Raw genomic sequence first — 126,437 nt, 5'->3', positions numbered from 1 at the left:
GTCGCTGTGCTGTGTAATCAGACAGTAGTACTATCCGGTGACCAGCAGAGGGCGTCGCTGTGCTGTGTAATCAGACAGTAGTACTATCCGGTGACCAGCAGAGGGTGCCGCTGTGCTGTGTAATCAGACAGTAGTACTATCCTGTGACCAGCAGAGGGCACCGCTGTGCTCTGTAATCAGACAGTAGTACTATCCGGTGACCACCAGAGGGCACTGCTGTGCTGTGTATTGATAAGACCGAGTAGTACTATCCAGTGACCACTAGAGGGCAGTGCTAATACACGTCCACTGATCATAGTCCTGTGATATCATAAACCTCCAGAGGTCTACAGCATTTGAGAGCTGGGCCCCCATACTAGCGACTACCAAGGGCCACACGACCAAATGTGGTGGTGCAGACCATCATAATTCAGCAGGAGCTTCCATCAGTCACATCGTGCAGGAGCGGACACAGCGGATCCCAAAAACTGCACCATGTAAAAGTGTGAAAATGTGAATACTACAGGTGTAATACTATAGACTGATGATGGGCTCCCTCCACAGTCACCACTAGAGGGCGGTGTAATACTATAGACTGATGATAGGCTCCCTCCACAGTCCCCACTAGAGGGCGGTGTAATACTATAGACTGATGATAGGCTTCCTCCACAGTCACTACTAGAGGGCGGTGTAATACTATAGACTGATGATGGGCTCCCTCCACAGTCACCACTAGAGGGCGGTGTAATACTATAGACTGATGATAGGCTCCCTCCACAGTGACCACTAGAGGGCGGTGTAATACTATAGACTGATGATAGGCTTCCTCCACAGTCACTACTAGAGGGCGGTGTAATACTATAGACTGATGATAGGCTCCCTCCACAGTCACCACTAGAGGGCGGTGTAATACTATAGACTGATGATAGGCTCCCTCCACAGTGACCACTAGAGGGCGGTGTAATACTATAGACTGATGATGGGCTCCCTCCACAGTGACCACTAGAGGGCGGTGTAATACTATAGACTGATGATGGGCTCCCTCCACAGTGACCACTAGAGGGCGGTGTAATACTATAGACTGATGATGGGCTCCCTCCACAGTGACCACTAGAGGGTGGTGTAATACTATAGACTGATGATAGGCTCCCTCCACAGTGACCACTAGAGGGCGGTGTAATACTATAGACTGATGATAGGCTCCCTCCACAGTGACCACTAGAGAGCGGTGTAATACTATAGACTGATGATAGGCTCCCTCCACAGTGACCACTAGAGAGCGGTGTAATACTATAGACTGATGATAGGCTCCCTCCACAGTGACCACTAGAGGGCGGTGTAATACTATAGACTGATGATAGGCTCCCTCCACAGTGACCACTAGAGAGCGGTGTAATACTATAGACTGATGATAGGCTCCCTCCACAGTGACCACTAGAGAGCGGTGTAATACTATAGACTGATGATAGGCTCCCTCCACAGTCACTACTAGAGGGCGGTGTAATACTATAGACTGATGATAGGCTCCCTCCACAGTCACTACTAGAGAGCGGTGTAATACTATAGACTGATGATGGGCTTCCTCCACAGTCACTACTAGAGGGCGGTGTAATACTATAGACTGATGATAGGCTCCCTCCACAGTCACCACTAGAGGGCGGTGTAATACTATAGACTGATGATAGGCTCCCTCCACAGTGACCACTAGAGGGCGGTGTAATACTATAGACTGATGATAGGCTTCCTCCACAGTGACCACTAGAGGGCGGTGTAATACTATAGACTGATGATAGGCTCCCTCCACAGTGACCACTAGAGGGCGGTGTAATACTATAGACTGATGATGGGCTCCCTCCACAGTGACCACTAGAGGGTGGTGTAATACTATAGACTGATGATAGGCTCCCTCCACAGTGACCACTAGAGGGCGGTGTAATACTATAGACTGATGATAGGCTCCCTCCACAGTGACCACTAGAGGGCGGTGTAATACTATAGACTGATGATGGGCTCCCTCCACAGTGACCACTAGAGGGCGGTGTAATAGTATAGACTGATGATAGGCTCCCTCCACAGTGACCACTAGAGGGCGGTGTAATACTATAGACTGATGATGGGCTCCCTCCACAGTGACCACTAGAGGGCGGTGTAATACTATAGACTGATGATAGGCTCCCTCCACAGTCACCACTAGAGGGCGGTGTAATACTATAGACTGATGATAGGCTCCCTCCACAGTGACTACTAGAGGGCGGTGTAATACTATAGACTGATGATAGGCTCCTCCACAGTCACCACTAGAGGGCGGTGTAATACTATAGACTGATGATAGGCTCCCTCCACAGTGACCACTAGAGGGCGGTGTAATACTATAGACTGATGATGGGCTCCCTCCACAGTGACCACTAGAGGGCGGTGTAATACTATAGACTGATGATAGGCTCCCTCCACAGTGACCACTAGAGGGTGGTGTAATACTATAGACTGATGATAGGCTCCCTCCACAGTCACCACTAGAGGGCGGTGTAATACTATAGACTGATGATAGGCTCCCTCCACAGTCACCACTAGAGAGCGGTGTAATACTATAGACTGATGATAGGCTCCCTCCACAGTGACCACTAGAGGGCGGTGTAATACTATAGACTGATGATAGGCTCCCTCCACAGTCACCACTAGAGGGCGGTGTAATACTATAGACTGATTATGGGCTCCCTCCACAGTCACCACTAGAGGGCGGTGTAATACTATAGACTGATGATAGGCTCCCTCCACAGTGACCACTAGAGGGCGGTGTAATACTATAGACTGATGATAGGCTCCTCCACAGTGACCACTAGAGGGTGGTGTAATACTATAGACTGATGATAGGCTCCCTCCACAGTCACCACTAGAGGGCGGTGTAATACTATAGACTGATGATGGGCTCCCTCCACAGTGACCACTAGAGGGCGGTGTAATACTATAGACTGATGATAGGCTCCCTCCACAGTCACCACTAGAGGGCGGTGTAATACTATAGACTGATGATAGGCTCCCTCCACAGTCACCACTAGAGAGCGGTGTAATACTATAGACTGATGATAGGCTCCCTCCACAGTCACCACTAGAGGGCGGTGTAATACTATAGACTGATGATAGGCTCCCTCCACAGTGACCACTAGAGGGCGGTGTAATACTATAGACTGATGATAGGCTCCCTCCACAGTGACCACTAGAGGGCGGTGTAATACTATAGACTGATGATGGGCTCCCTCCACAGTGACCACTAGAGGGTGGTGTAATACTATAGACTGATGATAGGCTTCCTCCACAGTGACCACTAGAGGGCGGTGTAATACTATAGACTGATGATAGGCTCCCTCCACAGTGACCACTAGACGGCGGTGTAATACTATAGACTGATGATAGGCTTCCTCCACAGTGACCACTAGAGGGCGGTGTAATACTATAGACTGATGATAGGCTCCCTCCACAGTGACCACTAGAGGGCGGTGTAATTACTAAATGACGTTCCGGAGGGTGCACCTCACATGCGCGGCCACCGCTCCATTCACTTCCATTGGTCTGATGGAATTAACTGGCTCGGCTATTTTCGGTGCTCTCATAGGAATGAGTGGAGGGCGGCACTTTGCGGGCTCCTTTCTATGTATAAGTGCAGCTTCCAGAGGTGGGACCCGCACCTATCAGACTTTGGGCCAGATCTTAGAGATATGCCCCCAATGTGTGAGATGGGAATTCCCCTTTTAAGTGCTTTGTCTCGGCAGCATGAACAGTGCAGAGGAGAAAAAGGAGAGCCCCAGCGACCCCAAGTCACACTCAGAGACAGACCGCGACCTGCGTACTAGCCCCATACTGAAGCAGTCCACCACAAAGGTGAGCTGCGTCATATCGTTGCAAGCATCACATTTAAACCCAAGGCAGCGAAGAAGGCACCTGGGGTGAGAGCTGCTTAGCCATAACCTATAGGACTGTATGGACTGTCTTACGTTGGAGTGGTTGTCCATGACAATAGAGACCTCACCTACCACACTGTTTGCTGCCTTGTTCTTCAGTAAAGAACTGGGATCGCACCACCCACCTCAGCGTCGCCATTCATCTACATCATTACTTGGCCTAGTCGGCAGGATGGAGTCAACTTGGGATTCCAGTGCAGGATCTTCTGAACCACTTTCCATAATGTAATGGATCTAACCTACTATTAGAAGATCAGGGAAAGTGACAAGAGGTGGCAGTCCCCGATTGTGTATTCTGTCCCTTCTGGAGGCAGAATTGGTGGGGGGTCGAAAGGAGTAGTGTTGCAGTGTGTAATGGACCACTGGTGATACTGGGGATGAATGTATTGCAATACAGCTACTCTCATGATAGACCAGATCACAGTTGAGTCCACAACAGTGACACGAGAACTGCTCCTAAAGGAGGTGCAGCCGGAGGGTGAAATACTGTCAACTAAAGAACTGAAAAGGATAGCTACAGTCCTAGGATCGTACCTTGGGTACAGTATGAGATGCCTATCTGCTCCCTTTAATAAAGGACTGCCTCACAACTTTGAGCCATGCAAAATACTTCTCCACCCTGGATCTAACTAACCAGCAGACACCGGCAAACACATGGCACCGAGAGAGAACATAGAGTTCATCACGCCCATGGGAAAAGATATGACCTTGAGTTTTCCGGAGATTGGTTGGGTATTGCTGAGGATTCATAAGACTTTGCCTAACTGGCTGCACCTTTTTTGCTGACTTTCTAGCTTACATGGATCACACTGAGCCCTTTGCAATAAACATCGACTCAAGAGGGCCCTAAGCAAGTGTCACCCACGTCAACAGAACCCTAAGAAATGAAGAGAAGAGAGCTATGGCTCACTCAGAGCTGCTGGCAGTCGTATAGGCAGTTACTGAGAAGTTCAGTTGTGTGATGGACTGACAACAACCCTCTGCTGCACCACTGCCGAGCTCAGGGCCTTGATGGCTCGACACGCTTAAGTAGAAGAAGGTATTTCGACCAGGCTGCAGCAATGGAAATGCAGATGCCCTAGCTCGTAATCATGTGGAAACTGCCATTGGTCCCATCAACATATACTGAGAAATGCAACCATTCAAGGTGTCAGTGGAAGCCCCAGTGAAGACTAGAGGGTCAAGCAGCAGCAAGATAAGCAAGTAGACACCATGAAGAGATAGCTCATAGAAGGTTAACAACCAAGCCACAAAGACTAGGAAAGGCTGAAACTCCAAAGACATACTGATAGGGAACTTAGATTGTGAGCTCCATTGGGGGACAGTTGGATGATGATGTCTGTAAAGCGCTGCAGAATATAGTAGCGCTATATAAGTGCATAAAATAAATAAATAAGGTGATGATTGCTACAGCTGCGAGACAGGATGACCCTTGAGGAAGACATGCTATACCGACAAATCAAGCTACCCACTGAGATCGACCTCACCTGACAAATTGTACTGCCAGAGAGCATGAAAGTGGTGTCCAAATGGATGCATGAGAAGAAGGGACCCTTCAACCAGCCAAGATTTTTGCCTGAGTGCGAACATTCTATTACCATGTCAGGATTCAGATGTTGTCGCACTTCTAGGCAGGACAGGAGCAGAATCCTGACCGTGTACCCCTTATAGCTGGTTATGATGGACTACCTGACAGTGGAACAATCCTTGCAAAGATTCAAGTACTTTCTGGTCTTTGTGGATCATTTCACCAAGTTTGCAGTGACCATTTCCAGGTGAGGGCAGACAGTAGATCAGGTCTACTAGAAAAACAGATGAGGGGACCTGTTTCGAAGGTGATCCAAAAGCTATGACTGTTTCATCAGATCTGGAAGACACGCACAGTACCAAACCTTATCACATGCAAGTGAATAGTGCTTGTGAGAACACCTGAACCGCACCCTGTTACAGCTCCTACAGACCCTGGAGGACCAGAGAAAGGCGATGACCTGATGACAACATAGTGCACTCCACCAACAGTTATTCAACCTTCTTATTCATGTTTGGAAGAAATGGATGATGCCCCCTCACCATGATGATGCTGATCTGCAATAAAAGAGTAGACACCACTTGCCTGGATGGAAGGCCATTGAGGAAGGTACACAAGATGTATGACCTGGCGACTAAGCTCTTGTATACCTACAGCCAATTGGAAGCTGAAGATACTGCCCTTAATTCGAAGACCTAATCATCATGCACAACCATCTCAACAGCGTCTAGGAAACTACAGTGGAAGTGGTCACCCATTCCCTATGAAATCATAGCTGAATCCCCATAAGCGAGAGTTGGAGTAGAGGACTGAAAATACTGGTCTGGGGTATCAAAATATGAAGACAGTAGTGAGTAGGAATTCAATGTCTATAAGAATTAAGGAGAAAAGGGGTCTGATAGAAAGCAGTTCATCTTCTGGAAAAATCCAAGAAGGTGGAAGATTTCAATGTAGGTTTTAACTACCCTTCTTGTCCTCCAGGCCTTACCTTTACACTGACAACCTAAGTTCTGCTTGGTGTATCACCACACAAGGCCGTTGCTCCCATCTAGATTCCAATTTTCCCACCTGCCTGCTTGTTGAGGACCATGACTTAGTCTGGAAGTCATATCACATGGATCTGCCTCTAAAAGCTTAGACTTGCTTCAAGTGTTTCTGATGTTCCAGCATCCAACTGGTCAGTGTTCGGTTCCTGGTTGTTCCATTGTCAATGACCAAGCAGCTCGACTGAACAAGTTGCTATAGAGTATAGCCAGTGACCCATTGTATATGGTATACAGAGTCCTATAGGTTGGCACTGCTGGTACCTGGTTTCTGGTGCTCTCATCCTAGGATTGGCAATTCTGAGAAGTAATCAACACACACCAGCACATACTTATGTCCAGCCTTTATTAAGTGCACTATCAACAATTACATTTCTAGTGGTTCGCTTGTCACAGTTATGTTTTTCCACCTCTTTATGTAGAGCACATTGGGGGACATGCTTTGCAGACCTTCTCCACCTTATGGCCTAACTGAGTGGCAAAGAAGTAGTTTGCGTCTGTTCTCTCTGCACCCAGATGCACAGATATAACTCTAGCCGTTCCCACTGTAGTGTCCCCATGTAGACAACTTTTCACGCTTCTGACACAGATGACTTTAGCCCAGGCTGGCTTCCTCCTGGATACAGGTAAAGTCTGGATTGACACCTTGCTTCTCAGACCATTTGCTTATGTTGACAGCTCTGCCAGGAATGATTTGATGACCACTGAGGCGTGTCTTCACTGCACAGGGTACACTCGCTGGCAATGTTCCAGTTTTGGGTGATAGATCGTGTACTTGGACGCCTGGGCTATTCACTGGTTTGAGGGACAATATGTTGGTGTTCCCATCTCATTAGCTAGAAGCCTTTCTACCTGGAGGATGTCTTGTTGATACAGTAACTTTGGCAAAACTGGGAATGTACTGATGGTAGTGACCCACCAGCCGGAAAGCGGTCAAGATACTTGGTCACTGTCTTTGGCACCGACACTTACTGCTCAGCTCTCACCTTGTTAGGATCTTGTCGTACTCGATGACATGATGTGGTCCGTTGTTGGCCCCTGTGGCCCATAGTGGATTTCAACTTGAGTCCAAAACTTAGTTGATTGAAGATAGCATCCAAATTCTGGAGGTGCTACAGGAAGGATAGGGAGTAGACCAGGCTATCGTTCACAAATATTATTATAGTCTCAAAGATTTTAGTTTTTCCAGACAGTAGTGTTCCTTCAAAAGCTGGTAGGTACTGAACGCGTTCATCAGCTCGAACTGCATCTGGTTAAATTCATATAAGTATATATGGGGGTTATGGACTCTGTCATCAATCCAGATCCAGGTCCAAAGTTGTAAAGAACGTCACCTTCTGCAGGGCTGTCAAGGCCACGTCAATCCATGGCAATTGGTAAGCTTTCTTTTGTGCACATGTGTTTAGGTTCAGTAGTCCACACACAAGCCAAGGCCACTATTCTTCTGTAAAAGTGTGATGGGGTTGCCCATAGGCTCTTTGTCTCCCTTATCACATGTTTGTTTAACTCAACCTCTCGATATAACCTAGAAGGAGTGTTATGGTACTTCTCACAAATGGTAGCATCCTCAGTGCAGATGGTATGCTCGGTCTCATCCATATAGCCATACTCCTCATGTCGAGCCATCACGGTTTTGGTGTGGGCTTAGCAACGGCTGTAGTCTGCTCCAGTTTACCACCAATGTTGAGACCCAACTGCTCCCAAAGCCAGCAGATGTCCCCTGACTCCTGGTAACCTAGGTTTCTGGCAGGTTTAGAGGGCAGGATCGGAAGAAATGTCCCTGTTCTGAACCATTTACACCTATGCCAGTTGTGTCTGGTTTGGTATGGTCACTTGGCCTTACTAGCTACACTTTGCATTGTGTAGAGAGTATGGCCGACGGCCCAGGCCACATGTTCCGTAGAGGGAGCGGCAATCTCCACCAATACAGTGACTTCACTCAACTTATTGTGTGTGTATTAACCAACATGAGCACTGTGATCTGTTGTCGAGGGGGTGCCCATACTTCACCGACAAGGGACTCTTAACACCCTCAATTTACCAGCCAGGTAGGCCAACCTTCTTTGATGTGGTAAGTCTGCTGGAAAGCATATCTTGCCTCGATCCGTTCTCCATAATTGTTCCCAGCTCTTGCATGAGCAGGTCATCCATCCAATCGCTTGGGCTCCAGCGTTGACATAGTCTCTTACCACCAGAATATTCTCCTGAAAAGCTCTACATCCATCCAGTGGACTCCTACAATGGGAATAGGTAGATTGCTGCTGGCCTTGAGGTTGACCTATGAGGATGGTCTTTTCTGAGCTAGACTGGCATCTTTTTGGAAGAAGTTTGCTCTGCTTGGCCCTCAGCTCGGAGTGTCCTCAGTTTTTAAGGGCTAGTGTTCGGTGAAGTTAGGCCACACGACTGTGCAGTTTCAGGCACTGACTTCACATCAGAACACTCCTGATTGCCCCCATTAGGGATAATTATAGGCAGTGTCAGTCTGGTGCCTCAAGGGGCACTCCGCTTCCGCTCAGCCTGCTGGACGCACCAAAGAGTAGGGGGCCGGAGGTAGGTCTCGGAAGGTGCTGCACTCATGGCCCCGCTACCAATATGGATATCAGGACAGACCCACAGAACAAGACCCAATAGGCTGTAAATTACGCAGTGTGAATGGCTTCATTTACTGTGAAGAGGCTTTTAGGTGTGATGGGGACAAGTCTTCAGGCTCCTCTCTCTTCGGGACGTCAAATCGCAGCTAAGTCTCAGTTTCACTGTTAACCCTTCCTGATCCAGACAGCCCGTCCTCCATGGGGAGCAAAACAGAACACATAATGTAGATAGTAAAGGCAGGTGGTGATGTGGGTGCCGCCACTGCCTACAGCCCCTAGGGTAAGGACCCTTACTCATCCTAATAGGGTGCAGGTAGTAGAGGGGACAAGGAAGTAGGGGGTGATGGGGAGCAGGAAGTAGGAGGTGATGGGGAGCAGGTAGTAGGGGTGATGGACAGCAGGAAGTAGGAGATAAGGAGGAGCAGGTAGGAGGTGATGGGGAGAAAAGGAAGTGGGAGATAAGGGGGGAGCAGTGAGTAGAAAATAAGGGGGGGGCAGGTAGTAGGAGGTGATGGACATCAAAATCCAGCAATTTTGGATATGATTCTATATAATGGGTTGAAAGGTAAGGAATATTAAGGTCCCAGAAAAGTGTCCAGTGGTGTCCAAACGCATACCAGTCCACCGAGAATAGAAATGCTGGTTAGAAATGGGGGGAAATAACCATGAATGCATGTCCTGAGGCTAGACCCTCTGCCCAGGGACGAGGAGCAGGTAGGAGGTGATGGGGAGAAAAGGAAGTGGGAGATAAGGGGGGAGCAGTGAGTAGAAAATAAGGGGGAGCAGGTGGTAGGAGGTGATGGAGAGCAGGAAATAGGAGGTGATGGGGAGCAGGAAATAGGAGGTGATGGAGAGCAGGAAATAGGAGGTGATGGAGAGCAGGAAATAGGAGGTGATGGAGAGCAGGAAATAGGAGGTGATGGAGAGCAGGAAATAGGAGGTGATGGGGAGCAGGAAATAGGAGGTGATGGGGAGCAGGAAATAGGAGGTGATGGAGAGCAGGAAATAGGAGGTGATGGGGAGCAGGAAATAGGAGGTGATGGGGAGCAGGGAGTAAGAGGTGATGGGGAGCAGGGAGTAAGAGGTGATGGAGAGCAGGGAGTAAGAGGTGATGGAGAGCAGGGAGTAAGAGGTGATGGGGAGCAGGGAGTAAGAGGTGATGGGGAGCAGGGAGTAAGAGGTGATGGGGAGCAGGGAGTAAGAGGTGATGGGGAGCAGGGAGTAAGAGGTGATGGGGAGCAGGGAGTAAGAGGTGATGGGGAGCAGGGAGTAGGTGATGGGAGCAGGAGTGGAGGTGATAAGAGCAGGTAGTGGGAGGTGATGGGGAGCAGGTAGTGGGGGGTGATGGGGAGCAGGAAGTAGGAGGTGATGGGGAGCAAGTAGTAGGGGGTGGTGGGGAGCAGGTAGTAGGTAGTAGTAAATAAGGGGGAGCAGGTAGTAGAAGGTGATGGGGAGCAGGAAATAGGAGGTGATAGGGAGCAGGCAGTGAAAGATAAGGCAGAGCAAGAAAAAGAAGGTGATGGGGAGCAGGGAGTGGGAGAAAAGGGGATACAGGTAGTAGGAGGTGATGGGGAGCAGGTAGTAGGTAGTAGTAAATAAGGGGGAGCAGGTAGTAGAAGGTGATGGGGAGCAGGAAATAGGAGGTGATGGGGAGCAGGAAATAGGAGGTGATGGGGAGCAGGGAGTGGGAGAAAAGGGGATACAGGTAGTAGGAAGTGATGGGGAGCAGGTAGTAGGTAGTAGTAAATAAGGGGGAGCAGGTAGTAGAAGGTGATGGGGAGCAGGAAATAGGAGGTGATGGGGAGCAGGAAATAGGAGGTGATGGGGAGCAGGCAGTGAAAGATAAGGCGGAGCAAGAAAAAGAAGGTGATGGGGAGCAGGGAGTGGGAGATAAGGGGATACAGGTAGTAGGAGGTGATGGGGAGCAGGTAGTAGGTAGTAGTAAATAAGGGGGAGCAGGTAGTAGAAGGTGATGGGGAGCAGGAAATAGGAGGTGATGGGGAGCAGGAAATAGGAGGTGATAGGGAGCAGGCAGTGAAAGATAAGGCGGAGCAAGAAAAAGAAGGTGATGGGGAGCAGGGAGTGGGAGATAAGGGGATACAGGTAGTAGGAGGTGATGGGGAGCAGGTAGTAGGAGATAATGGGGAGAGAAGGAAGTGGGAGATAAGGGGGGACCAGGTAGTAAGAAATAAGGGAGAGCAGGAAGTAGGAGGTGATGGTGAGTAGGTAGTAGGAAATAAGGGGGAGCAGGTAGTAGGAGGTAAGGGGGAGCAGGAACAAGGAGGTGATGGGGAGAGAAGGAAGTGGGAGATAAAGGGACCAGGTAGTAGGAAATAAGGGGAAGCAGGTACTAGGAGGTGATGGGGAGCAGTATATAGGAAGAAGGTAGTAGGAGGTGATGGGGAGCAGGTAGTGGGAGGTGATGGAGAGCAGGAAATAGGAGGTGATGGAGAGCAGGAAATAGGAGGTGATGGAGAGCAGGAAATAGGAGGTGATGGGGAGCAGGAAATAGGAGGTGATGGGGAGCAGGGAGTAAGAGGTGATGGAGAGCAGGAAATAGGAGGTGATGGGGAGCAGGAAATAGGAGGTGATGGGGAGCAGGGAGTAAGAGGTGATGGGGAACAGGGAGTAAGAGGTGATGGAGAGCAGGGAGTAAGAGGTGATGGAGAGCAGGGAGTAAGAGGTGATGGGGAGCAGGGAGTAAGAGGTGATGGGGAGCAGGGAGTAAGAGGTGATGGGGAGCAGGGAGTAAGAGGTGATGGGGAGCAGGGAGTAAGAGGTGATGGGGAGCAGGGAGTAAGAGGTGATGGGGAGCAGGGAGTAAGAGGTGATGGGGAGCAGGGAGTGGGAGGTGATAAGAGCAGGTAGTGGGAGGTGATGGGGAGCAGGTAGTGGGGGGTGATGGGGAGCAGGAAGTAGGAGGTGATGGGGAGCAAGTAGTAGGGGGTGGTGGGGAGCAGGTAGTAGGTAGTAGTAAATAAGGGGGAGCAGGTAGTAGAAGGTGATGGGGAGCAGGAAATAGGAGGTGATAGGGAGCAGGCAGTGAAAGATAAGGCAGAGCAAGAAAAAGAAGGTGATGGGGAGCAGGGAGTGGGAGAAAAGGGGATACAGGTAGTAGGAGGTGATGGGGAGCAGGTAGTAGGTAGTAGTAAATAAGGGGGAGCAGGTAGTAGAAGGTGATGGGGAGCAGGAAATAGGAGGTGATGGGGAGCAGGAAATAGGAGGTGATGGGGAGCAGGGAGTGGGAGAAAAGGGGATACAGGTAGTAGGAAGTGATGGGGAGCAGGTAGTAGGTAGTAGTAAATAAGGGGGAGCAGGTAGTAGAAGGTGATGGGGAGCAGGAAATAGGAGGTGATGGGGAGCAGGAAATAGGAGGTGATGGGGAGCAGGCAGTGAAAGATAAGGCGGAGCAAGAAAAAGAAGGTGATGGGGAGCAGGGAGTGGGAGATAAGGGGATACAGGTAGTAGGAGGTGATGGGGAGCAGGTAGTAGGTAGTAGTAAATAAGGGGGAGCAGGTAGTAGAAGGTGATGGGGAGCAGGAAATAGGAGGTGATGGGGAGCAGGAAATAGGAGGTGATAGGGAGCAGGCAGTGAAAGATAAGGCGGAGCAAGAAAAAGAAGGTGATGGGGAGCAGGGAGTGGGAGATAAGGGGATACAGGTAGTAGGAGGTGATGGGGAGCAGGTAGTAGGAGATAATGGGGAGAGAAGGAAGTGGGAGATAAGGGGGGACCAGGTAGTAAGAAATAAGGGAGAGCAGGAAGTAGGAGGTGATGGTGAGTAGGTAGTAGGAAATAAGGGGGAGCAGGTAGTAGGAGGTAAGGGGGAGCAGGAACAAGGAGGTGATGGGGAGAGAAGGAAGTGGGAGATAAAGGGACCAGGTAGTAGGAAATAAGGGGAAGCAGGTACTAGGAGGTGATGGGGAGCAGTATATAGGAAGAAGGTAGTAGGAGGTGATGGGGAGCAGGTAGTGGGAGGTGATGGGGAGCAGTAAATAGGAAGAAGGTAGTAGGAGGTGATGGGGAGCAGGTAGTTGGGGTGATGGGGAGCAGGAAGTAGTGGGTGATGGGGAGCAGGTGGTAGGGGGTGATGGGGAGAGAAGGAAGTAGGATATAAAGGGACCAGGTAGTAGGAAATAAGGGGAAGCAGGTACTAGGAGGGGATGTGGAGCAGTAAATAGAAAGAAGGTAGTAAGAGGTGATGGGGAGCAGGCAGTAGTAGGTGATGGGGAGCAGGCAGTAGTAGGTGATGGGGAGCAGGTAGTAGGGGGTGATGGGGAGCAGGTGGTAGGAGATAAGGGGGAGCAGGCAGTAGGGGGTGATGGGGAGCAGGCAGTAGGGGGTGATGGGGAGCAGGCGGTAGGGGGTGATGGGGAGCAGGTAGTAGGGGGTGATGGGGAGCAGGTAGTAGGAGATAAGGGGGAGCAGGCGGTAGGGGGTGATGGGGAGCAGGTAGTAGGAGATAAGGGGGAGCAGGTAGTAGGAGATAAGGGGGAGCAGGCGGTAGGGGGTGATGGGGAGCAGGTAGTAGGAGATAAGGGGGAGCAGGCGGTAGGGGGTGATGGGGAGCAGGTAGTAGGAGATAAGGGGGAGCAGGTGGTAGGAGATAAGGGGGAGCAGGCGGTAGGGGGTGATGGGGAGCAGGCGGTAGGGGGTGATGGGGAGCAGGCGGTAGGGGGTGATGGGGAGCAGGCGGTAGGGGGTGATGGGGAGCAGGTAGTAGGGGGTGATGGGGAGCAGGCAGTAGGGGGTGATGGGGAGCAGGCAGTAGGAGATAAGGGGGAGCAGGCGGTAGGTAGATACTGGAGTGCAGGTAGTAGTGGGGGCGCTCACCAGGCGGTAGGGGGTGATGGGGAGCAGGCAGTAGGTAGGTCCTGGAGTGTAGGTAGTGGGAGTCGGGCTGCAGGTAGTAGTGGGTAGTGGGGGCGCTCACCAGGCGGGCTCCGGGCTGGGAGGAGCAGTGAGCAGCAGCAGGAGGAGGCAGCAGCCGCTCCCCCGGGATCCTCCGCCCGCAGCCTCAGCCCGGAGCTCGGTGCAGCCTCAGTGCAGAGAGCGGCGGCTGCGGAGCGGATGGTCCCGGTGCCCGGACTGCTGATGTTCTCCCTGCAGGAGCCGCTGTCCCGGGCGGCGCTCAGCATGAAGGAGGAACCGCTGCCGGCCGGTCTGAACACGGTGCGAGCCTGGATGCAGAGCCCCGGGATCCTGGACTCCGGCACCGCCGCGCAAAGGTAAGGGGGCGCCCGAAAGTGACACCGTGTGCTCTACTCACAGCCAAAGATTTACTGTACATACACTGACTGCACCCGACACCCGGGACTTTACTCTACTCACCCCCAGAGCTGTCCCCTACATACACTGACTGCACCCGACACCCGGGACTGTACTCTACTCACAGCCAAAGATTTACTGTACATACACTGACTGCACCCGACACCCGGGACTGTACTCTACTCACAGCCAAAGATTTACTGTACATACACTGACTGCACCCGACACCCGGGACTGTACTCTACTCACAGCCAAAGATTTACTGTATATGCACTGACTGCACCCGACACCCGGGACTTTACTCTACTCACCCCCAGAGCTGTCCTCTACATACACTGACTGCACCCAGACAGACGGGACTGTACTCTACTCCCTTCCAGAGCTGTCCTCTTCATACACTGACTGCACCCAGACAGACAGGACTGTACTCTACTCCCTTCCAGAGCTGTCCTCTACATACACTGACTGCACCCAGACAGACGGGACTGTACTCTACTCACCCCAAAATATTTACTGTATATACACTGACTGCGTCTGACATTGGGGACTGTACTCTACTCACAGCCAAAGATTTACTGTATATACAATGACTACTCACCCCAAAAGCTGTCTTCTACATACACTGACTGCACTGTGCACTCCGACAAATGGGACTGTACTGTTCTCACCCCTAAAGCTGTTCTCTACATACACTGACTGCATCCAACACCTGGGACTGTGCTCTACTCACCCCTAAATCTGTCCTCTAGATACACTGACTGCCCCGGGACTGAACTCTACTCACAGCCAAAGATTTACTGTATATACAATAACTGCACCAACACCGTCAGCTGTGCTCTACTCACAGCCAAAGATTTACTGTATATACACTCACTAAACCTGGACACACAGGACTGTGCTCTACTCACCCCCAAAGATTTACTGTATAGACACTGACTGCACCTGGACACACGAGACTGTGCTCTACTCACCCCCAAAGATTTACTGTATGTATATACACTGACTGCACCTGGACCCCGGGACTGTACTCTACTCACAGCCAAATATTTACTGTATATACAATGACTGTACTCTACTCACCCCAAAAGCTGTCTTCTACATACACTGACTGCACTGTGCACTGCGACAAATGGGACTGTACTGTTCTCACCCCTAAAGCTGTTCTCTACATACACAAACTGCATCCTGACACCCGGGACTGTGCTCTATTCACACCCAAAGATTTACTGTATAGACACTGACTGCACCTGGACACCCGGGACTGTGCTCTACTCACCCCCAAAGATTTACTGTATATACACTGACTGCACCTGGACACCCGGGACTGTGCTCTACTCACCCTCAAAGATTTACTGTATAGACACTGACTGCACCTGGACACCCGGGACTGTGCTCTACTCACCCCCAAAGATTTACTGTATAGACACTGACTGCACCTGGACACCCAGGACTGTGCTCTACTCACCCCCAAAGATTTACTGTATATACACTGACTGCACCTGGACACCCGGGACTGTGCTCTACTCACCCTCAAAGATTTACTGTATATACACTGACTGCACCTGGACACCCAGGACTGTACTCTACTCACAGCCAAAGATTTACTGTATATACAATGACTGTACTCTACTCACCCCAAAAGCTGTCTTCTACATACACTGACTGCACTGTGCACTCCGACAAATGGGACTGTACTGTTCTCACCCCTAAAGCTGTTCTCTATATACACAAACTGCATCCCGACACCCAGGACTGTGCTCTATTCACCCCCAAAGATTTACTGTATATACACTGACTACACTGTGCCCGCCAACGATCTGGGACTGTACTCTGCTCACCCCTAAAGCAGTCCTCTACATACACTGACTGCACCCGACACCATGAACTGTACTCTATTCACCCCAAAGATTTACTGTATATACACTGACTGCCAGGACTGTACTCTACTCACCCTTAAATCTGTCCTTTACCTACACTGACTGCACTGTGCACCCCGACCACCTGGACTCTACTCTACTCACCCCCAAAGCTGTCCTCTACATACACTGACTGTACTGTGTACCCCAACCACCCGGGACTGTACTCTACACACCCCTAAAGCTGTCCTCTACATACACTGTTTGCACCGACACCATGAACTTTACTCTATTCACTCCCAAAGATTTACTGTATGTACACTGACTGCCAGGACTGTACTCTACTCACCCCCAAATCTGTCCTTTACCTACACTGACTGCACTGTGCACCCCGACCACCTGGGACTGTACTCTACTCACCCCTAAAGCTGTCCTCTGCATACACTAACTGCACCCCGACACCATGAACTGTGCTCTACTCACCCCTAAAGCTGTCCTCTACATACACTGACTGCACCCTGACCACCCAGGACTGTGCTCTACTCACCCCTAGAGCTATGCTCTCAATACACTGACAGCACCCCGATACCAGTGACTGTGCTCTACTCACCCCCAAAGATTTACTGTATATACACTGACTGCACCCTGACAACCAAGACTGTACTCTACTCACACCCAAATCTGTCCTCTACATACAATGACTGCATTGTGCACTATGACACCCGAGAATGTGCTCTATTCACCTCCAAAGATATACACTACTCATAACTAGCAACACTATGCATTTTGCACCCAGACATCTGCACTCTATTCACACCCAAAGCTGTTGTCTACTTCCCTCACTTCAAACTGCAATGGCTTCACTGTGCACTCTAACAGTTGAGGCCATTCTCTAGTCACTCTTGAAGCTATACAAACCTATACTATACTGTAGTCACTCCCAGAGCTGCACTGTACTCTAGTCCCTGTGGATGGTACTGCACTTCACTTCCACCTGAAGCAGCACTCCACTCCTAACAACACTGACTGTCAGTGGATGATGTACTGTGAACAACCTTACACCCTGGGTTGTACTCTGCTCTACTCACACCTAGAGCTGCACCGTGTTCCATTGTCATCCAATAATACAAACTACGTTGTGCAATCAAACACCCAGTAATATTCCATGCTCCCATCACACCTAGAGCTGTAACATGCTCCACTCACACCTAGATCTGTACCCTGCTCAACTCACTCCTAGAGCTGTACCCTGCTCTACTCACACCTAGAGCTGTACCCTGCTCTACTCACACCTAGAGCTGTACCCTGCTCCACTCACACCTAGAGCTGTACCCTGCTCCACTCACACCTAGAGCTGTACCCTGCTCCACTCACACCTAGAGCTTTACCCTGCTCCACTCACACCTAGAGCTGTACCCTGCTCCACTCACACCTAGAGCTGTACCCTGCTCCATTCACACCTAGAGCTGTACCCTGCTCCACTCACACCTAGAGCTGTACCCTGCTCCACTCACACCTAGAGCTGTACCCTGCTCCCCTCACACCTAGAGCTGTACCCTGCCCCATTCACACCTAGAGCTGCACTCTAATCCACTCACACCTATCAACACTGACTGCACCGTTTACTCCAACTCTTCATACTCCCCCTCTCACACAGCAACCACACCAGGACCATCTCAGGTCATGTCCTACTAACACTGACCCAGGACTATCACAGGACATGTCCTACTGACACTGACCCAGGACTATCACAGGACATGTCCTACTAACACTGACCCAGGACTATCACAGGACATGTCCTACTGACACTGACCCAGGACTATCACAGGACATGTCCTACTAACACTGACCCAGGACTATCACAGGACATGTCCTACTGACACTGACCAGGGACCATGTTAGGACATGTCCTACTAACACTGACCCAGGACTATCACAGGTCATGTCCTACTGACACTGACCCAGGACTATCACAGGTCATGTCCTACTGACACTGACCCAGGACTATCACAGGACATGTCCTACTGACACTGACCCAGGACTATCACAGGACATGTCCTACTGACCCAGGACTATCACAGGTCATGTCCTACTGACACTGACCCAGGACTATCACAGGACATGTCCTACTGACACTGACCCAGGACTATCACAGGACATGTCCTACTGACACTGACCCAGGACTATCACAGGACATGTCCTACTGACACTGACCCAGGACTATCACAGGTCATGTCCTACTGACACTGAACCTGGACTATCACAGGACATGTCCTACTAACACTGACCCAGGACTATCACAGGACATGTCCTACTGACACTGACCCAGGACTATCACAGGACATGTCCTACTGACACTGACCCAGGACTATCACAGGACATGTCCTACTGACACTGACCCAGGACTATCACAGGACATGTCCTACTGACACTGACCCAGGACTATCACAGGACATGTCCTACTGACACTGACCCAGGACTATCACAGGACATGTCCTACTGACACTGACCCAGGACTATCACAGGACATGTCCTACTGACACTGACCCAGGACTATCACAGGACATGTCCTACTGACACTGACCCAGGACTATCACAGGACATGTCCTACGGACACTGACCCAGGACTATCACAGGACATGTCCTACGGACACTGACCCAGGACTATCACAGGACATGTCCTACTGACCCTGACCCAGGACTATCACAGGACATGTCCTACTGACCCTGACCCAGGACTATCACAGGACATGTCCTACTGACCCTGACCCAGGACTATCACAGGACATGTCCTACTGACCCTGACCCAGGACTATTACAGGACATGTCCTACTGACACTGACCCAGGACTATCACAGGACATGTCCTAATAACACTGACCAGGGACCATGTTAGGACATGTCGTACTGACACTGACCCAGGACTATCGGAGGACATGTCCTACTGCCACTCATCCAGGACAATAATAGACCATTTCGTAATAACACTGACCCAGGACCATCACAAGATGTGTCCTACCGATACTGATCCAGGATCTTCTTAGGGCATGTCACAGTGACACTATTGACATTGACCCAGAATCCTCACAGGACATGTCCTACTAAAGGACCATCTCAGGTGATGTCCTACTGGCACTGATCCAGGACATTGATCCAGCACTATCAGAGAACATTTCCTAATAACATTGAACAGGACCATCACAAAATGTGTCCTGACATTGATCCAGGACCTTCAAAGGACATGTCATACTGACACTAATCCAGGACCTTCAAAGGACATATCATTCTGACACTTATCCAGGACCATCACAGGACATGTCCTGCTGACACTGGCCCAGCACTGTTGAACTTGGTTCTACTGTGACCTACCGTAGGATTATTTCAGAACCTGTACTGCCTATTTTGAGATTATCACAGTCCCAGTGACCCAGGATTTTCATACTCCGAATGCCCTAGTAATCAAGGCTTATCATGGGAGATACCTCGCTGGTGAAGGCTGGTCCAGGACATGGTTTGCTATATCAGGATTGTCACAAGACATTGGTCCAGAATTCTCACAAGAAGTGTTCTACTCATCTAGGACTGTTATAAGAATTTCCTGCTGAGCCTGGATTACCATCCTACGAGTTGTTCTGGTACCCCATGGACTGTGAATGTTAACAAGTACTATGCTGATCTATGGGACATGTCCCATTCTTACTGACCAAGGACTATTACAGTCATATCATTTACTGGTGTCTGACTGCAGGATGTGAACCACTGACAAGATCCAGGACTTTCACATTATGCTTCTTACTAATACTGTACCAGGAATATCTCAGCACATGTCCTACTAACACCATGATCCAGGACTATCTCAGGACATGTCCTTCTGACACTGGCCCAAGGCTATCACAGGACATGACCTTCTGACACTGATCGAGGACCATCACAGGACATGTCCTACTGACACTGATCCAGGACCATTACAGAACATATCCTACTGACACTGATCCAGGCCCACCACAAGACATGTCTTACTGACACTGTTCCAGGACCATCACAGGATATGTCCTTCTGACACTGATCCAGGCCCATCACAAGACATGTCCTACTGACACTGATCCAGGACCATCACAGGACATGTCCTTCTGACACTTATCCAGGACAATCTCAGGACATGTCCTGCTGACACTGATCCAGGACCATCACAGGACATGTCCTGCTGACACTGATCCAGGACAATCTCAGGACATTTCCTGCTGACACTGATCCAGGCCCATCACAAGACATGTCCTACTGACACTGATCCAGGACTATCACAGGAAATGTCCTACTGACACTGATTTAGGACAATCTCAGGACATGTCCTGCTGACACTGATCCAGGACTATCACAGGACATGTCCTGCTGACACTGATCCTGGACAATCTCAGGACATGTCCTGCTGACACTGATCCAGGACTATCACAGGACATGTCCTGCTGACACCAATCCAGGACAATCTCAGGACATGTCCTACTGACACTGATCCAGGACTATCACAGGACATGTCCTGCTGACACTGATCCTGGACAATCTCAGGACATGTCCTGCTGACACTGATCCAGGACAATCTCAGGACATTTCCTGCTGACACTGATCCAGGACTATCACAGGACATGTCCTACTGACACTGATCTAGGACTATCTCAGGACATGTCCTACTGACACTGATCTAGGACAATCTCAGGACATGTCCTGCTAACACTGAGCCAGGACTATCACAGGACATGTCCTACTGACACTGATCCAGGACTATTACAGGACATGTCCCGCTGACACCAATCCAGGACAATCTCAGGACATGTCCTACTGACACTGATCCCAGACTATCACAGATACCCTCCCCAGCAATGGTTGTGGGTAGACAGTCCGGTGTCTCTATGGTGTAAATAGATGGTAGTAGCTGTCATGTATCAGAGCAGTGATTTTCATAGAGGAGCCAGGTTGGAGAACCTGCTGGAGAGCATCTGCTGCGGGGCCCGAAACCTTGTATCGCTTTATTATTATCATCTGTTGTCCATCCCCGTTCATTCGCAGATTCTGGTTATTTACATTTAGTTTTACAGCTTTTTACTAGAACAGGTTTTGGCTTCTAGATTAACAGAAACTTGTGGTAGAAAGAAGTTGTGCTGATTTGGAGGCCTCCGCACTTGCCGGGTGTCGTGTTTGTGTTGTATTTCCTTCAGAATTGCGTCCTTATCTTCCTGATGGACGACAAAACCGCAAAATATTTATAGAATTTTCACTTAAATAGTGAAAGGATGTGCGAGAGCGACCAAAGAAAGACATCCTGGCGACACGAGTAATAACCCTACCGAAAAGGGGATCAAACAACGTGATTAGACTTCTATTATGACGGCATGAATATGCATTCCGTCCTAGAATCGCGTTATGGTCCGTGGTAATAAAAATCCACAACGCATTTCACCTTTTACCGACAAACGAAGTGTGAACGAATTTCACAATCTGAAATTAGCTCATCTCTAGTAATAAAGATCAATCTAATAATATTTACATCATAAAAGTAATAATAATGGTAATAATAATCAAAATAATATAATATTTACGTAATAATAATACTAATATATAATGTATTATGTTAAATATTAATACATAGTAATGAATATATTTGTATGACGTCTATTATTATTATTATTATTATTATTATCGTTATTAACTCTAAGCTGTAAACCCTTAAAAATATATTAATTACTGTTTATTAATATTTAACATAGATTATATTATTATTATTATTATTATTATTATTTTACCAGTATTTATTTTTTCTAAATTATTTTATTTACTATTAATGACTTTTCTTTATATTTTATATTTTTGTTAATTATCATCATCTTTCTTTTACTATTGTTTTTTAGACTATTTTTAACAGTTTATTCTAATTACGAAATATTTTATTTTTTATTGTTTATTTTTCTCTCGATAATTGTTACATTCCGTATTACTACTTTAAATTGTCTTCCAACGATTTATCCTGTTTTTGCTCTGTTTTTTTCTTGGTGTTGTGGCCCGGCCTGAGCGGGTGACATCTTGTCTTGTGCGGTGGATGCCTTCTCTGACTGATTGTGTTGGCATCTTGTGAATGTTTTTTTCTGCCGGTGATGATGACATCTCCACCATCTGGCTATTTTCATTTTCTCATTAATTGTGGTGTAATTGCCGGGGCCTGCCGAGTGCACGACATGTGCAGATGATATCCAGCCGCCATCTTTTTATTATTTGGAGATTGACACATTTTACAATAAACAGACTTTAATAATTAGCCCAAAGCAAATAAACAGGACTTAATCAGGGCGGTTGTGCGTCCAGTGCTCCCTTCATTAGGACCTCAGGAAGCCATGCTGCATCTCCGCCTGCCGGAGGACTCGCCGTATGGGGGGGGGGATGATCTCAGGAACATCTGCCTGGACCAAACACTTCCATCGGTCATTTCCGAGGTATCGCTGAACTTGTCCTCGCCTTTGGAATTTCCTGATTCCGATTTGTTTCTAACTCTGATGCAATTCATCAATATTTGGATTTTTAGATTTGATTAAATTCCGTTGAATGAATTTGTCATCAGCAGACGCTATCGTGAAATTCGAGCAATAAAAGAAATTCAATAATATTTCTACGGTAGTTCTTAAAAATATCTAAAAATATAAAAGGTTAGACATAACGAAAGCAATAATTCACAAAAAGAATTGTAAAAACCGTGAAACACGATCATCCTAAAATATAAACCTAAAATGTAAAAGACAGGATAATAATAAAAACATCATAGTAAAATAATAAAACAGTAAAAAATAGTAAAAGCAGTGGAAAAGAATAATAATAAAATGTAATAGTAAAATAATAAAACATGGTAAAAATATAAGTAAAGACAATAACACAATAGCAAAATGTTAAAGTAAAAAAGTAGAAAGAAGAGGTAATAAGTTAACACATCAGTAGTAAAATATTAAAATGTAGTAAAAAAAAAACAATGCAAGTAGATGATAAAAAATAATAGTAAAATATAAAAAATTATGAAAAAATAAATATTAATTATTAAATAATGCAATAGTAAAAAAATAAATAAAAATTAATAAAACTTTGTGAAATTTGCTTCTCTGGTTAGTTTCTTTGACCTTTTTAAGCAAAGCGAAAATATTTCTGCACATTTTTTGTTTTTTTTTATATCTGCAGTACATCTCATAGATTCCCAGAGAATATCTACAATATTACAGATAGTGGCAAGACTTTAAAATAGAAATAAAAAAAATTAAAAAATCAAAAATCAAACCGATCAATTTGGAATTTGGTAAATATTTTTATTATCTAAAAATAATGGATTTTTTCACACGTCCATAACTAACAATTTTGGGTAATCTGCAGAGGTTGAGGTTCGGATTAGTTGTTGTTGTTTTTTATAGAGATATATTCATTTCTTTCTGTAAACCGGCCATGAGAAGTGTGAGGAACATTCCTCTCCATTAGTACCGGTTCTATCCTCCTCTTGGTCCTTCCAATGGATTGGTGACCTGGTTCTATCCTCCTCTTGGTCCTTCCCATGGATTGGTGACCTGGTTCTATCCTCCTCCTGATCCTTTCCATGGATTGGTGACCTGGTTCTATCCTCCTCCTGGTCCATCCTTCCCATGGATTGGTGACCTGGTTCTATCCTCCTCCTGGTCCTTCCCATGGGTTGGTGACCTGGTTCTATCCTCCTCCTGATCCTTCCCATAGATTGGGGACCTGGTTCTATCCTCCTCCTGGTCCTTCCCAAGGATTGGTACCCTGGTTCTAACCTCCTGGTCCTTCCCATGGATTGGTGACCTGGTTCTATCCTCCTCCTGGTCCTTCCCATGGATTGGTGACCTGGTTCTATCCTCATCCTGGTCCTTTCCATAGATTGGGGACTTGGTTCTATCCTCCTCCTGGTCCTTCCCAAGGATTGGTACCCTGGTTCTATCCTCCTGGTCCTTTCCATGGATTGGTGACCTGGTTCTATCCTCCTCCTGGTCCTTCCCATGGATTGGTGACCTGGTTCTATCCTCCTCCTGGTCCTTCCCATGGATTGGTGACCTGGTTCTATCCTCATCCTGGTCCTTTCCATAGATTGGGGACCTGGTTCTATCCTCCTCCTGGTCCATCCTTCCCATGGATTGGTAACCTGGTTCTATCCTCCTGGTCCTTCCCAATGGATTAGTGGTTTCTACTGGTCTGGTTACTGGTTTGTGCTCACAGAGCAGCTCTGCGACATGTCCTCATGTGCAGCCCCACTGTCCTGGCTGAGTGGACGGATCTATGGGGGTGACCTAACCCGGGGCTTCTCTCTGACCTCTCAAACCTCTCTGTAGAAATGTCTTACTTGTTGGGTCCTGCTGCTCACCTCTGAAATGGATGGGCCAAGAGGAGGCAGTGGGGCCCCACAGCTAAGATAAAACCGGGCCCCGCATAATGCTGCTGGGGTTTTCCATCCAGGTCTGAAGAGGCTGGAATCCGTTTTACAGTAAATGACCCCTCATTGACCCTTGGGCCTATTCCTCTGGAGAGCGGAGTTCTGGATAGAATATTGCACCCAGACTAAGGCCCCAAGTCTCCAAGGGCCCCATAGCAGTCACATGATCTGCCTGTGTGGTAAACACGGACCGGAAACCAGGACCGGCTCAGACTCTGCTAATCTCACTTCTATAAAAAAAAATTAAAAATTGCGTTGGGAGGCGAGACGGTATAATCGTGTGTCATGGGAGCAAATCAAGGGTTAATTTGTGACGAGCAGGATTGGGATGAGGGAAGGGGTTAATAGTTATCATCTCCATGACGCAGGTCTGTGCGGTGGCGCCCCTAGTGGTTGGTCAGGTCCATACCCTACAGCGCCGGGGGCCCCACGTTCTCAGGGGCCAGAAGAAATCCAGATGTCGGAGGATTATTCGTTATTTCTGTTCTTGTTTATTATTTTGTATCTTTTTCTACTATTACAGTTTTTATGTTTTCTCACAAGTTTTCCAGTTTTGTTATTTTTTTCGTTTTCCCCCCCCACCGACCCTCCGCCGCCTGTGTTTTTATAAGGCTTAGTTCACATGATGGATTTGATCGCGTCTTCATTTAGAATGATTGGTTCCGCCTTTGATTTCGCCCCCATTCACTGGACCATGAGCCGGCTGGCCGGAAAACGGAATTGGCGCTGACACCCGTGCCAAAACCCCTCAGTCTGAACCCGAACTCCAGCAGCAGTGGAGCTGCGCTTCCACTGTAAACCTGCAGGGGGAGCCCCAGAACCTGGCAATCCTGTGCTGAGTCCCAGCAGAGCCTACACCAGGCGTCCGCCCCAAACCTCTGCATCAGGAGCTGTTCACATTGCTGCATTTCATCGCGCAGTTTATTATTTTATGTCGTTGGGTTTTGGCAGAAATCAGAAATCTGTGATAAAAGTAAAAATCCCGAAGGAGAGACGAGAAATGTGCTGCTGTGTAGTATCCGACCTCCGGAGCAGGACGTGGGGCGGGAATTCTCTGCACATGAGGCCACAGGCCGTGCACAGGGGCTACTAACTGCACAGTAACAGTTACTGTACACAGTAACTGCACAAGCAGAATAGTGAGTGCAGCTCTGGAGTATAATACAGCATGTAACTCAGGATCAGTACAGGATAAGTAATGTATGTACACAGTGACTGCACCAGCAGAATAGTGAGTGCAGCTCTGGAGTATTATACAGGATGTAACTCAGGATCAGTACAGGATAAGTAATGTATGTACACAGTGACTGCACCAGCAGAATAGTGAGTGCATCTCTGGAGTATAATACAGGATGTAACTCAGGATCAGTACAGGATAAGTAATGTATGTACACAGTGACTGCACCAGCAGAATAGTGAGTGCAGCTCTGGAGTATAATACAGGATGTAACTCAGGATCAGTACAGGATAAGTAATGTATGTACACAGTGACTGCACCAGCAGAATAGTGAGTGCAGCTCTGGAGTATAATACAGGATGTAACTCAGGATCAGTACAGGATAAGTAATGTATGTACACAGTGACTGCACCAGCAGAATAGTGAGTGCAGCTCTGGAGTATAATACAGGATGTAACTCAGGATCAGTACAGGATAAGTAATGTATGTACACAGTGACTGCACCAGCAGAATAGTGAGTGCAGCTCTGGAGTATAATACAGGATATAACTCAGGATCAGTACAGGATAAGTAATGTATGTACACAGTGACTGCCACCAGCAGAATAGTGAGTGCAGCTCTGGAGTATAATACAGGATGTAACTCAGGATCAGTACAGGATAAGTAATGTATGTACACAGTGACTGCACCAGCAGAATAGTGAGTGCAGCTCTGGAGTATAATACAGGATGTAACTCAGGATCAGTACAGGATAAGTAATGTATGTACACAGTGACTGCACCAGCAGAATAGTGAGTGCAGCTCTGGAGTATAATACAGGATGTAACTCAGGATCAGTACAGGATAAGTAATGTATGTACACAGTGACTGCACCAGCAGAATAGTGAGTGCAGCTCTGGAGTATAATACAGGATGTAACTCAGGATCAGTACAGGATAAGTAATGTATGTACACAGTGACTGCACCAGCAGAATAGTGAGTGCAGCTCTGGAGTATAATACAGGATGTAACTCAGGATCAGTACAGGATAAGTAATGTATGTACACAGTGACTGCACCAGCAGAATAGTGAGTGCAGCTCTGGAGTATAATACAGGATGTAACTCAGGATCAGTACAGGATAAGTAATGTATGTACACAGTGACTGCACCAGCAGAATAGTGAGTGCAGCTCTGGAGTATAATACAGGATGTAACTCAGGATCAGTACAGGATAAGTAATGTATGTACACAGTGACTGCACCAGCAGAATAGTGAGTGCAGCTCTGGGGTATAATACAGGATGTAACTCAGGATCAGTACAGGATAAGTAATGTATGTACACAGTGACTGCACCAGCAGAATAGTGAGTGCAGCTCTGGGGTATAATACAGGATGTAACTCAGGAGCAGTACAGGATAAGTAATGTATGTACACAGTGACTGCACCAGCAGAATAGTGAGTGCAGCTCTGGAGTATAATACAGGATGTAACTCAGGATCAGTACAGGATAAGTAATGTATGTACACAGTGACTGCACCAGCAGAATAGTGAGTGCAGCTCTGGAGTATAATACAGGATGTAACTCAGGATCAGTACAGGATAAGTAATGTATGTACACAGTGACTGCACCAGCAGAACAGTGAGTGCAGCTCTGGAGTATAATACAGGATGTAACTCAGGATCAGTACAGGATAAGTAATGTATGTACACAGTGACTGCACCAGCAGAACAGTGAGTGCAGCTCTGGAGTATAATACAGGATGTAACTCAGGATCAGTACAGGATAAGTAATGTATGTACACAGTGACTGCACCAGCAGAATAGTGAGTGCAGCTCTGGAGTATAATACAGGATGTAACTCAGGATCATTACAGGATAAGTAATGTATGTACACAGTGACTGCACCAGCAGAATAGTGAGTGCAGCTCTGGAGTATAATACAGGATGTAACTCAGGATCAGTACAGGATAAGTAATGTATGTACACAGTGACTGCACCAGCAGAATAGTGAGTGCAGCTCTGGAGTATAATACAGGATGTAACTCAGGATCAGTACAGGATAAGTAATGTATGTACACAGTGACTGCACCAGCAGAATAGTGAGTGCAGCTCTGGAGTATAATACAGGATGTAACTCAGGATCAGTACAGGATAAGTAATGTATGTACACAGTGACTGCACCAGCAGAATAGTGAGTGCAGCTCTGGAGTATAATACAGGATGTAACTCAGGATCAGTACAGGATAAGTAATGTATGTACACAGTGACTGCACCAGCAGAATAGTGAGTGCAGCTCTGGAGTATAATACAGGATGTAACTCAGGATCAGTACAGGATAAGTAATGTATGTACACAGTGACTGCACCAGCAGAATAGTGAGTGCAGCTCTGGAGTATAATACAGGATGTAACTCAGGATCAGTACAGGATAAGTAATGTATGTACACAGTGACTGCACCAGCAGAATAGTGAGTGCAGCTCTGGAGTATAATACAGGATGTAACTCAGGATCAGTACAGGATAAGTAATGTATGTACACAGTGACTGCACCAGCAGAATAGTGAGTGCAGCTCTGGAGTATAATACAGGATGTAACTCAGGATCAGTACAGGATAAGTAATGTATGTACACAGTGACTGCACCAGCAGAATAGTGAGTGCAGCTCTGGAGTATAATACAGGATGTAACTCAGGATCAGTACAGGATAAGTAATGTATGTACACAGTGACTGCACCAGCAGAATAGTGAGTGCAGCTCTGGAGTATAATACAGGATGTAACTCAGGATCAGTACAGGATAAGTAATGTATGTACACAGTGACTGCACCAGCAGAATAGTGAGTGCAGCTCTGGAGTATAATACAGGATGTAACTCAGGATCAGTACAGGATAAGTAATGTATGTACACAGTGACTGCACCAGCAGAATAGTGAGTGCAGCTCTGGAGTATAATACAGGATGTAACTCAGGATCAGTACAGGATAAGTAATAGTATGTACACAGTGACTGCACCAGCAGAATAGTGAGTGCAGCTCTGGAGTATAATACAGGATGTAACTCAGGATCAGTACAGGATAAGTAATGTATGTACACAGTGACTGCACCAGCAGAATAGTGAGTGCAGCTCTGGAGTATAATGCAGGATGTAACTCAGGATCAGTACAGGATAAGTAATGTATGTACACAGTGACTGCACCAGCAGAATAGTGAGTGCAGCTCTGCAGTATAATACAGGATGTAACTCAGGATCAGTACAGGATAAGTAATGTATGTACACAGTGACTGCACCAGCAGAATAGTGAGTGCAGCTCTGGAGTATAATACAGGATGTAACTCAGGATCAGTACAGGATAAGTAATGTATGTACACAGTGACTGCACCAGCAGAATAGTGAGTGCAGCTCTGGAGTATAATACAGGATGTAACTCAGGATCAGTACATGATAAGTAATGTATGTACACAGTGACTGCACCAGCAGAATAGTGAGTGCAGCTCTGGAGTATAATACAGGATGTAACTCAGGATCAGTACAGGATAAGTAATGTATGTACACAGTGACTGCACCAGCAGAATAGTGAGTGCAGCTCTGGAGTATAATACAGGATGTAACTCAGGATCAGTACAGGATAAGTAATGTATGTACACAGTGACTGCACCAGCAGAATAGTGAGTGCAGCTCTGGAGTATAATACAGGATGTAACTCAGGATCAGTACAGGATAAGTAATGTATGTACACAGTGACTGCACCAGCAGAATAGTGAGTGCAGCTCTGGAGTATAATACAGGATGTAACTCAGGATCAGTACAGGATAAGTAATGTATGTACAGTGACTGCACCAGCAGAATAGTGAGTGCAGCTCTGAAGTATAATACAGGATGTAACTCAGGATCAGTACAGGATAAGTAATGTATGTACACAGTAACTGCACAAGCAGAATAGTGAGTGCAGCTCTGCAGTATAATACAGGATGTAACTCAGGATCAGTACAGGATAAGTAATGTAATGTACACAGTGACTGCACCAGCAGAATAGTGAGTGCAGCTCTGGAGTATAATACAGGATGTAACTCAGGATCAGTACAGGATAAGTAATGTATGTACACAGTGACTGCACCAGCAGAATAGTGAGTGCAGCTCTGGAGTATAATACAGGATGTAACTCAGGATCAGTACAGGATAAGTAATGTATGTACACAGTGACTGCACCAGCAGAATAGTGAGTGCAGCTCTGGAGTATAATACAGGATGTAACTCAGGATCAGTACAGGATAAGTAATGTATGTACACAGTGACTGCACCAGCAGAATAGTGAGTGTAGCTCTGGAGTATAATACAGGATGTAACTCAGGATCTGTACAGGATAAGTAATGTATGTACACAGTGACTGCACCAGCAGAATAGTGAGTGCAGCTCTGGAGTATAATACAGGATGTAACTCAGGATCAGTACAGGATAAGTAATGTATGTACACAGTGACTGCACCAGCAGAATAGTGAGTGCAGCTCTGGGGTATAATACAGGATGTAACTCAGGATCAGTACAGGATAAGTAATGTATGTACACAGTGACTGCACCAGCAGAATAGTGAGTGCAGCTCTGGGGTATAATACAGGATGTACCTCAGGATCAGTACAGGATAAGTAATGTATGTACACAGTGACTGCACCAGCAGAATAGTGAGTGCAGCTCTGGAGTATAATACAGGATGTAACTCAGGATCAGTACAGGATAAGTAATGTATGTACACAGTGACTGCACCAGCAGAATAGTGAGTGCAGCTCTGGAGTATAATACAGGATGTAACTCAGGATCAGTACAGGATAAGTAATATATGTACACAGTGACTGCACCAGCAGAACAGTGAGTGCAGCTCTGGAGTATAATACAGGATGTAACTCAGGATCAGTACAGGATAAGTAATGTATGTACACAGTGACTGCACCAGCAGAACAGTGAGTGCAGCTCTGGAGTATAATGCAGGATGTAACTCAGGATCAGTACAGGATAAGTAATGTATGTACACAGTGACTGCACCAGCAGAACAGTGAGTGCAGCTCTGCAGTATAATACAGGATGTAACTCAGGATCAGTACAGGATAAGTAATGTATGTACACAGTGACTGCACCAGCAGAATAGTGAGTGCAGCTCTGGAGTATAATACAGGATGTAACTCAGGATCAGTACAGGATAAGTAATGTATGTACACAGTGACTGCACCAGCAGAATAGTGAGTGCAGCTCTGGAGTATAATACAGGATGTAACTCAGGATCAGTACAGGATAAGTAATGTATGTACACAGTGACTGCACCCGCAGAATAGTGAGTGCGGCTCTGGAGTATAATACAGGATGTAACTCAGGATCAGGACAGGATAAGTAATGTATGTACACAGTGACTGCACCAGCAGAATAGTGAGTGCGGCTCTGGAGTATAATACAGGATGTAACTCAGGATCAGTACAGGATAAGTAATGTATGTACACAGTGACTGCACCAGCAGAATAGTGAGTGCAGCTCTGGAGTATAATACAGGATGTAACTCAGGATCAGTACAGGATAAGTAATGTATGTACACAGTGACTGCACCAGCAGAATAGTGAGTGCAGCTCTGGAGTATAATACAGGATCAGTACAGGATAAGTAATGTATGTTATCCTGTAGATATGGACACTGCTCAGTACCAGTACTCGATTGGTGAGATGTTTGTACGGTATTCAGGTGGTAATGCCCCTGTGTTCCTTACCACCCACCTGATCATGTTCTCTGCGTGCTCAGGGGAGTGGTGCCATCGTTATATTAATTAGAGAGGATCATAATAGGTGAAATCCCAGAGGAGGAGAATTTTATACCCACAGAAAATGACAGCTGAGCTCCTAACAGCAGCCGATGTATTAACCCCTAGTGTAACCCAGTAGAGGTCAGACCTCCCATCAGCACACTCCTCTCCTGAAATCCTCTGTGCTGCTGGGAGGACCCTGCTCCTTCCACTATGTAACTCTCAGCCTGTGACCTCCCACAAGATCAGCACACTCCTCTCCTGAAATCCTCTGTGCTGCTGGGAGGACCCTGCTCCTTCCACTATGTAACTCTCAGCCTGTGACCTCCCACAAGATCAGCACACTCCTCTCCTGAAATCCTCTGTGCTGCTGGGAGGACCCTGCTCCTTCCACTATGTAACTCTCAGCCTGTGACCTCCCTCTAGATCAGCACACTCCTCTCCTGAAATCCTCTGTGCTGCTGTGTTTTGTCAGCACAGATGGTGCTCCAGGGCTGTGGCCTTGTACAGAGATGTAATCGGGGTATAGTGTGGTGTCAGGGTTCTCACTGCTGGGGTTGGGGCAGATTTCCACTTACTTAGGCCTCTTTCACACAAAAGTATTTTTTTTTCAGTTTCTCTTTCGTTTTTTGTGTTCCGTATAAGGAATCATTCATTTCAATGGATACGCCCCAAAAAAGTAAGGTACTCTGCATTCCCTCCGTTTCCGTATTTCCATTCCGTTCAAGGATAGAACATGTCCTACTATTGTCCGCATAACGGACGAGGACAGGACTGTTCTATCAGGGGCCAGCTGTTCTGTCGGAATGCACACGGATGTCATCCGTATTTTTTGTGGATACGTTTTTTGCTGAACGCAAAATACTGAAAAGCCATATGGTCGTGTGCGAGAGTCCTTAGGCCTCTTTCACATGACTGTATGGCTTTTTCAGTGTTTTGCGGTCCATTTTTATCGGATCCGTTTTTGTAGTGTTTCCGATTCCATTCCGTTTTGCCATTTGGTTTCTGTTTTTTGCAGATCACAAACGGAAACATAAGCATGGCATATACAGTATACAGTAATTACATCGAAAAATTGGGCTGGATATAAAATTTTCAATAGATGTTTCCGCAAAAACGGAAGACATACGAATGCATTCGTTTTTTTTTTGCTGACCCATTGACTTGAATGGAGCCACGGAACGTGATTTGCGGGCAATAATAGGACATGTTCTGTCTTTCAACGGAACAGAAATACTGAAACGGAATGCGTACGGAGTACATTGTGTTTTTTTGCGGAACCATTGAAATGAATGGTTCCGTATACAGAACGCAAAAAACATTTGTGTGAACGAGCCCTTATGCTGAGTGTCCCTGGATAATTTCTCCTGATTCTGTAGGAGACTGGGAATACTTTCAACAGACGGGTAATGATGGGAGTTATCCTGAAGACAAGTAAAAGGCAACTCCAGCCAGAGCGCTCTGTGCCGTATCCCTGGAGGTTGTCAGCGCCCCGCCCCCGCTACTGATGATGTCATGGACGTATCTAATGCAGGCATGTGCACCAGGATATGGGGCACAGGAAGTGTCGGTGGCATCTAATGGGTTAATGCTGTTCCTTGTGGTGGGGGATGGGCCCAGCGCACAGAGGGTGGTTGGAGCGTCTGCGGTGTGACGCCCCTCCGCTCTTTGTGGTGCACGCACGCCTCTGCAGCTTTAGTTGGTGAGGTCTCTGTGGCATGTCAGGGGTTAATGAAGTTGATAAAGTGCTTGTGGCATGCCAAGGGTTAAAGATATACAGCGTCTGTGTCAGGACAAAGGTTATTTAAAAGGTGTCTGGCAGTTCAGTGGTTAATGACAGTGCCTTCAGTGTCATGGGTTAAGGTCCTGATGCCTGACATGCCAGGTGTTAACAACTCAGTGGCATGTCAAGGGTTAATTATGCTGTGCTTGTGGCCTGTCAGGGGTTAATGACATGGTGTTTGGCAGTGGTTAATGAGTTAACAACTCAGTGGCATGTCAAGGGTTAATGACACTATGTCTGTGGCATGTCATGGGTTAATAACTCTGTGCCTGAGGGGTGTCACAGTTTGTGATGCTGTGCCTGTGCTATGTGAGGGGTTAATGACACGATGGCATGTCAGGGGTTATTATTAATAATGCTGTCCTGTGGCATGTTATAGGTTAATGACACTGTGGCATGTCAGGGGTTAATTTTGAAGTACCTGGAGTGTCAGGTGTTGATGTTGCTATGCCTGTGGTATGTAAGGAAATGAGGCTGTGCTTGTGGTATGTCAGGGGTTAATGATGCTGTGTCTGTGGTATGTCAGGGGTTAATGATGCTGTGTCTGTGGCATGTTGGGGGTTAATGAGGCTGTGTCTGTTGCATGTCAGGGGTTAATAATGCTTTTTCTGTGGCATGTCCAGGGTTAATGGGGCTATGGCATGTCAGGGGTTAATGAGGCTGTGGCATGTCAGGGGTTAATGAGGCTGTGGCATGTCAGGGGTTAATGAGGCTGTGTCTGTGGCATGTCAGGGGTTAATGATGCTGTGTCTGTGGCATGTCGGGGGTTAATGAGTCTGTGGCATGTCGGGGGTTAATGAGGCTGTGGCATGTCGGGGGTTAATGAGGCTGTGGCATGTCGGGGGTCAATGAGGCTGTGTCTGTAGCATGTCAGGGGTTAATGAGGCTGGCATGTCGGGGGTCAATGATGCTGTGTCTGCGGCATATCAGTGTTAATGATGCTGTATCTGTGGTATGTCGGGTTAATGAGGCTGTGGCATGTCGGGGGTTAATGAGGCGGTGGCATATCGGGGGTTAATGAGGCTTTGGCATGTCCGGGGTTAATAAGTTTGTGTCTGTGGCATATCTGGGATTAATAAAGGCTGAGTTTGTGGCATGTCATGGGTTGATGAGGATGAGTCTTCAGCATGTCAGGGGTTAATGGTGCTGTGCCTGTGGTATGTCATGGGTTAATGATGCTGTGTCGTTGCATTTCAGGGGTTAATGATGCTGTGCCTGTGATATGGCATGGGTTAATGATGCTGTGCCTGTGGCATGTAGTGGGTTAATGAAGCTGTGGCATGTCAAGGGTTAATGAGGCTTTGTCTGTGGCATGTCAGGGGTGAATGAGGCTGTGTCATGTCAGGGGTTAATGATGCGGTGACTGTGGCATGTTGGGGGTTAATGACACTGCGGCATGTCGGGGGTTAATGACACTGCGGCATGTCGGGGGTTAATGAGACTGTGGCATGTCGGGGGTTAATGAGACTGTGGCATGTCGGGGTTAATGAGACTGTGGCATGTCGGGGTTAATGAGACTGGCATGTCGGGGGTTATTGAGACTGTGGCATGTTGGGGGTTAATGAGACTGTGGCATGTCGGGGGTTAATGAGACTGTGGTATGTCGGGGTTAATGAGACTGGCATGTCGGGGGTTAATGAGACCGTGGCATGTCGGGGGTTAATGAGACTGTGGCATGTCGGGGGTTAATGAGACTGGCATGTCGGGGGTTAATGAGACTGTGGCATGTCGGGGGTTAATGAGACTGTGGCATGTCGGGGGTTAATGAGACTGTGGCATGTCGGGGGTTAATGAGACTGTGGCATGTCGGGGGTTATTGAGACTGTGGTATGTCGGGGTTAATGAGACACTGGCATGCCGGGGGTTAATGAGGCTGTGGCATGTCGGGGGTTAATGAGACTGTGACATGTGGGGGGTTAATGAGGCTGTGGCATGTGGGGGGTTAATGTCGAGGTGTCGGGTGTTGATGGCACAGGGTCCTTCCCCTCAGACGCTGCTGACGCCTCCTTCCTGCACTCGCTGCCGGTTGCGCTGAGCTCTAATTGTGTTATGTCTGCTCCTGGTCACCTGCGTGGTTTCGGGGGGAGGGCCCCGGGCCCCGCTTACTGTAACTGCCTCATTTACAAGAAAACGCAGCGATTTCCTTGAATAATTAATGCCAGCACTCAGAGGAGGATGACGGATGAGACTCCCATCATCTCCTCGCGCCATTCAGTCCAGTCCTGCTCCATTCAAATGTGTGGGGGCAGGGAGGGCAGGACAGGTCCGTGTCCAGGGGGCGGCCCGGTTCTGACAGATGCCCAGGTGATGAGTGACCCATCATGACACCTTAGGACCAACATTCCTCCTTCTGCAGACATCATGTCCTCCTTCATGATGAGGGCTGGACTCCTATGTGGAGGTCACTCCTGTGTGGGGGCCCCTCTGGACTTGGTCTCATCATAACACATGCACGTACAGTAGGCTTGAAGGTTGCATTGCTCAATATGTTAGCATAATACTTTTGGCAGTTGCATTGCTGAGTATATGGGCATGTACTCTTGGTGGTTGCATCAATCAATATGTGGGCACAGTGCTCTTCATGGTTGCATTGCGCAGTATATGGGCATAGTACTCTTGGTGGTTGAAATTTTCAATATGTGAACATAGTACTCTTGGCAGTTGCATTGCTCAGTATGTGGGCATAGTACTCTTCGCAGTTGTACTGCTCAGAATGTAGGTATAGTATTGTTGGTGGTTGCATTCCTCAGTATGTGGGTATAGTGCTCTTGATAGTTGCATTGCCCAGTATGTGGATATAGTACTCTTGGCAGTTGCACTGCTCAGTATGTGGGTATAGTATTTTTGGCGGTTGCATTGCTCAGTATGTGGGTATAGTATTTTTGGTGGTTGCATTCCTCAATATGTGGACATAGTACTTTTGGCAGTTACAATGTTCTGTATGTGGACATAGTAATCTTTAAAAGTTGCATTGCTCAGTATGTTGACATAGTGCTCTTGACGGTTGCATTGCTCAGTATGTGGGTATAATATTCTTGATGGCTGCATTGCTCAGTATGTGAGTATAGTGCTCTTGATATTTGCATTCCTCAGTATGTGGGTTTAGTGCTCTTGACGGTTGCATTGCTCAGTGTGTGCATGGGTATAATATTCTTGATGGTTGTGTTGCTCAGTATGTGGGTTTAGTACTCTTGACGGTTGCATTGCTCAGTATGTGGGTATAGTATTATTGATGGTTGCGTTGCTCAGTATGTGGGTATAGTATTCTTGATGGTTGCGTTGCTCAGTATGTGGGTATAGTATTCTTGATGGTTGCGTTGCTCAGTATGTGAGTATAGTATTCTTGATGGTTGCGTTGCTCAGTATGTGAGTATAGTATTCTTGATGGTTGCGTTGCTCAGTATGTGGGTATAGTACTCATGGCAGTTTTATTGCTCGGTATACAGGTATAGTATTCTTAGCGGTTGCATTGCTCAGTATGTGGATATAGTATTCTTAGCGGTTGCATTGCTCAGTATGCAGGTATAGTACTCATGGCAGTTGCATTGCTCAGTATGTGGGTATAGTATTCTTAGCGGTTGCATTGCTCAGTATGTGAGTATAGTATTCTTGACTGTTGCATTGATCAGTATGCAGGTATAGTGCTCCTGGCAGTTTCATTGCTCAGTATGTGGGTATAGTATTCTTAGCGGTTGCATTGCTCAGTATGTGGGTATAGTATTCTTGACTGTTGCATTGATCAGTATGCAGGTATAGTGCTCCTGGCAGTTTCATTGCTCAGTATGTGGGTATAGTATTCTTGACTGTTGCATTGATCATTATGCAGGTATAGTGCTCCTGGCAGTTTCATTGCTCAGTATGTGGGTATAGTATTCTTAGCGGTTGCATTGCTCAGTATGTGGGTATAGTATTCTTGACTGTTGCATTGATCAGTATGCAGGTATAGTGCTCCTGGCAGTTTCATTGCTCAGTATGTGGGTATAGTATTCTTAGCGGTTGCATTGCTCAGTATGTGGGTATAGTATTCTTGACTGTTGCATTGATCAGTATGCAGGTATAGTATTCTTAGCGGTTGCATTGCTCAGTATGTGGGCATAGTATTCTTGACTGTTGCATTGCTCAGTATGTGAGTTTAGTACTCTTGACTGTTGCATTGATCAGTATGCAGGTATAGTGCTCCTGGCAGTTGCATTGCTCAGTATGTGGGCATAGTGCTCTTGGCCGTTTTCTCAAGAAACATAGGAGTGGACTCTGTGAAGCACTTTATTCCCGTACGATGCACATTTCTCATGTATACAGTGCACAGTAGCAATCTGTAAGATTCCACGAAGCCTAAGGATCGGGCCCTCGCCGCAGTCTCAGGGAATACCCTCAACTGTCCGCACGAAGATGTTTCCAGTATTTCAGGCAAATCTAGAGGGCAGAGTGCCCCGGCCTCCTCGGAATACCCCCAAGGACTAACCTAGGGCTGTATTACGCTGGACTTACACTGACTAGATTGTCAGGAAAGAAGCATTCATTCCTGACAATCGTCTGCTCATCAGTGGAGGAGACACATTACATGCAGCGATCTCCTCCACAGTATGGGGAGCAATGATCACTAATGTCATCGCTCGTCCTCATACAGAAGCGTTCCTTCCTGACAGTCACCTGCTCGTCAGTGGGGGAGACACATTTACATGCAGCGATCTCCTCCACAGTATGGGGAGCAGTGACCACTAATGTCATCGCTCGTCCTAATACAGAAGCGTTCCTTCCTGGCAATCGTCTGCTCGTCAGTGGAGGAGACACATTTGCATGCAGCGATCTCCTCCACAGTATGGGGAGCAGTGACCACTAATGTCATCGCTCGTCCTAATACAGAAGCGTTCCTTCCTGGCAATCGTCTGCTCGTCAGTGGAGGAGACACATTTGCATGCAGCGATCTCCTCCACAGTATGGGGAGCAGTGACCACTAATGTCATCGCTCGTCCTAATACAGAAGCGTTCCTTCCTGACAATCTCCTGCTCGTCAGTGGAGGAGACACATTACATGCAGCGATCTCCTCCACAGTACAGGGAGCAGTGATCACTAATGTCATCGCTCGTCCTCATACAGAAGCATTCCTTCCTGACAATCGTCTGCTCGTCAGTGGAGGAGACACATTACAAACAGCGATCTCCTCCACAGTATGAGAAGCAGTGATCACTAATGTCATCGCTCGTCCTCATACAGAAGCGTTCCTTCCTGACAATCGTCTGCTCATCAGTGGAGGAGACACATTACAAACAGCGATCTCCTCCACAGTATGAGAAGCAGTGATCACTAATGTCATCGCTCGTCCTCATACAGAAGCGTTCCTTTCTGACAATCGTCTGCTCATCAGTGGAGGAGACACATTACATGCAGCGATCTCCTCCACAGTATGGGGAGCAGTGATCACTAATGTCATCGCTCGTCCTCATACAGAAGCGTTCCTTCCTGATAATCACCTGCTCGTCAGTGGAGGAGACACATTACATGCAGCGATCTCCTCCACAGGTATGGGGAGCAGTGATCACTAATGTCATCGCTCGTCCTCATACAGAAGCGTTCATTCCTGACAATCGTCAGCTCATCAGTGGAGGAGACACATTACAAACAGTGATCTCCTCCACAGTATGGGGAGCAGTGATCACTAATGTCATCGCTCGTCCTCATACAGAAGCGTTTCTTCCTGACAATCGTCTGCTCGTCAGTGGAGGAGACACATTACATGCAGCGATCTCCTCCACAGTATGGGGAGCAGTGATCACTAATGTCATCGCTCGTCCTCATACAGAAGCGTTCCTTCCTGACAATCGTCTGCTCATCAGTGGAGGAGACACATTACAAACAGCGATCTCCTCCACAGTATGGGGAGCAGTGATCACTAATGTCATCGCTCGTCCTCATACAGAAGCGTTCATTCCTGACATTCGTCTGCTCATCAGTGGAGGAGACACATTACAAACAGCGATCTCCTCCACAGTATGGGGAGCAGTGATCACTAATGTCATCGCTCGTCCTCATACAGAAGCGTTCCTTCCTGACAATCGCCTGCTCGTCAGTGGAGGAGACACATTACATGCAGCGATCTCCTCCACAGTACAGGGAGCAGTGATCACTAATGTCATCGCTCGTCCTCATACAGAAGCATTCATTCCTGACAATCGTCTGCTCGTCAGTGGAGGAGACACATTACAAACAGCGATCTCCTTCACAGTATGAGAAGCAGTGATCACTAATGTCATCGCTCGTCCTCATACAGAAGCGTTCCTTCCTGACAATCGTCTGCTCGTCAGTGGAGGAGACATATTACATGCAGCGATCTCCTCCACAGTATGGGGAGCAGTGATCACTAATGTCATCGCTCGTCCTCATACAGAAGCATTCATTCCTGACAATCGTCTGCTCATCAGTGGAGGAGACACATTTACAAACAGCGATCTCCTCCACAGTATGGGGAGCAGTGATCACTAATGTCATCGCTCGTCCTCATACAGAAGCATTCCTTCCTGACAATCGTCTGCTCGTCAGTGGAGGAGACACATTACATGCAGCGATCTCCTCCACAGTATAGGGAGCAGTGATCACTAATGTCATCGCTCGTCCTCATACAGAAGCGTTCCTTCCTGACAATCGTCTGCTCGTCAGTGGAGGAGACACATTTGCATGCAGCGATCTCCTCCACAGTATGGGGAGCAGTGATCACTGCGTTCCTTCCTGACAATTGCCGGTTTTTGTCTGGCTGATTCTCGGCATATTTGCCGGATCTCGTCATTCCTCATTACAGTGAATGGGGCCGGTCGGCAGAGAGATGTTGCCTGCTGGGTATAGAGCGACAGTGTGAACCGAGCCTTAACCAGCTCTCCTTTACACCAGTTTAGGTAACTCTCCCCCAGTTTATGCAGAGGACCCCCGGCGAGGAGTGGGTTGTGATTTGGGTCTCCTCTTCATGAATGGTTGGGGCAATCCTCCAGTCTGATATAGGATGCATGTTTAAGCCTTTGCACCCTCTGTCTGGTGGCTCCGATGTCTCACTGACCCCGTGTCTCCTCTTGTGTCTCCGCACAGTGGCATCGGTCTGGCCAGAGCTCACTTCGAGAAGCAGCCGCCCTCAAACCTCAGAAAATCCAACTTCTTCCATTTTGTTCTGGCGCTATACGACCGTCAGGGGCAGCCGGTGGAAATCGAGAGGACGTCCTTCATCGACTTTGTAGAAAAAGAGAAAGTAAGACATGTTGCTCATTCCTTGAAGAAAAGTCGGGGATGTGACCTTCTGGTATAGCACCTGACTCTTAAAGGAGCCCGAGACTGTGTAATATTCAGCTGTGCGTTATTCACACCTTCATCAGGCCAATGAACGTTTTTTTCTCACAGGAACAGAGTGGCGAGAAAACCAACAATGGCATCCATTACCGACTGCAGCTTCTCTACAGCAATGGTAAAAATCCAGTGGACAGCTCCCAGGCACGATTAATCAATACTGGCCAACAAGCTGCCAGGCACGATTAATCAATACTGGCCAACAAGCTGCCAGGCACGATTAATCAATACTGGCCAACAAGCTCCCAGGCACGATTAATCAATACTGGTCAACGAAATCCCAGGCACGATTAATCAATACTGGCCAACAAGCTGCCAGGCACGATTAATCAATACTGGCCAACAAGCTGCCAGGCACGATTAATCAATACTGGCCAACAAGCTCCCAGGCACGATTAATCAATACTGGTCAACCAGCTCCCAGTCAAGGTTAATCAATGCCGATCAACAAGCTCTCAGGCATGATCAATCAATACTGCCGAATATTCAATAGCTATATCTCTCGGGAGCCGCTACCAGACACCTCTATGGGCGGCTTATATTCACTTCGCCCAATCCTTCTCTCCCTCAATATCATCTGTCGAGGAGAGTCGGGAGCTCCACACACATTAGATTCTTGTCCGAACCCCCTTTCTCGGCGAGCTCAGCCTTAAAGATTTAAGTCATACTTTATCTCTGATTGACATCACCAAACCATGTAAATTTTATGAGAATGTCCCGAGGACTGTCCATCAGACCACGATGTATGTATAGGAATAACCATCATTTATATCCTCCAGGTCTCAGGACGGAGCAAGATCTCTATGTACGACTTATCGACTCGATGTCCAAGCAGGTAGGCTCTAAGGTTGTCCACCTTGTGTCTTAGGCCTTGTTCACACGTTTGACAGCCGTTTTCAGTCTATAGGTGTAGTCACATGTTTGTTTTTTATCAGACAATGAATACTGGCCATCAAAAAATAGATAATCAGTGTTAGATGATGTCACTAGAATGGTAGATGAGATAATCAGTGCTAGATGATGTCACCAGAATGGTAGATGAGATAATCAGTGCTAGATGATGTCACCAGAATGGTAGATGAGATAATCAGTGCTAGATGATGTCACCAGAATGGTAGATGAGATAATCAGAGTGTTAGATGATGTTACTAGAATGGTAGATGAGATAATCAGTGTTAGATGATGTCACCAGAATGGTAGATGAGATAATCAGTGCTAGATGATGTCACCAGAATGGTAGATGAGATAATCAGTGCTAGATGATGTCACCAGAATGGTAGATGAGATAATCAGTGCTAGATGATGTCACCAGAATGGTAGATGAGATAATCAGTGTTAGATGATGTCACCAGAATGGTAGATGAGATAATCAGTTAGATGATGTCACCAGAATGGTAGATGAGAGAATCAGTGTTAGATGATGTCACCAGAATGGTAGATGAGAGAATCAGTGTTAGATGAGGTCACCAGAATGGTAGATGAGATCATCAGAGTGTTACATGAGGTCACCAGAATGGTAGATGAGATCATCAGAGTGTTAGATGAGGTCACCAGAATGGTAGATGAGATAATCAGAGTGTTAGATGATGTCACTAGAATGGTAGATGAGATAATCAGTGCTAGATGATGTCACTAGAATGGTAGATGAGATAATCAGTGTTAGATGATGTCACCAGAATGGTAGATGAGATAATCAGAGTATTAGATGATGTCACTAGAATGGTAGATGAGATAATCAGTGCTAGATGATGTCACTAGAATGGTAGATGAGATAATCAGTGTTAGATGATGTCACCAGAATGGTAGATGAGATAATCAGTGCTAGATGATGTCACCAGAATGGTAGATGAGATAATCAGTGTTAGATGATGTCACCAGAATGGTAGATGAGATAATCAGTGTTAGATGATGTCACCAGAATGGTAGATGAGATCATCAGAGTGTTAGATGAGGTCACCAGAATGGTGCTAGTTTTTACCTGCTGTAGTTTTGGTTCTGACCCTTCAGTGTATATATTTACATGGCAAAATCCATAGCAGAAAAATCAATAGCAGATTACTAACTGAAAAAAGGTGGTTTTTGGTGGCAGATTTCTATTTTAGTGTAAAGTATCAGAAGAGTATTTGTTTGAGGTTTCTCAACGGGGAAACTGTTGATGAGTTTTGAACGTGAATTTAGCAGCGGAAACTGCTGTTTTCCCCAGCTGTGTGAACATAGCCTCAGGGTTTGGAATCTGAAGGAAACGTTCTGGAGGTTCTGAGATGTTCTCTTGGGTCTAAATATTGTATACTAATAATTTCTCTCTCTTTCAGGCAATCATCTATGAGGGACAGGACAAGAACCCAGAGATGTGTCGTGTTCTCCTGACTCATGAGATCATGTGCAGGTGGGTCTTTTGCTTATGAGGGTAATATTTGGTGGTGAGCGGAGTACTAGGATCTGATATTGTAAACACTTCAGATCATGGGTCTGAACAGGAGCATGAACATGTGGTCTATTCATCATGTAGGTTAATGACCTCATATGGCCAGTGCCGATTTTCTGGGTCTCAGGACTATAGATAACCACAGTTTAGTTCTGATGGTGGCTGAATGTAGCTTTACGTGTGACTGGAGTAGAGGATCTGAGGCGTGGAGCTGTCATATTCTGCAGTTTTGTTATCTTTCTCCTATGAATCTGGCAGTTGTGGGGTTAATAAATACATCTCTGAGGTTTGTGGTCTGCTGTTGCAGCTACTCCGTAACGTTGGGTGGAGTGTCCTCCATCTCCAGCGCTGAACAATGCACAAGGAATTCATGTTCTCCCGTCTCCAAAATTTTGAGGGAGGCACAAAATCCTCATTTTTTTGACAGATATCTGGTGGGGGGAAGGGGGCCATACAGATGTGGACATCGTGTTACTTGTATGGCTGATGGGTGGGTGGTGGGCACCATGTAGACAATGGTGGAGAGACAGCCTGGGTGGGGCAGAGGTATGCCTCCAGCTTTGCACCACAAGTGTGGGTATGGAGGTGGGGGGAGGAGAGTGATATTGGGGTACATATGGGGTCTGCAATACAGGTGATAACGCTTCACTGATACCACAGGTTCCCACAGATGATGATGATGAGTGACGAGGACATGGTAGGGAGTCACAAGGGGATGAGCATCTTATCTATGTACATGTATGTATGGAGAGTACATGTATGTATGGAGATTACATGTATGTATGGAGAGTACATATACACTACTCAAAAAGTTAGGAATATATTTGGCTTTTGGGTGAAATTTATGGAAAACGTAAAAAGTTCTGGCTCCAGTGATATTATATCATGAAAGTCGGGCATTTCAGTAGAAGCAGCAATGGTGATTTCCTCAAACAATTTATTGAAACAAAAGCCGACCCCAGTGGTGGGTATACTGTCACAAAATGTCAGTGTCTCAATAACTTGTCATGTGGCGTTAAGCATCAATTCCAGCTTGACAACGACGTCTCCTGCTGTTCACAAGTCGACTTATTGTCTGCTGAGGCATGGCATCCTACTCTTCTTGAAGGGCGTCCCTCAGATCATTGAGGTTCTGGGGTACAGTGTTAAGAGCCTTTACACGGCGACTCAGCTGATCCCATAGGTTATAAATGGGATTCATGTCTGGAGAAAGTGGAGGCCACTCTATTTGAGGTCCCCTAATCTTCAGCAGCCGTTCCCTAATGATGCAACCTCAATGAGCTGGCGCATTGTCCTCCATGAAGGCCTTTGTTCATAAATAAGCATAATGACTGGATCAATGATGTTCTTCTAGTAGTATGGGCTTGTCACTGCACCATTCACAAAGTGTAGGGCAGTTCTGTATTGACTAGACACACCTGCCCACACTGTAACACCACCACCACCGAAGGTTCGCCTGCTGACAACAGTGGCTGATGCATAGCGCTCTCTTTGACATCTCCAACATCGTTGGCGGTCATCATTTCTACTCAGCTTGAATCGACCTTCATCAGTGAACATCACTGAGGACACTGGTCCCTCGTCCAGCATAGATGCTCCCTGGCCCATGCAAGACGAAGATACCTGTGCCTGGTGGTGTGGTCAGATACCCTTGCAGGTCGTCTAGCACGCAGACCATGCTGATTTAAACGGTTTCGAATGGTCTTACGTGACACTTGTTCCTGAATTTGTGTGACCTTCATCGTCTGGTTCCAGGGCATTGTTCACAATGAAGCGGTCATCAGTCTGGGATGTGGCCAAAGGACGTCCACTTCTCTGCCTTTCTGTGACTCTTCCAGTCTCTCTGTGTCTCTGATGCAACCTGCTGATGACTCTCTGTGACCTTCTAAGCTCAGTGGCCACTTCCATCTGAGAACATCCTGCTTGAAGCCTTGCAATGGCGAGGTACTTTTCATCAATTGTTAGGTGTCTTCTTGGTCTCATGATGTCAGAATGTGAACAGCATGATGAGGAGGACTGTTTAATACCAATTCTTATTAAACCAGGAAATGTATTGGGCGATAACACCTGTTGTGAATGTTGCCGTTCAGCTCCTTGTTAGAGAACAGCAAGTTGTGCAAAAAGTCCTAAAACATTAAGTTCACCTGGTAAGGTTAGAGGGTATTTTAGGTTCATCCTGAAAAATTACCCACAAGCCAAATATCCCAAACTTTTTGTGAGTAGTGTATTTGTGGAGAGTGCATGTATATATAGAGGAGATGTATGTATGAAGGATGCATGTGCAGTATGTATAAATCAGCCGAGTTGTTAGGGTCATGTCTGATGACAATCCCACTGACTGTTTCCTCACATATAGCATATAGTCTAATTTCGACCCCTACAAAAATGGAGAAGTTTTGACGAAGGAGCAGGCCTTTCTCCTGGAGCCTCAGGGTCCTTTAAGGAGACGTTCATTAATACCGTTGTCTCTCCATGGACTTGCACTGTATTACCCTGCGCTCCCCGTCCTCCCCTCCCCCATCTCCACTGTCAGTGCAGTCCCTGTGAGGACACATGGAGACCTGCCACAGATTCTTTTTCCCTCCTGGTCTCTTTCAAGTGAAATCTCCGGTGGCTTCAGGCGACCTCCTGACTGGTAACGGTTGTCACCACCTCCACTTGTTTGTCCCAAAGGCTAGGTGTCAGGGGAGGCAGGAGCCTGGGATGAGGAGTCTAGGATGAGCACCAGACTTCATAGAGCGGCTGCCACCCTGACAGCAGCTCCTCCCGGGACTCCTCAGGAACAGAAAGTCATCTGGCAAAGTACTGAAGAACTAGAGTGTGGAAGGGGGATCTGCAGGAAAGCTGGGTGACAGCGCCCACCGGAAAGCTGGGTGACAGCGCCTGCAGGAAAGCTGGGTGACAACGCCTGCAGGAAAGCTGGGTGACAGCACCTGCAGGAAAGCTGGGTGACAGCGCCTGCAGGAAAGCTGGATGACAACGCCTGCAGGAAAGCTGGATGACAACGCCTGCAGGAAAGCTGGGTGACAGCACCTGCAGGAAAGCTGGGTGACAGCACCTGCAGGAAAGCTGCGTGACAACGCCTGCTGGAAAGCTGAGTGACAACGCCTGCAGGAAAGCGGGGTGACAGCGCCTGCAGGAAAGCTGGATGACAGCGCCTGCAGGAAAGCGGGGTGACAGCACCAGCCGGAAAGCTGGGTGACAGCACCCGCCGGAAAGCTGGGTGACAGCACCCGCCGGAAAGCTGGGTGACAGCACCCCCGGAAAGCTGGGTGACAGCACCCCCGGAAAGCTGGGTGATAACGCCTGCAGGAAAGCGGAGTGACAGCACCCACCGGAAAGCTGGGTGACAACGCCTGCAGGAAAGCGGAGTGACAGCACCCACCGGAAAGCTGGGTGGCAGCACCCACCGGAAAGCTGGGTGACAACTCCTGCAGGAAAGCTGGGTGACAACTCCTGCAGGAAAGCTGGGTGACAGCACCCACCGGAAAGCTGGGTGACAACTCCTGCAGGAAAGCTGGGTGACAGCACCCACCGGAAAGCTGGGTGACAACTCCTGCAGGAAAGCTGGGTGACAACTCCTGCAGGAAAGCTGGGTGAGTAGATCTGATAGAAGGAGTTTTATTCCTCAGGGATGATTATTTTATCCTCTTGGATTCTGTTTGTTTCTTGTATCATTTGCATCATATTTTATATCTATGTATTTTTATTGCTATTTTAGTCGATGCTGTGACAAGAAGAGCTGCGGAAATCGGAACGAGACGCCCTCCGACCCAGTTATCATAGACCGGTAAGAGAATGCGTGAGGTTTTCACTGATGGAGTAGACTTTAGTGTGCGTGTCTCTGAAGTAAGGCTTTCATTAGGAGGCAGTAACATCAAAGTGAACCAGCCTATCAAACCATCCAGAAGTAGTGACATCACACAGGACCAGCCTATCAAACCATCCAGAAGTAGTGACATCACACAGGACCAGCCTATCAAACCATCCAGAAGTAGTGACATCACACAGGACCAGCCTATCAAACCATCCAGAAGTAGTGACATCACACACGACCAGCCTATAGAACCACCCAGAAGTAGTGACATCACACAGGACCAGCCTATAGAACCACCCAGAAGTAGTGACATCACACACGACCAGCCTATAGAACCACCCAGAAGTAGTGACATCACACAGGACCAGCCTATAGAACTATCCAGAAGTAGTGACATCACACACGACCAGCCTATAGAACCACCCAGAAGTAGTGACATCACACAGGACCAGCCTATCAAACCATCCAGAAGTAGTGACATCACACAGGACCAGCCTATCAAACCATCCAGAAGTAGTGACATCACACAGGACCAGCCTATCAAACCATCCAGAAGTAGTGACATCACACAGGACCAGCCTATCAAACCATCCAGAAGTAGTGACATCACACAGGACCAGCCTATCAAACCATCCAGAAGTAGTGACATCACACAGGACCAGCCTATCAAACCATCCAGAAGTAGTGACATCACACAGGACCAGCCTATCAAACCATCCAGAAGTAGTGACATCACACAGGACCAGCCTATCAAACCATCCAGAAGTAGTGACATCACACAGGACCAGCCTATCAAACCATCCAGAAGTAGTGACATCACACAGGACCAGCCTATCAAACCATCCAGAAGTAGTGACATCACACAAGACCAGCCTATCAAACCATCCAGAAGTAGTGACATCACACAGGACCAGCCTATAGAACTATCCAGAAGTAGTGACATCACACAGGACCAGCCTATCAAACCATCCAGAAGTAGTGACATCACACAGGACCAGCCTATCATACCATCCAGAAGTAGTGACATCACACACGACCAGCCTATAGAACCACCCAGAAGTAGTGACATCACACAGGACCAGCCTATCAAACCATCCAGAAGTAGTGATATCACACAGGACCAGCCTATCAAACCATCCAGAAGTAGTGACATCACACAGGACCAGCCTATCAAACCATCCAGAAGTAGTGACATCACACAGGACCATCCTATCAAACCATCCAGAAGTAGTGACATCACACAGGACCAGCCTATCAAACCATCCAGAAGTAGTGACATCACACAGGCCCAGCCTATCAAACCATCCAGAAGTAGTGACATCACACAGGACCAGCCTATCAAACCATCCAGAAGTAGTGATATCACACAGGACCAGCCTATCAAACCATCCAGAAGTAGTGACATCACACAGGACCAGCCTATAGAACCACCCAAAAGTAGTGACATCACACAGGACCAGCCTATAGAACCACCCAGAAGTAGTGACATCACACAGGCCCAGCCTATCAAACCATCCAGAAGTAGTGACATCACACAGGCCCAGCCTATCAAACCATCCAGAAGTAGTGACATCACACAGGACCAGCCTATCAAACCATCCAGAAGTAGTGACATCACACAGGACCAGCCTATCAAACCATCCAGAAGTAGTGACCTCACACAGGACCAGCCTATCAAACCATCCAGAAGTAGTGACATCACACAGGACCAGCCCATCCAGCCTATCAAACCATCCAGAAGTAGTGACATCACACAGGACCAGCCAATCAAACCATACAGAAGTAGTGACATCACACAGGCCCAGCCTATCAAACCATCCAGAAGTAGTGACATCACACAGGACCAGCCTATCAAACAATCCAGGAGTAGTGACATCACACAGGACCAGCCTATCAAACCATCCAGAAGTAGTGACATCACACAGGACCAGCCTATCAAACCATCCAGAAGTAGTGACCTCACACACGACCAGCCTATCAAACCATCCAGAAGTAGTGACATCACACAGGACCAGCCTATGGAGCAGGGATTCCCAACCGCCGGCCCTCCAGCTGTTGCAAAACTACAACACTTAGCAAGCCTGGACAGCCTACAGCAGGGCATGATGGGAGTTGTAGTTTCTCATCTGTATCATTGGGGGGACACAGGCTTGACCATGGACCATGGCTGTTGTCGCTAGGAGGCCGACACTAAGTACAAGAAAAGTGTAAGCTCCTCCCCTTCAGCTATAACCTTCCTACAGGGACTAAGCCAAATCAGTTTGAGCTTAGTGTCTGTAGGAGGCAGACCTCCCTGCTGGTTTTTGTTCTTTTAAACTTTTTTTTTCTTGCGGGAAGTTTCAGGCAGTCCTTTAAAACTGCCTGCACTCCCACCCAGGAGACGGGAGACCAGGGGGTCCCCCAAGCCCCCTGTTCCTTCCTGTACTCTAGAAGCAAAGGAGGACCAGAGGTTCCGGTAAAAATCTCTGTATCCCGCCAGCGTTCGGGTCACCACAGCCATCCACCGCAAGTCCCCTCTGTTCCGGTGTAGCATCTCTCCACAAGAGGCCGCACACCGAAGGCTGGAGCCAGGGGGGCAGAAGACACCGGACAGGTTATTATATACAGGTCCTTCTAAAAAAATTAGCATATTGTGATAAAGTTCATTATTTTCTGTAATGTACTGATAAACATTAGACTTTCATATATTTTAGATTCATTACACACAACTGAAGTAGTTCAAGCCTTTTATTGTTTTAATATTGATGATTTTGGCCACAGCTCATGAAAACCCAAAATTCCTATCTAAAAATTTTTGCATATCATGAAAAGGTTCTCTAAACGAGCTATTAACCTAATCATCTGAATCAACTAATTACCTCTAAACACCTGCAAAAGATTCCTGAGGCTTTTAAAAACTCCCAGCCTGGTCCATTACTCCAAACCGCAATCATGGGTAAGACTGCCGCCCTGACTGCTGTCCAGAAGGCCATCATTGACACCTCAAGCAAGAGGGTAAGACACAGAAAGACATCTCTGAAGGAATAGGCTGTTTCCAGAGTGCTGTATCAAGGCCCCTCAGTGGGAAGTCTGTGGGAAGGAGAAAGTGTGGCAGAAAACGCTGCACAACGAGAAGAGGTGACCGGACCCTGAGGAAGATTGTGGGAAGATTGTCCGGAGGATTTGACATGTGCGGCTCCACCATCAAGTGGCTCAGCGCCGGACCCGATGGTTCCTGCTGCCTAGCCTATGGTAGAACCGGAATGGGCACGTTCCCTGTCTAGGGTGGTGCAGGATGTCTCCAATACCAACAAGGCCATTGTGGAAATATTGGGGCATTTGTCGGCAAGGCAGTCTTCTGACCGGTCCGACTCTGGGGATTATGGGGCACGTGCCCATCGCGGCTGTCCCGCAAGACAGGCCAGAAGATCCTTCCCCAAAAGGGTGTCTGTGTCTCTCTTTTCCTCGGCCTCTCCTCCTCCTCCTCCTCCTGCCAGAGAGTCTCACTCCGACGTGTCCTCAGTGCAAGAGGCATGTTCTGAGGAGGGGGAGTCAGATGAGGATGTTGTCTCACCGGAGGGTCAGTCGTCCAAACTGTCCTCCAGCGGTTATCGAGACTTTGCAGGTTGAGGATCCCGCACCGTCGTCTGCCAGCTCGGGTTTTTCCTTTAGAAGGTCCTGTCGCTCGCACAAGTGTTTCCCCAAACACCAGTAGTTTCCAAGGAGTGTAATAATGTCCCTGATAGACGGTTTACCTTGCCAAAACGCTTAAACGTCCTTTATCCTTTTCCGGAGGATTTGACTAAGAAATGGTCGTCCTCACCTATAGTGGACCCGCCAGTTTCCCGCTTGGCTAAACATACTACCTTCCCAATGGCGGATGGGGCTTCTTTCTCTGATATCAGAGATAAGAAACTGGAAGCGTTTGCAAAATCTGTCTTTGAAGCAGTGGGCACAGCGCTGCAGCCGGTGTTTGCCTCTACTTGGGTGAGCAAGGCGGTGGGGGAGTGGGCAAGTAATTTACGTCAGGGTCTCGACTTGGGAGTCCCCGGGGGGGAGCTTGCAGATATGGTCCTGCAGCTCTCTCATGCCAGTGTATACTGTATATTTGTGAAGCTTCTTTGGACGCAGCCAGGCTTATGGCTTGTTCATCAGCCCTGTTGGTGGCTATTCGTCGTACCCTATGGCTCTCTTGCTGGGCGGCAGATAATGCTTCAAAGCGGACCCTGACGGCCCTCCCCTTTACCGGCAGCAGACTTTTTGGTAAGTGCCTGGATGAGATTATTTTGGTGGCTACAAGTGGTAAGAGCACCCATTTACCACAGACCAGGGGGCGGTCTAATAGGTAAAAAAAGCGGAATCCTTTTTTTCGCCCCTTTCAGATTTTTTTCAGCCCCAGGAGGGCGTCCGACAAGTCGGCCACAGATCAGAAGTGCAAACCTTCCTTCAAGCCTCGTCTTTCCTGGCATTCCTGTCAACAGGGCTCCAAGTCCTTTAACCCTAAGAGCTCCGCTGCATGACGGGTGGCTCCCGGCACTCTACGTTTGGGTGGGTGGCCGGCTTAATTTGTTTCGGCAAGTCTGGCTGGCTCACGTCTCAGACGCATGGGTGTGGGTGGTCATTGCATAAGGCTACAAGCTGGATTTCAATTCCTCCCCTCCGTCCCGTTTTTTTCAATTCCTCTCCCGCAGCCTCGGAGTCTTTTTTTTTCTGGCAATTCGCAATCTGCTGCAGCAAGGAGTGATCGTTCTGGTTCCTGTGCAAAACCATTTTCGGGGGTTTTACACCAATCTCTTTGTGATTCCCAAAAAAGGGGGACGGTCCATCCCGTTCTGGACCTCAAGGCTCTCAACCAGTTCCTTTGTGTCCGCAGCTCTCAGATGGAGTCCCCGAGGTCGGTCATTGCGTCCATGGAACCGGCGGAGTACCTGTCCTTGATAGACATCAAGGATGGTTATCTTCATGTGCCCATCTGCATCAGTGATCAGAGGTTTCTCTGGTTCGCGGTGGGTCCGTTTCACTACCAGTTTGTAGCCCTCCCGTTCAGCCTGGCCACTACTTTCAGGGGCTTTATGAAAGTTCTGGCAGCAGTCATGGTCATCGTCGCTGCATGCGTGCTCTGGGTCACATGGTCTCAGCCTTCGAAGCAGTTCCCTATGCTCAATTTCATACCAGAACGCTTCAGCGAGCCATTCTGTCCGGCTGGGACCACTCCCCAGCCTCTCTGGATCGGCCCATGCTTCTCCCTGCCTCAGTTCGCCGGGCTCTCAAATGGTGGTTGGTGTCTCCGATGTTGCCGTCAGCCCACTCATTCCTTCCTCTCCGTTGGAAGGTGTTAACAACAGACGCAAGCCTCAGGGGTTGGGGGGGGAGTCTTGGAAAAATCTCTCTGTTCAAGGGGTATGGTCGCACGAGGAGTGCTCCATTTCAATCAATGTTCTGGAGTTGAGGGCGATTTGGCTCTCACTGCGCCATTGGGCCGATCATCTCAGGGGTCGTCCGATTCGGGTTCAGTTCGACAACTCCACGGCGGTGGCGTACCTCAATCACCAGGGTGGTACTCGGAGCCCGGCAGCCATGGCGGAGACGGCGCTGATTCTCAGCTGGGCGGAGAAACATGTTCTGGCACTATCAGCAGTTCGCATCCCCGGTGTCGACAACTGAATCACAGACTTTCTCAGACTGGAGCGTCTCGATCCTGGCAAGTGGGCTCTCCAACCGCAGGTCTTTCGAGCCATCTGCGAGCAGTGGGTTCGGCCGGATGTGGATCTCATGGCCTCAGGCTTTAACAACAAGGTCGAGGACTTTGTCGCGCGGTCCAGGGACCCATGGCCCTGACGTGCGACGCGCTGGTGATTCCGTGAAGTCGGTTCATGTTTCCTTACGTGTTCCCGCCTCTTCCTCTCATCCCACGTCACCTCCGGAAGATAAGGTCTGAGGGACTGCCTGTCATTCTCGTGGCCCCAGATTGGCCGCGCCAGGTGTGGCACGCGTCTCTAGTCGCCATTCTCGCCGATGAACCTTGGCATCTTCCTTTTCGGGAATTTAGGGTCGCTACATTTAACGGCATGGCTGTTGGGTGTCTGGGTTTTTCAAATGCAGTAGTCCAGAACATGATTCGGGCCAGGAAGCCATCGTCTTCCAAAATCTACCACCATACCTGGAAGTCCTACTTTATATGGTATGAGCGGCACCAGCTGCCTCCCGTTCAGTTCTCTTTGCTGCGACTATTTGGCTTTCCTGCAGTTGGGCATGAACTTGGGGCTAGCTCTCAGCTCCCTCAAAGGGCAAGTGTGGCTCTCTCCGTTATTTTTCAGCGGAATTTGGCCTCACTTTTCTGCAGGGGGTGGAAAATGCTGCTCTGCCTTTCCGTCCTCCGTTGGATCCTTGGGATCTTAATCTAGTGCTCAACGCTCTCCAGTCTTCTCCGTTTGAGCCCTTAAAGCAGGTGTCGCTTCGCTTCCTGTCTTACAAGGTGGCGTTTTTGGTGGCAATCAAGTCCATCTGTAGGGTGTCTAAACTCGTGGCTCTTTCATGTCGGTCTCCTTTCCTGATCCTCCATCAGGATAAGGTGGTCCTTCGCCCTGTGCAGTCCTTCTTGCCGAAGGTGGTATCGACATTCCTTCTAAATGAGGAGATTATTCTCCCTTCATTTTGTCCGGACCAGTCTCATCCCCGGGAGCAGTCACTCCATACCCTGGATTTGGTATGAGCCGTTCGAATCTATCTGTCCTAGACAGCATCTTTCAGGCGGACGGATTCGCTGTTTGTGATTCCAGAGGGGCCGAGACGAGGGCTGTCAGCGTCAAAGACTTCCATTTCCCGAAGGATTGATTTGGCTCGAGCAGTGGGGGCCTCTTGGGCGGTGCATCACTGGGCTTTTGCCCTTCAGGTGCGCAAGGCGACTACTTGGTCGTCTCTGCATACTTTTTCCAAGTTTTATAGAGTGCACACCTTTGCATCTGCGGATGCTTCTCTGGGGCGTAGAGTTTTGCAGACAGCGGTTCTCTGATTAACGGGAGAGTTGCTTTTTATGCCAACCATTGGGGACTGCTCTGGAACGTCCCATGGTCAAGCCTGTGTCCCCCAATGATACGGATGAGAAAACTAGATTTTTGTACTTACCGTAAATTCAGTTTCTCTTCCGTTCATTGAGAGACACAGCTCCTACCCAGTTTTGTCTTGCTCCTCCTACTGCTTTTGCACTAACTGATTTGGCTTAGTCCCTGTAGGAAGGGTATAGCTGAAGGGGAGGAGCTTACACTTTTTTTTTTTGTGCTTAGTGTCAGCCTCCTAGCGGCAACAGCTATACCCATGGTCAAGCCTGTGTCCCCCAATGAACGGAAGAGAAACAGATTTTACGGCAAGTACAAAAATCTAGTTTTTAGCACCCCTGCTGTAGAGCAATCCAGAAGTAGTGACATCACATAGGACCAGCTTATAGAACCATCTAGAAGTAGTGACATCACATAGGACCAGCTTATAGAACCATCTAGAAGTAGTGACATAACAAACGACACGACCAGCCTATAGAACCTTCCAGAGATAGTGGCATCAGACAGGACCAGCCTACAGAACCACCCAGAAGTAATGCCCTTACACAGGACCAGCCTACAGAACCACCCAGAAGTAGTGGCCTCATCGAGAGCAAGTCTAAGAAAACATCAGGAAGTAGTGGCACCACGGAGAGCAAGCTTATTTTACCATCCAGAAGTAGTGACATCACACAGGGCCAGCCTATGAAATTATCAGGAAGTAGTGACATCACAGAACCAGAAATCTTATTTTCATATTATGATCTCATAAATATGAGATATGGTTATAAAAAACCCTATTGGGTGTTAATTGGTTCTGGGCTACATGAGTCCTGCACCTTGAAGGGCTACATGTAGATGTATGCATGTGTGCATATGCAGTATATATGTGTACACATACATATGTTTGTGGGTGTGTGCTAGATTTGCAGCTGTCTGTTCCTCCATAATGGTGTCATGGTCTCGTAGACTTGGTGTCCAGTTCCTCCAGGCTTTGTCTTCACTTTCTGCAGACATTGTGGGTCTTGATCATTGTCTCCCCCCTCTCTTTCTTTCCTTGATGCCTCCCATCTTGGCCGCTCACATTATCTTGAGAGTTGTCTTTGCTTTTTGAACGTGAGACGTCTCCATTGATATGAGACAGCTTCCTTGTGGAGATGTCACTCCATGGCTGGAGATAAGCCTCCCTTCAACACCAGCTGTTATGACGACAATGGCTGTTAATGACATGTGGAGCGCCTGCCAACACGTCAGAGTCCCCCACCCTACCCCACATCTGCTCATAGTAACCCCAGGGCACCAATGGTGGATAAAAAATACCAGCCATATACATTGCCTTGGGACCCCAAGAGGGCTGAAGTAGACACATTGTCAGTCCAGAGGCTGCTTTATATAGTGAATGTTAAGATAGGGCTCAGCCTTCATCGAAACCTCTAGATCAGGGAAGCTCAACCTGCGGCCCTCCAGCTGTTGTAAAACTACAACTCCCACCACGCATAGTTGTGGATACTGGGTACACGTAGATGCGGATACTGGGGACACACAGAGGCAGATACTGGGAGCACATAGAGGCAGATACTGGGAGCACATAGAGGCAGATACTGGGAGCACATAGAGGCAGATACTGGGAGCACATAGAGGCAGATACTGGGAGCACATAGAGGCAGATACTGGGAGCACATAGAGCCAGATACTGGGAGCACATAGAGGCAGATACTGGGAGCACATAGAGGCAGATACTGGGAGCACATAGAGGCAGATACTGGGAGCACATAGAGGCAGATACTGGGAGTATATAGAGGCAGATACTGGGGACACACAGAGGCAGATACTGGGGACACGTAGAGGCAGATACTGGGGACACACAGAGGCAGATACTGGGGACACGTAGAGGCAGATACTGGGGACACACAGAGGCAGATACTGGGAGCACATAGAGGCAGATACTGGGAGCACATAGAGGCAGATACTGGGAGCACATAGAGGCAGATACTGGGAGCACATAGAGGCAGATACTGGGAGCACATAGAGGCAGATACTGGGAGCACATAGAGGCAGATACTGGGAGCACATAGAGGCAGATACTGGGAGTATATAGAGGCAGATACTGGGGACACACAGAGGCAGATACTGGGGACACGTAGAGGCAGATACTGGGGACACACAGAGGCAGATACTGGGGACACGTAGAGGCAGATACTGGGGACACGTAGAGGCAGATACTGGGGACACGTAGAGGCAGATACTGGGGACACGTAGAGGCAGATACTGGGGACACGTAGAGGCAGATACTGGGGACACACAGAGGCAGATACTGGGAGCACACAGAGGCAGATACTGGGGACACGTAGAGGCAGATACTGGGGACACGTAGAGGCAGATACTGGGGACACGTAGAGGCAGATACTGGGGACACACAGAGGCAGATACTGGGAGCACATAGAGGCAGATACTGGGAGCACATAGAGGCAGATACTGGGGACACACAGAGGCAGATACTGGGGACACACAGAGGCAGATACTGGGGACATACGGAGGCAGATACTTGGGGCACTCACAGGCGGATACACAGGGTACTTTGTCAGATACTGAGGACATATTGAGGCAGATACTGGGGACACATAGATGCAGATACTGGGAGCACATAGAGGCAGATACTGGGAGCACATAGAGGCAGATACTGGGAGCACACAGAGGCAGATACTGGGGGCACATAGAGAGAGATACTGGGGACACATAGATGCAGATACTGGGAGCACATAGAGGCAGATACTGGGAGCACACAGAGGCAGATACTGGGGGCACATAGAGAGAGATACTGGGGACACATAGATGCAGATACTGGGAGCACATAGAGGCAGATACTGGGGACACTCACAGGCAGATACACAAGGTACTTACTTAGATACTGAGGATACAAAGGCAGTTACTGGGGGGCACATAGAGGCAGATATTTGAGAGGGCATAGAAGCTGAGAGTGGGTATTCATAGAGGCAGATACTGAGGGGCATATATCACAGGGGGCAGCATCGTACACTTATCAGAGATCTAAGAACCAGTTTTCCAACATCATTACAACTTTCTACCCTTTCTGAGGGTTTGTTGCAGTTATTTTATACAATACTTTGTGAGCTGAACACTGCATAAATCTGACAGCTTGCTACAATGTATCGGCGCAGGTAAAAGCTGCAGTCCGAAATAAAAGAAAGAGAAGGCAGCGCAGATATCCTGGCTGGAAATCAGGTGGTGTGCGTCATCTGGTGATGAGTGAAGCGAGGTTCAGGTCCTAAATCCGAAGTCGCTTCAGTCAAAAGTTCATTTGAATAGATCCGTCTCCGTACAGTATTCAAATGTCTGGGCTCCGGCGAGGGAAATGCCTGATCACCGAAGTCTCGCAAAGTCTTCAGCATTCTAGTTTTAAAATAGAAAACAGGAATCCGAAGTTGGCTTTGGTACCGGCTCGTACCTCGGTAGTAGGTCCACGTTTTTAAAAGGTTTTCCATTTAAAAAATAAAATCCTGAAGTTTTTTACGAACTCCCGCAAGACTTCAGTAATAACGATTTTCCCTCGCCGGAGCTCATACATTTTAATGCTGTACGAATCTCTGTGCAGCATTAAAACAAAGCTTTGTGCAAATCGACTTCAGATCTTGGATCGGAAGGTCCATTCGCTCATCCCTAGCTTCACCCAGCAGATGGCAGGTAAGGCCAGGTTCACATCACCTTTATGTTTTCCGTTCTTCTGATATGTCAGAAGAACAGAAAAATAAAGATAAAAACGGATCTATGAACGTTTGGCATCCGTTTCCTGGAAATGGCTAAAACGGATGCCAGATGTGCGTAACTGAGCGTAACGGATGCTTAAAAGGCAGGATCCATTTTTTCTTAGTTTTTCTGTTCTTCTGACAGAGAAAAAGTACAGAAAACGAAATGATGACGTGAACCCGGCCTAACATGTCCGTCCGGGACTGTCTAGACTAATTACTATTGTAACAAACCCTCAGCTGCAGGTGATATTAGGTCAGGGGACGGTTTTATCCAGAATACTCCCATGCACGTGTAGCAAGAAGAAAACTTGAAATTGGTCATGAAGTACGATATAAAGTTACAGATCTAGAGCCATACACTGCATCATATCTGCGGATTGATTGCCTATGAGGTATGAAGTCATGCCTAATGTCAGGCAGCTGCTGCAAAGACATGTAAGATTTTAGGGTGGATAAAACAGAGATAAAAACCTGTGATCCCAACGTAATGCCGCCTTTTATAAACCCTTCACAAGGCTACGTCTTGAATATGAGGTTTTTGGTTCCAGATGATACAGGAGAGCAAGAAAAGGTTCAGAAGCAGACGACCAATTATTAAATGGGGGACAAGGACAGGACAAGATGCTTAACTAATGGCAAACAGCATTGGCGGTTGTAATTCATCCAACAATTAATGTTGTATAATTGATAGAGAAATCTCAACTTGTTGGACCAAGGTCTTCTTCTAACCTATGTGACAATGCAAGTTCTGAGTTGATATGAGAGATTTTTATAGTCCCTTCCAGTGGCCTGGAAGAATTTGGCTATGGAGTAGAGTTTCACAGAAGATGCCAGCGTTACATGGTTGTATTCTTACCCACTTTGACATTAGACCAAATTTGGCTGAAGTCTCTCTAGAACATTCTCAGAGAAATGGAGGCGATTGCCAAGACCTGAAGATATCCTCCGTAATGTGGATTGAGCAGCCTTTATCTTTCGGGCTAAGTGGGCTGATTTCACCACTCATTGATGGATAATTGTTGGGTGGGAATAGCATTGTAGCCCAATACTTTTCCAAGTGCATACAGAGACATCCTACTGATTACCGGCTGCTTTGGTGAGGCTGGCATCAATGCCTAAGACCAGACATTATTCATACTTCTTCAGTTTTGTAAGATCTCCACTGCTGATCTTCTCAACCTTTTGATGTTTGCTAAATGTTCTGAATTTGCCCCATGCCCTGACCCACAAGGGCTTTTCATCCTGTCCTCAAGTAAACACTCACTTGTGATCAGTCTTTGTGTGGATTGGTTGCACATTCGCAGTCCTGGGCCATGCTCCTCTACATTTTCTTGGTCCCTGTAGGTTTTGGTGGTCTTATGGGCCTCCTTATCTGCCTCCTCTTCTCCCAGCCTAGACCCAGTGGTTTAGAGAGCTTGTTTTCTAAATGTTCTGAATTCGCCCCATGTCCCGACCCCAGAGAGAATTCCACCCTGTCCTTGAGTAGACACACACTTGTGATTAGTTCTCATGTGGGCTGGTTGCATATTTGTAGTCTTGGGCCACGTTCCTCTACATTGCCTTGGCCCCCGTAGACTTGGGTGGTCTTTTGGGCCTCCCCTGTCTGCCTCCTACGAGCCCCTCTTCTCCCAACCCCAGTGGTTTAGAGAGCTCGATAAGTGCCCTATCAACATGTTAATCAAATTACTTATGAGCCAAAATTGACGCTTTTCATTAATTATACAAGATTATTCTAATTGCAAATTCAAATTTATTCGCTCTGAACAGAAGGTGTTCTGCAGTGTTTCAGGGAATTTGCATATTAAATGGGGAGAGCGGTGGATTATGTATGCTAATTTATGCGTATTGTCTTTATTTTTAACTGGCAGACCATATGCACGGCTGCTGCTTAAGTAGGTAAAAAAGTGGCAGGGAATTTGATCCACCGCTCACTGGAGTCTGCCGCAGCGGTGAGGGGAGCGGCATCACCTGCCGCCGGGAGCCCAGGGTTCACTTCAGTCTCTTCAACACACGGAGGTCTAAAAATGGGACCTTGTGTAAAAATATCCCTCGTTCCGATGGCTTCCTCCAGGGAGTGAAGATGTCGTTGCCTCCACCATTTCTCCATTGTCTTACTTGTTGCAGACCAGTAGTCTACTCCATTCATCGGAAGCTGTTTCTGTGGCCTACAAATGGTTTTCACATGAATGGACCAGAAACTTCTGCAGGAAATCTGGCACGTGTGAACGTTCTTCTGAAGGTTGTGTCTATGGAGGCCACTAGTGAGCCAAGATCTCATGCACTTGGTGACTTCCGCTGTGTAGAAATGCCTGACCTGGGATTGCCTTGAGTTGTGCACCACAGTTACCCTTTGATCCTCCATCCATGATATTTTCCTTCTAGTACTCTGGCAGGGAGTCTGTGGGACCTGGTGCCACCACTACACCCTAGCTTCACCATTGGCCCAGACAGGCTTTCTTCTCACCTTTGTCTGCTTTTTTTCTTGTCCTGCCATTTTTTGCCTCCTGAGTCCTACACGTTAGTGCAACGTGGGGAGGCAGCATCCTGCGCAGCAGACAGCACTGCCTGTGACTTCTTCAGTACATGGATGTAGTAATGTGGTGCGTCTGTTCCATTACCTATATTCTGGGAAGGAGGATATACTTAGGGGACTTGCAGATGTTATGGCCGATGGGTGTTCTAGTTTTGCAGCAGTTGGAGCTCCAACGTTTGCAGACCACTGGTTTAGAGTATTGGTGTCAGACCTTCCTAACCCTACAGCCTGGACTCTGAGCACCATGCGCCAGGCCAGCACTGCTATATAGCACTGTGCACTGCGATTCTGTCTTGCCAGCTGGGCCATAAAATTGCAGTGCGAGAAACATAACATGAGATCGGGACATTTTTCATACCCAGGTCAACCAGTTTGGAAAGGGAGACTGCGATGTGGCCAAAAAGGCTGGAGAAGAACAAGACGTGCTCCAGATGATGAGCTTCTTACAATTGTGTCAATTGTGTGAGGTGAACAGCTCCGGACTGAAACATTGTAAGAAGACATCTCTGCTGCTGTGACATTGTGACAAACCCTCAGCTGTGAGAAGAGTTAGGATTCCACAGGTTATCAGCCTGTTTAAAGGAAGCAAAAAAAAGTTTCCACTTCCTGACAGCAAGCACAGAAATTGAAGTGTTGGGCCGGGAGCGTCCTTGGCAAGGCTGGCATCGCTCTGGTTTACGATAATGTATCTCTACCCACGCAGTCATCTACCCATGATTTGTGGCGCCTCCAGCTGGCTGGCGCTGCGCAGGGACATATGGCGCACAGGTGGGAATATAGGTTGTATTGTTTGTGTATCAACATTGGCGCTCGGCTCTGTAGAACGTATAAATATGTGTACGGTCTCATAGTATGTGTTTGTGTGTAACCATATGCCAGCTCTCTGGTGTGCCCGCGCGTGCGCCTCCTCCGGGGTACACAGCAGCCCATGTATAATTCACAGCGCCGTGCCCAGCGCTATAAATATTTCATGACTCCTGGAAGCCGGTGGGAATGGATCTGTCTGCCTCTCGTCTATGTCTGGCTCCTGCTCACTGATTTCCCTTCCCCGTCTTCCTTCCTACGTCTGTGCCATCCTCTGATCCTCCTTGCATCACGCCAATGTCGCCCTGATCCGAGGAACGTCCCATCAATGGTGGCAAAGCCCAAAGGAGACTCCTGAAAGTCGTAGACTGATGGAAGTCATGAAATCAGAATCGGACATAGTAGAAAGTAGTAGCCTCCTGAGGAGTTTCGAGGATATACATGACTACTGTATAGTGTGGATCAATGGAGTGCCCCCTTATAAAAGACTCGGACTGCTTCTTTATAATAGTCTCTGTGAGGTTAGGGTCAGGACAGATCTCCATTATAATAGTTCCTGAGAGGTTAGGGTCAGGACAGATCTCCTCCATTATAATAGTCTCTGTGAGGTTAGGGTCAGGACAGATCTTCATTATAGTAGTCTCTGTGAGGTTAGGGTCAGGACAGATCTCCTCCATTATAATAGTCTCTGTAAAGGTTAGGGTCAGGAGAGATCTCCTCCATTATAATAGTCTCTGTAAAGGTTAGGGTCAGGAGAGATCTCCTCCATTATAATAGTCTCTGTAAAGGTTAGGGTCAGGAGAGATCTCCTCCATTATAATAGTCTCTGTGAGGTTAGGGTCAGGAGAGATCTCCTCCATTATAATAGTCTCTGTGAGGTTAGGGTCAGGAGAGATCTCCTCCATTATAATAGGATCTGTGAGGTTAGGGTCAGGACAGATCTTCATTATAGTAGTCTCTGTGAGGTTAGGGTCAGGAGAGATCTTCTCCATTATAATAGTCTCTGTGAGGTTAGGGTCAGGAGAGATCTCCTCCATTATAATAGTCTCTGTGAGGTTAGGGTCAGGAGAGATCTCCTCCATTATAATAGGATCTGTGAGGTTAGGGTCAGGACAGATCTTCATTATAGTAGTCTCTGTGAGGTTAGGGTCAGGACAGATCTCCTCCATTATAATAGTCTCTGTGGGGTTCGGGTCAGGACAGATCTCCTCCATTATACTAGTGTCTGTAAGATTATGGTCATGACAGATCTCCTCCATTATACTAGTGTCTGTAAGATTATGGTCATGACAGATCTCCTCCATTATAATAGTCTCTTGTCTGGAACGGTTATCTGAAAATCTGTAAGTTCATCACAGTGACTCATGCCGTTTGATAAAACTGGACCATCTTTCGACCCCAGTCTCTCACTTCCCACCGCCTATTTGTAGGCCTAGTTTACGCCAAATATAAATGTTTGAATTTTGGTAGTTTTTGGCCCACAAAATTGCATAAAGTGTCGGTCCAGTCTCCTCTAAACCCTGCCCCTTTCTATAGACACTTTTGACAAGCTTTAAGGATGTCGGAGACATCTGTTCTTTATGGCATAAAAGTGTCTAAAAACATATGTGCCAACATTTTTGTGCAAATTACCCCAGAAGAGTGACACCCCTCCGACAGTTTAGTCTGGACCAGTGTCTTCATGAAAAGGCATTATGGGCTCCAATAAGTACAATCCTTTTTTGGGTTGCTGCTAAACCTCACGTTATTGGGGGCTCATCCGGATTCTGATGAGTTGGTCATAGCTGTCCCAGTATTTTCCCTCCTTTTCTTAGGTAACCATCAGACGACATTGTGTTCAGTATGGATCCTGAGGTCCATCTAGAGATTCTACCGGTATAGGGTATTCCCAATCATGAAAGTGAAAGCCTCTTCTTGGAGCCCAGAGGTCATCTGTAACAATAAAAGCTCTATAGAGGGAGCCTTTACTTGTGTCACTAACTTACCTGTCCTGGCTCCAGCGCTGTGGTCTGAGGCTGCGGTCCAATGGGGTGCCAGGTCCATGAACCTATCAGGTCCTAAATTAGTGACTCAACTCCCTATTTGAATCCCATGCTGGCAATACACCATTGTTAGTTATAGATTTTCACTTCCTTGATGTGATCCCGATCCGCTTCTGTGTGCGTTTGAATTGCTTATTGGATTGACCTCAGCTTGCCTTTGACCACTCTCTGACTCGTGATTTGGTACTGTGTTTTCCGTCTGGTTCCGACATCATCTTGGCTATTCTGACTACCATCTGTTGTCTGATTTGGTACTGCATTGTCCACCCGGTTCCAACCCTTTCCTGTACGACTTCGTCTTTTTTTTAGTTTCTTCTCTGTTTGTGTGTCAGTCCTGCTCTTAGCAGAGTAGAGAACGTTGACCAGTTGCGGACTTGCCACCTAGTGCTTGCATTGCAAGGAGGCAAGGAAAGTCAGCTGTATTCCAGTTGAGTCTAACTGTCTGTGTGTTACTGCCTACTGTGCTGACGAGTACTTAGAGATATGGATGAACCATGTGACCTTCTGTAATCCTCCTATTCTGATGGTCATCATGTGACACCATCCCTACACTCATATACTTGTTATAAAGATGACTCACACAAGTCATCTCCAGGTGCGGACAATGGACCTACTACAACTTCATGAACGCAACAATTCCAATACAAGAAATAAAGTTCTGATTGTGTTTTCGAGTAAAGCTAATGAAAGCTCAGATGTGTCCGAGCAGCATTTAGCTCAGCGCATTTCTGCTTCCACCCTAGAAAGCGGCTGCAGACACAAATGAAATGAGCAACAATCTCTGTGGCCATAAATGAGACCACATTGAGGGTTTTAGAGATGGGTAATGAGGTAACAACAGCCGACATGTGAGGAGGAGGAGGGGAGAGGCTCTTAATAATGCACAAGGTTCTTCTCTCATCATTCTTAAGTGCTCCAACCTTTTTCCCGTAAAGATGGGCTAGTCGTTAAAGAGACACAAGTCATAAAAGGTTCTTCATGCCTATCTACTAAAGCTTCCATAGAGACTGACACATATGTCTGAGGATCCAAGACCCTCAGAACTGTTCATCGGGGTGGACTGAGGCCTGTTCTTATGTGGCATTATCAAGGAAGGGATTCAGGGTAGACATGAAGTGAAGGGCTTGTAGATGGCCTCAGCTGCTGAACTTAGGTAATGGCTAATTGGCCAATGTCCTGCCCTTTCAGTCTGGTTGGAAGTCCACACTAGGTCCTGTCTCTGGCTGAGCCTTTGGGCACTGCCCCAACCGTGCATCAAAATATGCTTGGCTATAATGCAAAAAACAAGTCTTGAAATGGGTCACGTTTGTGACTCTAGCTGACCCGTTGCACATGGGCATTGACTACATGATTACATTGGCAGCACATGTGAAGCTGTGGAGATGAGCCCATATGAAGGCCACTCATAAGTCTTCTTTTCATTTTATAGGTTTTTTTTGAAGTTTTTCTTAAAATGCAACCAGAACTGCCTGAAGAATGCTGGGAACCCACGGGACATGAGGCGGTTTCAGGTGAGATGACCACAATTCTTGCGCCAGCAGGGCAGTTGTTGTGTTAGTACCAAGGAGGGGAAAAAGGAACAACATTTGAAGTGAACAGATATGTTGGACTTGATGTTGTAAAATGCACAGGGCGGTAGATCTGGCCTCAGAGGGTGCAGGTGTGGGGTCAACCACAGAACTTCACACTAGGATCACCCTGCCCCTCATCTTACCAGCCTCCGTAGCCAGATCATGACATCGTGATATACACCTCATTTTTAGTGGGGGCTCGTCCGGGATCTTACATGTGCAAAATGTGTGAGTCCAAGACCAGCAAAGTGACGTTCTCTTACAATGCATGGACATCACTGCAGACATGTCCTAGAACACTGCAGTACACGTTCCTGGACGTAGCCATGGCAACCAATATGAGAACCGCCATTGTTTACACCTCTGACTGAACAAAACTAAGAAAGTTCATAATCGAGAAGATTTTGTTATTGGCTGCTTATCGGGGACTTGACTCCTCGGGCACCGTGAGGAGCGGAGACGTCACACGTCATGCAGTGTAGATCACTGGACTCGGTATATAAAATGCCTTGAGCTGTGTGATTTCTCTGCTCCTAACATGTGGTGCTAGAAGAGTTAAGTCCCCGCTACGCAGCTCCTGACAAGGAACTTCAGCTTCTTCTCACAGCGGGGGTCCTCTGCTCATTAGGGGGCTCTTTAAAGAGCTGATAATTATGACATCCTAACGTGATTAGCTCCCACTTCATTTACATTCCTCCATGTAGAGACGTCGCTCCCGGATCCTGTCATGTCTGATACGGGGGTCACCTGTGAGATGTGGCCAGGTGTGCCCAGATATATGGCCAGCACTGTACCCGGATATATGGCCAGCACTGTACCCGGATATATGCCCAGCACTGTACCCGGATATATGGCCAGCACTGTACCCGGATATATACCCAGCACTGTACCCGGATATATGGCCAGCACTGTACCCGGATATATGGCCAGCACTGTACCCGGATATATACCCAGCACTGTACTCGGATATATGGTCAGCACTGTACCCGGATATATGCCCAGCACTGTACCCAGATATATGCCCAGCACTGTACCCAGATATATGCCCAGCACTGTACCCGGATATATGCCCAGCACTGTACCCAGATATATGCCCAGCACTGTACCCGGATATATACCCAGCACTGTACCCGGATATATGGTCAGCACTGTACCCGGATATATGGTCAGCACTGTACCCGGATATATGCCCAGCACTGTACCCAGATATATGCCCAGCACTGTACCCGGATATATGCCCAGCACTGTACCCGGATATATGCCCAGCACTGTACCCAGATATATGCCCAGCACTGTACCCAGATATATGCCCAGCACTTTACCCGGATATATGCCCAGCACTGTACCCGGATATATGCCCAGCACTGTACCGGATATATGCCCAGCACTGTACCCGGATATATGCCCAGCACTGTACCGGATATATGCCCAGCACTGTACCCGGATATATGGCCAGCACTGTACCCGGATATATGGCCAGCACTGTACCCGGATATATACCCAGCACTGTACCCGGATATATGCCCAGCACTGTACCCGGATATATACCCAGCACTGTACCCGGATATATACCCAGCACTGTACCCGGATATATATCCAGCACTGTACCCGGCTATATACCCAGCACTGTTCCTAGGCCCCATATTTCTCTGTATGTAGCACACTCGTGGTGCTGTGTAACGCTTGTGTTCTGCATTGGGTTATATTACAGGTGGTGGTCTGCACTACGGTGAATGTGGACGGGCATGTCCTCGCTGTGTCAGATAACATGTTTGTGCATAATAACTCCAAACATGGCCGCCGGGCGAGAAGACTGGACCCGTCCGAAGGTGAGTCTGTAGATTTATTATAGTCCTGTTACATGCAGAGACCACCACTCACATCGCTCCCTGTCCACATTGTCAGCCCCAACCTACAGTCCGAATTAACCTCCAGTATAGGGGAGGAAACCCAGAGGAACACGGGGGGGGAGGACATATAAACTGCAGGCACATACTGGTCTGATTCTAACCCAGGACCCAGCACAGCAAGACAACAATCCCGACCACTGAGCCACCACTAACCGCTGATCCACCACTAACCACTGATCCACCCCTAACCGCTGATCCACCACTAACCGCTGAGCCACCACTAACCGCTGATCCACCACTAACCGCTGATCCACCACTAACCGCTGATCCACCACTAACCACTGAGCCACCACTAACCGCTGATCCACCACTAACCACTGAGCCACCACTAACCGCTGATCCATCGCTAACCGCTGATCCATCACTAACCGCTGATCCATCACTAACCGCTGATCCATCACTAACCGCTGATCCACCACTAACCACTGAGCCACCACTAACCACTGATCCACCACTAACCACTGATCCACCACTAACCACTGATCCATCACTAACCACTGATCCATCACTAACCGCTGAGCCACCACTAACCACTGATCCATCACTAACCGCTGATCCATCACTAACCGCTGATCCATCACTAACCGCTGATCCATCACTAACCGCTGATCCACCACTAACCGCTGAGCCAACACTAACCGCTGATCCATCACTAACCGCTGATCCATCACTAACCGCTGATCCATCACTAACCGCTGATCCATCACTAACCACTGAGCCACCACTAACCACTGATCCACCACTAACCACTGATCCACCACTAACCACTGATCCACCACTAACCACTGATCCACCACTAACCGCTGATCCATCACTAACCGCTGAGCCACTACTAACCAGTGATCCACCACTGAACACTGGGATACCACTAATCACTGATCCATCACTAACCACTGAGCCACCACTAACCAGTGATCCACCACTGAACACTGGGATACCACTAATCACTGATCCATCACACATGACTGAACCACCACTAACCACTGATCTGTCACTAACGAATGAACCACTGCTAACCACTGAGCCACCACCAACCACTGAGTCACTGCTAACCAGTAATCCTTCGCTAACCACAGAGCCACCACTATCCACTGAGCTGCCGTACTTTCTAGTGACATTAATTAAAAGACCAGCTGTCGCTCTTGGGCTGACCAATCAGCTGTCACTTTCAGGCTGACAGATCGGATGTCACAGGATGAAGTTGTCAGAAGTGATTGTTGTCAGATCTTATTCTCTTTAGTGTAACATTATGTCCTCCATCAGCAGCCACTCCCTGCATCAAGGCCATTAGTCCCAGTGAAGGCTGGACCACCGGCGGGGCCACCGTCATCCTCATAGGAGATCATTTCTTTGATGGTCTGCAAGTTGTGTTTGGCACCATGTTGGTGTGGAGTGAGGTAAGTCGCGGGTCTGGTCTATAACACATATATTCGATATTCCGAGGCATCATATTAGTGAAAGTGAAAATTATTTAAAGCGATATTCCACTTGGAAGAGATCACTTTCTGGAACACCGCAATTAGGGGCAATATTCACTACTCACAAAAAGTTCAGGATATTTGGCTTGTGGGTGAAACCTCAGGATGAACCTAAAATGCCCTCTAACCTTTACAGGTGAACTTAATGTGACCTTCTTTAAGCTTCGGAATGCACATGTCCAACTGTTCAGTGTTTCAGTGCTTTTTGCACAACTTGCTGTTCTCTAACAAGGAGCTTAACGGCAAAATTCACAACAGGTCTTTGATCTATGAATCGACACTTAACAATAGAACCATTACGAGGCTTCAAGCAGGATGTCCTCTGACGGAAGTTGCCATTGAGCTTAGAGTGTCACAGAGTGTCTCCAGCAGGTTAGTATCAGAGATACAGAGAGACTACAAGAGTCAAAGAAAGACAGAGAAGTGGACGTCCTTTGGCCACATCCCACACTGATGACCACTTCATTATGAACAATGCCCTGTGGAACCAGATGATGAATGCCACACAACTCCAGGAACAATTGTCACGTAAGACCATTCACAACCGTTAACATCAACGGGTACCTGACCACACCACCAGGCACAGGTATCTCCGTCTTGCATGCTGGATGAGGGACCAGTGGGCCTCAGTGCTGTCCATTGATTGAAGTCGATTTACGCTGAGCAGAAATGATGGCCGCCAACAATGTAGGAGATGTCAAGGAGAGCGCTATGCATCAGCCACTGTTGTCAGTAGACGAGTCTTTGGTGGTGGGGGTGTTACAGTGTGGACAGGTGTGTCCAGTCAGTACAGAACTGCCCTACACTTTGTGAATAGTCCAGTGACAAGCTCATACTACTTGAAGAACATCAGTAATCCAGTCATTTGTACCTCTGCATGAACAACACAGGCGTAATTTCATCTTCATGGAGGGCAATGCGCCAGCTCATCGAGGTCACATCATTACGGAGACTGATGGAGACCGGGGACCTCAAATGGAGTGGCCTGCACATTCTCCAGACCTGAATCCCATTGAAAACCTATGGGATCAGCTGAGTTGCCGTGTAGAGGCTCGTGACTCTGTACCCCAGAACCTCAATGACCTGAGGGCCATCCTTCAAGAACAGTGGGATGCCATGCCTCAGCAGACAATAAGTCGACCTGTGGACAACATGAGACGTCGTTGTCAAGCTGTAAGTGATGCTTAAGGCCACATGACAAGTTATTGAGACAATTTTTGTGGCCGTATACTCAGCACTGGTGTGGGCTTTTGTTTCAATAAATTGTTTGAGATGAGGACATCACCATTGCTGCTTCTACTTAAATGCCCGAATTTCATGATATAAGATCACTGTGGGAGAAACTTTTTAAGTTTTCCATAAATTTCACCCAAAAGCCAAATATCCCTAAATTTTTGTGAGTAGTGTATTTTCTAAAACAGCCCCTGGACACCAATTTATGGTCCACATTCTTGAAATTATTTGTTGACCTGTGTGGGGCGATCACAATTTTATTGTGGGTAGATCTCCTTCCTGGACTGTTGGTGGGTGGGGGGAACACATTGACAACTGCGTTGACAATTAAAAGATTGTGTAAGGGCAGTTGTCACATTTATGGCCCATTTGAGTCTCAGCCATTGTCCACGCTAATGGTTCATTTGTGTTCTCCACAGCTCATTACACCTCATGCAATCAGAGTACAGACGCCCCCAAGACACATCCCTGGTGTGGTGGAGGTCACACTGTCCTACAAATCTAAGCACTTTTGTAAAGGGGCCCCAGGACGATTTGTGTACACAGGTAAGGAGACTTGTACAAAATTAAAATAACTCATTACATGAAGTAAACACAAGTTTCATATTATCTATACAGTAATTCTGCCTCCAGTGTACAAAAATATGACTACTATAATACTGCTCCTATGTACAAGAATATAACTACTATAATACTGCACCTATGTACAAGAATATAACTACTATAATACTGCTCCTATGTACAAGAATATAACTACTATAATACTGCTCCTATGTACAAGAATATAACTACTATAATACTGCCTCCTATATACAAGAATATAACTACTATAATACTGCTCCTATGTACAAGAATATAACTACTATAATACTGCCTTCTATGTACAAGAATATAACTACAATAATACTGCCTCCTATGTGCAAAAATATAACTACTATAATACGGCTCTTATGTACAAGAATATAACTACTATAATACTGCTCCATATGTACAAGAATATAACTGCTATAATACTGCCTCCTATGTACAAGAATATAACTACTATAATACTGCTCCTATGTACAAGAATATAACTACTATAATACTGCTCCTATGTACAAGAATATAACTACTATAATACTGCTCCTATGTAAAAGAATATAACTGCTATAATACTGCCTTCTATGTACAAGAATATAACTATTATAATAATGCCTCCTATGTACAAGAATATAACTACTATAATACTGCTCCTATGTACAAGAATATTACTACAATAATACTGCCTCCTATGTACAAGAATATAACTACTATAATACTGCCTCCTATGTACAGGAATATAACTACTATAATACTGCTCCTATGTACAAGAATATAACTACTATAATACTGCTCCTATGTACAAGAATATAACTACTATAATACTGGTCCTATGTACAAGAATATAAATACTATAATATTGACTCCTATGTACAAGAATATAACTACTATAATACGGCTCTTATGTACAAGAATATAACTACTATAATACTGCCCCATATGTACAAGAATATAACTGCTATAATACTGCCTCCTATGTACAAGAATATAACTGCTATAATACTGCCTCCTATGTACAAGAATATAACTACTATAATACTGCTCCTATTTACAAGAATATAACTACTATAATACTGCTCCTATGTACAAGAATATAACTACTATAATACTGCTCCTATGTACAAGAATATAAATACTATAATATTGCCTCCTATGTACAAGAATATAACTACTATAATACGGCTCTTATGTACAAGAATATAACTACTATAATACTGCCCCATATGTACAAGAATATAACTGCTATAATACTGCCTCCTATGTACAAGAATATAACTACTATAATACTGCCCCTATGTACAAGAATATAACTACTATAATACTGCCTCCTATGTACAAGAATATAACTACTATAATACTGCTCCTATGTACAAGAATATTACTGCTATAATACTGCTCCTATGTACAAGAATATCACTACTATAATACTGCTCCTATGTAAAAGAATATAACTGCTATAATACTGCCTCCTATGTACAAGAATATAACTATCATAATACTGCCTCCTATGTACAAGAATATAACTACTATAATACTGCTCCTATCCACAAGAATATAACTACTATAATACTGCTCCCTATGTACAAGAATATAACTACTATAATACTGCTCCTATGTACAAGAATATAACTACTATAATACTGCTCCTATGTACAAGAATATAACTACTATTATACTGCTCCTATGTACAAGAATATAACTACTATTATACTGCTCCTATGTACAAGAATATAACTACTATAATACTGCTTCCTATGTACAAGAATATAACTACTATAATACTGCTCCTATGTACAAGAATATAACTACTATAATACTGCCTCCTATATACAAGAATATAACTACTATAATACTGCTCCCTATGTACAAGAATATAACTACTATAATAATGCTCCTATGTACAAGAATATAACTACTATAATAATGCTCCTATGTACAAGAATATAACTACTATAATACTGCTCCTATGTACAAGAATATATAACTACTATAATACTGCTCCTATGTACAAGAATATAACTACTATAATACTGCTCCTATGTACAAGACTATAACTACTATAATACTGCTCCTATGTACAAGAATATAACTACTAAAATACTGCTCCTATGTACAAGAATATAACTACTATAATACTGCTCCTGTGTACAAGAATATAACTATTATAATACTGCTCCTATGTACGAGAATATAACTGCTATAATACTGCTTCTATGTACAAGAATATAACTGCTATAATACTGCTCCTATGTACAAGAATATAACTACTAAAATACTGCTTCTATGTACAAGAATATAACTACTATAATACTGCTCCTATGTACAAGAATATTACTTCTATGATGCCCCTTTGAATAAGTATGGATATCCTTGGCTTTACCACCCGGTAAGCTGTGGGTGTAGATCTGCAGAGAACCTGGGTGGATATGTGTAGAGCTGTTGGATCTCCACCTTATGAGATGTCCAGACTCCGGGAAGCTGATGGATCCAGAATTGTCTTGGAGGAGTTTGATGAAATGTGTGAATAGCATCTGCTAACAGGAAATTAATTGTCCTGCCTGGGAAACTTCCGACATAGAAATTTCTCCCAACGTTTCATTATTGGATACCACCCACCATACAGTGCGCTCATCGGTCGGCCCGGAGCAGCTGCTAACACAGTCAATCATTTTTGGTTGGTTTAGTTTTTTTCTCCTTTTTTTTTCTTCTGGGCGGATTGGCCAGCGAGTCCTGAATTGCACCAAAATCTCGGAGAGATCTAGTTTCTATTGTTACAACATGTGGTTCCAATTTTTAGGAGATATTTTTCTTGCTGCAATATGTTTTACAGAGCGGTTGATAGAATATGAAAAATGACCGCGATCATGAAGCCATGACAAGAGAGGAAGAGCTTAATCCGTGGAAATGTATCCCATGTGTCCAGCGCTGCCTGCAGAAACGAATTGACACCATCGATGTAGTCACGGTATAGATCCAGAAGAGACACTACATTAAGTACATGAACAAAGCGGTGGAAGATGACCTGAGAATTTTCTTATGCAATGGTGGACCCCAATTTAAACGTTTTTAAAACCTAACAGACATCTTACATTACTTTATGTCTCTAATAGGATTTCATTATCCCAGGACATTCTCAGCATGGTTATGTGTGATGTTTGTGAGAGCCTACAAGAGCCAAAAAGTTGACAAAAGCTCCCTTCCAGTCTTCTGGCCCAGCATCTTTGTTGGAGTGATAGGATGTGGAAGAGGATCATTGCAGCTCTTATATGAACTTTATCCAGTTGCCTTTCATAATGTAGGCCAACTCCAGACAACACCCTGGAGCTAGGAACAACAAATTAATGGAACCTACCTTTTTGGGGTTAATGTATGTTAGTAAAGAAGTCATGTTGGCTGCTGGCATGGTACAGCTAGCTACTAGAGTCTGTAGTGTTTGTCTACCTCAAAGTGGCCAACTTCCGATTCTGTAGAATGTTTTGAAGATTATGGCCAGTTTTGGGGCAAGAAGAATCAAATGCTTTAAAATAGAGATTGTCAAGTCTTGCAAAAAGTTGCCCTTTGGAGGACTTCGGGAAAAGACATGTGTTATGTTTGTATATGTGTAATGTGTGTACATCTGTATATGTGTAAGGTCAGGTTCTTCTGATCAACATTTGAGCTTGAGTTTTGAGTTGCCATCTACTAATATAGTTATACCTATGGTGACCCAAACTGTCATACCATACTCCCCGTACACAACTGGTCCAAACATAATAAAGACTAAGCTATCTAGAACCAATATCCAGTGGCCAATGTCCAGTTCTGTTTTTGAATAGTGAAGATTGTGGCCAGTTTTGGGGCAAAGGGAACCCAATACTGTGAAATGGAGATCATGAAGTCTTACACACAGTTGCCCTCGACCTCAAGAAGAAAAGCCATTTGTTTATGTATGTTTAATTTTTGTGCCTGTATATACAGTATGTGTAAGGGCAGGTTCCTTCGATCAACCTTTCAGCCATTTTGAGCTGGCATCTACCGGTTTAGTTAAACCTATGGCGTCCCAAGCTGTTGTACCATACTCTCCTGTCCACTTCTGGTCCAAGCTAAAGCTCAGGAGAACAACTGCAAACCTTAAAAAAGACTCAGTTATCCAGAAGCATTGTCTCCACTTTTTTTAGGTTCTGCTGAAGTTCCTTCAGCTTTCAGAGCAAAATAATCTAGAACAGTTCACACGACCAACAATGTGAAGTTTGCAAAATCCAATCAAATCACAGAAAGTGGTGAACCTGCGTAAGAAGTCATAGACAAATTATGAGATTTGCAATCTCTGGACATTCATCTGGATTTCTGTATCCAGGAAATGTTGAGCAGATTTGCCCGCACTCGATGTGAGGTCATCATATTATCGGAGTCGTGGTCAAGTCGTGACCTGCGATGATCATGGCTTTCTCCTGCCAGCTGCTATGATGATAGTTATGTGTAGGGCCTTGACTACATTACTGTCCCCTCCCCCAGTCCAAACATGAAGGGTTAAGGCCTCTGATATGACAAAAGCATCATCTTTCCTGACAGGTCTCCTCTATTAGTGGAGGAGCAGCAGAGAGTCCCAATCAATCCAAATTACTGCAGAGTGGAGCAAAGCTTGGGGGTCGCTGAGCTACATGTGTTTAGTCTAAATCATGTCATCCATCATCATGCCAGAGGTGGGCGGTGGAATCCAATGACACGTGAAGAGGAGGTGCAGGTCAGAGGTCGTAAAAACCGCCATATAGACTACCCTTCCCCCTTCAGGATCCATGGTCACATTACTCATAGATTACTGAGGAGGAAAAGGCTTATCTTCTGGGAAGAGACACCACAAACTAATGATATCAGGGAGATGAGATGTGAGGGAGGAGGTGGTGAAATGTAACTCCAGCATCTGAGGGGTTAATGAACATACATTTATTATATGGACTGTAGATGGCAGTTTTATTCTGGCACTATATAGAACAATATATTGAGGGCTATATCTGGCAGTATTATTGTTGCCCTGTATGGCAGTATGATGCAGTCTGTACATGGCAGTGTTATTTTAGCACTATATGGCAGTATGATGTGGTCTGTACATGGCAGTGTTATTTTAGCACTATATGGCAGTATGATGTGGTCTGTACATGGCAGTGTTATTTTAGCACTATATGGCAGTATGATGTGGTCTGTACATGGCAGTGTTATTTTAGCACTATATGGCAGTATGATGTGGTCTGTACATGGCGATAATATTTTGGCACGTCTAACAGTATTATGTGTCCTGTACACGGCAGTATTATTTGGCACTATATGGCAGTGTTATGTGGTTTATACAGTGCAGTATTAATTTTGGCACTATAAAGCTGTATTATCTGGTTTGTACATGACAGTATTATTTTGGCAGTTTATGGAAGTAGGACGTGGTCTGTACATAACAGTATTATTTTGTGCACTATATGGCAGTATAATGTGGTCTGTACATGACATTAATATTTTGGCATATGTAACAGTATTATATGGTCTGCACATGGCAGTATTATACTGTCACTATATAGCAGTATGATGTGATCTGAATATTGCAGTATTTTTTTGGCACTATATAGCAGTATCATGTAGTTTGCACATGGAAGTATTATTTTGGCACTGTATGGCAGTATGATGTGGTTTGTACATGGAAGTATTATTTTGGTATTATATGGCAGTCTTATGTGTTCTGTACATGGTAGTAATATTTTCTCACATATAACAGTATTATGTGGTCTGTGTATGGCAGTATTCATTTAGCGCCATATGGCCGTATGATGTGGTTTGTGCATGGCAGCAATATTTTGTCACCATATGGCTGTAAGATGTAATCTTTACATGGCAGTAATAATTTGCCACATATGACAGTATTATATGTGGTCTGTACGTGGAAGTATTCTTTTTGTGACTGTAGCACTCTGATGTGGTCTGTACATGGTGGTATTATTTTTGGCACTATATAGCAGTCTTATGCAGACTATTTTTTCACCAATACTTTGACACTATGAGACAGAGTATTAGTTATGCATTATATGACAGTATATTTTAATAGCTGAATACATGGGCACGCTAATGACTATGGTGGAAACATAGATAAATGATAAAGTATAGTTACTACTGTGCTCAGTCTGAGGTCATAAAGCTGCTCATTGGTGAGATGACCATCCGTCGTCTATGATTTCACCAAGATCTCCTTCCTTTACAGCTCTGAATGAACCTACCATAGACTATGGCTTCCAGAGATTACAGAAGGTGGTTCCCAGACACCCTGGAGACCCTGAGAGACTACCCAAGGTAAGGACCTTCATTTACCCCTCAGAGTGCTCCTCTGACTTGCTGATGTATCTTCAGGTGACATCACTACTATATTATTGTCCTGGAGCAAGAAAAGGTACAATCTTTTCCCTGGATCTGTCTTTGATGTGCTTGTTTTTCTTCAGTCTATATATCCTAGAGATGCAACTTCCTGTGACAACCTCATGACCTCACATGGTGGTCACTCAAACAGGAGGTGGACTGAACGCATGTTCCCTTCAGTATACATTATTGGTACAAGAAGAGGGATAACAACAGATTCTACAAATATGTGTAATGTTCATGTAATGTAATGCTTCATGGAGAAACAGCTTCTTGTGACCACCTCATCACCTCACATGGTGGTCAATCACACAGGAAGTAGCTTCTGGACAGCCTGAAATTGTATCCCCTGAAAAATACACTATAGAGGGACCAAGATAGGGTAATTTTTTTTCCTGGACCTGTCTGTGACAAGCTTGTTTTTCTTCAGTCTGTATATCCTAGGGATGCAATTGCCTATGACCACCTTATGACCTCACATGGTGGTCACTCAAACAGGAAGTGGACTGAACGCATGTTCCCTTCAGTTTACATTATTGGTACAAGAAGAGGGATAACAGCAGATTCTACAAATATGTGTAATGTTCATGTAATGCAATGTTTCATGGAGAAACAGCTTCTTGTGACCACCTCATCACCTCACATGGTGGTCAATCACACAGGAAGTAGCTTCTGGACAGCCTGAAATTGTATCCCCTGAAAAATACACTATAGAGGGACCAAGATAGGGTCATTTTTTTCCTGGACCTGTCTGTGACAAGCTTGTTTTTCTTCAGTCTGTATATCCTAGGGATGCAATTGCCTATGACCACCTTATGACCTCACATGGTGGTCAGTCGAACAGGAAATGGACTGAACTTATGTTCCCTGCAGTATACAGTACATTATGGTACAAAGAAAAGGATAACAACAGACTCTACAAGTATTTGTCAAGCTCATGGAAATGTGTACAAGGAGATGCAATTTCCTGTGACCACCTTGTAACCTCACATGGTGGTCACTCACACAGGAAGTGACTTTTGAACAGTCTGAACTCGTGTCACCTGCAATCTACAATATGGGTGTCACGAACCAGCAGGCCATGTGTCCTACTTCCTCTAAGGGTGTTGTCTAAGTGAACCCCTCAATCTTCACAGTACCCCTGATGGTGGGGATAGACTTTCCCAAGGGGAACACCAGGTCACTACCTTTTGAGGAGGATAGGCACACGAGGCAGCTGGTCCAGGCGGATCAGGAGGTACCTGAGCAAGGTAGCAGAGGTACAGGATTTGTCAGCAGGCTGAGTCTTAACCAGGGGCAACAGTGCAGGACCGAAGGATGAGGCAGAGGCGAAGTCAGACAGGCAATAGATCAGGGCAGGCGGCACAGGTACAGGTCAGGCAATCTGGATCGGCAACAGGAGAGTCAAGATAAGCAGGCAGGGATCAAACAGGTAGCAGAGTCCAGGAATACAAGTACGAGTCAGGAACACAAGCAGATATCAGGAACCTTAGCAGAAGGACCTTGACACTGAGGCATCTGGGAAGGGGGCTGAGCCACTTATATATGTGCAGGAGGGCTAGGATTGGTTGGCGAGGTCACATGATCCAACCCATAAAACACAGGAAGTGACGCGCGCCTACCGCGGCGGTAAGCAGGAGAACAGTGGCGCACAGCAGCCGCTGTTACAATGGGGAGGTCAAGAAGACGCATAAAGATAGATTCTACAAGAATGAGCAACGCTCATGGCATGGAGTGGACTCAGGGAGATCGGTAGATTTACACTGCAAGGGCGGCAGGTTCCTCAGCCGTTTCTGCACCTGCTCTAGTGTAGTCTTCTCCTCTAGCCTTACACACTTTCAGCTCTTGTCGTGCTCACCGCCCTGTAAACGATCAGTGATGTCTACCGCCAGGCGGAGCCTCCACGCAGATACCAGGCAGTGTGATCAGTAATGACAGCTTAAACCAGCTTCCAAATTGGAGCCATTTATCAAACGGTGACAGGTCGGAGCCAGGGAAAACATTTGTTTATGTCCCTGGGAGGGGATGAGGGTCTCTGGGAGTACATCAGACTGATCCCACACAGAGAGGTCTTTCACCCCCTGATCATCAGGAACGTGTGGAGGACAGCGATGACCACATAGAGACCCCCTGTAACCATAAGAGGTCATCATAGGGCTACGGTGTCCTAATATTGGATACAGTGCTCCCGCCATGTGGACCCCCCTAAGTGCTGTATGGGGACCACAGTGAAGAACATTGTGCAGAGGGTGATTTCACTCCTTTAAAGCCTGATGGTTACTAAAAGCCAAGATTCCCTTTAAGACGCGTAGGTCCCACCTAAAGTCACCCGGAATGAGAGTGCCTATGAGAAGGTCTCTCCCTCCAGGACAGGGAGGGTTAAAGGGTGAGAAATCCGCATTGTGATGAGAAGTGAATGGAGAGTCTCTGGGAATGAAGCACGACAGGTCCCTAACAATGATAAATGCCGCGAGCAGCGTAATGGTGACAAGACCCATGTCCTATCCTGTTTAACCCTCCGGGTCCTGCAACTTATTATCCATGCATTGATCTAAAGATTAGTGAGTGCCGGGCCCCGGATTGTCAGGGTCCGGGCCCCATGGGGGTTAAGGCTCTGTATGTTCCAGTCACCATCTATCATACATCACATCATCCAGCTATACATAATCATATTACACCCCCGCCCTGGACCCTGCATAACTGCAGCTCAGGATGTGGCCGGGGGTCAGTCTTAAAGGGAAAGTATCCCAGAAAATGAGCTTGTTTTTATGTTATTTTAATACATATTTTCTATGTCGATATCCTTGCAGTTTTCACTCTCAGCCTCATAATAAGCTGACACACTGTTCTGTAGAAATAATTTATCAGTAATGAACTCATTATCATGTAAGTGTGGGGCAGTCAGCTCATTATCATAAAAGGTAAGGTCCGGCCATCATCTCATTATCATTACAACAAAGGGTATAACCTCTATCATAGAGGCAGATAAGACCAGATCCACAGGTGATAATAGGTGATAGACACAGCTCCCCTCCTTTCTCTCTCTGCACAGGACACAGAGCATGCCCACAACTCTCTCCTATAGAGGTCAGAAGGTGCCTTCTTCTCCTGCACAACAACCTCTGCCTAGATCGTAGATCATGCCTACAACACTCTTCCATAGATATCAGTAGGTGATGTGGCTAACTTGCCTTCTCCTCCTGCACAATGACCTCTTCGCTTGGAAGCCTTACTGTCCTCCGAGGAGTGAAATCGTCTGCGCTGCCCTTTAATCTCAGCTCTCTAGATGATGTAGAGATTTGATGTAGACATTTCCCAGGAGTGTAGACTGCATGTCTTCTGACTCATTCCTCAGAGGTGTCTTACTGTGGAGAACACCTGATGATGGGGTGTAGACCAGGATCTCCTGAACATTACTCATTCTCAGAGTCATGCTCTTGAGTTCCAGGGTGGCTCCTCTCCATAGGACATCTCGGGGGCAAGCAAATCTAGGCCTTGTCACCCTCTATGATCTAGTGAGAAGCCGTCAGGATCACAACTTGGACTGAGGATGTCAGCTTAAAAGGTCACCCAGATTTTAACATCAACCTCCCACTGTGCAGGGTTATGCTAAATCTCCCCCCTTCTGCTATCTGACATCCACATCTAAGATATATTAACTGCCACCACTTGTCATATTAGGTGGATAAGACGCCTTCTACTTGGTAACTCACAATTACTCACTCAAACTACTATGCTCTTTAGCATTCACAGGGTTAATACACAAAGATACCTAACACTTCTTCTAAGGTCATGGAATCGTTTAGAACACAAGAAGTCCGGTTGTCCCCTAAAGAAATGATATTCCACCAATAGCCCCACTTCATCTGATGTCATGGAGAGGCTAGTATGTATGCTAATGGTCTTTTATGACCAAGTTTTATGAGGTCAACTTAAACACCTTATAACTTCACATGGTGGTCATTCAGACAGGAAGTGGGTTCTGGGCAGCCTGAATGCGCTCCCGCAATATACAGTATGGTTGGGGTCAAGAAGGCACATAAACACAGATTCTATAAATATGTGTAATGCTCATAGCAAGGAGTATACTCAGAAAGTCCACTTAGGTCCACAGTTTTAGCTAAAAATCTTTCCACCAAGATATATTTTCTTGTGGGCATCATAGTGACTTCATACTACCTTTATCCAACCCGTCATAATGTTCCACACACGGGCATATCAAACGTGGAGGAGTTAGAGGCAGTACTTGATGAGTTCCTTAATTATTACATCTTACAGAGCCCTGATTAAGGTGACGTTAACACAGCTGATCCCGCTAAACGTCCAACATGAGCAGCACATTGCCATTGCCATATTTCTTTGATGAATATTCATCTTTATGGGTTTTAAACATGACCCCCTCTGCAGGTAAGATATTCTCAGCCTGACCTCCCGATGGCTCCACCAGGTCTAGGGGTTCTGAGGACATTTAGATGCCAACAACAAGTTTTATGAGGGGGTACCTCCTGTCTGTGTGAAGGTGTTATGCTTCCCTTGTTTTGTTTGGACACACCTTGTGTTCTGGTTTTGGGAATAAGACATTGACGATGGAGGAACTTCTACTACTCTGCTATCTAAAAGTCATTTTAATATCTATACCACTACACTGTCCAAAGAGAGTCGTCTTTATCCCACTGCTTCACTGACCCTACCATCCACAGATACCTCATGGCCTTTAATGGTCTGTCTGAAATTGCCGAACCTTCTAGTTTCCAGCTGTCACTAAATAGGATTTGAGAAGTACTCTGACTCAGATTTCAGGTGACGATGCCATCTTGAATTCCATATTTCCATTTCAAAAACAGATAAATAATATGAATAGTTTTTGTATTCATAATAAAAGAAAATGAGAGAAGTACCATATGTTCTATACATCTGCTGGGCCTGCCATTAAGTCCAGGATAATCTTGCTTTTTAAAGGAGCCACTTCGGTCGGTCAATAATTTCACATTACACATAATCCACTTTTTGCATTATGACCATCAAAGAAGTGGTTACTAAGTAGATTGGGCCCTAAGTGGAGGCGCGGCACTGTAACATGCTCCGGTCCCCATGGACAAGGATGAGTACAATTAGAAGCTGATTGAGGCTTCGAGCTCAGCTTTGGTGTGATCTTCGATTGATAGGACTGAGGCGGAAGAAGTAATGAAAGATTAATGTATCGTCTTATACAAGAATGGAGAAGACGATGAGTGAGGAGAGAGCAGAAGTAAAGGGTGGGGAGGAAAACTGAAGTACTTAAAGAAGAGTAATGAAATAAAGACGACAGGATATAGATATATCTGTGGAAATAATCAGCAGTTGGCATTGTATTTGTGATCAGAGACTAAAAGAACCGTTGAGGACAGCCAATGATAACTAACAAAATAGAACTTTTTAGTCCAGAAACTGGTTGTTGTCCAGTGGACTGTGACCCTTCCATGTAGTGCAGATAAAACCAATAGTCCCCATGATGGTTCATGAATGTAGATCATTCTAGGTGCTTCCAAGACTCGTTAGTCTTTAAAGAACCAACAGATGTTGATAGATATAGAAATCAGAGGATAAGATTATGAAGATTGTGGTAGATCCTACACCACTTCATTTAGAAACCGTTCATGAGGCCACATCATATACATGTAACTTGCCATATCTCGCTATGAGAGGATAAATGTTGCTTTACAACAACAGTGGGCATAATTTAATCAGCATGGGATCTGCTGGACTGCTAGAAAGGGTGGAATCGGACACCCTGAGAGAAAACGGTTCATATTTCTGTGTAACAGATCAGAGGACAACCAGATCAGAGTATACTAGTGCTTACTCTTAAGTCTGCCTGAAGGTTGCGGTCCCCACTTTGAGATCAACTTGTAGGTCAAAATCTACTGGTCCTTACTCTGAGGTTAGGTCATTATCTGCTGTTCGGCAATCTGAAGTTAAGTACTCGTAGCATGGGATCTACTGGTGCTCAGTCTAAGGTCTACTTGTGGTGATGTTTTAGTCCCCACTATAAAGTCTATCAGTAGATTAAGATATACTGATCTCAACTCTTATGTCTACCTGTACGTTAAGATCTACTGATCCCCTATTTGAGATCAACCTGTGGATCAGAATATACTGGACCCTACTCTAAAGGTACCTTTACACGAGGCGATGACCGTTGCGATTCAGCGACAAATGAGTTTGTTGGTGTAGTGAACATCTCAACATGCCGATTATTGTTCACAAAATCATTTAGATCGCATATTCCATCATTTGTAAATCAGACTGTTGCATTTACACTGAGCAAATTGGAGTGGCGTGCAGTGAACGATTCCTGTTTACACATATGAAATCGTTAACATCGAACAATGAGTTTTGTGCCCACACAAACGATCGAACCAATGAGAAATCTACCGATTTGTTGGTTGTTGCTCTATCGTTCCTTGCTTTTACACTGCTCAATATTTTCGCTCGATTTAATGATAATTTACTCGATAATTGGCTCATGCAAAGGTACCTTTAGGTTTTATTGTAGGTTGAGATCTTTTGGTCAGCACTGCGGTCCACCTGTAGATCATGATCTGCTGGTCCCAACTCTAAGTTCAACATGCAAATCGGGATCTGCTGGTCAAGAATTTGAGTGTCTAGTTGTAAATCAAGGTCTGTTAGTTCCCATTATGAGTTCTATCTGTAGTTCAAGGACTAATGGTACCCACTTAGAGGGCTACTAGTTAATTGAGATCTTCTGCTTCCAGTATGAAGGTCAACCTATAGATTAAAATCTACTGTTCCCTACTCTGAGGTCTGCCAGTAGATCAAGATCTAATGGTCCCCACTCAAAGGTCTGCCTGTAGATCATGATCTAGTGGCCCTAACTCTGAAATCAAGTAGATCTTCCCACTTTTACATCTACTTGTAGTTTGAGATCTGCTTTTTGAACACTACTGATTTAGAACATTCTGATTGTCTCTTTAACTAAAGCCATGTTGGTATTAACTATCCTCTTCCTCTTGTCTTCAGGAGGTCTTGTTGAAGAGAGCCGCTGACCTGGTGGAAGCATTATATGGCATGCCGCACAATAATCAGGTAACACTTTGTAGATCGGTAACGGCTCAGTATGAAAGCATCAGGGGTCTTTCCTCTGTTTCTTAATGGACTATTTATACAATGTCCATTGATGTGTTTTCTTCATATGTTTTCATAGCTTGTGGAAAGGCTCAGGTTGCAAGTGATATGACTAGAGATTAGCAAATTTTTCAAAAATTCTATTTGGACACTTCTCCCAATCACAGATCAGGAGTAGAGATGAGCGAACTTCTGTTTTAAGTTCGACGTCTAAAGTTCGGGTTTGGATTAGCGGAGAATCCCGATCTGGAACCGGATATGGATTCCGACTTCCGTTGTGGTCCGTGGTAGTGGAATCAATAATCGGCCATTATTGATTCCGCTACCACGGACCACAACGGAAGTCGGAATCCATATCCGGTTCCAGATCGGGATTCTCCGCTAATCCAAACCCGAACTTTAGACGCCGAACTTAAAACAGAGGTTCGCTCATCTCTACTCAGGAGGTAGTTGAAGGATAAAACTGAGCATGTGCGGCCATCTCAGTGACCAGGACAAAGAAATATGAAAAATAGCAAACAGCAGGTAGCACTATACAGATGCATTTCATTGAATTCCTCAGTGGCTATACAAAATTATTAATTACATGCAATTACAAAAGTATTCAGATCCAAGCGCTAGTTTGAAAGTGTATAATATTTTTTTGTGGGACAACCCCTTTAACCATGCAGTGGCCCAAGATTCCAATATAGTGGGAAAGAGCACTGTTTGTGGGGTGTCCACATAGATTGCTAGAAGCTGTTCTGTTAGCCACTGATTCTACTAAAGTGGGAAAGAGCGGTCTCATTTTACACCGTCTGCTGCTTCCACATAGATTGATAAATAACCTATTTTGTTAGCCACTGATACAAGTAGTTTCCCCATGACCGAGTTAGGAGGGTGTCAGAAGTAAGTTTGTGTTGACATCACAGTATATTTTTCTTCTGATCCCTCGGAAAAACAACCGGAAAAAAGGGATCATATCTTCTGAGCATCCACCTTCACACGGTCAGTATTTGGTCAGTAATTGGTCAGTATTTGTAAGGTAAAAACAGGAGTGGGTCCAAAACAGAGATGACACGTGAAGGAAATATTTGCATGTCTTCAGTGTTTTTGACCCACTCCTGCTTTTGGCTTCCAAATCATGATACATCATGAAATCCTGATGCAAAATAGGGACTGTGTGGCCAAGGCCTTATGGATGATTCAAAGACAGGATCCATTGTGTTTTCCATTTTTCGGTTCTTCTGACAGATCAGAAAAAGGATAAAGTAAATGGTGATGTCAACAAGGCCAAACAGGGACACTAGTGGCCCCGCCACAGAGCAGTGAGGGTGGAAACAGCATGAGGAGTCAACACAATGGCCCTGTCACAGAGTGGTGGTGGGGGGGGGGAACAGCAGTGGCAGTAACAGCACAAGATGGTGGCAGGAGTAGAAGATGGCAGCAGAGGCAGCAGGTGTGTAGAATCAGGCAGGTGACAGCATTAGAATAGTGGCTGAAGCAGGTGGCCAGAAGTAACGGGCCATATTTCACAATGTTCTGCTGTGGCAGCACACTGCAGTCAGGAAATCCTGGCTGATCCACTCCTTTATCTTCGCAAAGGTGAGTCTCTCAACATTTTAGGTGGAAAGGCGAGTTCTTCTTGGGGTACCTATGCTCCCCTCCGCACTAAACACCTGCTTTGATGCCACACTACTGGCTAGGTAGGAAAACTTGTCCAGAGCAAACTCGGCCAGTTGCGGCCACAAATCAAGTTTGGCGGCCCAGTAGTCCAAGTAATCTTGGATCTGGGGTGACAGGCTGCAGTCCAAGTATGTCACCACCTGCTGGTTCAGGTTCTGCTCTATGTTCTGCTGCTGGTGGCTGGTTTCTTCAGTAGGCTAGTGAAGAAAAGTGCTCATCAGAGACTGGAGACTCAAGTTACTGCAGAGAGTCAGATCCTCCTGACGATGGGCGATGACACACATAGGCAGCAACCAACCGACTACATAGGATGTCTTAATAGTAGTTGAGTTTATCATTAGGGATGAGCGAACTTGTGTTTTCAAGTTCGGCGTACAAGGTTTGGGTTCGGGTTATCTAAGAATTCAGTTATGGATTCAGCTACCACGGACTATAACTTATGGTCCTTGGTAGCGGAATACTTAGATAACCCAAACCTTGTACTCCGAACTTGAAAACACAAGTTCACTCAACACTATTTATCATCCCTGTTAGCAAGTGTAAAAAAGGCCCCCATTTTGGCCCGTTTGCGAGAGTCTAACATTGTGGAGAGCCAGTAGTCATCCCTCTGCCGAATTGTGAGAGGCTGTCACTATGCAAGCAACTTAGCATGCATCTCACTGCCACCCTCCATTACACTCACCTCATTTGAAGTACACTCTGTTCGCATCTACTCTCCCTCCAACCTTCAAGTAGCCGTCATTTACTGCCCCCCAGGCCCAGCCACCATCTTTCTTGACCACTTTAGCACCTGGCTACTACACTTTCTTTCTGCCGACATCCCCACTATTATCTTGGGTGACTTCAACATCCCTATTGACACCTGCCACTCGGCCGCCTCTAAACTCCTATCACTCTCTTCCTCCTTCGGCCTCTTGCAGTGGTCTTCAGCTTCCACCCACAGATATGGTCACACTCTGGATCTTATCTTTACCTGCCTCTGCTCCCTATCTAACCTTTCAAATTCGCCTCTCTCCCTATCCAACCACAATTTACTCACCTTCTCTTCATTGGTCTCTTCTGCTGCTCCCCCAGTCCACAAGCACCCCCCCCACCCCGCAGGAACCTTAAATATCTCGACTTTTGCTTGCTTTCTGACTCTCCCACTCGCTACCATTCATTCCCTCCAAGACCCAGATGCTGCCACCACCCTATATAACACCACAATAAGTACAGCCCTGGACACTGTTGCCCCCCTCACACACAACAAAACCCCAAAAATCAACAGACAACCCTGGCACACCAACCTGACCAAAAAACTGAGACAAGCTTCCAGGGCTGCTGAGCGGCGATGGAAGAAATCCCATTCTAAAGATCAATTCACCGCATAAAAGCAATCCCTTCTCATATTCAAATCCTCACTCGCTGATGCAAAACAGGCGACTTCTCATCTTTCATATCTTCCCTGGCCCACAGCCCTAAACAACTTTTTAGCACTTTTAACTCCCTTCTCCATCCCCCAGCGCCCCCACTCTCTCCTCTCATCTCAGCTGAGGACTTTGCCACATACTTCAAAGAAAAGATAGTCAACATCAGAGAAAGCTTCAGTACACAGTCCCCACAGACCCTCTACACAACTGCTTGGTCCTCCTTTACCAAAACCCGCTTCTCCACCATTACAGAGGAAAAACTCTCTACTCTACTCTCCAGATCACATCTCACCACCTGTGCACTTGACCCAACCCATCCCACCTCATCCCTAACCTCACCACAGTGTTTATCCAAGCCCTAACTCATCTCTTTAACCTATCACTAACCTCTGGTGTCTTCCCCTCTGGTTTTAAATATGCTACAATTACACCCATCCTCAAAAAGCCTTCACTTGACCCATCTTTTTTGTCAAGCTATCGCCCCATATCACTTCTTCGGTATGCCTCAAATTTACTTGAACAACATGTCCATTCAGAACTGTCCTCTCACCTCTCCTCCTGCTCCCTCATTGACCGGCTACAATCTGGCTTTCGACCCCACCACTCGACTGAGACTGCCCTCACCAAAGTCACCAATGACCTACTAACAGCCAAAACAAAAAAACATTACTCTGTCCTCCTTCTCCTTGACCTGTCCTCTGCCTTCGACACTGTTGACCACTCCCTTCTGTTGCAAACTATCATCTCTTGGCATCACTGACCTGGCCCTCTCCTGGATCACATCATACCTCACAGACCGGACGTTGAGCGTCTACCACTCTCCCACAACCTCCTCCTCTCATTCCCTCTCTGTTGGTGTCCCACAAGGCTCTGTCCTAGGACCCCTGCTCTTCTCTATCTACACTTTTGCCCTGGGACATCTCATAGAGTCCCATGGCTTTCAGCATCACTCTTATGCTGACGACATACAAATCTACCTCTCTGGTCCAGACATCGCCACCTTACTATCCAGAATCCCACAATGTCTTTCTTCTATATCCTCTTTCTTCTCCTTTCACTTTCTAAAACTTAACATGGATAACCTTACCCCATCTTGCTCAACCCCCCCCCCCCCCCAACAGACCTATCTATCACGATCAATGGCTGCACACTCTCCCCGGTCAACCAAGTCCACTGCCTTGGAGTGACTTTGGATTCTGCCCTCTCCTTCCGACTGCACATCCAAGCCCTTTCCACCACCTGCCCCCTTCAACTCAAAAACATCTCCCGCATCCATGCTTTCCTTTACTTTGAATCTGCGAAAATGCTTGTACATGCCCTCATCATCTCCCGCCTAGACTACTGCAACATTCTCCTCTGTGGCCTTTCATCTAGCACTCTTGCACCCCTCCAATCTATCCTCTGCTGCCCGACTAATCCACCTCTCACCCTGTTACTCCTCTGCCTCTCCCCTCTGCCAATCCCTTCACTGGCTCCCCATTGCCCAGAAAATTCAGTTCAAAATACTAACAAATACATACAAGGCCGTCCATAACCTGTCCCCTCTCTACATCTCTGAGCTACTTTCCCGATACATCCCCACCCGCAATCTCCGATCCTCACAAGACCTCCTTCTCTCCTCTCCTCTTATCACTTCTTCCCACAATCACCTCCAAGATTTCTCCCGTGCATCCCCCATACTCTGGAACTCGCTTCCCCAACATATCAGACTCTCACCTACAGTGGAATCCTTCAAAAGAGACCTAAAAACCCACCTCTTCAGACAAGCCTACAACCAGTGACCCTGCTGTCTCTATACCGCCAAGACCAGCTTCACCCGCACCTACTGTGTCCTTCTCCCATACCATGTAGATTGTAAGCCTCGCGGACAGGGCCCTATCTCCTGTACCAGTTTGTAGCTCGTCTTGTTTATGCTTAGTGCAATTGTCTGTATTATGTATGTATACCCCTATTCATATCTACAGCGCTATGGAATGAATGGCGCTTTAATAATAATAATAATAATCTGGCCATTTGTGCAAGGGAATCGGTGGAACTCCCTGAATCCTGGCCTTGCCTGGTCTTCCTCATTGCCCTTCTGCTCCTCCTCTCCTGCTGCTTTGGCAAATAAACCACTAATTTCTGTATACAATTACTGGGCATTAATGTCCTCCTTGTCCATCCTCCTCCTCGCCCCAGTTCAGCCCCCAGAGGGCTTAGGAGGCTGTGAGATGTAGGCACTATGTCACCTGTCCAGCCATATTTATCAGCATCTGCTCCAGGACGTTAAAGAGTAGAATTATGTAATTTATCCTGTGAAGGGCCTGAGAAAACAGCAGGTGTCACGCATGAGCTGCCACTGGCTAAGGTGGCTATTACACAGGAGAGTACTCCTGCTGTCTGCCTGCCTCATCGTTCACGGCCTTCCCCTGCTCATATAGTCGGTCCGGCATGTGGAGCATAGCGTTCCAACGTGTGGAAAGGTCACATATGAGGCGATGTTGGGCAACACTATTAGGCATTTGCAGGTCAAGGAGGGCGTTTTTTGCATGGTAAGAGTGGCTGAAGTGCATGCGCAGTTTCCTGGCCATTTTCAAGAGTGCAGTTAAGTGGACGACTTCATGAACAGGGTTACAACCAGATTTAAGATGTGCACCATGCAGGGTGCATGGCTCAGCCCTCCTTGACACAATGTCGACAGAATGTTCTTCCTGTTTTCAGTGACAATGGTTCCGATCTTAAGTTGGCGAGGAGGCAGCCAGGATTCAATTTCTTGGTGAAGGACGCTGTGTGACTCTGTTCGCCAAGGCTGGCCAGGTGCAGAACAGCATGACACCGTCATGCTCTGCATAGGTGGTTTGTTGGAGAACCACTTAGATCTGTGCCTACAGTGGAGGCTGAGGCCAAGGTGGAGGATGAGGAGGCAGAGGGGGACATTGGAGCAGGACTCACAGCATGAGAACACGGAGGCAGAATTGCCATCACCTGGCCAAGTTACTGGTGTGGCTCGGCAGGAACCACATTAACCCAGTAGGCCATAAAGGACATATATTGTCCTTGACCATAGTTACAGCTCTACACGTTGGCACTGCCATGAACTGTACCAGACACCGATGGGCTCAAGGACTGGCCCACCTTCTGCTGTATATGTGTGTGCAGGGCTAGTACTGCCTTTTTGGACAAGTAATGACGGCTTGGGACTCTCCACCGTGGCTGGGCACAAGCCATCAGTTCTCTGAAATTTGTAGAGTCAACCACATGGAAAGGGAAGGACTGCAGCACCAGCAACTTGGCCAGGAGTAGGTTCAGAGGAGGAACATCAGAACCAGTAGATGATCGGAAAGAAATACAGCTCCCCTTCTGCTGAAATGGTGGAGCCTTGACTGCTGGAGAAGGGGTGCGGGCCACTTGGAGATGCGTCAGGCTGTACCACTACCTTAGTGCCACAGTTTTCCAAGGTCACTATATGGTGACGCTCAATGTGTTGATGCAGGAACGTGGTGCCCAAGTTGGCAGCCTGGCAGCGCTTCACCGCTTTACCTTCTGCCCACAGATCCTACATATGACCATACGGCCACACTGACGTTCTCCAGCAACTTGATGAAAAATTCCCACACGGGCGAGTTTGCCATTTTACTCCTACCACTCCATGATGACTGCCTGCTCCTGCGTCTATGATCCCGTGCACCGCTAGTTGTTTCTGGACAGGTAGGCTACTGAGTAGCAGACGGTCTACCTCGGGCAGGTTTGGCTCCAGATATCACACTGTTTCCACCCTGCTGGCTCAGCAGCAGGCTGCTAACCTGCCGCTGTCTCATGAGCAAGCTGCCATTCTCGCCCCCTGATGATGATGAAGCCCCATTTTCACCTGGCTCCCACGTGCAATTGGCTACATCATCATTCAATACTGTCTGGTCATCACTTATGTCACCCTCACCAGTCTCATGGCCATGTCCCTGACCGCTTGTAACACCTGTCCCAATGCGACTCTCGTCGTCACTACTTGCATGAGGAAGTAGTGGACCTCTCCTCCAAATCTGGCTTGGGCAGTAGCTGCTGACTGTCTTCAGTAATATCTTCCTCGTTGAAAAGCGGAGCAGATATCGGTGGCATACATCAATTGCTTTTCAGAAGGAGCAGCAAAGGAAAGAGGCAAGTTCAGAACTTTCACTTAGTAACGTGTGCAGTCTCCATTTTTGGAAAAACCTGATTCTTTACCCTGAAGAGCAAGGAAATTCGGATTCTTTGCTAATCAAATTTTTCCTAAATCGAATTCTTCTTCGGATGCTTCGCTTTGTTCAACACTAGATATGACCCTAGGAAAGGTCCTCTTCTACTTATAGCTTAGACACAAGCCAATTCCCACATAAACAGGCGCATTCAGCTAGATCAAGTGGGATGGAGGTACATTGCAGACAAATACCTCTGGTTTCCCACCCATTGGAGAAGAAACTAGAGTTTTTTAGGGTCAGATTTATGCAGCAGTATATTTCATTTCCAGATTTGTTTCCATATGATGAGTCCGTCTTTGACCATCGTGGTCCAGTAGTAATGTGCATATATGTGTAAGCCTCTGCCCTAACATCAAGCCTTTTCTTATCCACCTAGGACATTATCTTAAAAAGAGCAGCAGATATTGCTGAAGCACTGTACAGCGTACCCCGAAACTCCAACCAGCTTTCCTCACTAACAGCCAACCACCCCCACACTGGCATGATGAGTGTCAACTCTTTTGGTAGTCAACTGGCCATCAACATTGCAGAATCTTCACAGACATCCGATCAAGGTAAAGGGATGAATTATGAAGTCAAGCACCACATTCATCCATCAATGCTAATAGAAGTGGAGCTACTGGCCACAGCCATCTTGGAACGCTTGCGATTTCTGTTCCTGTAATGCTGATATTCATTTTATTTCTTTTTCAGGTTACTCCAGGAACACAAGCAGTGTCTCTCCCCGAGGCTACGTGCCGAGCTCAACCCCTCAGCAGTCTAATTATAACACCATCACTTCCAGCATGAATGGCTATGCAGGAACCGGAATGACTAGTCTGGGAGTACCGGCCTCTCCAAGCTTTCTTAATGGCTCCACAGCCAATTCTCCATATGCAAGTGAGTTGAGTGTAGAGTCCTTTCCTCATATAGTCATCTCGAGGTACTGGACATACATGGATGCTCCATAGAGTCGCTGACTGCTCCTTTCTCGGGTTGACTGTTTTCAGCAGATCTTCAACCAACTTCAGATTGGAGAGTTTGAGATGATACAGAATAAGAGTTTAGACTTTTCCACTGATCATTATCCACGGGAATGCTTCATTTTGTCATCTTCTACCCTCTGTATCAATGTGCAGTATATTCCAATAATCCTTCATTCTCTGGGATGCCAAGGTGTTAAATAATTGGATCCCTCCTCAATGGCTGGCCAAGTTGGATTCCTTATTGTTCAGGGTCCAAAGCTTCAAATCTGATATTAATAGTCAATATTAAGGATGGTGCACACCCATGTACCTGAAGTGCCATCATCATCTGGTGCCAGACAATCTGCCTTTTTTACCAAGTATTTCCCTTTCTTTTCTAAGTTATGCCCGCAAGTCCTCCATTGGGAGCCTCATCCATAACACTTCCATCCAGTGCAAACTCCACTCCTGCCGGAATCTTCTCCTTCTCTCCAGTCAATATGATCTCTGCCGTCAAGCAGAAAAGCGCATTTGCACCCGTGGTGCGACCTCAGAACTCACCCCCACCAACCTGCACCAGCTCCAGTGCAAATAGTCTTCAAGGTAAGTGATTATAATTGGTGGGCACCATTATAAAAGATATGTGCACTATAGTGGGATAGTCTACCTCTGAATGACAAGTGTAAATGTGGAGTAACTAGACTTAGGAGCTGATCTATAAAAGCATGTAATACTACAGGAGAGCCTAACTAAGGCGGCTTGAGAGGCATTAGGTTGGAGGATAAGGAGAGATGAAGGGGGATGGGGGGGTCATATTATGAGGTGTTTAAATGAGAAGGTATGGTGCTAAGTGCATTTCAGGTCCTGATGAACCAGTACATGCCCCATGGCTCCCATACCATTTCTTCTATGTCCTGTACATGTTGGCATGAAGATCATCGTGAGAGACCACAATCCTATTGTTAGGTTTATGGAAAACCTTGAGAAGGTCCTGGTCCCTGAAGTTGATAATGATAGATGTGAACACCCTTTAAAAAGGATGAGCTTTATGTGCCCCCAGAGGACGTGTTATGCTGTGTCGGTTTGCCGACACGGACTGGTGGTACAATTATAGTGCTGGATGTTCTTCCCAGATCTCTCCATACTCTATGGCCCCTCTCACACGGGAAAGTTTTCCGCGCGGGTGCAATGCGTGATGTGAACGCATTGCTCCCGCACTGAATCCTGACCCATTCATTTCAATGGGGCTGTGTACATGAGCAATGTTTTTCACGCATCACTTGTGCGTTGCGTGAAAATCGCAGCATGTTCTATATTCTGAGTTTTGCCCCATAGAATTGAATGGGGCTGCGTAAAAATCGCAAGCAAAGTGCGGATGCAATGCTATTTTCACGGATGGTTGCTAAGGAGATGATAATAAATAGGGATGAGGTCCATTCACTTTATTATTTTCCATTATGACATGGTTATAATGAAAAATAATAGCATTCCTTAATACAGAATGCTAAGTAAAATGTCCCTTGAGGTTTAAAAAAAAATTTAAAAAAATTACCTCATCCTGTTGATCGCGCAGCCGGCATCGTCTTCTTTCTTCTTCTTGCAGGACCTGCAAAAGGACCTTTTGATGACGTAATTGCGCTATAGAAAATAATAGCATTCTTTAATACAGAATGCTAAGTAAAATGTCCCTTGAGGGTTAAAAAATACAAAAAAAATGACTCAGCTCAACCACTTGATCGCACAGCCGTTATAGTCTTCTTTCAGGACCTGCAAAAGGACCTGCACTGATGTCAGCGCAGGTCCTTTTGCAGGTCCTGCAAGAACAAGAAAGAAGAAGATAACGGCTAGGCAATCAGGTGGATGAGATAATTTTTTTTATTATTTTTTACCCTCAGGGGACATTTTAGTAAACATTCTGTATTAAAGAATGCTATTATTTTCCATTAAAACCATGTTATAATAAAAAATAATAAAATCTACAGAACACTAAACCCAAACTTCAATGAAGAAGTCCGGGTTCAGGTCTCGGTACCACATTGAGTTTTTTATCACGGGCGTGCAAAACGAATTAAACGCTTTGCACTCACGCGGAAAAAACTGAACAACGCAACACAATGGCAGACAAAAAATACTGAAATGGCGTGTGCACTCGCGTGGGTTTCCCGCAACGCATCCGGACCTCTTCCGCGACGCCCATGTGAAAGGGGCCTATGTGAAATACATCTGAAATGCATTTAGATTATCTTAGATTTGTTACGGTCGCCTTACTACATTGGGATGATTTATGGTAGTTAAGTATGTCAAGATTATTGTCACATTTCCATCATTTGTATGAGAGCCCATAACGAGTAGACACGTAGTCCTAATCTAAGAAATTTATCCGGAGAGTTCTATATGGAAACTTTCCAGTAGACTTCTGTCTATTTTTTTCCACATGTACGAGCAACTAGATTGTATAATCCTGACTCTGTAGTCATGACTCTTCTCTTTGTTTTCCATCCAGCCATGACCGGCCTCATTGTGCCACCTATGTAGAACACTTATCTGAAGATAGTTGACTAAAGCTCGTAATATCCTGGACTCTTCTTAAATTCAGGAGATTCTGGAGAACACGGACTTGGATCTTCTGATTTGTTTAATGGATCAACAGAACTCTTGATGGTGATTCAAGAGGTTTTCTATGTTACCACAAAGGATCCAGGGATATATCTCTCCTCTATTAAGCATAACATGGAAGAAGACATGAGGTGCCTTCACAGCTCTTCTTTTCATAGTGGACTCTCGTCCATGTAGGATCAAACATTCTCTTCCTATGTCTCCGGTGACTGACTATTTCCTACCAAATTTAATTTGAACTCATCTCTAATGGATTATGTTCCTGAATGCACTGCCAGGTTCATCCTTCTCGGTGTGGTGACACTGGATCAAACGGAAGATCCCGTAGTCAGATGCAGAAGATAAAGATGGTACCAGTTTATGGATGGACACATCCCAGCATCAGAACCTCATATCATATGATCGATTGTTTACTCTTCGTCTTCACCACTTCTAATGATCTTTTTTAATGTGTGATTCATATGTTGTCGAGCTTCATGGTGAAGAGTGGAGGCGGATTGTTTTATACTGCACTTTCTATACATTGTGGACACAATGGACATTCCTTCAAATACTCCAAGTAGTTTTTTAAATTAAATTATGTGAATACTTTTCTCATGTCTTATGAAGTGTAATCCTGTCTGGTAGCAAGACGTCCACCATCTCCTAGAGCAAGACTTTTACCTCTAAGTGTCCAGATTTTTAAAATCTTTTTGTAGAGAAGACTGATACTTGAGGGTGAACAGCCATCCATTATGTAAGTTCCTTCAAGGTCATGCGTCGGTCATCCCATAGCATTGCCCCTCATACCCCGGAACGTGAAGTGATGATTGCCTTAGGCATGAGATACAAGTTTTAGGTTACAGATGCAAAGTTGTGATTTTAGGACCAGATGAAAACCCGATAGGCTCATTCCATTATTTATGTCCTACTATTTATTCCTCCCCCTCATGAGAATCAGGATCTTAAATCCCATGACCCCCTCTACATCTGTGTCTTTTTGGTAAACCATTGCCACCTGGACGGTGCTAAGCCCTTATCTGCTTAGCTGGCCTTGTATCTGGAAGAGCTGATGGCTCTGATGTACTGGAAACAATTATATCTTTTCTACTTATTATTTTTTTGCAAAGAAAAAAAATCTTAACACACTTGGAAGTAGCAATAGACAAAGCTCTCCCCCCCCCCCCCACACACACACACATTCCATTATTTTATTTTTAATTTTTTTTTACCAGTATTTATTTTTTGCTTCTAGAAGTATCTTTTGGTCTTACATGTCATGTGTTCACATTTTCTCTTCGACAACCCCTCCTTAGACTCCCTATTGTAGTCGGCTGATTCTGACCGGTCTGGCATCTCTAGCTCTCAGTGATCAGCTGATATTAGGGGTAGTAGTAGTAGTAGTACCCGTATTCAATGATTGACTATGTAATCCATGGTCCACTCTTTGCAGTGGCTCTTCCCTCTGGTGGTGGTGGGGGGGTTCTGGTAGCACTTATGGACACAATGTGGGAGGGACAACTCTTGTAAGATGTATAGTAGATTCCTTAATCCATAATTCCTAATGATCTGTGAGAAGACAAGACTTTGTCCGCCCTCGAAGGGCTGGAGATGGGAATTGTCAGGAATCGCTCACATGTCTGCTGGAATCTGTAAATGAGAAGACCAGGCTGAAGTCAAGGTCTCCGGAGGCCAAGAGTTTGTCCAGAAATCTCGACAATAAAGTTGCATAGTTCTACTCAGCATTATAGCAAAATGTTTCGTATTTCCAATAAATTCTCGGGATGATTTTGCTGTTTTTTTTCCATTTACTGTTTTAACACAATAAATGAAATCCAGACTTGGAATGCACATTGTAAAATGGAACAATATCGGTAACATAATAAACATTTTCCTCGTAGTCTTAATACAAATTGGGTATTTTCTGTTTACTGGCGTCTCTTGTTCTATGGAATACAATACTTTATGGAGAAGCATATGGCCAGGTTTACACAGAACGTTCTCCAGATAGTCTTCTTGCGCTGACCATATTGAGTAGACTGGTGAACCACAGAGTCAATAATGGTCTAAGCAACTCAAGAGGTAGCCGTGGTCTGTAGATACGACAGGCACGGGAGGAGAGTCTATATCACATTACATGACCGCCTCATCCAGTGGCTGCCTTGGGGTAGATCTCTATAACTGAGACGAATGTCACCACAGCCTTCCACCATTGGATGATTCAGCCAGATGACATACTATCTCGGCATCTAGTCATCACAGTAAAGCGCAGTAACCATAAGGAATTATTATTCGTATTATAGATTTCTTTTTTTTTTGTAGGTTCTCAGGTTTTTTGTTCAAGAAACTGCACAACATTGTGTACACCCCCAAGTCATCAACTCCATAAGACCTCTGAGGTGTCCTGTAATATCTGGTGTTAGCAGCAGATCGTGCAGGTTGCTCAGTGAGGCCTCCTTTGATCAGATTAGATTTCTAGCACATTCCACAGATGACAATAAAATTGAGATCTGGGAATTTGGAGACAAGTCATCACCTTCATCTCTGTCATGTTTCTGATTCCTGCCATGAAGGACGATACTTGCATGTACAATTATAGGTAGGTGGTACCTGTCACATTCACATGATGCCAGGACCCTAGGTTCCCAGCAGAACTTGCCCCGAGCATCACACGGCCTCCGCAAGCCGGTCATCTTCCCACAGTGCACCATGTGCCAGCTCTTTAGCCGGTAAGTGACGCCCACAATCCGGCCATCCACAAGACATAAGGTCATTCATCAGACCAGACCGCCTTCTTTACATAGTGCAACTGGAGTCATCTCCTCAAGTATGTGCAGCAAGTGTAGCACATCTGTCCACATAATGCAATGTGGTTCATCAGACCAGGCCGCCTTCTTCCCATAGGGCATCTGGTGCCATCTCCTCCACAGGTAGGTGACATCACACACACCCGGCCATCCACATAACACAGCAGGATTCATCAGACAAGGCCGCCTTCTTCCCATAGGGCATCTGGTGCCATCTCCTCCACAGGTAGGTGACATCACACACACCCGGCCATCCACATAACACAGCAGGATTCATCAGACAAGGCCGCCTTCTTCCCATAGGGCATCTGGTGCCATCTCCTCCACAGGTAGGTGACATCACACACACCCGGCCATCCACATAACACAGCAGGATTCATCAGACCAGGCCGCCTTCTTCCCATAGGGCATCTGGTGCCATCTCCTCCACAGGTAGGTGACATCACACACACCCGGCCATCCACATAACACAGCAGGATTCATCAGACAAGGCCGCCTTCTTCCCATAGGGCATCTGGTGCCATCTCCTCCACAGGTAGGTGACATCACACACACCCGGCCATCCACATAACACAGCAGGATTCATCAGACAAGGCCGCCTTCTTCCCATAGTTAACCTGTTGCTATCTCTTCTTTAGGTAAGTGACGCACACACCTGGCCGTCCACATGATGTAACATCATTCATTAGACCAGGCTGTCTTCTTACCAAAGTGCACCTGGTGCCATCTCTTCTCCAAGTAGGTGACACTCACCTGGCTATCCACATGATGCAATGTGATTCATCACACCAGAACACACACTTCCTATGGAGTTATCTCCTAATGTAAATGACACACACACTCTGCCGTCCACATGCTTTAACATGATTCATCAGAGCAGGCCGACTTTATCCATGCTCCAATTTTGAAGCTCACAAGCCCATTGTAAATGCTCTTGGTGGTGGACAGGAGTCAACAAGGGCACTCTGACCAGTCCCATACACAACAACCTGTGTGTTCTGACACCTTTCTATAATTACCAGCAGTAATGTTGTCAGCAACTTGCTCTACAGCATCTCATCTGTGATCAGATTGGACCAGACAGGCTTTCCTTCACTCACCAACACACACAGCCCTGTCACTGGTTGAGCTTTTTTGGACCACTTTTGGTAGGTACTAGCCATCACCTTCTGGGGACACCCTACAAGACATACTGGCGGTGCTCTGACCAAACCACATTTGTGGTCGTGGCAACCAAGCACGTGTCTGCCCTAAGTGAGCTACCCTGGCCCTAGGCGGTCAGAGTTGTGCCGTGACCGTGTCGAGGAGGGACACCTGAAAGAGGGCATCCCCTTAGAGTGTAGCGGAGAAAAGGGGTGGGTGGGAGGGAGGACTTGCACAACGTACGCTTGTGGGAGGGCGCCGGCCGTTGAAGTAGGTGGCCAAGCCCCTCCCACAAATACAGGCCAATGAATCGGCCTTTCACTTGTGGTCGTGGCAACCAAGCACGTGTCTGCCCTAAGTGAGCTACCCTGGCCCTAGGCGGTCAGAGTTGTGCCGTGACCGTGTCGAGGAGGGACACCTGAAAGAGGGCAAAAGACATACTGGTAGGCAGAAGTGTTTTATTGCAAGTTTACAGAGCTAAAGTCTGAAAGGCTGCCGACATTTCGGTTCTGGGGTGTGGTATGTAGCGTCTGAAACAAGACGAGTGCCAACGCCCCAGTTTCTGGATGACATACGCAGGTACTCGGTTCCTGGAGGCCGCGGACGCCGCGCCTATGCGGAACGAGTGGCCCGAAATGGAGGCAGGGTCGCCGCCTGTGCTGGCCACTAGTGACCTCACATGAGATACGAACTGCTGGGTGGTAAGCGGTACCACCCCGAAGGGCAACAATGGACTGTTCGGCCCGGCCCCGGACAAAGCGGACCGTAACTGACGGAGCACTGAGACGGGACACCAGCGATGTGCTGTGGGAAAGTAGGACACCTGGACAGGGGGTCCCACCTGGGAAGTCTTGGTCGTCTTGAGCAGTAACGTAAACCCGTCGGAGTTCTGGACCAGTTGGCTGACTGTAAGGAAGCTGCTGCTGCCCGGGGAACAGGTAAATTCCCCGGGCCTCAGGAAGCCGTAGAAGGCTAAGTAGATGGCTGATTTAAGTACCAAGCTGGCCAAAACCCCGAAAGGATTACCGTCCAAGGCGTCGGACATCTTGCGGAAAAGGGGCCCGGTGACCGGCTGCCTGCGTACTTGGCTTTGAGGCCCGCACTTGCTCAACCCCTTGAGGGTGGCTTTGACAGTGTGTAAGGTGAACACTGATGCTAGCTCGGGGTGGCTAACAGAGAGGAAATGTTGTACTCCCGCCAGGTATGACCTAACTGTGGCGTGGGAGAGCTTGCGTACAGAGTGGCAATAACCGATGAACGCCAGGATGTATTCTGGAAAACTGGCGTGCTCCTGAGGACATTCTCCTTGAAACCTGCAGAACGTCTTCCACCCGGTGTTGTACGCCCTGGTCGTGTTAGGCGAGAGGGAATGGCGTCTCAGAGCGTGGGCCGTGTCAAGGTGGTCGGCTACACTAGCCTTAAGGACTCGAGAGGAGGGATGGAGGCGCCCGTCGAATCCGCCTCTGGCATGATCTGGAAAAAACGGGAGAAGTTAGCCCTCGACAAGGCGTCAGCAGCCCCGTTTCGCGCACCTGGCACATGCGCGCTGAACACATGGAAGTGGTGTTGCAATGAGAGCTGCACTAATCGTCTGAGAAAGCACATGACTTGGCTGGATTTTGATAGCCCGCTGTTGAGAATGTCAACCACGGCTGTGTTGTCAGTTACGAACAGTACAGACTGCCGTGCCCAGAATTTGCCCCAGATGTGGGCGGCCACCACGACGGGGTATAGTTCAAAAAGCGCCGAGGTCTGCAGGAAGCCCGGGATTTGTCCGACCTCGGCAGGCCATGCGTCTGCCACCCAGTGGGTGCCGAAAATGGAGGCAAACCCTGAGCCCGCAGCTGCGTCTGAAAAGACTGTAGGCGACTGACATGACAGCCCGGGAACGAACAAGGAGACCCCGTTCCACTGACTCAGGAAATGGTCCCACATGTGGAGGTCCGCTAGGGCCTGGCTGTCCAAGCACACTGGGCTGTTCTGTTCTGGGGCGGTACTTAAGAGTGCGAGTAGGCGGGATATGAATGCTCTGCCCTGCGGGATGATGCGCATGGCAAAGTTCAACATGCCTAGTAGACTCTGGAGGTCAGCCTTGGTGACCACGGCCGTGACTGAGAACCTGTGGATGACTCCTCTGATCCTTGTTAGTTTGTCCGCCGGCAACCTAGCTAGCATATGCTGGGAGTCCAATTCTATGCCCAGAAAGGTGATGACTGTGGCCGGGCCTTCTACTTTCTTGGGGGACACCGGGACACCTAACTGGGAAAAGCATCTGAGTAACTTGCCCAGCCCTAGGGGGAGTGCCCCTGGCCTCTCAATCAGTAGGAAGTCATCCAAGTAATGGATGACGAACTCACAGTGGACAGTGTGTTCCAAGATCCAGTGGAGTGCCTGGGCCAATTGATCGAAGAGCCAGGGGCTACTCTTGGACCCGAAGGTGAGCTTGGTGGAAAAATAGTACGAGCCTTTCCACTTGATGCCGTGCCACTGCCAGAGGGCTGGCATGATGGGAAGCAGCTTGAAGGCATCTGATATGTCGGCTTTGGACAACCAGGAGCCTGGGCCCGTTGTCATGATGATGGCGATAGCCTGATCTATGGAAGCGTATCTCATGCCTACTTCTTCTGAAGGAATGAGGGAGTTGAGGCTGGGGATTTGGGAGCCGTGTGGGGCCGATAAGTCGATGATGAGTCTCTCCTTGCCGCTGAACTTGCCTGTGACTACCCCCACGGGACTGACTCTCCAGCGTTGAAAAGGGGGCACCCCAAAGGGACCGATAAGGAACCCCTTACTTAGCTCGGCCTCTATTAGTACGTCTACCGAGGCGGGATTCCTTTCGGCCGACTGAAGGTTCTTGCACTCGTGTGTGGATTCCGGAGTCGTGATCAGTCCCGTGTGGAAGCCCTCGTGAAATCCTGTGACCAGGAACTGTACAAACCCAGGGTTGTGGTGACCTTGCAAGACCTCTCGTAGACGGCTGATATTGATCACACTCATATAATTTTTTATCGACTTTAATGAGCATGCTACTCGGGGGTGAGCCCTGAAACAATTGGTACAGATATGCAACAACCGGCACTGCCCAAAATTACAAGATGCGTAGTTGAAGTTGTTGCATATCTGTGCCCTCCCTAACTGGACAATGGGCCGGCCCAGCTTGTCTACCGAGTTGGGGGGTCTGAAGACGTCAAGAGGACCAGCTGCTGAGCTGGAGGGGTGGGATGCCGTGCTGACGGCGGACTTTTCGCACCACTCGACCGAGTGGAAGATAGACTGACAGGCAGTACAGGAGGGAGCTTTCAGACCCGCGAAGTGTCTGCAGAAGAGCTCAGTGTCTATGTTGGCCCAGTTGGTAACGTGTTGAAATTGGGAGAGAGCCGCTGACGCCTTGGCTGCGAATGAACAGTGGTAGTCATAGAACGCGGTTCCCCCGTACCTATGACCCAATTCTGTGACCTTGAAGAGGTAGAGATCTAGTTCCTCCCTCCTATCCGGCCTGACAGTGCAAATGACATCCCTAAATAGACTAAATGCAATAACAAATTCCGGGATGGACAGCTTGCGGTTGAGTCGGTGGTCTCGGCTCCTGAGTACCACCGACACTTCTCCACAAGCTATAATCTTGTTGTCCGAAAGGTCCCTGGAGGCTATGAGTAGCGACGCAAGATTAACATCCCTACCCTCCAGGATGTCCTTCCTGATGTTGAGCGGGACGTAGTGGGAGGGAGTCACGTTAGGGACGGACTGGGCAGAGCGAACGTCTGCCATGGCCGAGGTGGAGGCGACCGGAGTCTCCTGGGAAGAAACTGGAGCGACTGTGCTGCGAGCTTCGATGGACTCCAACCTCGCCTGCATGGATGTGACGGCTGACGTCAGACTGTTCAGCAAGACGTGTATTTGAGACAAGGAAGTTTGCATCGTCGTTGCAGGGGGGTCACCGATGCTGGGTGCCAGGGAGTCTCTCCACAGCCGATATAGCTCGGTTTTCCTGGCAGTTGCCGGGAAAGGAACGCCCCGCTTTCTCAACTCAGCCGTCAGCCTGGGAACTGTCCAAGCACGTAGGGACGGTGTACTGCCCCTCTCGGGTGTCTGAGCCACGACCTCGTCCACCGACGCGTCGACTATGTCGGATGCGTGTGACATCGTGGCTGTGGAAAGAGTAACGTGACATGACCGTCTAGCGTGGATGGTTGCTGGCACCCGTGCAGCTATCTAAGATTGAACAGTGAACAAATCCCGTGAGGCATCCACACTGCACCAGAAGAGCCGTGAAGAAGTGGCTAGGATCCGTCACCCGGAAGTCCATGCGAGGACCTGACATACTTACCAACTGAGACTGACTATGGACTGACTTCCACGGAAGTGAAGAACGAAAAGAAATGACCTGTGCGTTGAGACAACCGTGAGACCCCAGTCTGAAGGCATCCACTACCCGCCCCCCGACGTCTACCCCACTACCTTGGCAGCCAAGAACAATCAATTTGGGATTCCACCAACTTCTTCCTGCCTAACCACGTATGGAAGCCTGGAAAACAACAACGAAACAACGCAAGCCGGTCAATGCGTGAAGTTCTGTTGCCAGGCCGTGTGTGCGAGGTGAGGTGTGGTGACTGGTGGGGGGGTTTTTTTTTTTTTTTTTGAAGCCCTACCTGTCTAGGCGGCACGGCGGCCCATGCCAGACTTTGATGTAGGCGAGGAGCGAGCCGCTGCGTGCCCCGCCGGGCTCCATGGCAACCGCGTGGGGAACGCGGAGTTCCCTGGTGCCATGGACCACGTGGGTATGAATTCGAGGCAACGGCTGGCACTCCCCGCATACACGAGACGTGTGCCACGTGGAGAGCTGACGCGTGTCCCTGACAGGGTGCCCAGTGCGGGGCCCTTTCTGCCCGGGAGGCGCCATCCGCCGGCTGGGCACCTCTGCCGCGTGGGGAGCAGCGCAGCACTCTGGCGTGCGGTCGGCTCAGGGGGGCCCCTGACAACGGGGGCCCCATCTTGCCGAGACTAAACTGCCGCGTGGGGGGCCTCACCGGTCCCTGATGGAGCGCCCAGTGCGGGGGTGCCCCTTTTTTTTTTTTTTTTTTTTTTTTTTTGAGGCCGCCCCCCCGCCGGCTGGGCAGCTCCACCGCGTGGGGAAACGGCGCTGCCCCCTGGCCTGGGGGGAAGCCTAATTGGACATGCCTCCCCCCTTCTGTTGTGAAGCGTGCCACGTGGGGGGCGCATCACTCCCTGATGGGGCGCCCAGTGCAGGGGTGCCCCCCCTGCTCCACGAGGGGCCGCCCCCCGCCGGCTGGGCATCCCCACCACGTGGGGAAATGACGCTGCCCCCTGGCCTGGGGGGAAGCCTAATTGGACATGCCTCCCCCCTTCTGTTGTGAAGCGTGCCACGTGGGGGGCGCATCACTCCCTGATGGGGCGCCCAGTGCAGGGGTGCCCCCCCTGCTCCACGAGGGGCCGCCCCCCGCCGGCTGGGCATCCCCACCGCGTGGGGAGAAACGCGCCCCCTGGCAATGGGAAAATGCGCCGGTTCGTGCTGCCTGCGCTGCCCCCTAGGCGGGGAATCGGGCCAGCGCAGGCCGTGTGCAGCTGAGACGGGGGCGGGGACCGGGCGGGGAGTTCGGCCTGCCTGTGACCGCTGGCTCCGCCCCCCGGAGAGCGGCGCTGTGTGTGGGCTTGAGCGGTGGAGGGAGGGGGTGCCGTGAGCGTGGTTCGGTCCCCCCCCCCCTCCCGGAGGCTGCCGAGGTGCCGCGTGTGGCACGGCCAGTGATGGACGGACGCAGAGGGTGGCGGCCCTACGTACCAAAGGCCGCCACTGCGCCGATGCCTGCGCTTACCTGGGAGCACGGAGGAACAGCCAGGTACGTGCGCACGCCGGAAGGATCAGGACTTGCACAACGTACGCTTGTGGGAGGGCGCCGGCCGTTGAAGTAGGTGGCCAAGCCCCTCCCACAAATACAGGCCAATGAATCGGCCTTTCACTTATCTATTATCAGAGTTATTCACTCAGATTCTTAACCATTTTCCTGCTTCCACCACTTCATCTGAGGGTTCACTTGATTCTTGATGTCTCCCCCTAGTTTTAATGTAATGGCTGATGGATGGCTGGACCACGTGATGTATAGGACATATGTTGTGTGTCTGGAGGTGCTCATCAGACCGTTAGAAGTTCCGTATGATGGGGAGTAGAATATGTTATACCGATGACTCACTCCTTGGAAAACAACCATCTTATAAAGTGATTTCTCGAGCGGTGGTGGCAGAAGGAGGACGCTTCTCATTCACACAGAACATTCTTTCCCACAAATCTGGAAAAATTTGAAAATTAAAAGTGCAACAATAAAACTGGGAAGAAAGCGGCTCCCATGGGAAAGGGCCATTGTGCCGTGGCTCTGCGTAGCATCTCCTGGACAGGATGAGGGCCTGTGAGAAGCTCATGTCATCCAGGCAGGAAATGCTTCCCAGCTCTGGCCCACAGTAGGTGCCGCCACATCTGTAGCTCGTCTGTGGGAATTCAGGGCTCGTGGAAGCAATTAGGGATCACTAAGTGTTATGTAACAAGAACACGCCACAAATCCACCGTCGACGTAGTGATGCAGAGGTCCTGGCCCAGCATCATGAATACAACCCCTACCTTGGATGAGCTGCTGCTACTCATCTTCTTGCAAGTGGGTCCATAGATGCCACCCACACAGTGCTATGGAGGTAGGGCTTGGTGGTAGATTTTACACTGGAGCTGAGGAGCTCCAAGGACTTAGTCACCCTTATCCCTTCCCTTGGCACCTTCCAGACCAGTGGAGTTGCAGAGCCCTATAGGTTCACATTGCCCCTGTGGGGCGCTGTCTTCTCCTCTGTGGGTTGTCTGTGTGGGAAATAAGTCAGAGCCACTGGACTTGAAGACTTTTTGACAATCATCCAATTGGCTTTCTCAAAGAGAATGGCTTGTACAAGAATTCTCTGGCATTAAATACTGGTGGCTCATGCTTCAGTCAAGGAGGTGAGATGGTTGTGTGTGATTAAGCTGCCTCGGGAGAGGTACATTATATAATTTGCCTCGTAAATACAAAATGATGCCACTTTCTAAATAATCTTCGTTATACATTTGCTACCATTGTGCTTCTGCAGAGTGTGTGTAAGTCCTTCACCTAGCTGCCGGCGCTGCTGAATCTGACATAATCCACCAGAGCTCTGAGAAACTGGACGCTTCGCTAGTCACTGGCCTCTCAGAATGGCTTGTACAAGAATTCTCTGGCATTAAATACTGGTGATTTGTGCCTCGGCCATGGAGGTGTTGATCGCATCTGCATGACAGAAGCCATTCGGTGTGATTATCCGCCTCAGGAGAGGTGTCTGAACAGCACTGTAAGTGGCAGACGGTCGATGTCACACCAGCCACCTCTATTGAAGCTTGGTTTCTCCAATGGTGGAGGGTGGACATCTATTGTCTGCCACTTACAGGCTGTTCTAACACCTTTTTCAAGGCAGTTTAACCGCACCTAATAGCTTCAGAGATGCAAATGCAATCAACACCTCCATGACTGAGGCCACCAGTTTTTAATGCAGCACTGAATGTGACTAGAGTATAAGATGATGTAACAAAAGAATTATGACTGAAGCTCTGGATGTGACTGGAGAATAAGACATGATGTAACAAAAGAATAATGACTGCAACTCTGAATGGGACTGAAGTATACAACATGATGTAACAATACAATTGTGACTGCTGCTTTGAATGTGACTGGAGTATAAGGAATGACAAAATAACAGAATAGTGACTGTAGCTCTGGATGTGACTGAAGTATAAGACATGTACTATGAGATCTAGTGGCCCCCTCACCCGCCTAAAAAGAATAAAAAAAAAATAAAAAAAAATAAGACATGTACTAGCAGAATAGTGACTGCAGCTCTGGATATGACTGGAGTATACTGTAAGACATGATGTAACAATAGAATTGTGACTGCTGCTGTGGATGTGACTGGAGTATAAAATGATGCATCAACAGAATTGTGACTGCAGCTCTGGATATGACTGTAGTAAAAGATGGTGTAACAACAGAATTATGACTGCAGCTCTGGATGTGACTGGATCATAAGACATGATGTAATAACATATTTGTGACTGCATCTCTGGATGTGACTGGAGTATAAGACATGATGTAACAACAGAACTGTGACTGCAGCTCTAGATGGGACTGGAGTATAAAACAACAGAATAATGACTGCAGCTCTGGATGTGACTGGATCATAAGACATGATGTAATAACATAATTGTGACTGCATCTCTGGATGTGACTGGAGTGTAAGACACAATGTAACAACAGAACTGTGACTGCAGCTCTACATGTGACTGGAGTATAAAACAACAGAATAATGACTGCAGCTCTGGATGTGACTGGATCATAAGACATAATGTAATAACAGAATAGTGACTGCAGCTCTGGATATGACTGGAGTATACTGTAAGACATGATGTAACAATATAATTGTGACTGCAGGTCTAGATGTGACTGCAGTATAAATGATGTAACAATAGAATTGTAACTGCAGGTCTGAATGTGACTGGAGCATAAGATGATGTAACAAAAGAATTATGACTGCTGCTCTGGATGTGACTGGAGTATAATACATGATGTAACAACAGAATAATGACTGCAGCTCTGGATGTGACTGAGTTTTAAGATAATGTAACAAAAGAATAAAGACTGCAGGACTGAATGTGACTGGAGTATACGCATGATGCAACAATACAATTGTGACTGCTGCTTTGAATTTGACTGGAGTATAAGGCATGACAAAACAACTGAATTGTGACTGCTGCTCTGGATGTGACTGGAGTAGAAGACATGTACTAGCAAAATAGTGACTGCAGCTCTGGATATGACTGGAGTATAGTGTAAGACATTATGTAACAACAGAATTGTGACTGCAGGTCTGGATGTGACTGGAGTATAAGATGATGTAACAAAAGAATTGTAACTCCAGCTCTGGATGTGACTGGAGTATAAGACATGGTGTAACAACAGAACTGTGACTACAGCTCTAGGTGTGACTGGAGTATAAAACATCAGAATAATGACTGCAGCTCTGGATGTGGCTGGAGTATAGCAGATTATGTCTGAGCAGAACTATGAATGCAGGGGACTGGAGTAAAATGCATGTGTGTAAGTGTAGCATTGTGACTGCAGCTCTGGATGTGACTGGAGTAAACTGATGATGTCTGAACACGAGGAATGCTGCTTGTTGATAAGTGGCGTCCTCCAGGGTTCTCATGGACATAAGCCCTGTGGCTGGTGGGCTGTATGGTCCTAGTAGCTGCATCTCCACACCATACACCCCTGTGAGAACGGAAGATGCATCGCACCCTCACGCTGTCCCTCATCATAGTCAGCCCACATAATCACAAGCAGCTGGTGGTGAGGACCAACACCAGACCTGACTACTTAAAGGACCATCTCCCCCCTAATATACTTTACTGAGATTTCATATAAGAAACCATCAGCCAGCAGGTCAGATGCTGCTTGTCAGGGGTCACAGTGTTGGACTCCCTCCAGACGTCTATGGCTGAAGGGTCTAGAGGGCGAGAAAACGTTCATGGTGTGGTCAAAAGCTCAGGACATCTCCACGACATCTGGCTAGTGTGAGGTATCGAGTAGCTCCCTCCATGATGTCTGTCCTGATGTACCTCAGATTCGAGGTTCTGGTCCTCAGCAAAATTATTTAATAGATGTTATGGATCTGTGGGGCTACTCGGGGTCTTCTGAATCCATTGCATGGTTTCCAGAGAGAAATTTTATCCCCTGCGACTTCCCGACCAGAACATCTGAAAAATCACAGGTAGGATCATTGATCCTCCATGTGGTGAGTGGTGATGCTGGAGCTTCACCGAGATGTGGACTCCATAACTATTCTGAAATGCTCAAGTGTCTCCAACCCTCTGAAGGTAGACTGGGTGCTACTAACCCATAAATTTGGAATTTCTACGCGCCACCAATATCCAGGCCGATGGTTCCTGATCTTCACTAGATCAGAGGCTGTGCTCCGAGTAAGACCCTTAGATGTTACAGTTAGTGGGTGGGGAACCACTGTACCAACCAATTTGTTTGGCTTAGGACTAACTCTAAGGCCTCTTTCACACGGGCGTCGCGTGTGAGGGCCGGATAGGATGCGGGTGAGTCACGGGAAAATGCTTGATTTTTCCGCAGGAGTGCAAAGCGTTTTAATCGGCATGTTTGGTAGCCAGACCCGAACCTGGTTATAAGGAAAAATAATAGCATTCTTAATACAGAATGCTAAGTAAATCAGGGATGGATGGGGTTAAAAAATTTTTTTTAACTCACCTCATCCCTGATCGTCTTCTTTCTTCTTCTTTGAGGACTTGGGAGGAAAAGGACCTTTGGGGACGTCACTGTGCTCATCACATCGTCCATCACATATGGACCATGTGAGGAGCACAGTGACGTCACCAAAGGTCCTTTCACCCAGGTCATCAACGAAGAAGAAAGAAGAGTAGCCGGGCTGCGCGAACAAGTGGATGAGGTGAGTTTAATCATTTTATTTTTATTTTTTAACCCCTCCAGCGCTGTTTTACTATGCATTCTGTATTCAGAATGCTATTATTTCCCCTTATAACCATGTTATAAGGGAAAATAATAATGATCGGGTCTCCATTCCGATCGCCACCTAGCAACCATGCGTGAAAATCGCACCGCATCCGCACTTGCTTGTGGATGCTTGCGATTTTCACGCAGCCCCATTCACTTCTATGGGGCCTGCGTTGCGTGAAAAACGCACAATATAGAGCATGCTGCTATTTTCACACAACGCACAAGTGATACATGAAAATCACTGCTCGTGTGCCCAGCCCCATAGAAATGAATGGGTCCGTATTCAGTGCGGGTGTACCTCACGCATTGCACCCGCGCAGAAAACTCTCCCGTGTGAAAGGGGCCTAAGGGCATTATCCTGGCAGTCCTCTGGTATTCAGCCTTTAACCCCTATCAGTGGCGTACATAGAGAAGTAAGGGCCCCATAGCCTGGATCAAACCAGGCCCCCACACAGGACAGAAGGGTTTCTGCCTAAACCCTTTTCAATGACCCTTGAGCCATTTTTCCACTGCCTCATTTGCTAAAAGTTGTTCCTTTAGAGCGAAGAGTCTTGACCAAGTTTTCAACTCCAGTAGAAGAGGGGATGATCCCAACTAAGACTGGGCCCCCTCTTGCCCTGGGCTCCATAGCAGTCGCATGGTCTGCCGCTATGGTAGTTACGCCCCTAACCCCTATACAAGGATCTGGGCTTCGCTGAGGGGGAGCTACCAGGTGGCTGTCTCTTGAGGTAGTCCCAGTGTTGTTGGCGGTTGACCTATGGGGTTCAGAAACATTGGAACCAACCACACAGGCCACCAGTGTAACATTGGAGCAGGCATTAGATCACCTGTTGTGGATTAAGTCTCCATGAGGTGGAGTATGTTACCTGCCAGTGACCGATGCTTCATCACATTGGTGAATTTTTTTTACCACAAATAGGCTCCGTGTAGTCACCATGTGCAGAAGAGACACCTGTTACCACCTCTGCTATAAAATACAATGAGTTGGAATTCTGTCTCTGGAGGAACCTCATTCAGCTTATCTGAACCGATCATTTACACCTCAAAACATTGGGATTCTGTTTATAGCCAACTCCTCTACTCAAAGAAACCCCTCATCCTCCACCATGTTTTCTGCTCTGCACTCCAGTATAATGTAGTCACCAAAGGATATCATGAAGAACATGTCACCTTGAAGTTAACATGTCATTGGGCAGAAATGATATGAAGGGCAAGACCTCACTTTTTTGGGGGTGTCATGCTCCCGACAATGAATAATCTCCATTGGTGTAGACTATGGGGGAAATTTGTGGTGACATAGTTTGCTCTAAATGTATCAACTATCACTCAATGTTTGGTCAATGTACAGCATCTTTATGTCTAGCACTTCTGTCTTGAGATGTTTCTCCGCTTTCTACACCACCCCTTTACTGGAGTAAGACTGACACAATATTTGAGGCTTACTCAAGATAAACCTTGAGTAAATCAGCACAACCAGCTAACCTCTTTTCAAAAGTAGAGTGAGTGGTATAAAAATCCAAACTGTCACAACATTTTTTGGTCAAATATGCTTGAAAAGTTGTGAAGTCTTATATTTCTGGATGGCAGGGCTTGATACATTTCCTGCACTGATAGTGAGGGCCAAAAAGGGCGAAGCTACTTCAGGCCCGACATGTGAGGGTTTGCAGGGGAGAGCAAGGACAGGAGGGGTTAATAATTTGAAAGAAGTGGTTCTAGGGCTGTGGGGGTCAGGGATTGGTCAAGCAAGGTCACATGGGCCTGGGAGGAGTTAGTAGGAGAGGGGTACGTGACATCCTGCCAAGAGACAGTTAGTCATCCGGAACAGGACCTGAGAACGGCCCACCCGCCCTCCCTCTGGTGACAAGGCTCGTGGGTGTGGGTCCTTTGTTTATATTTGTGTGGCACTTTTGTCACGGCAGCTGGCGAGGAGGAGGTCATGCATGGAACGGATTGAGGTGGTAGTTGGGGAACCATTGGAGAGATGGCACCCCCCAACAGCGAGTGGTGTAAGGGATCGATTTTGGATACTGGAAGTTATCATCCCCGAGTCGGTGTGTTGCGACTGGGGATGTCAGGGCAACCATGACCTCCTCTCCTGACAACCTGTCTGGTTAATATGTTTCATGATGTTCATGATGTTTATGATGTTTATAACATGTTAGTTAATAAAGAGGCTGCTGTGGCCAACCTTTTTCCATCGTCACACGGTGTCAGGACTGGTTATTTTACAGTTACATAGGCTCTCACACTCTGCAATACCCTAGTCATGTAACCGTCATCATTTCTCTCTTTGGAACTGAAACAGTTTGTGAATTGAGACCCTAAAATCCAAGATCAAGTTTGTTTCTCTGAGCCCTTAGTCCAATGACTAGGAAACAATAATGATTTAGGAACTCAAAGTCAGGATGGAAATTCAGAGAAGACATGATTTTTGGGAGGCTGCAAAGTTCCAGGACCACCTGGAAGGTTATGACAAGAGATTATCTTCTAGTTCTAAGTGACAATTTCTGGGTTTAAAAGTCACCCAAACCATTCGAGGGTCAAGGACAGTTCTCTCCAACATAGATGAGAAGAGGACTGGACAAGTTTTTTTTACTGTCCTGCCAAGGAATGACGGGGGGTACTTGTGGTATGAACCAAAGCAAGCAGAGAACTCTGTTTCGACTTTTACCACTAAGCCTCCTCCTGTCCTTGATAGGGTTTATGGTCATCAAGGTCATCAGCTTGGACATACATATATACGTCACCACCAGGAAGTCATATATATGTGGAATAGAGTAAGCATCAGTCGCCATAACTTTTGGACAGTAGTCATGGGAAGGGGGCTGGGGTGGGGGGTCACCTGATAACCAGTCCTTCTTTGTGCTTCCTTCCCTCCTCACCTAGGGAAATTTCTTGTCCTAAAAGATCTTACATGACAGGTCAAACATATTGATCAATAATCGTAGGGTGGCCCTAGTTGAAGGAAATATTATTGCTGTTTGAAGGAAGAAATGTTCCTCTGGACATCCATGGCCAGATACATCTATGGTTCTTCACATTGTAATGTCCTCCTTATGAGTAAAGGATGTGAGAAAATTCATTTCTGCCATTTTGTAGCTCCATCACATACATCTCCGAAGCTTCCCACTCCCACATGAAACATTGATACGATCCGGGATGCTGAGAGCTATTGGGATTTCAGCTTTGGCAGAAGCCGTGATCGTGGACTCCTTCCAGCGGGGTAATAGAAAACAGCTTCCTTGTCACTCCGCTGTGCCAGAGACTTTTGGCTTCTGGTGTGAGAGAATGAAATATCCTCCTGGGAAGGTCCTGGAAGATGTACGATTCACTTTCGGAAACAGGAAAGTCGGAAGATGCATGCTGTAGGAAAGGTTTTATATAGAGGTAGAAGCTTCACCAAAGCCTTCCCAAAAATGTCAGCTCTGCGGGCATGCCAGCAATGGTGCAGCCCGCGCACCTGGTGACCAACGCTGCCAAATACTACACAGATGAGCAACAGACTGGGAGGAAATAGAGAATTATCTTCTCGTCTTCTTCTATAGTTAATATGTGAAGTAGGCAAGAAGCCGGATGTGGGGCATATGAAGATGCGGAACAGATCTGTAGAACATCCATAAAGCACAAGATGCATGGTAATGTGTGACTACATGTGTTGTCAAAGCCTATTGTGGCGAAACCAACCTCGCCACGGTGTTTTGGAGGGGGCTGTTTACCAGCCTCCTGCCCTGGAATTATGGTCCCTTAAGTTATTGGGTCTTAAGGCACTTGGGACGGAGCCCTCTGTCCCTGGATTGCATCCTCTGCCTTACTTGCTTGGATGAAGCACATGGTGAGAACAATAGATAGCGGCCATTTTAGCTCACAGACACTGTTCTCACTTTTCCACACGGTGCTATCTTGCCTGTATTTGGTGCACAGAGACATCATTCAGTAGTTTGAAACTACCAAACAGGGGACACATTTATTAGTGACTATTTTCTCTATAACTTGTATATTTTCGGTGTAACTGGCATAAAACTATCTTCCAAACTACTGAACGGATGTGGGTGAATTTCGGACATGTGGTTCACCCAGATCCCCCCCGGTTCCGAGGATATATTGGTTATGGGGTTATTGCATGTTTTGGGGTTACTGTAATATGTTTTATAAAACTGTATTTCTCTGCCTTTGATAATTATATTCGCCCTTGTGTTCAATAATCATCACCGGCAGAGGGGAGGATTTTGTGTGGGTGTGTTTCTATTGTCCCATTGTGTGTTTAAATGGTGATTCCTGTCCTGTTGTCTCCACATGTGTATTGGCGATCTCCCTTTTGTCCTGAGAGATAATTGGATTGTCTTCGGTCGTCTCCGGGACAGAGGGGAGGAAACCATGATGCATTGTGGGGATGTGTTGTATCTGTTCTGTGTTTGCAAGAACTGTAATAAAAACCAGGCTGGGTGTACCAGCACGTCAGACCACTGCTTGACCCTCAACACGGAGCCTTGTCTCGTTATTGGGGGGATTCCCTGTATGCTGTTGGAGACTGATTGCCAGGAGTGTAAGCTGACTGAATGCTTTTCCTGTTCGTCTGCCGTCAGCTATTTGCGAGGTTCCATTTTGGAGTGCTATTTTGTATCCAGTTCGGGAGGTTGGTGCTCTGCAGTAGCTGTGCCTGTCTCTCAGAAAGGGGCATATCGGCTAAACGGATTTTAACCCCTTGTCTGCTGAAACGGTCCGTTACATTGGTGGCAAGCAGCGGGATCGTTCCTACAGCCAGAAGGACAGCTACAGGAGACACCATTTCTGTGGATTCTACAATTTAAGGGCAACGCATGTCTCAGTACAGTGACCCTAAAAGCACCAGGATGGAACCAGCAGTGGAGTACAGATACTCTGTGGAGGAATTTGACCGTATGATGTGGTTGCGGCTGAACTTCTTCGGACCCAATCCAGCTGAGAAATACGTGAAGTTCGTGAGGAGTCTAGTGTCAAAGACCCTACTATACCGGGCAGAAGGTGACGGTCAGCTGCCACGTTGGGTGGACCTCCATCGGAAGTTACGGTTGCGGGACAGTGGGAGCCCAGTCTCCATTCCCCAGCGGCAGTGTGAAGTGCAGGGAGGGGAGAGCAGCGGCCTCCCTCTCCAGCGGCAGGCTGAGTTACAGGGGGCAGAGGTAGTTGTTCCTGCCCCCCAGCAGCAGCATGATTTTTTGGGAATTGGGAGCCGAGTCTCCATTCCCCAGCGGCAGACGGAGTTACAGGGGGCAGAGACAGTCGGTCCTGTCCCCCAGCGGCAGAGTGTCCTACAGGGAATAGAGAGCCCAGTCTCCTTTCCCCAGCAGCAGGACACTGTATTGGGAGCGGAGGCGGTCGGTCGCCCTCCCCAGCGGCTGGAAGTATGTATGGGAGAGGAGCTCGTTACTCCCTCTCCCCAGCGGCAGATTAACGCACCAGGGGGAGACAGTAAGCCCCACAACTGTGCAGATGGGACCGTGGTCTCTGCACTTACAGCACAGGGGGTAGTGACAGTTGTTCCTGTCCCCCAGCAACAGGGCAGTTTAGCCAAAGGGGAGACAGTCGGTTTCCCCCTCCAACAACCAGACTCCAACCAGGCTTCTTCCATGGTAGCGCTGGTACCAGGGCAGAGTCCCGCTGATCCCTGCCCACAAAGCAACCTCCACTCCAAGCCAGGGAGCAACTCAGAGACCGGGAGTACCAGCTACAAATATAATCTTGGTGGATTCACTGGACAGACAGGCTACGAAATTCAGCAGGTCCAGTATTGGGTTGTGGGTGGGCTGCCAGACTAACTCAGGTACCGACCGGCGTGAGGTCAGGTATCTGGTTAGTCTTCCCTGGGGGGGGGGGGGGGGAGATGTGTGGCGAAACCAACCTCGCCACTGTGTTTTGGAGGGGGCCGTTTACCAGCCTCCTGCCCTGGGATTATGGTCCCTTAAGGCACTTGGGACGGAGCCCTCTGTCCCTGGATTGCATCATTTGCCTTACTTGCTTGGATGAGGCACATGGTGAGAACAATAGATAGCGGCCATTTTAACTCACAGACACTGTTCTGACTTTTCCACACGGTGCTATCTTGCCTGTATTTGGTGCACAGAGACATCATTCAGTAGTTTGAAACTACCAAACAGGGGACACGTTTATTAGTGACTATTTTCTGTATAACTTGTATATTTTCAGTGTAACTGGCATAAAACTATCTTCCAAACTACTGAACGGATGTGGGTGAATTTCGGACATGTGGTTCACCCAGATCCCCCCCGGTTCCGAGGATATATTGGTTATGGGGTTATTGCATGTTTTGGGGTTACTGTAATATGTTTTATAAAACTGTATTTCTCTGCCTTTGATAATTATATTCGCCCTTGTGTTCAAATAATCATCACCGGCAGAGGGGAGGATTTTGTGTGGGTGTGTTTCTATTGTCCCATTGTGTGTTTAAATGGTGAATGATGTCTGTCCTGTTGTCTCCACATGTGTATTGGCGATCTCCCTTTTGTCCTGAGAGATAATTGGATTGTCTTCGGTCGTCTCCGGGACAGAGGGGAGGAAACCATGATGCATTGTGGGGATATGTTGTATCTGTTCTGTATTTGCAAAACTGTAATAAAAACCAGGCTGGGTGTGCCAGCACTTCAGATCACTGCTGACCCTCAAGACGGAGCTTTGTCTCGTTATTGGGGGGATTCCCTGTATGCTGTTAGAGACTGATTGCCAGGAGTGTAAGCTGATTGTACGCTTTTCCTGTTCATCTGCTGGCAGCTATTCGCGAGGTTCCATTTTGGAGTGCTATTTTGTATCCAGTTCGGGAGGTTGGTGTTCTGCAGTAGTTGTGCCTGTCTCTCAGAAAGGGGCATATCGGCTAAACGGATTTTAACCCCTTGTCTGCTGAAACGGTCCGTTACACCTATATTCTGAGAAGAGGGCAAAATCCTTGCCTGGTGCACCATCCACCCCACCAAATCCCATCCCCTAGCATAAGAGGGGCAATTGTTTTCCAGCCATCTTTAAAGACAGGCAGAGTCTTCAGCCTTCAGACTGGTTCCTCTGGTGCCAAAGAGGATGGGACCAACATCTGTAGAGAAGCTCACCCTGCATGGGCCCCATAGCATCCATGGTATTCTCACCTAATGACATGCAAGATGGCTGGTAAAGAGAGTTTAAAGGGGGACAGCCCAATTGTTGTCCATATGGACTGGTCTTCGAGCATCATGGTAGAGACCTCTGTGAAGCTTGAATACACCCCCCACCAGATAGTGCTGGTTATCTGCTGCCCTCTGTATGTGTACCGGCCTCCGTTCTTCCCAGCTCCCGGCACTTTGTAGTGTGAGAAGTGACAATAAGCACACAACCATATCTGAGCGTCTGCAGGACACCGGGATCTTATCAGCCCCAGACGTCCGATAATGAGGGACCAAGCGGAAAAAAGTCAAAGGAGAATCTGTGTGAAAGTGAGCGGCAAAATGATGAAAGAAAGCTGCACTTGAATGAGGACGAGAGTCAGACCGCGACACCCGTCTAATGGAGCGCCAAGACCCAAAGCCGATACCCGAATATCACAAAACAAATATCCTTCATTATGTAAAGACGGAGGTGGCGGAGCCTGTCTTACATCACATCCAGCAGACACATCATTGTGCTGTCCAGTTCCATCTCCACAAAATAGAATTAAACAAGTCACATGGGGTTCACTTACTTCACATATGTATAGAGGAGACCAAAACTGAATCGGGCTCATCTCCGATGACAATCTACATTCATTGACAAAAAAATAAAATCCTGAAACGTTCTATGTGTGAACGTAATGATGATATCTGTAATCGAAAGTAGACCCTGTTGTACCACCTCTAGCCTGGATGTGAGATGAGCTACAAGATGAGATATGGCCTCTAGAATGGATACAAGATGAGATACGACCTCTAGCCTATATACAAGATGAGATACGCCCTCTAGCCTGGATGTGAGATGAGATACGGCCACTAGCCTGGATGCAAGATGAGATACGTCCTCTAGCCTGGATGTAAGATGAGATACAGCCTCTAGCCTGGATGTAAGATGTGATATGGCGTCTAGCCTGGATACAAGATGAGATATGGCCTCTAGTCTGGATACGAGATTAGATACGGCTTCTAGCCTTGATGCGAGATGAGATATTCCCTCTAGCCTTAATGCAAGATGAGATACGGCCTCTAGCCTTGATGCGAGATGAGATACGGCCTCTAGCCTTGATGCAAGAGGAGATACGGCCTCTAGCCTGGATACAAGATGAGATACGGCCTCTAGCCTAGATGCACAATGAGATAAGGCCTCTAGCCTGGATGTGAGATGAGATACGGTCTCTACCCTGGATGTTAGATGAGATATGGCCTCTAGCCTAGATGTGAGATGAGATACGGCCTCTAGCCTGGATGCAAGATGAGATAAGACCTCTAGCCTTGATACAAGGTGAGATATTGCCTCTAGCCTAGATACAAAAATACTTATGGCCTCTATTCTGATACAAGATGAGATACGGCCTCTAGCCTGGATGCAAGATGAGATGCATACTCTAGCCTGGATGTGAGATGAGATACATCCTCTAGCCCGGATACAGGATGAGATAAAGCCTCTAGCCTGGATGTGAGATGAGATATGGCCTCTATCCTGGATACAGGATGAGATACGGCCTCTAGCCTGGATGTGAGAGGAGATACGGCCTCGATGCAAGATGAGATACGGCCTCTAGCCTTGATACAAGATGATATATTGCCTCTAGCCTATATACAAGATGAGATATGGCCTCTAGTCTGATACAAAATGAGATACGGCATCTAGCCTGGATGCAAGATGAGATTCGGCCTCTAGCCTGGATGTGAGATGATATATAGCCTCTAGACTGGATACAGGATGAGATACGGCGTCTAGTCTGGATAAAAGATGAGCTACAGCCACTTGTCTGGATAAAAGATGGAATACGGCCTCTAGCTTGGATAGAAAATTAGATACGGCCTCTAGCCTGGATACAAGATGAGATACGGCCCCTAGCCTAGATACGAGATGAGATACAGCATATAGCCCGGATACAAGATGAGATACAGCCTCTAGTCTGGATAAAATACGAAACACAGCCACTTGTCTGGATGCAAGATGAGATATGGCCTCCAGCCTGGATACAAGACGATATAGGGCCTCTAGCCTGGATACAAGAAGAGATACGGTCAGGCATGGAGGCATACAGGTTCTGTATGGTATCCTGTGGCACATTTGCCCACAGATGTTACAGCTAGGTCTGTAGATCCTGCAAACTCGTAGGTTGCTGAAGCTGATGTCCCAGCTGGTCCCATAGTGACAGAGTAGCCAAGGAACTGTTGTAATCTGGAGTAGACATTCCTGGAAACCATTGCTGTGTGTGGATGAGCAGTATCCTGCAAAATGCCAGTTGGAAGCCCTGCCATGAAAGGTAGCACATGTAGCGGCAGGGTGTCCTGCACATATTGCTGAGTTGTTACTGTCCATTGTATCACTACTAGAGGTGCTCCTAGATCATCACACCAGCAGTTGGGGCATTGTGTCGCTACACAGCAAAGGCACGATTAGAGCGCTCACCACCAGACCTCCATACGCCAACCCGACCATGGTGAGATCCCAAACAAAACTGGATTCATCACTAAAAACAATACGGTTCCAGTCAGTAGCAGCCTAGTTTTCTTGTTCATGATACCACTGCAAAAAAAGTTGACAGTGGCTGGCTGTCAATGGCAGGACACGTAATGGCCCCGTGACATCAACTTTCCTTCTGCTAATCACCTGAAAATGGTCCAGGGGTGTAATGAAGGGTCCACCCGTGTCTGGATGGTGGATAATGAACCCGTGGGAGCTGCTCATGCTTGTCCTCTCTACACTGGTCTGTCTGGGCCATCCGGAGCCTGTGCACCGTATGCGCCCTCACATAACCATTTCTCCTTATAGCTAGGTCAGAACGGCCTAGATAATGGACAATTCATTGAAATTACCATCCTGCTTCTCTCACTCCAATGATTCACCCCCTCTCAATGTATTTCAGCCAGCAAAATGTCTTTGAGTGCGTTGTAGAGGCATGTCTAACAGTCAATCGAGTCATTAAGAGGTACACTACCCAAAAGTAGCCTCTGAGAAACTTTTCATAGGGCAGTGGCACTTTTACGGCCTCTTGTGGCAAGACCCGTATCTAATCTGCCTGAGACATAACTACATGCCCAGTTTTGCAGCGATCACACATTTCTATCTGGGGGCGGTATTTTTTTTGGTCAATAAGTGTACAAATAATAACAGATACCAGGTATACAGTAGATGCATGATCTTAAAAGTGACAACTCAATTGATTCAGAAATAGGCGCAAATCAGTTGTCAGTTCCTCTCCCCAACTCCTCCTAGAAGCTCATACACAGCATATTACTGGCACGGGGTGAGAGCAACCCTCAGATAAAACCTACTTGAGAGAGGACATCAGAGGGAGTATGGAAAGGGGCAAAACAATCCGTTTATATAGGACACACCCCACCCTGCTGCATTTGAGTCATCCGCTTCACCAAACCTGAAAATTAATACAGAGCACAGACCAGACCCTGGAATAAGTATCAATCCCAAACCAGATGTTTGAGCGGCCCCTGCATCCGTACTCCGGCCTTGCACCCTACCAGACATCCACCACCAAAGGCACCTCACCTAACACTAGGCAGAAGCCTCCTGAGGGTGCACCCTCCATTCACTACACAGCCCAAGGCTGCTCCCTGATGCTCGGGTTCTTCACGTCGGCTCACGCATTTCCATCTTCTGGTCTGGGGTTTGTTTTCTTCTTCCCCGGCAGGGACATGGTCACCTGATCCTCTTCAGCCAACAGCTGTTCACAAGACACGTCAGCGGTTGGCTGAAGATGATCAGGTGACCATGTCCAACCCGGACCAGAAGATGAAGGATCAGAGTGCCGGGGGGCAGGTAAGTATGATCCTTTGTGTATGGCAGGCAGGCTGCCTGCTAGAAATGAAGTATTTATACACAAGTGGGTGCTGTGCCCGTTTCACTTTCTTTGCTGCCTACTCTCCAGTAAATAGGTAGTTAATTGAATCTACTGCCTGAGTCTAATTCACCCGTCCTCTGCGCCTGAGGGTATGACCACACTGTGTGGTCGTATGGCGCTCGTGACTTAGACGCGATGCTATCCAGTACCTAATTAAACGAATGAGACAGCATTGTTAATGGCCGGTATAGCAGGGGTTGTGTGGATATTAACAATGCAGATCGATGAAACAATGCAATCTCATTAGTCTAATTAGAACCTGCTGTGGCCAGTAAGGCCATGCGTTTCTTGATTGCCACTCGGCTGCGTTGCAAGCGCTACACAATCACGCCACATGATGGTACCCTTACCCTTACAGCTTTCAGGTCAGAGCTCGTTACTGCCCACTCTGGCACTTAGACTACTTGTCACCAACAGGGCCTGCCATCGTCTGCAGATCGGTGTCCGAGTCCACCAGGCTGCAACGAGCTCTGATCTGAAAAGCTGAGGGACACGTCCCAACCACATTAGTGTGGAGGCTGCGGAGCTTCAGCCGGGGACACTGGGCGCAGCAGGCAGTTCTGGACCAGTATTCTAGGAGAACTTCGAGTGTCCTGGACTGGTGTCCATGATGCAACTCTGCCCACTCCTAGTCATATAAGAAGAAAAGATGGTTCCAGTACTTGTAATAACTCAGTTGACTTTCTTTCTTTCTTGTAGCATGTAACTCACATGGACACAAACCTTCACCCCAGCATTCACCAACCATGCTGAGGTGAAGGTTTGTGTCCATGTGAGTTAGATGCTACAAGAAAGAAATAAAGGCAACTGGGTTATTCCAAGTCCTGGAACCATCTTTTCTTCTTATATTCTACAAGAGTGATCGGCTTGGCTTGTTCCGTGCACAGGGCTGTGGATTGTAAGATGAGCTGGTTTACATTCATGGACCACTCCTAGTCATAGGCTGAGTCTGGTAGTCACCTCAATGAGTCTATACACAGCCATGGAGAAGAATCGCACCATTACTGGAAGAAAGCCATCATATTTCAATTTTTGTTTTAATAAAAAATGTCATGACCAGAAAATCCTCAGGACTATCGAGGGCGTGAGAAGGAAAAAAATTATAAACATAAATAATTGTAAAAAAAATGAAATGTCTGACTTCCATTTCAGGTTTGTGTTTTTTTACGTTTTTTTACGCTCCCCATCAATGATTTCCCTATTCTCTGTCCTCTGTGCATCGGTCGCATCTTTCGCAGGATTTTCTAAGACGTCTTCTTATTCTTGTGTAGTAAGATCCTCGGCAGCCGGTGTCAGAGACGTAAGACACGTAAATCTCGCCACAGCTGAATAATATCTTGATGAACTGATTATGGTGAGGGGCGCAGTAATCACAAGATAATTGCAATAATTGCAGAAGCAATTTCCTAAGTAATAATGTGAAATTTCTCTCGGAAAGCTGATACGATGAGGAGACCCCCTGTGTCTGTGACCTCATCTCCTGAGCTATCACTCTGCTATCAGAGGATGATGAGAGTTTCCTGTATTATCCAGTGAAGTGACGTACGACAGCAGGGACTTGTGATGAAGAACATTTCATAGGGGGAGGGGAAGTTTGGATGGAGGTTACACCATGGAGAACACCATGTGTAGGATATCATGGTGTGGGATGGAGAACAGTCTCACGGTGTGACCTGGATATTGGGCATTTCGGGAGGTAGACAAGGGAGTCATCAAGTATTGAGAAGTCTTGGCCATCATGTAGACATAGAGTGGTCTTCTAGGAGATGTTTAAGCTCTGGGAATTATGGACGGAAAGCTTAGTAACTCCAACAAATTGATAATAGGGCATGGATCTACCCTGAGCACATAGGTTGATGAATTGTGTTGAGGATGAGCCTCAGAGCAAAGTACCACCCTTCATGGTACAGACCCTAAGAAAAGCAGTTGTTATGGGGCCGCTGAACCCAAGGGCCCCATCTATGTTGTTACAAAGGTGGCAGTGTAAAGGATCTGCTGTGTTGACATCTGGAGCTTCGTCAATGGGGTGTGTCGGGTTTCACTAGGATCCATTGTCTGACCAATCCAGCAGGGTATTGTGGCTTCTGTAATAAATGGAGGCCACAACACTGATGTGAACAAAGCCACAATGAAATGCATAAAACTGGGGGGAGGCCAAGGAAAAGAGAAAAAGACACTGGAGATGTATGCTCACTCTTGTTTTCTTGTGGACCCCCATGATGGTCTTTGTTAATGTAGACCCCAGTGATCTCTGGACTAGATATATGGGACTCAATCTTCTCTGTTCGAGAGATCCAACCCTCGCCGATAACAAAGGACCAAGAGTTTGGGTTTATCCCCCACTGGATCAGGGGATCAGTCTGTGAATTATCCAGATCAATCAGCTTGTTTCTCAGAAGCCTTATGTCTGCAGGTGAGACCAGAAGATGGGCATGGGAGCAGTATGGGCAGTGGGGTGGAGGTTTTGCATCCTGTCTGTGGGATATGTGATCAGTATGACTTTCTGGGCTTTTCTGGCTGGGACATTTCTGGAGCCGCACCTACGATGCAAGACTCCTACTCTCCATTGTCAGCTTAATGATCACCAAATGCTGCAGAGGAAGCAAAAGAGCAGCGAGTAAGAAAGGCCGTTATTAACAGCAATATCCACTGGAAAGGGAGCAGAATTTCAGGCGAAGGGGTGACAGAAGGGGCTTACACGGGAAGCTCTCCAAGGCCTGTTTTCACAGCTGGCCTGGCTGCTCCCCTTTAGCTGTAATAAAATCTCCTCGGAGAGAACATTAGAAATGTGAACTTCCTACATCATACTTGGCAGCCGGTCCCGGGCCTGTAAACACCTAACTATTCAGGAGAAAGTGGTGGGGGAGAGGCAGTGGCGAAGCTGAGAAGCCAAGGGATGTCAGTGCTGCCGAGTGACAGGCGGCCTCTGGCCTACTGATAGGTGTCGCTGATGCCATAATCCGCCAGGGTCAGAGGTCACACATGTCGCGGCAGGGTGTGGTTACACCTTAGGCCTGTTATGATAAGCATAGACTACACAAGTTCACCACTGGGGGTTGTATGGGTAATTCTGGGGGGCATCTGGATGATTTTGGCATAAATGTTGTTTATGACTAGTAAGACCCAACTCCATTGGAGAAATAGTCCTGACTCAACAAGACTCACGTATCTAGGGGTGTAGACACCGCTCCCCTGAATCGCACACCCAATAAACACCCCTCTGGATGACCACTCCTATATTGCACACGTCTGTGTTAATAGCGCATTCAGACCACCCTGGGAAATTTTTATTTTGGAAGGAAATTTTTGAAATATTTGCTCATCTCGACCACTAGTGATAATAATAATGAGTCCTCATTGACTGAAGTCACTAAGGTCAGTTATTCCTCCTGACTCCACTATGTACATCAATATCACAATCAACGATATTGGCCAACTTTCATCTAATGTAAAAACCCATGTTCTATAGTGTCTAACCAGTGAGGGAGTTAATGGGGAGGTCCGCTGTTCAGGATTATGAAGAGCATCTCTCGCTCTGGAGGGCCTATCTGTTCTGGATACGTGGACATCACATTGCAGTCATTGGACATGGTGTAATACTTCATTTCTCCTGTAGTGGTGCTGTAGGGAAACTGAACACTTAGGGGGAGATTTATCAAACTGGTGTAAAGTAGAACTGGCTTAGCAACCAATCAGATTCCACCTTTCAATTCCAAAGGAGCTACGAGAAATTAAAGGTGGAATCTGATTGATTGAACTGGCACCTAAGGCAGTTCTACTTTACACCAGTTTGATAAATCTCCCCCTTAAAGGCTAAATACACCTTCGGAAGCAATTTTTGTTTATGAGTGCATTTTACTCATTTTTGGTTAAAGATTATATTTTCTATTGGCCTTTATTAAAAATATTGAGCCATTCTGTCACCAAGAGTTAACTGTTTTTCTAACTGTGTGACTGGTACTTTTACTTTGTCCTGGACATCTAATAACCCTTTGAGGTCATTTATCAAACTGGTGTAAAGTAGAGCTGGCTTAGTCGCCCATAGCAACCAATCTGATTCCTCCTTTCATTTTGGACAGCTCCTTTGGAATTGAAAGGAGGAATCTGATTGGTTGCTATGGCCAACTAAGCCAGTTCTACTTTACACCAGTTTGATAAATGACCCAACATTTCTAAATTACTGAGAGGTCATAAACACTTACGGAATATAAGCCACATTCCTATCAGTAAGATAAGGATTGAGCTTTGATGAGTGTTTATAATGTCAGAGAGCAGAGATAAGGAGCCGTCAGCTCCCCAACTGATGGAAAAGAGAGAAAATGTAATTATTTTAATAATAAAGACCAATTGAAAAAACAATGTTTAGCTCAAAATGAGTACTATGCAATAATAATAAAAATAAATTAACCCCAAAGGTGTATATAGCCTTTAAGCCTGTATTACACAGGCGATTGTCGGGAGCGAAGCGCTCCTTCTTGGCAATTGCCTGTTCGCTAGTGGAGGAGACCACTGCTATTACATGCCATCTCACGTCCCATCCTGTCTAGTGCTTTGCCGGCGGCAGAACGTTATTAGACACCATGATCTGCTGCCTGCAAACAATGATTTTTAAGCATGTGTTTTTTCATTACCCTAAAGATACCCCAGCAGTAAGAACTCTGCAAGAAAAATCACCAAAGATCGTGGGATGAACATAGAAGTCCAAAGCATCTGCACAGGGGTCCAGTAAGCAAGACGACCTACAATATTAAAATCTGCAATGTCTTACAGATCATCCATGAAACAGTTGTGGGCTTTGCCAGAGAGACGACAGGGCTTGACTCTTTGTCATTGGTCGTTGTTGACCAGAAGTCCCGGGTAGATTTCTTCAGAGATCTTCTGCTGTCTAAAAAGAGCTTTCTGTGACTATTTCTGAGCATGCAACTACATGTAGGAAACTGGTGGTCACCGAAACAAGGAGACAGGTGGTTGCTAGGCAACGTGAATTCACACACCTTGCAGAATACACTGAGCTAAAACAAGAGAACTATCCAAGAGAGTAGGTAGCACCATTTCTTATATATGAAGGTAGGCTCAGTGGTGAAGCTGGGATTATTAAAACATTTCAGGTATCATTTTTACAGTCATCCAGACTTGTTTGTCTCCACATTCCTCCACTTTGACCTCAGCAATAACCCCTGTAAATGAAATCAGAGAGGAATGATCAAGCCCTCAAATAAAACATAACAAAGCGGGGAGCTCGGCGCTCGTAGAACTCAACACATGGAGCTGTGAAGGCATCTACACGACTTACGTCTGCTGGATTTAGACCTCTCTCCTATGAATAATAACTCTGTCCATCAAAACAGATGCAAAAAAAATTGCCGAAAACAGAAACCTCATTCCCCGATGTGACTTTAACCCTCTACTTCACGAGGAGAGGCCACCCCTTTCCTGTCCTTCAGGTGAGATGCTATAAATTGATAACCAAGCATGATGAGAGTCCTGTGGACACAATGTACAAGAAAATTAGGGTCTTGCGTGCAGAAGTGTGAACATTTACAATATAATGCATAAATAAAAAATATATATAAACAAAAAATAACACCCCCGCAAAAAAAAATCCCCACTCCTCAGTGAGTAGATGTGAAAATGTGCATTTTTTTAATGACAAAAAAAATCTTTTACATTTTCAAAAAACAAGGAAAAGGGCCTGAAGCAAAAGTTTGGGCACTCTGCATGGTTAGTACCTAGTAGCAACCACTTTGGCAAGTATCACAGCTTGTAAATGCTTTTTGTAGCTGTCAAGAGTCTTTGAGGTCATCTATTGTGGATTTTGAGGTGGGTTCAGGATTATTATCCATTTGGAGAAACCATCCTCTCCTCTTTTCAGCTTTTGTACAGTAGGTGTTATGTTTGCTTCCAGAATGTTCTGGAATTTCACTGACTCCATTTTTTCCTCTGCCCGTAAAATGTTCCCTGTGCCATTGGATAAAGACTTCATGTTGAAACAATGCTATGTTTGCTGCTTACTAAATAAACATGGATGAGTGCGGTGGATCCTTCTATTAATTTGCTACTACAAGGGACCCTTGATCCTGGATCCTTGTCCACGGGCACCAGATTACTTAGAACCTTTACTAGGTATCTAGATTATTATAATGAACTTTACCCAAAAGGAGGGTTTGGAGTGCTGCTTACCTTCTGTTGTAATGGGTGGAGAGGTCTTCTTTTCATGAAATTCTGGGTCCTTTCCCTCCAAACATCACTTTGCTCATTGTGGCCCACAGGACTTGTTTACAAAATGCATCAGGCTTGTTTAGATGTTCTTTTGCAAACGTCTGATGCTGAATTGGGTCACTGCCTCTCTGCCGCCGAAACTCCGCCCCCATTATAGTCAATGGGGACAGAGCGGAAGACCGGGGGCTCACGTGAACTAGCGGCAGGACGGATCCGACAGGCTGTTCACCCGCCGGAACAGCCTGCCATAGTCCCCTGCCGCTAGTGTGAAAGTACCCTAACTTGCAATAAACTTGTGTCATCCAAAGAATATGTGATCTTTCTATTGGCTCCGCGGGCTAAGGGTAAACTGGCAGGTAAACGTGAGTACTTAGCTTTCTAATAGCTTTTTTATCTCTGCTGTGCTAATCTCTGG

The 126,437-nt window shown here is 47.0% G+C and overlaps 1 protein-coding gene across 2 annotated transcripts; it reads left to right on the top strand.

Moving 5' to 3' along the window:
- Nucleotides 1-14,081: 14,081 nt before the first annotated feature.
- On the top strand, nucleotides 14,082-95,397 carry LOC122922062 (transcription factor COE1-like). Of its 2 annotated transcripts, none has more exons than XM_044273600.1 (16): nucleotides 14,082-14,323; nucleotides 40,473-40,629; nucleotides 40,779-40,842; nucleotides 41,504-41,559; nucleotides 43,037-43,110; nucleotides 46,871-46,939; nucleotides 64,555-64,636; nucleotides 66,408-66,525; nucleotides 67,873-68,003; nucleotides 69,737-69,863; nucleotides 76,117-76,205; nucleotides 83,289-83,354; nucleotides 91,055-91,232; nucleotides 91,372-91,557; nucleotides 92,025-92,225; nucleotides 94,126-95,397. In XM_044273600.1, exons 1-16 carry the CDS (start codon nucleotides 14,166-14,168, stop codon nucleotides 94,155-94,157), a joined length of 1,788 nt encoding a protein of 595 aa, XP_044129535.1. In that variant the 5' UTR covers nucleotides 14,082-14,165; the 3' UTR covers nucleotides 94,158-95,397. The 2 variants fall into 2 exon arrangements, with proteins under 2 accessions (XP_044129535.1, XP_044128811.1); XM_044272876.1 differs by having other exon boundaries at nucleotides 67,870-68,003.
- Nucleotides 95,398-126,437: the final 31,040 nt, after the last annotated feature.

The sequence above is a fragment of the Bufo gargarizans genome, chromosome 1, assembly GCF_014858855.1.
Source record: "Bufo gargarizans isolate SCDJY-AF-19 chromosome 1, ASM1485885v1, whole genome shotgun sequence".
NCBI lineage: Eukaryota > Metazoa > Chordata > Amphibia > Anura > Bufonidae > Bufo > Bufo gargarizans.
This window is presented reverse-complemented; position numbering and strand designations above follow the sequence as displayed.

What these genes read in the sequence shown, in the direction of transcription:
- LOC122922062 (XM_044272876.1), top strand. Translation starts at nt 14,166, where the DNA reads ATGGTCCCGGTGCCCGGACTGCTGATGTTCTCCCTGCAGGAGCCGCTG. An exon ending in AAGACTGGACCCGTCCGAAG is followed by an intron (nt 66,526 to 67,869) that starts GTGAGTCTGTAG and finishes GTCCTCCATCAG; the next exon opens with CAGCCACTCCCTGCATCAAG. An exon ending in AGCCAATTCTCCATATGCAA is followed by an intron (nt 91,558 to 92,024) that starts GTGAGTTGAGTG and finishes TTCTTTTCTAAG; the next exon opens with TTATGCCCGCAAGTCCTCCA.